Raw genomic sequence first — 144179 nt, 5'->3', positions numbered from 1 at the left:
AACAGGGCTTGGTCCTGGGCCCAGTGCTCTTCATTTTTATTAATGATTTGGATGAGGAGGTGCAGGAAATGCTTATCAAATTTGCAGATGATACAAAACTGGGAGGGAAAGCTAATACCCTAGAGGACAGAACAAAATTCAAAGTGATCTTGATAGGCTGGAACACTGGGCTGAAAACAGCAGAATGAAATTTAACAGGGATAAGTGCAAAGTTCTACACCTACAAGAAAGAAACCAAGTGTACAGTTATGAGGAATACTTGGCTCAGCAATACTACATGTGAGAAGGATCTTGGAATTGTTGTTGATCACAATAATAATAAATTTTATTTTTCAGCCGCCTATCTGTCCGGGTTAGGGACACTCTAGGCGACGAACAACAAGAATAAAAACAATACATATAGATCAACATAATCAAATTTTAAGCTAAAAAAACATTCATTAATTCAGAACATAAATTAATCTGTCCCAATCTTGTAGGCCTGCCTGAACAGCCAGGTCTTCAAGGCTCGGCGATAGCTGGACAGGGAGGGAGCATGTCTGAGATCGAAAGGGAGAGAGTTCCAGAGGGTGGGGGCCACAACAGAGAATGCCCTCTCTCTGGTCCGTACCGGCCTAGCTGTTCTCACCGGTGGGACCTAGAGAAGGTCTTGCGAGGCTGATCTCGTCAGGCGGCACAATCGGTGATTCTGGAGGCGTTCCTTCAGATATACTGGGCCGAAAACATATAGGGTTTTAAAGGTCAACACCAACACTTTGAATTGGGCCCGGTAGACAGCTGGTAGCCAGTGAAGATCTAATAACACTGGGGTGATATGATCCCAGCGACGGCTATGCGTAATCAAGCGTGCCGCCATGTTCTGTACCAGCTGTAATTTCCGGATCGTTTTCAAGAGTAACCCCACGTAGAGCGCATTGCAGTAGTCTAAGCGAGAGGAGACCAGGGCATGTATCACCTGAGGGAGCAGGTGAACAGGAAGATAGGGACGCAGTCTCCGTATCAGATGTAATTGATACCAGGCTGCCCGGCTCACTGCTGTAATCTGAGCCTCCATGGACAGCTGGGAGTCAAGTATGACCCCAAGACTGCGGACCTGGTCCTTCAGGGGTAAACTTACCCCATCAAGCATCAGGTCAGTAATTCCTAACTTCCTTTTATCTCCCACAAGTAATACGTCAGTCTTGTCGGGGTTCAGCTTCAGCCTATTCTCTCCCATCCATCCACTTATGGATTCTAGGCACTTGGACATGGTATTCACAGTCAACTCCGGTGAGGACTTAAAGGAGAGATAGAGCTGAGTGTCATCTGCGTACTGATGGCACTGCAACCCAAAACTCCTGATGATTGCTGCCAGCGATTTCACATAGAGGTTGAATAGCATGGGAGAGAGGATAGAACCCTGTGGCACTCCACAATGAAGAGGCCAAGGGTCTGAAACCTCATCTCCCAATGCCACCCGTTGCTGCCTATCCGACAGATAGGAACAGAACCACTGCAAGACAGTGCCTCCTATTCCTAATCCCTCTAGGCGGTTTAAAAGGATACCGTGGTCAACGGTATCGAAAGCCGCTGAGAGGTCCAGGAGGACAAGGAAGGTGTATTCACCCCCAAACTGAGCCAACAGTGTGATGTGGCTGCAAAAAAGGCAAATGCTATTTTAGACTGCATTAACAGTTTCCAAATCACATGAAGTATTAGTTCACCTCTATTCGGCACTGGTTAGGCCTCATCTTAAGTACTGGATACCACATTTTAAGAAGGATGCAGAAAAACTGGAACAGGTTTAGAGGAGGGCAACAAGGATGATCTCAGGAGCAGCTGTGGAGAGAGTTGGACACCTGGAGTGTGATTAGGCATGGGGACCACAGTGACTACGAGGCTCGGTTTCGGGCTTTTGCTCCTGGCACTTCTTGTACCCACTCAGATGAGTGGCAATAATGTAACATCTACACCAGCCTTGAACAATAATGTACCACTTGACACACTGAATAGCACCACCAAGAGACATGGAAGCGCTCTTCAATCAACTACTGGCCTCTTCATTCTCTCAGTCTCTCTTCTACATGTTTGTTAATGAACTTCCATCATTCCCTACCCAGTCCCTGAACCATCTGAGATGGCTAGACCTTCCTATCCCTGCATGAAAATGAACCACAGAATAATAATAATAATAATTTATTGCAGTCACTGACCAAACATCGAAGTACAACATACAAGAATTATTAAAATCAAATCAATGTAGGTTAAAATTACTATCAGAGTCATGTTATCAGTGTTTTCCTACGTTGGATGGCTAAAGCACAGAATTTGGCTATTTTTTCGGTAATTCGGGTATATCGATCAGACAGTAAAAGTTCCACATGCCATATGTCACTTTTATCAGTAAATGAGTTCCAGATGGGAGTGATTAACTGCTCTCTAAGGGCACAGTAAAACGTGCAATGTAACAGTACATGCACGACAGTTTCTACTTCATTGCTGCCACATGAACATTTTCTATCATCATAAGGAACTTTTCTGAATCTGCCTTCTAACAATGCCGATGGTAGGATATTGAATCTAGCTAATATAAATGCTCTGCACCATTTAGGTAACATCAGGCAGAGCTTGGAAAAGTTACTTTTTTGAACTACAACTCCCATCAGCCCAATCCAGTGGCCATGCTGGCTGGGGCTGATGGGAGTTGTAGTTCAAAAAAGTAACTTTTCCAAGCTCTGACATCAGGTTAGATAAGTACGCCATAGGAGTCCAAGGTTTAGGGTTGTACCTATGCTTCCTAACTAACATCAGATGTTGTTGATAGTCGATGTCTTTAATTCGTTGTAAGATGTTTATCTTAGCCTTTTCATAGCCCATATCTAAAATTATTTGGGTAGAGAAGCCTAAGGTTAGTATTTTGTCTGACATCATCTTCTTCCATGAAGACTGAAAAATGTCACTCAACGTGTGAGGAACAATACCCACCGGATTAAATAATAATTTCAGCCAAAAGATGATTCTTTGGCACCAGATACGAGATTCTAGGGAGGGCAGTCCAGTCTCTAATCTTAAAATAAAGTTTGGAATACAAGAAGAAACAGAATCGACCTAAGGAAGGAATTTTGAACCACCTCAAGTGGTCCAAAGTTCAAGCAGGTGTTAATTTGCATACCATAGGTCAATTGAGGTATTACTTTAGCAACAAATATTTTAATGGCTGCAGGTATTATTTGTCCCCCTTTATTATAAAAGAAGGACAGTAAGGCTTTCGTTGTTCGTCTCACATTTAAAATAGCCATTTTCATATGTGGTTGCCAAGAATTGGATGAATGGAATGTTATCCCTAAGTACTTAAAAATAGGAACTTGCTCTATTAGGTGGCTGTTCAATCGCCAAGTATGAACCGGTCTTCTTTTATTTTTTGAAAAAATCATAACTTTTGTTTTTTGTTGGTTAATTATTAGATGTTCTTTAGAGCAAAAGCTTACAAGAGCGGATAGTAGAAGTTTTAGTCCAATAGGAGTTCTTGAAAATAGAACCAAATCGTCTGCATATAGTAGTATGTGTCTCGGGATGTCCGCTAATCTTGGAGGGTGTGAAGGGACTACAGCTAATTCATCAACTATAGCATTTCTATAAATGTTAAACAAAAGTGGCGCCATGTCAGGCCCAGGATGTGACTCAGGAACCAGACCAACGGCTGTAGTTAATTCGTGTTTTATTAGGGTAATGTCCAAACAAAGACTGCGTTTTCTCATGAAGCAATACAGGGATACAGGTCCTGCGGCATTGGGAGAAAGTTGACAGAGCAAGGGACTTCTTCCCGCCTGTTCTTTAAGAAGGGGCCAAACGGGCGCGCAATCTTTTGCTCCTCCTTAACTGCCCCTCAGGTACTGCCCGCCTTCCCCCCCTTCTCTCCTGTCTTTTCAGCTGTCTGCGTGTGCGCGGTGAGGTGGGAAGCATCACCCCCTCCTCTTCTGAAGTTTCCGATTCCAGGATGGGGGATAGGGGAGGGGCTGATGGTAAACTGCCTCCCCGCTTTTCGGCTGTGAGCAGCCCTCCCTCTTTCCCCTCTTGCTCTGAGCCTGAAAGAGGGGGAGGCGTGAGAATGTCCAGGGAGGGCTCAGGCTCCCCGTTGCTAAGCGACCTTATCACTGGCAGTTCCTCTGTTTCGTCTTCGCTCCAAAGGGGGGAAGTTCCTCCCCCTTCCCTCTGCCATCCATCCGAATACTCTTCTCCCAACTCTCCGGGATCCAGCTCCCCGGGATTGGGACCCCAGCTCTGCCTTCTGACACCATCCCCCCTCCCAGGCTGTGCCCCCCTCCCCTTGTCTGGCTTGGGACGGTGGGGAAAACGTTGATGGAAAAGTTTTACCAATTCTGGAGCATGCATCTTCAGCTGCATCTTCCCATGATCTGTCAGCCACCCCATAGCCTTTCCAGTGAATCAAGTACTGCAGCTTGTGGCGTCTGATCCTGGAATCTAAGATCTCCTCAACTTCAAACTCAAGCTGCTCATTTACCAGGAGTGGAGCTTCGGGAGGTTCCTCCGGCCGTAACTCACTGGGCGGGGCGGCTTTCGTTAAGAGGGATCGATGGAACACAGGATGTATTTTAAACGTGTCAGGCAGCTTCAGTCGGTACGCCACGGGATTGATTTGAGTTTCTATTTTGAAAGGACCCACCCTCTTGTCTTGTAATTTTCTACATTTGCCCGGCATCTGGAGGAAGCGGGTGGACAGCCATACCTGGTCTCCCGGTTGAAGGGGGGGGCCCTCCTTCCTGTGCAGGTCAGCAACTCGCTTGTACTCCGTTTTGGCTTCGTTTAACTGCTGTTTCAGTGTCTGTTGCGCCGCTTGCAATTCCTTAAGGAAGTTCTCAGCTGCCGGTATCAGCATTCCTTCTGAGCTGCTTGGAAAGACTTTAGGATGGAATCCATAATTAGCGAAGAACGGGGTTTGTTGAGTGCTGGAGTGCAGAGAATTGTTGTAGGCGAACTCTGCAAAATGCAAATATGATACCTAGTCAGTCTGTTGATAGGACACATAACTTCGTAAATATCTTTCCAAAACGGCGTTCAAGTGTTCCGTCTGCCCATCTGTCTGGGGGTGATGGGCGGAGGAGAGTTTTAATTCTGTCTGCAACTGTTTCCACATTGCTCTCCAAAATTTGGCTGTGAACTGAGTTCCTCGGTCTGAGACTACGCTGTTTGGCAATCCATGCAGCCGGTAGACTTCTTTTATGAATAACTTGGCCGTTTCTTTAGCCTCTAAGGCCCCTGCACAAGGAAGAAAGTGTGCCATTTTGGTAAGTAGATCCACCACTACTAAGATGGCTGTCATTCCTTGGGACTTGGGTAGATCAGTTATAAAATCCATGGAGAGGTCCTTCCAGGGTTCGTGTGGGACAGGCAACGGTTGTAACAGTCCTGCTGGTGTTTTTGTCCGCAGACAGACAGAGCAGGACTTTACATAACTCTCAATATCCCGACGCATTTTAGGCCACCAGAAGTCCTTGGCCACGTTCTGAATGGTCTTGTAAATCCCAAAGTGTCCCGCTGTGATGGAATCATGACACTGGCGTAGGATTCTGAGCCTTAATTCCCCTTCTGGCACATATCTGGCGGTTTTGAACCATAACAGTCCATTTCTCCAGTGAAAGGTTACTTCTGAGTCTTGACCTTGTCCCGTCTCCTGCTGATATGTTAGCATGTCTGCATCTTCTTGTTGTGCCTTTTTGAGTTCCTCTTCCCATGAAGGCTGGCATACTCCCAACGTTAATTTCTCTGGCGGGATTACGTACTGAGGCTGGTCCTCGGATTCACTTTCTTTGTATTGTGGCTGTCTGGATAAGGCATCCGCTCTCTGGGTTTTGGCTTGGGCATGGTAAGTAATCTGGAAGTTAAACCTAGTGAAGAACTGGGACCATCTTATCTGTCTCTGGTTCAGCTTTCTGGCTGTTTGGAGGCTTTCAAGATTCTTGTGGTCGGAGCGCACTTCAATTCGATGAGAGGTCCCCTCTAGGTATTGTCTCCAGTTTTCAAAAGAGTCCTTGATGGCCAGCAGCTCCTTCTCCCAAACTGTGTAGTTCTTCTCTGCAGGCTTTAACTTCCGAGAGAAGTACGCACAGGGGTGCAGCTCCTTCCCTTCTTGGTCTAATTGTAGCAGGATCCCCCCGATGGCAAAATCTGAAGCATCTGCTTCCACTACGAAAGGGCGGTTCGGATCAGCAAAGCGCAGAATGGGCTCAGTAGCAAACCTTCTCTTCAGCTCCTCAAAGGCCTCGGTGGCGTTCTCTGTCCATTGAAACTTCTTCTTCCCCCTTAAACAGTCAGTCAGAGGAGCTGTTAATTTGGAAAACCCTGGAATGAACTTTCTGTAATAATTGGCAAACCCCAAAAACCGTTGTACATCCTTTTTGGTGACAGGTTGGCCCCAGTCCAATATGCAGCTTACTTTCCCTGGGTCCATCTCCACGCCTTCCGCTGAGATTCGATATCCAAGGAAGTCTAGAGACTTGAGGTCAAATCCACATTTCTCTAATTTAGCATACAGGTGATTTTCTCTCAGTCTCTTCAACACCGTCTTCACATGCTGGTCGTGGTCTTCCTGGTTCTTTGAGAACACCAGGATATCATCTAAGTAACAGATTACATACGTGTCCAACAAGTCTCTAAACACGTTGTTCATGAATTTTTGAAAAATTCCTGGACTTCCACAAAGCCCGAACGGCATGACCAGGTATTCATACTGTCCGTAAGCGGTCAAGAATCCTGTTTTCCATTCATCTCCCTCCTTCATTCTGATCAGATTGTACGCTCCTCTCAAATCCAACTTTGTGAAGATTTTTGCAGAGCGCAGTCGGTCCAGCAACTCTGAGATCAGGGGCAGCGGGTAGCTGTTGGGGATGGTGATCTGGTTCAATGTGCAATAGTCGTTACAGGGTCTGAGTTCCCCCTCCTTCTTTTTCACAAACAATAGTGGCGCTCCAGCAGGGGATTGTGAGGGGCGTATGAATCCTCGCCTCAGGTTTTTATCCAGGAATTCCTTCAGGGCCTCCCTCTCATTCTCTGTGAGAGAGTAGATTCTCCCTGATGGGATGCTGGCTCCTGGCACTAGGTCAATCGCACAGTCGTAAGGGCGGTGGGGGGGTAAAGTCTCTGCCTCTTTTTCATCAAACACGTCTTTGAATTCTTCATACTTTGGCGGCAGGGTCACTTGCTCGATCTCTTGCACTGCCCCCGCTAAGGTGTTCTTGATTCCTTCAGGTTGACAGTTCTCCTGGCAATACTGTGAGGTGAACCACACCACCACCTCCTTCCAACTTATTTTGGGTTCATGCTTTGCTAGCCAGGGCATTCCCAGAATCACCTCAAAGTTCGAGAGATCTGACACGTATAGCGAAATGAACTCTTCGTGCCCAGGGATTTGAAGTTTCACTTCCTCCGTGGCTTGTGTCACCCCTCCTGACTTCAGGGGTCTCCCATTGATAGTCTCCACAGCTAGGGGAGCGTCCAGTTTCCACCGGGAAATTCCATGACGCTTGACTAACTTTGCATCAATAAAATTTGTGGAGGCTCCACTGTCAATTAAGGCAGTGGAATTAAACACCACTCCTCTGGAAGTTGTAATCCGAATAGGCAAGACCAACACACCCTTTGAGGGAGGTTGGATCGCTGGGGAGCCTTTATACAACGCTGCCCCCAGTCCACCGGCCTGCACGTGGACTGGGTGTTCTAGTTTCCCGACGGCTCGGCTTTCCCCCCTTTCAGTCCACAGTCTCTGGCCACATGGCCCGGCTTTGAACAATAAAAGCATAAACGTTCCCGGCGTCGTCTTTCCTTTTCTTCTTCCGACAGTCTTGGCCTAGCCCCTCCCTGTCCCTCAGTTGCATTACCTGCCATCCCTGCAGTGGGAAGGGTCTTGTTGCGGGATGCCGAGGCTGAGTATCTCGGGACCTCCTGCTTCCTTTCCAGGCGCCTTCCTTCCATCCGGTGATCTATCTGTAGGCATAGCCGGATGAGCCCTGGTAGGTCAGCGGGGGGGGAGGTCCTGGCCAACTCATCCAGGATTTCAGCATTTAATCCACTCCGGTACATAAACATCAGGGCGGCGTCATTGTAACCAGTTTCCTGGGACAGAATTTTAAAAGCGTTAGTGTACTCGGAAACAGTCCCTGTAGCTTGCTTCAGAGCGCCTAGTTGCCGCGCTACTGTTTCAGCCCTTTGCGGGTCTTGAAGCATCTCGGTCATCTCCTGTATAAATCCTCTGTACCTTCCTAAGACAGTATCCTTTCTCACGAGATACGGAGTCACCCATTTTGCAGCTTCTCCCTCCAGGAGGCTAATCACGAAAGCTACTTTAGCCCCATCGTCTGGAAATTCCGTGTGCCTGACATACAGATATAACTCACATTGAGCCACGAAGGTTGCCAACTGATCACTTTGTCCCGCGTATTTTGGGGGCAATCCAATGGGAACCTTTACTACGGCAGCTGGAGGGGCTGTTCGCATCTGGTCTATCGTGGCCTTCAAGGTTTGATTATCCGTCTTTAGCGCCTTGACTGCTGCTAGCAGGGCTTGAACATCCGTCTGCAAATCAGCTACCTTAGTCCTCAAGAGTTCCACTTCTTCCGTCTCAGAAGTGGGGTTCGTTCCCCCCCGCTGCTCCCTTTGACATCTTGTCCCAGTCAAGTGAAGAGAGCGTTGAGGGTGATTTAGGTGGCTCTGTCAAGCTGTCAGGCCCAGGATGTGACTCAGGAACCAGACCAACGGCTGTAGTTAATTCGTGTTTTATTAGGGTAATGTCCAAACAAAGACTGCGTTTTCTCATGAACCAATACAGAGATACAGGTCCTGCGGCATTGGGAGAAAGTTGACAGAGCAAGGGACTTCTTCCCGCCTGTTCTTTAAGAAGGGGCCAAACGGACGCGCAATCTTTCGCTCCTCCTTAACTGCCCCTCAGGTACTGCCCGCCTTCCCCCGCCTCTCTCCTGTCTTTTCAGCTGTCTGCGTGTGCGCGGTGAGGGGGGAAGCATCACCCCCTCCTCTTCTGAAGTTTCCGATTCCAGGATGCGGTATAGGGGAGGGGCTGATGGTAAACTGCCTCCCCGCTTTTCGGCTGTGAGCAGCCCTCCCTCTTTCCCCTCTTGCTCTGAGCCTGAAAGAGGGGGAGGCGTGAGAATGTCCAGGGAGGGCTCAGGCTCCCAGTCGCTAAGCGACCTTATCACTGGCAGTTCCTCTGTTTCGTCTTCGCTCCAAAGGGGGGAAGTTCCTCCCCCTTCCCTCTGCCATCCATCCGAATACTCTTCTCCCAACTCTCCGGGATCCAGCTCCTCGGGATTGGGACCCCAGCTCTGCCTTCCAACACGCCATGACACAACCTTGTTTTACACCTTTGTGGGTAGGTATGGGATTTGTTAGATGGCCTTTATTGTTACATCTAACCCTAAGATAGGTGTTCTCATGAAGGCCTCTTATTAATTGCAGTAAACGAATGTCAATATTGGTGTTAGCTAATTTCTCCCATAATTTAACTCTAGAAATTGAGTCGAAAGCTGTCTGAAAATCTATAAAAGCGGTGTAAAGTGAGGTCTTAGGTTTTACAGTATATTTTTCGACCAAATGTTGTAAAACGAGGGTGTGGTCCATAGTTGAACGACACACCCGGAAACCTGCTTGTTCTTGTGCCAAGATATGTTCAGTTTCGACCCAAGTTATTAATTTAGTATACAAATGGGCAGTATATAGTTTACTGATTGTATTTAAGAGGCTTATCGGTCTAAAATTTGCTGGGTCAGATAATACACCTTTTTTATAAATTGGCACTACTATGGCCATACCCCAATCTTCTGGTATTCGCATAGTGTGATTTATATGAGAAAAAAGCATAGCAAGTATTGGGGCCCACCACAACAGATTAGCTTTAAAAATTTCTGCAGGGATGTTGTCATGGCCGGGAGCCTTCTTTGATTTCAATGTGGAAATCAGTTATAAAATTTCAGTTACTGTAACTGGTTCCCAATCCGGTACATTTATATGGTTGGCTTTATAGGAGGATTGATTGTCTGGGTTCTTCCTATATAGATTTGCAAAATGATGTTCCCATGTTTGAGAAGGGATGTAGCACTCTAAATTAATAGAAGTTTTTAACCTATTGTTCGCAATTATTTTCCAAAATAGGGATGGGTTTTTTAATTTAGAGGCATGAGCAAGATGTTGCCAAGTTTCTTTCAATCCTAATTTCTTTTTTTTATTAATCAATTGTTTGTATTGGGTCCTGGATTCACAATATATTTGTAATAATTCTGGAGACCTATTTAATTTATAGGCTTTAAATGTAGCAATTAAATGTTTTTTTTTCTCTACACAGTCATGGTCAAACCATGATTTAGAAAACTGCGACCGGTTTTTCTTGTTGTTCTTTATATTTGGTGTCAAAATCGCCTGAAGATTCTTAATTATCTGTTGAAATTGATAGTAAGGGTCTGTTAACTGATTTTTTGAAAGCATAAGTTCCTTTAGTGCCAGGCTATCTGAGGCATTTAATCTATCCGATACCTCTTTATCTAGTTTTGGTATCCATTTAATTCTGGTCGGGTAGATTTTGCAATCAGCAATTGAAAATGTTTGTAAATCCGTATATATTTGGCCATCGCCACACTTTATGACTATATTGGCAGGTGAATGGTCACTTTCCGGCCTATCTATAATTGTATAGCTCTCTATAGAATGGTATAGTTCTTGGGCTACAATGCCTAGATTTATTGTGGATGCACCTCTGGAAGATAAATATGTAAATTCACCTTCAAGATCTCCTGAAGTGCGTCCATTGAGGAGAGTTAAATTTAATTTAATTATCAATTGCATTAAGCAAAGGCCAACAAAGTTAGATCCACTGTCTTTTGATTGTCTCGTGGGCATAAAGGTTGGACTGTCTAAGGAGGGGACTGTCATTTGATGTTTATGGAACAGGGCTTTGTCCGATGAGTTTAGTCTGGCATTGAAGTCACCTGCCATAATCAATAAGGCATCTGGGTAGTTTAATGTTAATTTGGTTATGTAATTCTCAAGCTTGATGACTTTATCTATGCCCGATTTTTTATCTTTGCTTGGCGGAAGGTATACATTAAGTAATAATACAGGTTGCCAAGGAAATTTTATCATTACTGCATTGGCTAGCCCTGATAAGGGTTCACAGGTGGTAATAGGCGCATTAATTATTGTTAAGATAAATATACATAAACCCCCTTTTGGACGCCCCCCCCAATGACTAGGAGTGGCTTCTATTTGATATGGTGAGTATCCATCAAGTCTCCTTATATTTGTTGTCCAGGTTTCCTGTAGAAGTAACATATCAAATTGTTCCAGGAAATCCGTAAATGATAGATCTGTAACTTTACTAGACCACCCAGTGATGTTCCACGATAAGATTTTCAAAGTGGGGGGTCCTAGATTACTGATGCGTCAATTGGTGGTTGGGTTGTCCAGATGTCCTCCCACTTCGTTAGCTCTTATTGAGGTTTGTAGGGGAACTTTTTCGCTTATATTATCTTGAGTAATTCTAAGTGAATCAGATGTCTCTTGAGTTATTCTCTTTTTTACTGTGTAGGTATTAGAATTCAGGCTTTCTTCAGCAGAATCAATTGCCTTTAATGTTGTTTGTAGTTTTTCCAGTTTAGTACAAATTTCTATCTTTACCTCAGAAGGCAGAGAAACAAAAGTATCCAACAATATTAATTCTTCAGGTAAAAATTGGTGAGCCTTATCATTTGGTTTCTCTTTAGTATCCGGCATAGATAGAGACTGATTAAGGGAGATTGTTGTTAATCTCTGTGGAGGGGCTAAATTTTCAAATACTCTAACAGTAAATATGTTTAATACTGTCAAGAGTCCTCTCTTTTGGTAAAATAGACTTGTTTTGTCTTTCGATGTAAAAGTTACTATGGCTCTTGCCTTTACATAGTAATAAAAAAGGTAGTTGATGTTTGCAATGTCTTTTATCTGAATGAGCCCAGGAGACACTTCATTAACAGTCTTTATTAGATGTTTCTTTCTATCTTTTAGCGATAAATAACCCTTCAGTTTTGGGAAGTTTATCAATGCCAACTGATTTTCTTTTAGGGTCAGCTTCCATCTTTTATCGTTTTGATTAAGAAAGGACAATCTGAAATTGTCCGAGTTAATTATTGGCTGCTCGTGAGCATCAATTAGTTGTAGATTAGATTTAAGGTTTTCTTGCTCATTCATGTTTGATGGACATTGTATATCCTCATTAGAACTTGGTTGTAATATTTCTTCATCAGAGGGCATTGTAATAGTTGTTCTAGTTGTCTTGACCCTTTCCTTTCTCTTTCTCTTCCTTTTCCGCTTCTTCTTTTTTCCTATAGGCTCTTTAGTTGTTTCCAATAGCTTGAAAAGTCTTTGGAAATTCATGTGGCATTTACGGTGGCTCCTAGCAGGTTTGAACCACAGAATGCCTGCAGCAAGCCAGTACAGCTTATGCTACAGTTCAGTTATTGGTACCAAATAGAGTGAGAGTCTTGTAAGAGCATCTGATGATCCAAAGCCATCTTCCCTGAAAAACCGCTTGGCAACCATTAAGTGTCTGAAGGCAGTGGGTGGGATCCAGTATTCAACAGCTGAAACTGGAAATACAAGGCAAGAAGTTCAACAAGGATGATCAGGGGATTGGAAACAAAGCCCTACATGGAGAGTCTGAAAGAACTGTGCATGTTTAGCCTTGAGAAGAGAAGACTGAGGGGAGATATAATAGCATTCTTCAAGTACTTGAAAGGTTGTCATGCAGGAGGGCCAGGGTCTCTTCTTGATCGTCCCAGAGTGCAGGACACAGAATAATAGGCTCAAGTTACAGGAAGCCAGATTTTGACTGAACATCAGGAAAAACTTGCTAACGGTTAGAGCAGTATGACAATGGACCAATTACCTAGGGAGGTGGTGGGCTCTCCAACACTGGAGGCATTCAAGAGGCAACTGGGTAACCACCTGTCAGGTATGCTTTAATTTGGATTCCTGCATTGAGCAAGTGGTTGAACTTGGTGGCCTTATAGGCCCCTTCCAACCTATTATTCTATGATTCTGTGTAAGCTACCAGGCATCTATTAGTCACTCCTTAAGAGAGACAGAAAGGATTTTTTCTTCCATGCAGTCCAGATTTGCCAAGAATGGATTTGTTTTTCATCTTCCCTGGAGTGGCCTTCAGAGCAGTCAATGTGGTTATCAATTAATTTTTCATTGCATGCTTTATTATTATATTCATCACAACCAGACATGTTGGACAGGAAAGGGGAGAGGGAAGAAATGCCCACTAAATTAGAGATTATTTATTTATTATTTATTTTATTATTTCAATTTATATACCGCCCTTAGCAAAATAGCTCTCAGGGCGGTGAACAAACAAGATAAAATACAATATATCATAATAAAAATACAAAAACATATACAAACAAACAACAAAAAGCACAGCAAAAACAGAATAAATACTACAAAAATTAAAAATACAGATTAAAAGATTTAAAAAGATTAAGAAGATTAAAATGCCTGGGAGCATAAAAAGGTCTTTACCTGGCGCCGAAAAGATGGAAGTGTAGGCGCCAGGCGTACCTCTTCGGGGAGGCTGTTCCACAACTCAGGGGCCACCACAGAAAAGGCCCTAGATCTCGTAACCACCCTCCGGGCTTCCCGATGGGTTGGTACCCAGAGGAGGGCCTTAGATTCTGAACGAAGAGATGCCCTCCTGTCTCAGTAGTTAAGGGACAGGCATACCTGCTGCTTCTTGTGTGTAGAGCAACAGAGCAAGCACCAGCTAGGTGATCATTGCAGCTGCTGATGTTGGTACCTACTGGCAGCCTAACCATCACAGGAGGATTGAGGCTTTTCAAAGGTGGTTAGGCTCATGTGTGAGCATGATGGCACCCAAGAGACTTATGTAACATGAATAGCCAGACTAGTTCCTGAGATGCAGAGAGTATGGACTGGGGCACACACGCACGTGCACGCGCGCACACACACACACACACACTATTTTAGTTAGTACAAGTTATTTTTTAAAAAATGTCATATACAATAAAGGTTGTGTAACAATAGATTAATCCAATATAGGTGTTTCCCACTTTGGGCACTTCCACACTGTTGCTGTTTGCAGGTGTGATTGAATCACATACTGGCAAATTTAGATTGTGCAGTTATAGTCAATGGGGAAGTCTCACTCCACAAACCCACTTCCCCAAAAGATTGGACTTTTTGTGATAGGTGTCAGGGAAATGCACTGGAAAGTGTACGATAACACTTGCTTTGACATAATGTCATCTAACCTCAGCCAATCAGAATGAATGCTCAATAAAAAAGGCATTTGGAAGCCCCCTTTATTATCACTGCAAAAGGTGTTGGGTGCCTGCTATCTTTTTCTTGAGTTAGAATGCCATCTGTGTCCTCCCTCGTCTCTACTGTGGAAGTACATAATACTTTTTATTATGTATTGTTATTGTACTGCATTTGTTTTTATGTGAACTGATTTGACTACAGATGTATTTGTGGGAAATGTGGGATATAAAAAAATTGACAAACAACTGTTTTACCTTAGACATGATGCTGCAAGCACTTGCTTTCCAAATGCTGCTCATAGATGCACTGACGGTCAAATAAATGGCAGCCAAAATAGTTTTATTAAAGTACCAGGCTGACTATAGTCATCCTTGGGCGTTGAATATGGACCAAATTACTGCTTTAGCTTTTAATTAATCTCTGGCATTGACTCATTGTGCTGGTGCTTTTGTGTAATGGAAGCTTAAATTAGAATGCACATTTCAATTATTTCAGGCCTGTAATATTTCAAAAGTGAGTGCCATAGTAGAGGCAGTGTTGAAAGGTGATTCCCCCAAAATCAGTTTTCTTTTGAATTCTCACTGAAAACCTAGTCCTATCCCAGCCACATTTAGATCTACATCGCTAGCTGTTTTGAATTTTCAACATGGTGGTGTTGCTAATAAGTAAGTGTGTGCTTTGGAGGCGCCTCCATATCACCATTGAACATTCACTTTGCTTTGTTTGCACAAATCTTGCACAGAGGTTATACCACTTCCAACATCTGAGCATTCATTCTGATTTGTTTGTGTGGCAGTTATATGACATCCATTTTTTTGAACATTCACACTGACTTTGTAGTTTGGAGGTTATATGACTTTTTATCATTTGAAAATTGTGCCACACTTTCTAATGTGATTCCCCACTGCTTTCCTTCCTGTAAAAATACCAACTTGTGTTTTAAGTGGATTTTGTTGCACAAGAGCACTTTAATTATGCAAATATAAATTTGCTGGGGCCCCCCATAGTATACACACCTTAACGTGGTGAGGGGGTTTGAGAGTGTTGAAGAAGCTGAGAGCAATGCCGTCAGGAGTCTGAGATACCAGACTAAGATGCATCTAAACTCAGAGGAAGGCAATGATAAACCACCTCTGAATACCTCTTACCATGAAAACCCTATGAACAGAGAATCCAAAATACAACACGAGATAGTGCTGGAAGATGAGACCCCAGGCCAGAAGGCACTCACCGAGCTACTGGGTAAGAATAAAGGACAAGTACGAGTAGCACTGTGACTAATTACGCAGCTGGGTCAAAGCCGAAAGGAAGTCCAGAGGCTGATGTGCACAGTTGTGAAAAGAGAGTCTGGAGTTGTACGACGCACACAATAGGAACATGGAATGTGAGAAGTATGAACCAGGGAAAGTTAGAAATTGTCAAGCAAGAAATGTAACATATCAACATTACAATACTTGGCGTGAGTGAATTAAAATGGGCGGCAATTACAAAATATTTGATGCAGGAAATGAGAAATTAAGAAGAAATGGGGTTGCTTTAATAGTGAGAAGTGATGTAACCAAAGCAATTCAGAGCTACAACACAAGGTCTGAGCGAGTGATATCAATGAGATTAAACAGGAAACCTATTAACATAACCATCATCCAAGTCTATGCTCCAACATCAAACGCAGAAGAAGAGGAATTGGAGAGATTTTATGCAGAAGTACAGGAAGAAATTGATCACACACCAAAACAAGATGTGCTGATAATTATGGGGAACTGGAATGCAAAAGTAGGGAACAGAGAAGAACTAGGAATTGTGGGGAAATGGGGCTTAGGAGACAGAAATGAAACAGGAGAAAGACTTATTGAATTCTGTGAAGCCAATAATTTGTTTCTTGCGAACACATTTTTTGAGCAACCGAAAAGACGACTGTACACATGGACATCACCAAATGGTCAATATAGGAATCAAATTGATTATATAATTGGTAGCAGAAGATGGAGAAGTTCCATACTTTCTGCAAAAACAAGACCAGGAGCAGACTCTGGTACAGATCATGAACTGGTCGTATCGAAAATCAGAGTAAAGCTAAAGAAGACCAACAAAGCAATCATAATGCCAAAATACAATTTAAATAACATCCCAGAAGCATATAAAGATCAAATAAGGAACAGGTTTGAGGCTTTAAACTTAGTTGACAGAGAACCAGAAGAACTATGAAGTGAAGTCAGAGACGTTATCAGGGAAGAATGCAAAAAGACAATACCTCTAGTTAAAAAGAGAGAAAGACCTCAATGGATGACTGAAGAAACTCTTAAAATGGTAAAAGAGAGAAGGAAAGCAAAAGCAAAAGGAAATAGAAACACGGTCAGAATCCTAAATGCAACAATACAGCGACTAGTCCTTAGGGACAAAGAGAACTATTACAGTAGTTACTGTATAGAAATAGAAGAGGACAAGAAAAAGGGAAGAACAAGAGCCCTATTCCAAAAGATTAGAGAAATGAAAGGGAAATTTAAACCAAGAGTAGGGATATTGAATAATCAACAGAGAAACACACTGACTGACCGAGATGAAATAAAAGGAAGTTGGAAGGAATACACTGAAGAACTCGATAAAAGAGATGCAAGGATGACAGATTCATTTATGGAGGAACTGTATGATGAAGTACCAGAAATGTTAGAATGTGAGGTGAAAGCTGCTCTTAAAATACTTGGAAGAAACAAATCACCAGGAACAGATGGCATACCAATAGAGCTGCTACAAGCTACTGAGACTGAATCTGTCCAAATTCTGACAAAAATTTGTCAACAAATACGGAAAACTAAAAATGGCCCACAGACTGGATAGCGTTCCATACACATCCCAATTCCAAAGACAGGGGTTCCTAGGGAATGCAGTAATTATCAAACTATTGCCTTAATATCCCATGCAAGTAAAGATTCTACAACAATGGCTCTTACCATATATGGAGCAAGAGATGCCAGATGTCCAAGCTGGATTTAGAAAGGGAAGAGGCACCAGAGATCATATCGCAAACATACGCTGGATAATGGAATGGACCAAGGAATTTCAGAAGAAAATCACCCTGTGATTTATAGATTACAGAAAAGCCTTTGACTGTGTAGATCATGAAAAACTATGGAATGCTTTAAAAGAAATGGGGGGTGCCACAGCATCTGTTTGTCCTGATGTGCAACCTATACTCTGGACAAGAGGCTTCTATAAGGACAGAATATGGAGAAACCGATTGGTCCCCATTCAAAAGAGTGTGAGACAGGGATGCATTTTATCATCCTATCTGTTTAATCTATACGCAGAACATATCATACAGAAAGCGGAATTGGACCAAGATGAAGGAGATGTGAAAATTGGAGGGAGAAATATTAATAATGTAAGAGATGTAGATGATACCATACTACTAGCAGAAACCAGTAATGATTTGAAATAAATGCTGATGAAAGTTAAAGAGGAAAGCATAAAAGCAGGACTACAGCTGAACATCAAAAAGACTAAAGTAATGACAACAGAAGATTTATGTAACTTTAAAGTTGACAATGAGGACATTGAACTTGTCAAGGAATACCTTGGCACAGTCATTAACTAAAATGGAGACAATAGTCAAGAAATCAGAAGAAGGCTAGGACTGGGAAGGGCAGCTATGAGAGAACTAGAAAAGGTCCTCAAATGCAAAGATGTGTCACTGAACACTAAAGTCAGGATCATTCAGACCATGGTATTCCCGATCTCTATGTATGGATGTGAAAGTTGGACAGTGAAAAAAGCAGATAAGAAAAAAATCAACTCATTTGAAATGTGGTGTTGGAGGAGAGCTTTGTGCATACCATGGACTGCGAAAATGACAAATCATTGGATGTTAGAACAAATTAAACCAGAATTGTCACTAGCAGCTAAAATGATGAAACTGAGGTTGTCATACTTTGGACACATAATGAGAAGACATGATTCGCTAGAAAAGACAATAATGTTGGGAAAAACAGAAGGGAATAGAAAAAGAGGAAGGCCAAACAAGAGATGGATTGATTCCAATAAGGAAGCCACAGACCTGAACTTACAAGATCTGAACAAGGTGGTTCATGACAGATGCTCTTGGAGGTCACTGATTCATAGGGTTGCCATAAGTCATTATTGACTTGAAGGCACATAACAACAACAACATTTGCTGATGTGCAGTTGAATCCCTCCCACAAAACAATGTCAATCTGGAGGGGACATTGAACTGATTAATCAGAGTGTTTGTGTGCAGAGGAACTCGCATGTCAGATAAGCAAAGAAAAACAATAGATCTCTGCTGATTCATTTGACAACAATCTTTCCACATTTTCATTGGCTGGACAATCAAGCCAGTTCTGACTACTGTTTCACTTATGCAGCTTGTGGTTAGGACTTTGTAATTAGAAAGGAGCAGTCACCTTGACTAACAAGGTGAGGGCTGAACTGCAAACAAAACAAAGCAGGGGTTTGTCCAGAATCTGAGATGCACAGCAACAATACATGGTACATATCTGAACATATGACGCTGCCATTTGCTGAGTTAAGCTGTTAGCCTAGCCCAGTATTACCTACTCTGACTGGCAGCAGTTAACCAAGGCAAGAAGTAGAGATCTTTCTTAGCCCTGAGACTTTTAAAAGAGACTAAACCTGGCAAGCTATGCGCTTTGTCATTGGGCTTTAGATCCTAGAATCCAGTCACAGTCACTTTGACAGGATGACATACAGATCTAATACGAAGTGCTGGTTTTAACCTTTAAGGGCCCAAATGGCTTGGAGCCAAGTTGCCTGAAGGATCACCTTCCCTCCTACTTACCTTCCCAGATGCTGAGATCTTCATAGGAGGCCCTTGTCTAGGTTCCCCCACCTAATGAAGTGAGGCAAGTGGTTACTAGGGAAAGTGCCTTTCCAAAGGAGGTACTTCATATATGGAAAGTTGTCCACAGAGAAGATCACCTGGTTCCTACATTATGGAACTTTTAGCACTGGGTGAAGATCTTTTCATTCACCCAGGCCTGTTAACCTTTGAAATGCAGCAGGCAAATATTTTTGGTGCTTTAAAAAAAATATTGAACCAGTTTTTTCCTTTTGCTGGTTTTGTTAATTTTATGCTGCTTGGGTTTATGTGTTAAGATGACGGTGGTTGTTTTTGTGCTGATTTGTAGGGTCTGTAGGTGGCTTTTAATTTTTTTAAAAAAATGTAATATATTTTTATTAGTTTATAATCTGCTCAGATGACTTAGTTGATGAACAATGCAGCAAATAAATTAATAAAATATAGGTTATCAAAGCTTTTTTATAATCTTTTGACAGTTACATTGCAAAGGGAAGAAAAATAGCATTTGTTAGGATTAAAAGAAAAAAAATAGAGCAATATTATTTGCTGAGGATTTTTTCCCCAAACTTGTTGTCCTCTTTTCATTTTTTTTTATTTGAAGAAAATATATTTTAGACATTTTTGCATGCCTCCCTGGATAAACTATGGTTCCATTTAATTGTTCGTAAGGTCAGTCTGTGGGCAAAACCAATGAGCTGGCTAAAGAATTGGTGTCTCTGAAAAATAAATACACAGCATTCCCTCTTTCCTATCTCCCAGAAAATACACTTTCACATTTAGATACTACAAATCTGACTGTGTTATTATTGCACAATAACATGTCATTCCATATTTCAAAAGTAAAAAGGGCTGAGTCGAAAGGAGAGAGACAGCTGAAAAACATTTCCCAAAGTGCACACCCTTTCTGTGACTTTTTTGGGCATGGCACTGAAAAGGGACAGAAGTGTTCACCACCGAGAGTGAGGAATACGACTTCATTTCCATTCAATTATGTCAGCATATAGTCAGCGCCAGTTGGCAAAACAAATCTCATCCCATTCAGTACATTGTTTCAAACTGGCTGGAATCTCAAATAAAGACTCATACCTGGAATAGTGGTGCTTTCCAGATGTTGTTGGATTCTAATTCCCATCAGCCCCACCCAACATGGCTAGTCCACAACATCTGGAGGGCACCATATTGGATATATCTAATTTGGAAGAAGATGACCCAATTAAAATAAATGTTCCAGATTGGATAATAGTAAACTGTCATGAAAAAAGGTAAAAAATTAAAGGGGGATTTGCTGAATTTTTTCAGCCCCTGCCCTGTGAAAGCGCCATATTCATCCTGAAGAATGAAATGGGAAAATATTTGGTACAGGTCTAGAAGGAGCCTTTCATTGGTAAGAGGGAGGAGCATCCCATGCAGTCCCAACCTCACCACTGTTCAGTCCTAGGAAGTGGCAACAACACCACTGTCAAGAGGGAGGCAGTGTGGCAACCCCGTCCCCCATGCAATCTGCTCTTGGTAAAAGGATTGTCTTGACTGAACAGATCCTGCAAACACAGAGCAGGAAACAACTTCTATCATACTAGGAGACACTCTGAAATGCACTGTCACAATATGTGCTGATGGATGGCCACCAACCTAGATGGCTTTAAAAGGGAATTAAATAAATTCATGGAGTATAAGGCTATCGTAAAAGTCATGTGGATATATGCTATCTTCAGGATCAGAGATACCATGCCTCTGAATAGCAGTCTGTGGGGAATAGCAATGGAAAGAGCTGTCCATTTCAGTTCTTTCAGTCTCTCATTTTTTTCAATCTTAAATTCCATTTCTCCACATTTCTGCAGCAATTTGTGATTTTTTTAAAATTCTCATGAAAATTCTCCAGTGTTTTTAGTATGTTTCCTAATAAACACCTTTTTAGGCAGTTTTGATTTATGTACAGAGTTTTGCAAGCCATTTCTTTTGCATGTTATTTTCACTTATATATTCATAAGAACATAAGAAGAGCCTGCTGGATCAGGCCAGTGGCCCATCTAGTCCAGCATCCTGTTCTCACAGTGGCCAACCAGGTGCAAATTTTTATGCAAATTTTCCCCTTATATACATTTTTGTAAACTTTCTTTGATGAACTGCATTGCAAAATTCAAGTAAGTGCAAATTTGGAAGGCTGGCTGTGTTTAGGTTCTCATGTTTCAGAAAATGCAAATTTGATAGATTAGTCTTGGAAGTGTGAACTGGATTGAATTTCTTGCCTATCCCTATTGGGAAATAACATCAGGGGTGTGCTGATGGCCTACGTGTGCTCTTCCAAAGTCTGACTACTGTATGTAACATGATGCTAGACTAGACAGGTATTTGGTGTGATCCAGCAAGTCTCTTATAGTATCCATAGTGGTTCACCCAAACCTTGGTCAAACTTAATGAATTCTGTAGTTTTAAGGCAAGGCCACAAGTTGGAGCTGTTGGAGCAAGGAAACCTCTTCTTTTACACATCTGACCTAGAGTAATTTACTTGGGGTAATATTTATTTCAGTGTAATGTACTTCTAAGTATGAAATGGCAGACTTTCTTCCTTATTAAATACCAAGTGATTACAGTACTTTGTACTGTAACACGATTCTCTTGAAAAGGCTTCTGTGAATGACAATAAAAGGAATGTGGTTTACAAGAGTGACATGCATAATAATCCCTCAAATAGTACTCCATTGTGCGTTTGGAATCTAATCAAACTGAAGTGGCCCCAGAACTAGTCCAGTGTGTAAAATTTAAAGTATCTAATCTACATTCTTTTGAAGCAGCAACCATATTACATATATATAAACATTTGTCTGTTAATAGCCTAACTATGATATGTAAGAGATTGTACTAGGATAAGAACAGAAGTGATCCCATTCAAAATTCTCACTCAAGTTATAAACAAAAACTTCCCTATGGGAGAAAATTATATTATTAAAAGCAAACTGGATTTTAAATTGTAGACCAAAGCTGAGATTGAGTGCTTTGATGTTCAACAATTTGTTGGTTTCAATATATTTAAACACTTAAGTTTCTAATTCACTCTTTTTTAAACATTTTAAATTATTTTTCTTAATCATGATGGCAACTGTTAGAATTATGTGTTTTAGCAATAGCCTTAAATAAAGAATTTTGATGTATATTTTTTCTTGGATTGTGTCATTTGTAAATAGAACTACTAATTATGTAAGCCAAGGTATTTCATTCATCCTGAATTGGGTCATTTTTAAATGTGCTGCTAAATTGACAGTGAGAAGTGTGGTCGGTGGGTGGAAGGATAGTTGATTTTGTAAGAGCATGGATACTGAAATATACAAAGACTGTGTCACAGGCCAGACAATGGCATGGTTCAAATGTGCTACCCCAAAACCAATAGACTTTGGCAATCAACCAGGAACGCCTCAGGAGGAATTTTCAGAAGGGTGATTTAAAGAGCTGAGAATGAGTTTTGTTTTATTTGTTTATTTTTATCATTTGTGTGTTGCTTTTCAGACTAAATATTTTCATGAAAGCATTCACGTTAACACAAAATTCCACAATGCAACAATAAAATAATGTTAAAAATACAAAAAGTGGAGTAGCAAATAAAAGGCAGCAAATAAAATACCTCAAATGGACAAAAAGAGAACAGTGTTTGGTAATGCAGAACTCTTTATTGTAGCTCAACACATTTCTGAAAGTGTTTTTTTTTTACTTCAGGAGCCGTAAACAAAAACAGACAACATTATTAAAGTGGGTCTTAAAAATATAAGCTAAATTACCAAAAAGAAATTTAAATATATTATAAAAGGTTTATGTATAGGAGTCCCAAAATTCTTTAACTTACATCCTGCAAAATCAAGTTATCATAAACGCCTATTTGCCCAACTGTACCATAGAATATTCAGAGGAAGAGAGAGAGCTCACCAGAACTCGTACTTTAGCCATGAAATCTTTAAAACCTCAATTGTTCTAATTAAAACCTCAATTGTTCTAAATTATTATTATTATTATTATTATTATTATTTATTAAACTTTTATACCGCCCGACTAGCAGAAACTCTCTGGGCGGTGAACAACAAAAATACTAAAATACACAATATAATACAATAAAAACATATAACAATAAAACAGTCTAAAATCAATTCCAACAAATGAAAAATCAATAGCTTAAATTAAAATGCATTGGGAAAGAGGAAGGTTTTGACCTGGCACCGAAAGGATAGCAGTGTCGGCGCCAAGTGTACCTCCTCGGGGAGACTAATACACAGCTGTTTATCTTAAAAGTGAATGTTGAACCTCTAACAGCATATACTATACTACAGTATCCAGGGAAATGTTACCACTCTCTGACTGGTACCCTGAATAGGAGCACTCCTGTTAGGGGGCAAGGATATACTGCAACTTCTTGTTGCAGGTCCCACTTGTTGAACGCCCATTGTCAACCTCTTGTTAGTTTTCTAATTCATGTCATTCATTTAGCTGAACTTGATATACTTTTTTAAAAGCTATACTAAATGTACAGAACTACTTAAAATCCTGTTTAAGATGATGTGAACCAAAGTAACTGCACATCTGCATGTAGGTCATGAAGTTAGTGGAGCAACATTGATTTATATTAGCTGCCGATCTGGCAAGAAGCCCAGAGTGTATATTCAAAATGGTTACAAAGCAATTGCTTTATCTGTGAAACAGGGTCTTATTAACTACAGAGAGAGAGATTCTTGCCCTGCTGAGACTCTGTCAAGAAGGTCAGGTTCAGAGCTGCTGAATGCTATTGACTTCTGGAAATGTTGCTAAGAGAGAGACGGCTTCTTAAACATTTCACTGCAAAATAAAACTGGTTACTCCGTGCGTGGTTACTCTTTATTTTCTGTGAATTTGACATTAATCAAATCTTTGTAGGCAAAGTTGAGAGGAACTAATTGGATTCATTGGATTTTCTTTAAAAGGCACAAATGGCTTCCTGGAATCGTCTGCTGATTATGTGTTGAGGGTTTTTTTGCTTTGAAATTACTATCTTGACAGGTAGAGCAAACATATCTTTGGCATTTTTAAAAATGGTTGTTCAAGAAGGAAGTGTAAACCCTGCACAGAAAGAGAGAGAAGAAAAGTATGAGAAAGGATGTATTTGTTTTGACAGAAGTCCTGGAGGCCAAATGTAGCTGTGATATCACTGAGTAGAAATCCATTTTTACACCAGGCTTGCCAGTGTTAATTTCCTTCAGGATATCACTGAGAATATAGTTGTTGAATGTATGAAATGAAATAAATCAGTTGTTTAATAAAGCAAAATAAAATCTTCAAAAGCCACAGTCCAAAAAAGTATTTGGAATGACAGAGATTATGTTGCTAAAATGCTTCTGTTGCACCAGTTTTGCCCCCATTCAACAAAACTCAGATTGACTTTCTCAAAGTGAATTCTGGCCCCATTGTGATGCCACCCACAAGATTTTTGAATGTACTGTGCAAAAGAAATTGCACCCATTCTATATTCCTACATATATTTATTTAATTTTTTAAAAAAATATGTACCATTTAATTAACAAAAACCTCAATGTTTACATAAAATAATACAAAATATACATATGAAAATACTGTTAAAATCAAACTAGAAACAAGTAGGCATAAACTTTTATCAACATATAAAATAGCAGTCTTTTCACAAAAAACTACAGCAAAGGCATCTGCCTAATATATATGGGCAGGAAGTTTCAAAGTGTAGGTGCTGCCACACTGACGAATTAATTCCTTGCAGGTTCAGAACAAACATTATGTCTCATTTGTAAAAATGCCAATTTGGCAGATTGTACACAGTTTCTTATGGCTCAAAGTGGAACAAAGTGATAATTTAAGGCAAGGGTGGAGAACTTTTTTGGCTGCACAAGCCAGGTCCTTATTAGGATCTGACTTGCGTGTCAAATTTGACAAGTGGGCAGGGCCCCTTACCAGTCTGTCACATGACATCATTATGATAGCACATGATTGACAAATGGACAGGGTTGCCCACCTGTCAAAATTCCTTGCACGGCTTTACAAGTCTCTCCATGCTCCTCCTTTAAACCCCTGATGTCAGAGGTTTATATGGGGAGCACAGGAGACTTGCAAAAGCTTTAAGATAGCCCCTGCACTCCTGTAGTGGGGGATATCTCAAAGCCCTTTGCAAAAGCACTCTTTGAAGCTGCCCCCTCCAGTCTCCTTTAAAAAACAGAGCAAATGGGCAGGCTGAGGGTGGTACCACCTGCCTGCTCCCTCCAGTGTTTAAAGAAGGAAGAACAGAACACATGAAGGGGACTGTGTTTGTGTGCTTGGTTTGAATGAATGTTGGTGTGCATGTGATTGTGTTAGATGTGAGTGAGTTTGTGTGTCTGTACATACGTTTTTAATATGTGCTTGGGAAAGAGGTTTTTTCATCAACCGGGGGGACTTGAGGGGCCCCCAATTACCGTAGTGACGGGTAGAGGGAGGTATGGCGATGTGAGAAGGACGGGCCAGGTAAGGGGAACGCGGCCCAGACATGTAGTGGCTGTGCCTTGTTCCGGTCCTTCTCACACCCGCAGGGTTGGTGGTTGTCCTCTCAGCCAACTCTCAGATCTCCAGTTGCTGCTCTTAAATGCCAGATTGGTACACAATAAAACCTCGTCCACAATTTGATTGTGGACGAGGCAGCCAATCTGGCATGTATAACTGAGACCTGGGTGGGTGAACAGGGAGGAGTTAGTCTCTCCCAGCTCTGCCCACCGGGGTACTCGGTTCAGCAACATGGTAGATCTGAGGGTCGGGGAGGTGGGGTTGCTGTGGTCTATAAGAGTTCCATCTCACTCACCAAGCACCATGTCCATGCAACTACCGGTCTGGAGTGTTTGCACCTTGTGTTGGGCCAGAGGGACAGGCTGGGAATCCTTTTGGTGTACCGCCCACCTTGCTGCCCAATGGCTTCCCTAACTGAGCTGACGGAGGTGGTCTCAGAGGCATTGCTGAGATCCCCCAGACTATTAGTACTGGGGGATGTCAACATCCATGCTGAGGCGACTTTGTCCGGAGCAGCTCAGGACTTCATGGCTTCCATGACAACCATGGGGCTGTCTCAATATGTTAGTGGTCCAACGCATGTGTCAGGGCATACTCTAGACCTTATTTTTGCTACTGGACATGGGGATAGTGATCTGGATGTGGGGAGTTTTACATCTCTCCCTTTGTCATGGACAGATCACTGCTTGCTGAAGTTTAGACTTTCAGTAGCCTCTTCCCTCTGCAAGGGTGGGGAACCTATTAAATTGGTCCGCCCCCTGAGACTAATGAATCCTGAAGGTTTTCAAAGGGCTCTAGGGGTTTTTCCGGCTGATAGGACTGGCGCTTCTGTTGAAGCCCTGGTTGATCTGTGGAATGCGGAGATGACCCTGGCTGTTGACACGATCGCTCCTGTGCGCCCTCTCCTGTGTAGAGCTCATACAGCTCCTTGGTACACTCCAGAGCTCAGAGCGATGAAACAAGATAGGAGGCGGCTTGAGCGGAAATGGAGGCGAACTCCCGACGGATGCAATTATGCGCTGGTTAGTGCTTCTACCAAGCTGTATGTAGGAGCGGTGAGGGCGGCAAAAAAACAACATTTTGCTGCTGTCATCTATTTGCCGCCCAGCGGAGCTTTTCAGAGTGGTCCGAGGGCTACTCCATCTAGACCTTCAGGACACGGTAGAATCATCGGTGGCCCGCTGTAATGAGTTTGCTGAGCACTTCCAGCATAAGGTCTTATGCATCCGCCGGGACTTAGACTCCCAATTTATAGCAGCTGATCCTTATGAGGTGTCCGGAGCACAGTCTTGTCATGTTTTATTGGATGAGTTTCAGTTGGTTCAGCTCGAGGACGTGGACAAGGTGCTTGGACAGGTACGTGCAACCACTTCAGTACTAGATCCGTGCCCCTCTTGGCTAATAAAAACTAGCAGGGATGGAACAGTTGACTGGGCCAAGGAAGTGATAAACGCCTCTTTATGAGAGGGAGTGGTCCCTGGCCGTCTGAAAGAGGTGGTGGTGAGACCACTTCTGAAAAAACCTTCCTTGGACCCAGAAAATTTCAACAGCTACAGACCAGTAGCAAATGTTCCATTCCTAGGCAAGGTCTTGGAACGAGTGGTTGCTAGCCAGCTCCAGGCGCTATTGGATGAAACTGATTATCTAGATCCATTTCAATCGGGTTTTAGGCCTGGTTTTGGCACTGAGACGGCCTTGGTCGCCCTGTATGATGACCTATGTTGGGAGAGGGACAGAGAGAGTGTAACTCTGTTGATTCTCCTTGATCTCTCAGCGGCTTTTGATACCATCGACCATGGTATCCTTCTGGGGAGGCTCGCAGAGTTGGGAGTCAGGGGTACTGCTTGGCAGTGGTTCTGCTCCTACTTGGCTGGCCATCTCCAGAAGGTAGTGCTTGGGGAACATTGCTCGACACCGTGGGCTCTCCAATGTGGAGTTCCGCAGGGGTCGGTCTTGTCTCCCATGCTTTTTAACATCTACATGAAGCCGTTGGGTGCGGTCATCAGGAGTTTTGGAGTGCGTTGTCATCAGTATGCTGATGACACGTAGCTCTACTTCTCCTTTTCATCTTCTTCAGGTGAGGCTATCGATGTGCTGAACCGTTGCCTGGCCACGACAATGGACTGGATGAGAGCTAACAAACTGAGGCTCAATCCTGACAAGACTGAGATGCTGTTGGTGGATGGTTTCTCAGATCGCATGGTGGATTCATACCCTATCCTGGATGGGGTTACACTCCCCCTAAAGGAGCGGGTTCGTAGCTTGGGAGTCGTTCTGGACTCTTCCCTTTCACTTGAGGCTCAAGTAGCCTCGGTGGCACGGAATGCGTTCTCCCAACTTCGGTTGGTAGCCCAGTTACGTCCCTATCTGAGTAAGGAGGACCTTACATCAGTAGTACATGCTCTGGTAACCTCGCGTTTGGATTACTGCAATGCGCTCTACGTAGGGCTGCCTTTGAAGACAGTTCGGAAGCTACAGCTAGTGCAAAATGTGGCTGCCAGATTGCTAACAAGGACCAAGCGGTCTGAGCACATAACACCTGTTCTGGCTCGCTTGCACTGGCTACCAGTATGCTTCCGGGCCAGATTCAAAGTGTTGGTATTAACCTATAAAGCCTTATATGGCATCGGACCATGATACCTGTTGGAACGCCTCTCCCGATATGAACCGGCCCGTATACTACGTTCTGCTACGAAGGTCCTCCTCCGGGTTCCGACTCATAAAGAGGCCCGGAGGGTGGTGACAAGATCTAGGGCCTTCTCAGTGGTGGCCCCCAAACTGTGGAACAGTGTCTGTGAGGAGGTGCGCCTGGCGCCGACACTGATATCCTTTCGGCGCCAGGTTAAAACCTTCCTCTTTTCCAAAGCATTTTAATTTAAATTAACCTGATTTTTATATTTGTTGTATTGATTTTAGATTGTTCTTATTGTATTATATTGTGTATATTATTGTATTCTTTGTGTTCACCACCCAGAGAGCTATTGCTAGTCGGGCGGTATATAAGTCTAATAAATAATAATAATAATAATAATAATAATAATAATAATAATAATAATAATAATGGAGATGGGAGCATCTGCTTCAAAGTACAAGTAACATAAACATGCTAACTCAGATCACTATCTAAGGCATTGGAAATGTTTTCCAGTGCAAATGAAATTAATAATTAAGTAAAATAAAACAACTATCTTCTGGTTGACCCCTTTTAACTTCTAAACTGATAGGCACTTAACTACCCAAGTTTGCTCTTAGAGGGAATGATGGAGGATGTAGTTTTAGTGTCAGTAGACCACAGCAATGCTGTTACAGAACAAATTGAAAAAGATTTGCAGATAAGAAGAATGGAAAATCATTGCTAATCTCACCTTTCTGTATATTTCTAGAAAAAATCTGTTAAGGTCATTGGTACCAGTGAATGGATGCGAATTGCAGGCTTGGCAGTTTTTAGCTTTGTTACTAAATACAAGTAAAATAAGCATGCTAAATTAGATCACTGTCTAGGACATCAGAAAATTTGCCAATGCAGATTGAAAATGTTTCATTGAAAATTACCCTATGCAATTTAACTTGCATATCAAAACCAACTTTTTCAATTCAAAGATTTCTGAAAAATTCACACCACTGGCTCTGCATTTGAAATGGGGAAGGGGTACCAATTTGACCTTCAACTTGGGCAGCAAAATATCTTGAGCCTGCCCTGTTTGAAGGAGTGCTCTGAATTAAATCCACAGCTTTCTTGTGAGACTTCTCCAGACAACCTGTTCATTCACTAGAAGATTTTCAGGACAATCTGAGACGGATAATTGAGGGATTCCAGCAGACAACTGTAAGAAATAACAAGATTCATACACATTCACACAGAAGCAAGAACAACCCACAACCAAATGTCCCTTGTCACCACTCCACAGGATAACACAGTGCACATATTCAAGTGATTGTTCTCAGTTAGTATCAACTTGCAGTCTTTTCTAGGCAGCTGCTGTTCGGTGCCTTGGCTTCTCTGATACAGGTCTCCCAATTTACCTGCTCCCTATTGCCATTCTGTCCAATGCAGGCCACTCTCCTGCAGTTCCCTCAATCGTCCTATTTCAATTCTCTCCTTAGGCAACCAACTTATACCCCAAGAGTCCAAGTTCCCAGCATTCCATTAACTTGGCACTGGCTACATTCAGCGTTCATCCTGATTTGCTTGCACAAAGCAATGCATGGAAATTGTAACTTCATAAGACCATATGCGTTCAGACACCAAGCCAGTAATACTCTTGGGAAGGCTAATTATGAATACCTCTGAAGTTGTCATCATAATCATAAATGCATTCTTCTCATATGGAATGGTTTGTCATATGTTTAAATTACAGATCAACCTGAGCGAATCTTTTTCAAAGAAGAGCAGAGAGACTGAAGCTGATTTTTCAATTCGTGGGTACCACTGGGATTATTAAAATGCTTGATTCAGGTAGACAGCTTTGGAACTCTTGAGTCACCTCGTCTCCTCTGTCATTCCGTGTCCACTACCACATTCTCTCCGAACACTTTGCTTTTTATATTCTCATGCACTTCATTTTTCTCACACGTTATCAGTCTAGATTTTGTAGCTTTCCCAATCTTGGAGCAGCATGATGTCCTTGATGTCTGTTACTTGCCTTGCTCCCCACCCCTTCCACGCCCTAGAAATAATGAAGTACATTCTTTGTTACTGTCAAATTGAGGCTTTAATTCTATACTTAGTATATATTTAAATACTAAGTAAGCCTCACTGAAGCCGGTGGGACTTACTTCTGAGTAGATATTAGGGTTGCCAGGTCGGAACCATTCGAAAACCTGAGAAAATGGAGGCGGGCCCTAGTGACATCACGGGGCGGGCCCTAGTGACATCATGGGGCGGGCCCTAGTGAGGTCATTAAATGTGATACATTGTATCAACCACAGTTGCTTGGAGCATACCATTCAAAAAAAATTCTCTGGAGATTAAAATAGAAATCTTACCTAAAATAGGGTGTTCCTAGGTCCATCTGAAGTGACAAGGTCATTCTTTCTCACAAGCTTAGGGTGATGCAAAATGGAAATGGACTGCCTTCAAGTTGATCCCAGATAGGGTCTTCATGGTAAGCAGTATTCAGACAGAGGTGGTTTACTATTGCCTTCCTCTGAGTCTGAGAGGCAGTGACTGGCCCAAGGTCACCCAGTGAGCTTCATGGCTGTGTGGGGATTCAAACCCTGGTCTGCCAGGTCACAGTTCAACACATTTAGGGAACATTTAAAAAGCTTACTTGCTTCTGGCAAGAAGGGTTTACATGCCCTCAGGCCAGGCCATTATTGGAAGAAAGGAGCTCAGTGTTGCAGAGATGTTAGATGGGAGCACAGATGGATGACCCTGAAGGCAGCAACTCTAAACATGCTTATTAAGGAACTAAGCCCCATAGAACTCAATAGGAGTTACTTCTGAGTAGATATGGTTGCAGCCGTGTTAAGGACAAGGGAGGGCATTCTAGGCAAAACAGACAAATAATTGGGTGTCAGAACAAATTAAACCAGAACTATCACTAGAAGCTAAAATAATGAAACTGAGGTTATCATACTTTGGACACATCATGAGAAGACGTGATTCACTAGAAAAGACAATAATGCTGGGAAAAACAGAAGGGAGTAGAAAAAGAGGAAGGCCAAACAAGAGATGGATTAATTCCATAAAGGAAGCCACACACCTGAACTTGAAAGATCTGAACAGGGTGGCTCATGACGCTCTTGGAGGTCGCTGATTCATAGGGTCGCCATAAGTTGAAATCGACTTGAACATAACAACAACTGAGTGACTCACAGAATAAAGAATAAAATGCAAAAGTTAAAAATATGGCAACACAATAGTTAAAAGTACAACAAACAATAAAATGCACCATACATTTCCCTTCCTAATAGAGGAAAACAAAAACTACTTGCAGCTCAGATGACAGAATATTATACAAACACATAACAAACAATGAGAGTTATTTAAAAAGCCTGGGTGGGCCTCTCTGGGGAGGCTATTCCAAAACAGGGGTGCCACCATTAAGAAGGCCACTCCCTGCCTCACGTCACTTGGCAGGGGCTCAAGGAGCAGGGACTCTGATGGAGAGGCAAACCTGTGGGAGCCCTCCAGATGTCACTGAACTACAACTGGAGCTGATGGGAGTTAATTTTGGGTAAGTATATGGTGTGGTGTACAGAGCCAGTGTGGTGTAGTGGTTAAGGTGTTGGGCTACAACCTGGGAGACCAGGGTTCAAATTCTCACACAGCCACAAAGCTCTCTGGGTGACCTTGGGCCAGTCACTGCCTCTCAGCCTCAGAGGGAGCCTCATAGGGGTGGTAAACCCCTATGAATGCCACTTACCACGAACACCCAATTCATAGGGTAGCCATTAAGTCAGGAGCAACTTGAAGGTAGTCCATGTCCATTTCCATATGGTGTGGCAGCTGGCCCATGAGGCCAAAGGGGGCCCTCCTCCCTCAGCCTCCCTGCCTGCCCCCTTACTTACAACCAATCAGGAGACACCTCTGCCTGCCGGGGCTCTGGGTCCATCTACTGTTGATCTTCCTGCCTTCTCCCCTGACAAATCCAATGGGGGACAGCACTTTATTTCGATTGATATTATATCCCACCCTTCCTCCAAAAGGAGCCACCTTTAAACTGGGACACACGCACATCTTCCTTCTGTGCTGGCATGTGCCTCTGGTGCAGGGTGAGCTATCCAGGAAGATTTTGCAATGAAATGGAAGTGAATGAAGAAAACAGGAGAACTATTATGTGTTAGCTTTACAGTTGGGGGTGCAAAGCAGCTCTTGGTCACCCATCAGAAAGGGGCACAGGGCGGCACCTCAGCATGACAAGAGTCACTCACTCTCTCTCACACACACAGAGAGTCAAACAAAAATCAATTTAATTCATACACACAGTGTTGTGCAAAAGGCTGAATGGGGTATACGGCGTGGGATTCGGGCTCCCTCCCTCCTCCCATAGCAGAAAGGCTTCATTTAGCTGCAAACAAATATGTCTAAATTGTTAGAGTAACCAAGTCACAGGCACTCTTACTCAGAGCTCCCCATACTCTCTCTCTCTCTTTATCTGCCCAAATTCTGGCTCTGGGTTTAAGGAGCTGTCCTGGTGCCCACTTTGTGGGCTTTGGAAGGGTGTGTGGTTTTTAGAAAGAAGAGAGTGGGTGGGTGGCAGTGAAGGATCACCTGCCCTTGCAACTTTCAAATGTGTCTTTTGGATCACAGGGAAATATCCTTTGTAAAACCAGTCTTTCAAAAAACCCTAGCCAGGACACCATCCAACCTCAGGCTCATGCATTCAGCTGGGCTTGCTATCAACCCCCCTTTTACCTAAAGTGCGACCCACTCTTTCTGGGCATTTCTTTCTTCCCATACTGGGAGGCTCCAGGAGGGGGGAGGGCGCTTGGCTGTCTCCAGGCTCTCTCTTACTCTCTCTTTCTCCAGCATCTCTCTCTTTCTCCAGCATCTCTCTCTTTCTCTCTCTCTCTCCTGCATCTCTCTCTTTCTCCAGCATCTCTCTTTCTCCAGCATCTCTCTCTCTCTCTTTCTCCAGCATCTCTCTCTTTCTCTCTCTCTCTTCAGCATCTCTCTCTTTCTCCAGCATCTCTCTCTCTCTCTCTCTCTCTAGCCTCTCTCTCTTTCTCTCTCTCTCTCCAGCCTGCCACCCACAGCAGCAGTGGATGCCGGACAGGGCCAGCTCCTTCTTAGCCCCGAGGACGCCCGGCCGCTTCACCCCTCCTGCTGTGGGCGCCGCTGGGCGGCAGCAGCCGCAATGGCCCCCCCCAGCCAGAGATGCTGCGGCCGCTGCCGCCGCCACCACTGCCGAGCTCCATCACGGCCACTCCCGCCCAGCGGCGCCCACAGCAGGAGGGAGAATGACAGCGCCGCGCTCGCTCGACCGGCCTTTTAAGCAGCACCCGCCTCACGTGCCCGGGGCCAGCCCCTCGTTGCCGCTCCCACCCGCCCCTGTCCAAGACAGGCTGCACCTCTGGCCTTGGGCACAGGGCATCTCTGGGCGCGTGCAGAGTGTCCTGGCCTCACCACCCGAGAAGACAGAGCCCGGCCCCGGCGGCACCAGCTCTCCCTGCCTCAATGACAAAGGGTGGGAAGGCGGCCAGCCACACCTGTCACGCATGCGTGTCAATCACGCATGCGTGGCTGAGGGGGCCAATGAAAAGCCGGAGATCATCCAGTTTAAACAAAGTATTGCCGGAGGCCGGAGACGGCCCCCTTTTGCCGGAGACTCCGGCAGAAAACCGGAGACCTGGCAACCCTAGTAGATATGTATAAGAGTTTACTGTAAGATGCACATTTGTTCAGCATGTTTAATCTGCGCTAGTCATCTTTTACACTTACAAAATTTTTTATGTGATTTGAACAACTTTTGCGACAGAAAATTTAAGCTCCGTAAAATTATATCTGAAATGATGGACAGGAATAAAATGTATGCTTAAAAGGAGAAAACAAGGTATATCAGCATTATAATAGTCAGAGCTGGCCCCACAGAATAGCTAGCTTGGGCATTTGCTATGCCCCAAGAACAGCAGAAGGCCCACTCTCTTAACAGTGTTACCACTTCCACTTGCACAGGGTATTCAAGAAAATCAGATGGAGCAAAAGTTTCCCAATGAAAAAAAATGTCCCAATGAAATTCCCGATTTCAAACAGCAAATCGCATTTTTGCCGGTATTGGAAGGAGCGGATTTAACCCGCAAAAATGCGTGACACCAAGCAACGTCATTTGGACGACTGAAAAATAATAAGCACACATAGCGCGCGTGTCACACGTTTTGCAGTCGTCTGGATGAGCCCTCAGACCTCCTCTAACAAAAGAGTAAGAGTCTCACCAAATCTCCTCTGCAAATTTGACTAGACTTGGGACTCTCGGGGGATCCAAACATGCTGCTGCATCCTACAGGGGCTGTAAAACAGGATAGTATGTATTATTAAGGCAGGCCAGAAATGTTATCCCTTTTTAGAGATGGAAGTTGAGGTTGAAAGCCAATGACTTGCCTAAAGCCTTCTAGCCAGTTCATGGCCGAAGTGATATTTGAACCAGGGAATTGTCTCTCAGTTCTTCCAAACGCACATCCTTTTCTAGCCATTACTGTATGCTAGCTAGAAGGCAACAACCAGATTTTAAAAATCCTACATATGAAATTATATTTAGACATAGATATCTAGAGCAGCTGCTTATTTATTTATTTTATATCCCACCCTTCCTCTCAGAAGGAGCCCAGGGCAGCAAACAAACGCAATGAAAAGACTCTAAAGCATCTTAAAAACAGACTTTAAAATATATTAAAACATTTTTAAAAACATATTAAAACAAAAGTTCTTTAAAAACATCTTTTTTAAAAAGCTTTAAAAAGTACTAAAAAGCAATTCCAATTCTGTAGGTCTGTTCTCTGCCCATTGACTTTGCTGCGATCAGAAGATGAAATCAAGAATGGAAAAGCGTGGGTTCAGCGTTTTTATGTTTAAATTCTGCCTGACTGGTGATAATTTGGCCTTAATTTTTTGTCATTTTTTACTCAACCTTGTGAAGGGAAATTCTAGGTGCAAAATGGAGAGTACTCTGAGAACTCTTTACCATAATCTATAATAGCCTAAAAAGTGAGGTATTGCTGTTTTTACAAGATGATAATAAAACTAAACATCATCTTTTCCATTTGGCAGGTTAATAAGCGCGGACATATTCCACATTTATATTTCTAGCTGAGTAGTAAAAAAAATGTCAAAATTAATAGGTGGAAGATTTTATCCTCAATGTTGAAAATGGAAATGGACTGCCTTCAAATCAACCCCGACTTATGGCTACCCTATGAATAGGGTTTTCATGGTAAGCGGTATTCAGAGGGGGGTTACCATTGCCTCCCTCTGAGGCTAGTCCTCCCCAGCTGGCTAGGGTCTGCTCAGCTTGCCACAGCTGCTCAAGCCAGCCCCTTCCTTGTCCGCAACTGCCAGCTGGGGGGCAACTGGGTTCCTTGGGACTATGCAGCTTGCTCTTGGCTGCACAGGTGACAGGGCATGTAACCCCTGAGCCACTCACTGTGGGGCTGATCTTTAACTGGCCCTTGACACCCAGGAGACACGAGCAGGGATTTGAACTCACAGACTCTGGACTCCCAGCCAGGATCTCCCCAGTGTGCTATATCAGCTGTCTATCCTCAATGTTAAACATGTTGAATTCATGCACAGAATGATCTGTGAAAAGTTTGCACAAGCATGCATGTATGCGAGCACATGCACACACATACTCAAAGTCCCAAATATCAGCCTGCCCTGCCACCTTGCAATAGGGACACTGTTTTATACATCTAATTTTAGTGGTCATATGAAAAGAGGACAAGCCCTCTTATGGATTTGTAACTGCTTAAGGTTCAGGGACCAGAGAATAGGAACAAATGGACAATTCTCAAGAGTGGAGGGAAGAGCACAGTGGGATCCCCCAAGGATCTGTACTTGTGAACCGGTGCTTTTTTACTTGCTCATAAATGATCTGACATTAGGGGTGATACTGAAGCAGCCATATTTGCTTAACACACCAAACCAGTGGCAGCTGGTGGTTCCATGTCAGTGGGGCAGTGGGATCCACTTTAGTCTGGGGCACACACACCCCAACTTCACATTTTTAAAAAATCCTGACTTCTTATACCTAGATGTGTCTGAACTTGAGGTGGCTGATCACAAAAGAGATCTTGGGTGATGTGTTGGAAAGCTCATTGAAAATGGTGACTTTGTGTGCTGTTGGTTTTTTTAAAAAAATAATCCACACTAGGGATCATTAGCAAAGGAATCAAAAATTAAACTGCCAATACTGTTGTTTTTACACAAAATGTATGGTGTGAGCACACTTGGGATATTGTGGACACAAAAGTGGTTGCCCCATCTCAAAAAGGATATTGTAGAGCTGTAATGACAAGTAAATGACAAGTAAAAACATCAGGGGGCTGGAATAACTTCTCTTTAGTAAAAGGTTATAATGGTTGGGGCTCTTGAGTTAAGGGGGGAGGTGAATAAGGGGTGGGGCATGATCAAGGTTTATAAAAGTGTGCCTGGTGTGGAGGAAGTGGTCAGAGAAGCTTTTTTCACCTTCTCTCGCAATACTAGAACATGGAACAGTGGTGGCTGGAGCCCACTAGGACTGGTGGGGCAGCAGGCAGGGAGGCCAACACTAGGTGAAGCCAGAGCCAATGACAGGTGGAACCAACAAAATTTCTCATCTTCCTCCCTGCTGAGTTTTCCAAGGGCAAAAATGAGATTGTGGAGGAAGCAGAGAAATAGGGCCACTCTTTAGACTGGTTGTTAAGTAAGAAGGGAGGTGGGCTTGGAGGAATCAAGGCTGGAGTTGGTAGGGCGGTACCCCATGTGCCCGAACGGACCAGACTCCACTGACATGGAGTCATCCAATAGAGCTAATTAGTGGGAAATTCAGAAACAATAAAAATAATTTCTTCCTCCAAAGTACACTTAAACTATGTCATTTGCTGCTGCATGATGTGGTGATAGCCATCAATCTAGATGGCTTTAAAAATGAGCCTGAGACAAATTAAGGGAGAATAAGGCTACTAATGGCTGTCAAGATAACTATACTGTCTTCAGGACCAGAGGCAGCATGCATCTGAATACCAATCTTTAGGTAACACAAGAGGGAGAGGGCTATTGCCCTTATGTCCTGCTTGTGGTCTTCCAAAGGCAACTCATAGTCACTGTGCGCAACAAGATGCTGGACTAAAAAGGCATTTGGTCTAAACCAATGGCTTTTCTTATGATGATATGGTCATATTCCTATTACACCAGCCCCACTTCACATTGCACAATGCTAAAAGCTTAAAGTGGGGGTCGCCAACCTGTTGCCCACAGGCACAATGGCATCCAAGAAAGCCTTCAGTTGCATCCCTAACAGGTAGCACAGACCCTGAGCTTTCACTTTTTTAAAAAAATAAGTCTCCAAAAAGAAAGTTATGGAGCAAAATGTGCAGGTACCCTTGTAAGTGATTTATGTGAAATGAGCAAGCCTGACTGCTGCTGCCTGATGGGGAATTTTATATATACATACATGTATAGCTAATGGGGAATTCAATATACATAAACAATGAGCAAAATATATTATTTTATAAAGCTATAAAGGTTCATAACATTTTAATAGTTCAGTAGGAAGCCAATCTTTTTCTCTGTGGAGATATCTCCCTGACTATGCTGGTTGTTTGGAACTACTTGTACCTAAAACAATTGATAACACTGTGCTGAATATCTCGGTACCTCAGTACCTCTAAGACGTAGAAAGAATTGCAGAATAGCTAAGATGCTTAGCTCATTGTGAAAATGTACTTTCATGTAAAGTATCGAACATTGCCAAATTCATTAGAACACCAAATTCACTAGAATGTTACACCAAAAATGGTTCTTTACATCTGGAGGAAGCTCCAAAAATACACCAGATGGGAGACCAAGGTATAAGACAACACCTTTATTAATTATCAATATCTTTTGCAAAAGAGAGACTAGACTTTTCGGCTCGTGCCTGAAAACCAGTCTAAAGCGTGATTACATAGTCACAAGTGATATATGCTTTCAAGTCCTCCTAAGACAGCCCCTCCCTCTTGTTAGTAACTTTCCAAACTTCTCTATTGTCTTGCATTGAGCTAACGTCCTGGCCTTGAGCACTCATCCGTGCTGCCTCTGCCTCCCCCTGGCGCGATGCATTCCAGTGAGCCATTATCTACTTAGATAGTGTCCCGTTACATGGGATGGGTAAACTAGCATTCAGGTATCAAACACCAACTGAACATTTAGCATCCACATGCACCTTAGGAATTTTGTTTTTCTAGTTCTATGTTATCTCAAGTTAACACATTCTGTACCGTGTCAAATTAACACTACATACTATAATTCCCAAACTATATATGCCTAATTTCATTACAAGAACATGATGCAGAAAGTGCAAAGTACCTGTGCAAATGCCTGTGAAATACTGTCATGTCTATGTCATTCTGATGTGTTAAATCCTGATTGGTAGATGCTAAAGTCTTTGTCCTGAAATGTATAAAAAACCCAGGCAAACAGTGCCAAGTTGCAGTTCTCCACTCACTAAGAGGGAGACTGACCAAGTGTACACTTGTCATCCAATAAAGCCCTACCTTTTTGCTGCAAGCCTGTGTCTTTTTATTCAAGGACCCCCAACAAAAGATCCCAATGGAGAAATACAAAATTCTCCAACACTGCCTGCCATTGTCATTAGCCAGTGAGTGAACGTGATTGATAAGTGAGTTTTTTGGGCACCAGGCAATAGGAATCACTGGTGACCTAGATAGCTGCTGTTTTAACTTCTCCTTTAGTGCACTAATCCTGCTTCTGTCTTTTCTTCTAGTCCTTGGAATCTCCATAGTTTGCCCTTCCTTTTCCCCTAGAAACCAGGATGCATCTTTCCTGTGCTGGGTTTACCTGAGATCAGATAGTGCCTAGATTTTCTGAAAATACTACTACATAATAAGTATGGGTGAATGTTAAAGAATCCCCCTCCCCACAAAAAGCAAATATAAAAACTTGGCAAAGAGGCTTAGACTTTGGGTTAGGGTTGGCACTGGAGAACAAGAGGGTTCTTATTCCTGTAAAAGCTGTATGACAGGCAGAAGTTGAACAGATCAAGCCTTTTCTAGTATGGAAATACAATTATGGGGAAACCTTCAGCATGACTACTCTCTAATTTTGTGTTGTGCCATGCCTCCATTGTATCCCATTTGTATTATGCCTTGCCCCCATGGTAGCCATTTTGTGACTGGTGCCCCCAGCACTCTCTCAAATTTGAAATGTGCCTTCTGGTCCAAAAAGATTGACGACTCCTGGCTTAGAGCCTAGCTCTGTATCTATGTTTTCTAGTTAAGGACAATGGCAGAAGTCTGAAATATCAACTAAGGAGTTGCTCATTCCAAAAAGCCATGCTTTCTTTACTTCCAAATTCATTTCTGACATGTTCAGATTTGCTTATCCCTTTTAAAAAAATGAAATGCCATGTCAATTCATCTTTAAAGAAACATATTTAATAATAGATAGCAGTAGCTTTCATATTCACTACCTCAAATAATAAAACCCTAAGCAATAAAACTGATTCAGGATCCTTTAAAATGTATCAAGTTTCACTTAGTTTATAGGGCAAAGTCTCCGTATATATAACAAATTAACTGGCTGATACATATGCTGCCCTTTCTTCTTTAAAAGCAGAGGGCTTTACCTTAGTGCTAAGAGTGTAGATAAAAGATCAGATATGTATATCAGCCAGTTAACTTATGATGGTGAAATATTAATTTCCTAAAGAATGGACGATATAGGTGTTGCACAGATAGTTTATATGTCATTTTGGATTTTCATTTCTTAATGCGTTTAGAAACTAGAACATAATAGTTTTGGTAAAGCCCAGATGTTGGACTGCTCAATTGTTTAAACTTTAAAGGTAATCTTTGATATCCATTTCCCTTACTTTGCACCTCAAATTAAAGTCAATTGCCTTCATCTAGAAAAGGAGCTCAATAAGCACAGTGAATGCAGATGGATGTTGAAATGTTCACCTAATCCTCAATAAAGGTAATGATTGTATCTGATGCAAAAAGGAAAAATTTCTAGGGCCGCTAGTAACACACAATCTGTATGACTAGAACTGCACTAAGGCCAACGTGGGTGTTTTCTCTAGAATGAGAAAGGATTGCATGGGTCATCTAGTCCAAGATCTTCTCCTGAGGAAGCAAATTCTATATTGAAATCATGCTTGCTTTTGTTTAGCTAATCTCTTTTCTCTTATTAAATCTGCAGTGGTCCCTAGACAACTTTTTCCATTGCCAGACTTTTATTACAGTTAGCAAACTCAAGTTGACCTGATGTTAATCCTCAATTTATTCTACCACAAATTATTCTCATTTGCCACAATTGAATGAGTTCTTATTGGAACAGGACCTTTGGCTTGCACATGCCTTTCAGCAGAGCCAGCAAATGAGTACATGTATTTTGTTTGTGTGTGTGGTGAGATGAATGGGCAGGCCCGCTGTATGCACAAGTGTAGATCACAATGCACAGAAGCTCTGGATCAAGACTACAAATGAGTGCCTTACACCAGGCCTGGGAAACTGGATCTGACTGACAGGCTGGATTCTGACCTCTCCAACCCCAATAGGCAATTTTCACAAGTGGGAGGGGCCTCCCACCTGTCAATCTCTGTCAAGGGAAGCATTTTCCTCTACTCCTGCTGGAAAGAAGGGCGGGATAAAAATCAAATAATAATAATACTCATGCCCTTTGAAATCAAACTGCACAGGCAAAGGAACAGGCTTCTGCAGGTGCCAACAATCAGCTGATCAGCACCACTTGCAAAGGCACGGGTTTGCAGATACTGATGATCACCTGATCAAATCAAAGTCATATCCTTTATTTGCATTCACCATAAGCCATTGCAATTGGAATATATACAGTCTATATATACAGTTACAATAAAAGGCAGATATACAGCTTAATCAAATTATCCTACTAAAATTCTAGCATTTATGTAGGATACCGACCAATTTTTATTTATTTATTTATTTATTGCATTTGTATACCGCCCCGTAGCCGAAGCTCTCTAGGCAGTTTACAACAATTAAAAACATTAAAAACAAATATATAAATTTAAAAACACATTTTTTTAAAAAAAAACAATTTAAAAACACATGCTAAAATGCCTGGGAGAAGAGGAAAGTCTTGACCAGGCACCAAAAAGATAACAGTGTTGGCGCCAGACGCACCTCGTCAGAAAGATCATTCCATAATCCACCATCATAAGAGAAATGGACAAGTAAAACTATCAACTAAAAAAAACCTATATCAAATTAAAACTCAAGGTCCCATTGTAGATCTTGTTCTAATGGCACCTGCTAAAAATGTTGCAGACATTTCTGTCACACATAGAAGTTAGTTGAACGCCCTGGGAAGGATGACAGCAGTGGGGTAATCAGCTCACTTCTCAAATCTCTATAAAAAGAGCAAAATAGCGATACATGGGCTACTGTTTCAATGCTACCATCTCCGCATGGGCATACAGGATTTTGCAGTGGGATTCTTTTAAAACGCCCTTCTAATACGGCTGATGGTAGTATGTTCAATCTTGCTCTAGTAAAAGCTCCTCTATATTTAAGGATGTTAGATTTTGTAATTAGGGGGCTGGTGAATTGAGATAACTAAGCAGGAAACTGTTATACTATGGGGAGAATTTTCTTATAGCAGCCAAATTGCTTTGCTGTCCAGTGTTGTACAGGCGCTGTTTGATTAGAACTCTTGCTTTAGATCACCTGATCAATGATGCTTGCAAAGGCACAGGGCTTTGTAAGCACCAATTAATCAGTAGCACCTGCAAACCCTGCTTCCTTTGCCTGCACAATTTGAAATCAAACCACCCAGGCACCACTGATTGGCAGTACCTGCACATCTCATTTTCAGCAGGGAGCTGCATCTTTATCTACTCCACACCTGACATCATATATGACATCAGGTGTAGGGCATGTGGACATGGCTTGGGGAAAATGGCTTCACAAGCAAAATTTGAACTCCTGCTTTGGGCCATGGACTGGACTCTGGTGGTTCTCCACTGCTGCCTTACACAATAATCCCACATGTTCAATGATTTGGCCAGTTTTCCCTTAGTCCAGGGATGGGGAGCCTGTGGCTATCCAGATGATGTTGGACTCCAGCTCCCATCAGTCCCAGTTAACGTAACTAATGGGCAGGGATGATAGGTGTTGTAGTCCAACATCTGGAAGGCGACAGGTTCCCCATTCTTGCCCCAATTAGTATAATTTAGAGACAATCAGACATCATTATCATGGTAATCATTAGTCATTCCAGTAGCCTTTAATACATGTCAACAAGCTATGGCTTAACCTTTCAGAATTAGTCCCTTCACATCACCTCTGGCTGGTTTTGTATGTCAGTATATTACTGTAATGTTTCTAGAAATGATTCAGCAGCATCTGCTGTAGTTTTTCATATCAATGTATGCAAAATTGTGGTTAGACCTTTTGGGGTTTTATATTTTTATGATACATCACTGACATAGCCACCCATGATTTGTATTAATCTTTACTATTTAAGATTCTTTCCCATCAGTAGTGTAGTGGCAAATTAAGAAGTGCAGGGTCCCTTCATGATAGTCACAGACATACCTTTATTGCTGCTGGGTTGAAAATGAGATCCTTGTTAATGCTTTCTCCCACAACACACGTCCCTAGGAGCCACAAAGCATGAAAGGGGAGAGTGTTATCTACTGAGAAGAGTCGTCTCAGTAGCTGACTCACCTCCTTTCACTCTGATTGACTCCAATCAGCAGGAAAGGACAAGGAAGCATGTTAGAAGACGCTTCTCAATGGCTAACACACTCCCTTTTCAGACTAATTGGCTCGTAGGATACTGGAGACATGGAGACCCTGCTGGAACCCTGCTCCCCAAAAAGTTAGGTGTCTAAGACCCCCCTAGACCCTGGACAACTACATCTCTGTTTCCCATTCCTTACTGGTCCACACTTCTCATATTATTGCTCTGGTATTCTTACTCTTTCACATGCCAAGCTAGTTTTTGTGACTTGCTTAAAGAAAGTTCAGTAGGAAACCCTGCTCCGCACCCGGGACTTACCGGGTTGCAAGGCATAGTTTGCGGCCCGGCGTGAATCCCGAGCCTCCATTTTTCAAGAAGAGGGCAAGCGTGCCGGATTGGCCTCCCTACGCACAATTGGAGTGTGGTCGGGGCAAGGGGTTGACAGATTGGCACCCCCTTGCCCGGCAGAGGTTTGGGTCGCCCAATAGCTGCAAGCAGGCTTTGCCTGACTCATCAGTTGAATCCCGCACTTATGTTACCCTTTGCAGGTTCATTATCATAATATGAATTTGGTTTAATAAAGTGGCCCGTTATTTAACCCATCATATTGTGTCTGCATCTTATTTCACCCCTGGGTCGCAAATGTATAGCCCAAGAAGAACAGTAGAGAATTAATGACTTCAGGCCAACTTTGAAACTATGGCCAGGTTCACACGGGAGCTAAAATCCATATTGAATTTGAAGCTTTTCCCTTCGCAATAGTGTTCCATGGTTCACACACGTCCGTCCTCCCTACCTTCCAATTTTCTGTTTTCCTGGTTTGCATTCACACAAGTTTGCGTCTATTAGTATTGCTGTTTCCTTGTGGCCCCGCTCCCAAATTTAAATGTTAACTCCCTCCAGAACATCCCCACCACTAATTGAGAAGGGGAGGGGTTTTCTGTCAATTTCACACTAAGCGGGAGACAGTAGGGGGAGCACCAAATTACTTTTTTTCTGCTGTCAGTTTCATTTCCTCTAGACAAAGCCCTTTTTGTGAAGAAGGAATGAAATGTTCATAGTGTGCAGTGTGTATATATTTGTGTTTGTGTGTGTGTGCACACAACCTCTTTGTGAACGAGATGGCTGCATCCCAGCCGGAAAGTGTTAGATGGGGGGTCGGGTCAATCCCCCTCTCCTTCCCCCTCCAGAAAACCAAGCAGGGCCACCCTGGCACATCCCGCGGCAAGTCCTGGTCTCTGGGCTGCGTCTCTTCCCTCCTCCTTGGTCGCAGGCAGCTGGCTGGCAGGACTGCTCCCCATCGCCACCACTGCTGCCACCGCCTCAAAGGGAAGGGAACGGGAGGGGAACAGGGGCTGTTCACCCGCCTGCACCCTGAGCACCAGTCCTAAATACACGCCTGGTCTCTTCCCTGCAAATTGGCACAGAACGAAGCAGCTCCTCCTCCTCCCCCTGACAGAGAAAGGCGCAGGGGAGAGTGGCAGCACCGCACCCCTTCTCTTCCCTCGCTGCCCCAGCCCCACTCGTAAAGTAAAATAGCAAGTGAGTAAATGGAGCACACCACTGGTTTAAAGGACTGAAGGAGGGAACTTGTTCGGGGGGGGGGAAAGAAGGCTAGTACGGCTGGAGGTTTGTTCGTCAGTGGCAGGAAACAAAATCATGTCCATGGACAGTGTAGGGGGGCAGAGAAAGGGAGGGTCTAAAATGGCAAACAACCCATGCAGCAACCACACATCAGGTTGGCACCGAAGCAGGTGCAGATTTTCAAACCAGTTTTGGATTTTTACCACATTATTTAATCCGGATTTAAAGGCAATAGCAGCTGAATGCAATCGCATTGGCAAAAACATCAGGCAAACGGTCCAAATTAAAAGGATCTGCAAAAAGCACCAGATCCACTTTACACCAGAATGTGATCAAGCTCAATGTCAGAGCTATCAATCCCAAACTGAAACAATCTCCCAAGATTGCACTTTGTCTCATGGATTACAGGAACTCTTTACTTTTTTTAGGATCTTATGGATGTGCATGAAACTGAAGAGATTTGTTCCTATAGTTGTCATACGTGCACGCGCACACACACACCTGTCCTCAGTGTTGTCATCTAACATGCCTTTCAATCAGAGTGGAGGAGAAATTCAATTTTGTTTGCATTTAAAAGCAAACCTACTGAATTCACACTTCGTGAAACAATATGAGCCAGAAACACATCCATCCTTCAAAATTCCTCAGATTTTGCAATGCATTTTCCAGCCAAGTAATGTTACAAAAATGCATAAATTAAGTGAAGTGAATTTGGAGAAGTGAATTTAAGAAGAGACATCCTGAAATTGGCAGATTTGCCCATCCCTCCCTTTCAGCTGGTACTCCCAGATCGTGGATGGTTTTTTAAAAATAAAACAAAAACAAACATTGACAGTTGCTTGCTGTGACTAAAATATGAATGCACATGCCACCCATGAGGGTCCATGGAGGGCAGGGACAAATGGGAACCATAACCTCCAGATTCCATTTAAAAGAATAGTACGTTTCTAAGATCTGCAAGAGTGAGATATGAAGCAAAATGTACAGGCATCACTCTTTTCTTTTGTGTGTGAGAAGCTAGCCTGCTCCCCCACCCCTTTTTCAGTGTTTTGCTTTCCCCGCCCCCAGGAAAATTCTTGTGGATTCCCATGACACCACTCATATCAAAGAATCAGTGGTGCATTATCATTGCTGCATTAACTCCTGTTAAATACAGAATGATTATTACCTGTTGTACAAGAACAGAATAGCTATTCTTCAAATGTTCACATGGCCATCAGCAAAATATATCTCACTAGGGCTCGTAGCTTGCCATCAAAGGGACTTATTCTTATAACAGATTTCCATAAACTATATTCTCCTATATCTTTGAGACAAGTATTATCTAAAAGAAGGCATTTATGGTTATTTTCTCTACAGTGTGAATACTTGACGTATGCCATGTGCTCATTTCATTGCTCTGGAGAGATTCTATCTGTCTATATTTTGCCTTTGCACCAGTCAGTCTCCATAGCAACCGATTTGCTCCCATGGAGAAAGAAGATGCTTTTTTCCCACACACAAAAAATAGCCTTAAAATTTGAAAATATGTCTCCTTCTGGGGATTTGTGTGGGGTGGGGACTAGTTTTTGACTTTTCCTTGCCATTCGTATATGATGCTTTTATTTGGTTACACAGATCTCTTATTTCTTTCTGTGATTGCAAGGTTCATTTATCTTGTGTACATATTGTTTGTGGAAGTACAGTGACATGTTGCATGCAAACTCTGATGCATCATACATTTAGAGGTGCTTTCTTGAGGGCAACCAATGCAAGTCCCCCCCCTCATGCTACTGTCCATGGAGCTAAACCTCCCCTCCCCATTCACTGTGGTGGTCGCAAAGCAGCCCTGTAGCTGACCTTCCTTATTAGGTGGGACAACCACATTTCTAGGTGGTGTGTTTGGGGAGGAGGAGCATAGTGCCAGCCAAATCCCCACACACACACACTGGAGAGAATGTGAGGACCAGATTTAGGGAAGAGAAAAAATAAATACTTTAGGGAGCATTTGTTAACTTCTCCCTGAGGGTCCCTCCTTTGGGTCTTGTTCCTTCCTGTTGGAAAATCAAGGGAAAACTTTTAACTGGTTGCTATATAAAGGACTAACTAAGTGGTTGGAAACTAACTGTGGAAAGCAATTGGATTTTTATTTAGTTAGTTATTTACTGATTGCTGGGTTGATTTTTATTCCTAGAAACCTGGGGAAGGCCTCATGCTGAGCTACACGCATTGGGAAATCAGAAGTTAGGCCTGAGTTACAGCCTAGATGACCAGCCAGCCAGCTAATTGTAGTGTGCACAGCAGTGTTTCTTTTCCTGTTTTCATCCTTTGCCATCAAGAAAAAATAGCCTTTATGATTGTGAGTATACTGAATGCTTTAAAAGAGTAAAGGGTAAATTATGGTAGTTTTTTTCCCCCAGATCACTTTCAGTTATCTTTTTATTTCACCCTTTAGCAATAAGCACCCAGTCCTGCTCTACTCATCATAATAACTTCAAAATAAGCAAACTTACCTCTTAACTGCTGGCAAACATGCTTCTTTTTTGCTGGCTATGTACAGAACACAATTGAAATTGAAACTGAAAAACAGAGCAAAGGAAAATCCAAGGTCTAGAAAGTCTAACTCTAGTCCATAATTCAAAGTTCTAATATTTAACTCTTTGAGGGTCATGTTACTATGCTGGCTGTTTTTTTTGTTCAGGATCTCCAATTTTCCCCACCCTGGCTACAGGGCTGTGAAAATCCCCTGCAACACACTTAGTATTAAAACTTTAAAAATACTGATGAAGCTGCATACTATGCATCTAAGTAATTCCCTTTTGTTGCATCCGTATCATCCAGGCAAGTGGCATGGGAGTCAGGAACTTAGAGCTATGGTGTATACGGTGTATTACATATTTGCCAGTTGGATCACCTCTCGGAACCAACATATTCCCTGTAATTTGCATAAGGATAGTGACCAGGTGAGAAGGATTCATCCTCTCATCCCTGTGCATTGTGGTCCCAATGAAAATCATCACCACCCTATGCATGCTTAGTATTACATTTTAAAAAATATTGATGAAGCTGCACACTGCACATTTAAACAATGGCCTTTCACTGCATCAGTGTCCTCCAAGCATGGGGGGGGGGACAGGTAGGGACACAGAGCTATGGTGCTCTTTTAGAAAGTTCATATATAAATAAGCCACTTCACTTATTCACTGAAAATTCCAGGAACCTCATGGGATTGTCAAAGTTGCCGGATCACGGTAATTCTTCCTGGGTTGCGCAGTCTACCTTTTAACAGTCTTGTTTGTAAACTTGAAAGCACTCCTTTCTTGGAGTTTTTCTAAAGCCTTATTAAAAGCCGCTCCAACAATGGACACCTCAGCACTTTATTTCCTCTACTCATGTATTATTGCTTCGGAGCCCAAGTGCTCTTCTAATCGTTTGAGATAGGCTCACCATCTGCTTCATCTGGAGGTAATGAAGCTTTTGTTTTCTGTGCCAACTGTTCAAGTCCAACATCTGACATGTTTTTTTAAAAAGTTTTTACAGATGGTCTATCGCATCCTACACTTTTTCTGTGCTGAGTTGCCTCTTCTTTTCCCACCCACCCCCACTTATCCAATTCACATCCTCTAAGATCCTTAAACATGCTTGTGATCAGGGGGAATGCTGTCTACAAACTGTTTCTCAATGAAGATCCTATCCACATTTCTGCTGGCTTGCACATTCTTTGACAAGAGAAACAGAGGAAGAAAGGACCTGAATTATATAACAGTGAGTTACATCAGCGTGTTTTCTAGGGCAGAACAAAAAAAGGGATAAGATGAGTATCGGGGACTGAACTGACAGCTCTAGACAAAAGACTTTAAGGAGAAGCTGTTTTGCTTCTGAAGTTTAGGCAAAGAACGATAATTTATAGGCTACGTACTAGATCACAAGCCAGCAAGGAATGCTTTTAAAATCCACTTGATACTAGGATACTGAACATGATGTCAGGGACTGTAAGGGAAAAAAAATATTTCCAGATGTAGGTGGCACTAGTATGAGACAGCTCATAACAAAGTTCACAGTGAGAAAGGAGAAGTGAAGGTAAAGAAGAGTGAAACAGAAGGGCAAACTTAGCAAAATCAAAACTTGAAAATTTATTCCCCCCAAAAGGTTTGATCTTTCAGTCATTCATTTCTATTTGACAATACTGAAATATACAACTAGGACTGTATCTTGGATAGGAATATGGTCCGTTCTTCCACAAAGTGTTTAGTGCAAGTGCCTTTTTTCAGTCTTAAGCAATCACAAACCATATTGTTGCACGCCTCCCCAGCCTCGAAGCTGTGAGATTTCAGGGGTCCCTGCACTTGTCCTGCGCTTGGTTTCCTTTGGGAAGAAGGTAAGTAGAGACTGTGGTGTCTTTATGAAATATGGTTTGTTTATTTACACACATTCCAACCTGAGTTTAGGATGGAGGGGTTCAAGGCATCAGCAGTCCAATATCCAGCTTTTCCATCAGGGTTGCAGGAGGCATCCTAAAGCCATGGTGCAGAGAGACAGCCTCTCTGCCTTCCTTCAGTTCCCAGCCTTTCTCAGACAACTCTACACACACTCAAAGCATAAACCTCTGCTTTAGGGGAGGAGGAGGCTCTCCTGCAGAGTTTCAATGACAAAAGGATCTTCCTGGCCTATCCACCAGTTGCTGGGCACTTGAAAGACCCATTAGCAAACTGGCCACTCTATTAGCTTAACTAAAGAAACTCCAACAGAGCCAGCCCCTCACCCTAAGGCACAAGATTCCAAATCAGAGGCTGGAAGGGGACCCACAGGAATCATCTATTCCAACCCCCAAACTCACAACAATATGAAACTGATGTTATGGCAGCTTGATAGGTAGGCATGCACACACACCATTTAGTAATTTCCATTTTCCTTCTGATGTGCATATAGTGGTCCCTCATCCACAAGAATGATGAAGAATGATGTGGAAGAAGTGGACGCATGTTTCTGCAACACATACCTTTGTCTTGTGGATCAGCTCTTAAAACCAGCCTATTCCCTGTAATGTAATGTGTCAGCAAGGAAAGAGAACATAAGGGCATCATTGATTGCAGGTGTTCTGCAGGACACTACCACTGTCATGGGCAGTTCTTGTTTTAAAGTAATATTGCCCCTGAAGAAACTGAGTGTCTGACAGGATATATTAAATGATTGAAAAAAAATGTTTGCAGGGTGATAAAAGTGCTTCCTTGTTAGTTAAATAAAAATGTTGGCAAGATTTCTGAAAATTCATTCCTGAATGCTTTGGCATGTAAATAATTGCAAATGGCCAGAATCAAGGGAAATTAATTCCATATGGCGTTTATGGGACTAGATCCTGCATGGCCTTTCTCAGGAGAAAATGTTCCCAGGAGGTAAAGGAGGAAAAGCAGACGGCCTCAGAAAAGAAATTATAGCATTTTGCTCTCCCAACCCCCAAACTAGTGTGGTCCCAGCCCATCAGCAAGGGTATCACATTCATCTTCTGTTGACTTCTTCAGTTCAGCTGCCTGAATGCAGAAAACTGGCTTATCCGAGATCAAACTATTTGTCCAGTTGTCCAATTCAGTTGAGTATTGTCTGTTCTGGCAGTGGTTCTCCAGATTCCTCTAACGTGTGAGAGGCCTTTTCCAACAGTTGCTACCGGATCTTTTAAAGTGGAGATGTGAGGGATTGAAGCTGGGACCTCCTGCATGCAAAGCTTGTACTCTAGCCAAAACCCCAGCCCTCGTATCAAAAGGTGTAGTTCATTTTTGAGTGCAATCTGGAAATCAAGTGTGACTTTCCATAGGGTGTTTTAATGCACAAGACGGGCTGTGAGAAAGTTGGCATGGTTTGAATCCTCCTATGCCAGGGAAACAGCTATGAGGTATTTTAGACAAAATTGTCTTGCTTGCCCATGAAAGCTATATATACAGATTTATTATGGCATAAGCTGTCATGGACTAATGTCCACTTCATGCACCTGACTAGACTACAAAGCCATATGCTAATGGGAGCCAATATGATGTCCATGGACTTCAAAGCCTATTATCCTTGACCATTGGCCATGCCAGCTGGGAATAATGGGAGATGAAGTCCAACAACATCTGCAGAACTAGCCCTGGATAATGTTAGTTCTTAAGGTGCCACAAGACTCTCACAGCGATCACTTTGGTAAGAAGCTGTAGAAATCCATGTCAATATGGTCGAGTTGGCTTCTGTCTGACCAGGGCGGCATCCAGACGTAGAGTTTATTGTGGGTTTTTTCTTGATTATAATGCTAGACCTTCTGTCCCAATTTCTAATGTTCCTTTCACACTGCTGTGCCTGTTTTGTTATGGATCTGTGTTTTTCCCATCAATATATTGCCATATCATGCTAAATTTCATTCATACCAGTGGGCATGATGTGACACTGCAACAGTGGGCACCATGGCACATGTCACCTCCCCACCCATTATGCACATGTGCACTTCTGTATTCCAAATTTTGTTACATGCATGATGGTGATATGATCCCAAGAAAACTATGGGAAGAATAAAACGAGAAACTCCCACAATTTTCCAGGTTAACAGGGTTGCAAATGGATTTTTTCTCAAAGCAATTAACACAGAAATGACTGCTAAAGTTCCACTTAATTCCACTAGGTTATCAGAACTGATTTTTACATTGTGTGAAAGACAACATAAAACATAGAAATTAACAGGTAAGGAAACATTGGGAAACCAGAATAAAATGCTGTCTGAATGCAGCCTAAGAAACAACCCCAAGTTACCCAAAAATAGATAAGATGATAGGAAAATGCATTTTTTGGATCAACAGCTTCCCAAGCTTTCAGAGTACTGAATTCTAGCCTAAATCAGCTTCAGCTAAACTGATGCATCTTGTATTTGCAGGTATTTTGAGAGTGCCTTTAATTATTCCTTGTTCATGATTGCAGTTGCACTTACTCCAGAATGAAAAAAGCATACTAGCCATTAGGGCTGTGCACCAGCTCTGGCCAAATCCTGGATCAAATCAGGATAATTTGGGTCAACCCAGGATTCAGATAGAGTGGGCTGAGATGGCCCCGGATTACCCAAACTCAGTTCAGGCCCACCTGGAGTAATCTGGGACTGTGAAAAGGAGTAATCTGGGACTGTGGTGGTCTGGCAGCACAGAGAGTTGGGAGAAGGAAATGAAGGCAGGCAGATTGTCTCAGGTCAGATTGGGGCCACTCCAAAGTACCAGATCAGGTTCCAAATTGGATTTGGGGCATGGGGCAGAGCCCTACTAGCCAGACTGCACAGGTCCATACTCTTCCATTGCTCCAATTCAGCTGGGAAAACTAAGTTTGTCCCAAAGAAAGCCCTGTTCTCCAATTGTCCTGATTTTCGGAAAGCAACTAAACTGATGTTCTCCCTGCTCTCATCAAGAGCAGCTAAGAGCTCTGTTCAGGTGTTCCTATGTGCCATACATTACAAGGCTTAAATGAAGGCATGGCAGTGGGAAAGCAGGCATCAGGGTGCTAACTCTGCTCCCCAGTCATTGCTCCAATTGTCCTAGAGTTCCAGGTGGAAGCTGACTGAGCTTCTTGTACTCATGGATACACTCAGAGCATTTCAGAACCCTGGAAGATCAAGGTTCTAAAACAGCTGCCTAGCATCCATGACTGCAGAAGGCTTTCCTGAAGTACACAGTTATTCTCCAAGTCAGAGGGAAACTGAAAGAGTGACTTAAGATCACTGGAGCTAGCACATTTCTGCCCACTGTCCCCCAAACATGTTCACTTAAGCCATATCTGAATCTTTGAAAAGCATTATCAGAGTGCCTGAAACACCCCCTCGCACGTTCACTGAAACCATTTATGGACACCTGGGAGAGGACTAAAGCTGCCTACTAAGATCGCACTTCTCTTATGTTGTTGATTATAATTTCATGATCCTGTGATATCCTCTATATTTTTATACTCTCTGATCATAGTGGTGCCAAGCTATATAATTGTTGATCGCATAATGCTAAGTTATATGTTCAGAGAGAAATGAAGAAATTGGCATGAAGTGAAGAATTCTTTTAAACGCTTTAGCTGATCCATCCCCAAAGCCTCAGTGTTACAGAATAGCATGAGAGGAGCCCTGCTGGATCAGATCAAAGGCTCTTCTTAGTCCAGTAGCCTCACAGTGGCCAACCCCAGTGGGAAGCCCACAAGCAGGGCCGGAGCACAGCAGCACTTCCCTACTTGTGATTCTGGCATGCAGGGGCACACTGCCTTCAGCAGAAGAGGGAGAGCACAGCCATCGTGGCTAATGGCCTTTGATGGCCTTATCTTCCATGAAATTGTCTAAACCCTTTTTAAAGCCATCCACATTTATGACCATTGCTACATCTTGTGGTAGGAAATTCCATTGTTTAATTATCTGCTGTGTGAAGAAGCATTTCATACTTTCTGTCAAATTCATCTTAGATGCTTTTACTATTGGCGGGCTCTCTCTGCCTCTCCCGGCCCACTGAGATTGGGGAAAAGCCAATTTTTGACAAAGGAAGTGCTTTCATCAGCCTTCCCTTCACTCTCTTAATTGCTGGAAAGTTTTTTTTTTTAAAAAAATAAACATTTGTTTTATGAATTGGGCTGCTGGAATGAGGGGAGGGAGGGAAGCAACAAGGAGTGGGGTGGTGGTTCATAGAAGGGTTGTAGGCTCAGCTGTTATATTGAAAATCCTGCATCAGTGTGTGCTCAGAGGCAGCCTGCTCCTGAATTATTAAGAGTTGGGAGAGGCAGGACATTTTGCAGTTATGCAGCGGTGAGGAAAAAGCACTCTGCGCATGCTCAGATGCGCTTTCATCTCCACATTCCAGGACTCGGGACTGATATGAAATACAGATGCCTGGGCTTTGTGAAATTAAATTGGGGATTATGGGTTGGGGAAGGACAGACAGAGATTCAAAAAGAGTGCGTAGAACACGAAATGGGGCTAAAGGAATTGTGACAGGGGGAATATGTTGAGAGTTGCTGGAAGATGGATGGAAAACAGGAGGTGTATTGTTGTGTGAAGGCGAGAGAATGTATATGCACTCCAGTTACAATTTTCTGCAAATGGAGGGGGGTATTATTAATTTCATTTAAAATAAAAAGATGTACTGGCTTTTATCTGTGTAGGAATTATCCCATCAACCTGCAAGTCCTTGCTTTTTAACCCTAAGCCTGTGGGCAAGGGAGAAGCTGCATTTGCTCATTGGTGAAGGAAAGGAAAGGTTTGTATACACTTTGAGATGCTCTAGTTTTACATTATTATTTCTGCTTACAAACTGCATGCTATGCATATATCTTGGGCAGGTCACTTCTTGCTATGCCTCTGTGTCCCTTAGCTCTAAAACATAGCCCATGTTCTCAGACAGTGCGATCCAGATCCCTGACCTGCTGTGCCAAGATGAGCAGCGCAAAGCACCTGTGTAAATGACGGGCAGAAGCTACTCCTGGCAGTATTCCCACTGGAAGTAATCAGCGGAACCTTCCAAAATGGAGCATTCCAGGGGTGGGGCTGTGCCAGTGGAAGATCTGCTGGATCCTGAGTTGTCCCTGCATCAGCAATGGGCTGGATCTGAACTTCTTCACTGCGCTGGGTAGTAAAAAGGCGTTTTTCCTGTCCCCATTATCTGCCTTGGCTGGTGCAAGCAGCAGGTCTGTGGATGCAGAGGTGGCTACACTACTCCATTAAGCCCTGCTGCTGCCTGCCATGAGTTTGGATTGCACCCTAAGTGATATAAATGGAATGGCACCTTTTGCGTGTGTCTCATTTGAGCCTGGGTTATGTTGGCTCCGCCATTGGGTTGCCTAGTCCCACTCACTTGTGCACAAGCTTGTCCCTGTTTTCTTCTGGCACTTTGGAGGTTATGAACTACTAGAAAACTAAATTCAAATATTTGACACAAGGTGCATTTTTGTTTTTACTTCCTGCACAAAATGCAGCCAGACTTAAGAATAACCAGGCAAGCTTCTGAAAGATTTAAAAATGACTTAAAAGCAAAGCACTTAATCAGAGCACAGTAGTCCACGAGGGCCAGTGGTATAGTAATGTTGTTAGTCTTTAAGATGCCATGGGCCTTTTAGTTGTTTTTGCTGCATCAGACTCACATGTCTACCCCTCTAAAAATTAAAAACAAAGATGAAATCAATACAGCTCTCTTCCAAATTGTGACTAACACAGTCAGGTCGCCTCCAGACTGTCAGTATTTTATGGGAAGGATTCAAGCGCATGGCAGAATTTTAAATTTGTGCCATTAAAGTGAATTAAAGCTCTCGATCACCCTAGCACAACAGATCCACTCTAAAAAAAACCAACAGACTTTTTGCAGTTATGACAGTGATAGGCAAATTCACTGAAAAGTGCAGGATGGACAAATGATTAATGGAAAGACACATATAACACCCCACAAGGGAAATGAGACAAATGCTCATTGTCATATAACGTCTCTGCCAACAAATCAGGAAAGGTTGGATGTAATCTAACCTAAATATAAACTTTGTGCAGAATGATCAATAAACAGGTGGTCTAGTGGAGCCCTTACTATTTTTGAGTGGCAAAAAAAAGTATACTGGAAACTCATCAATACAGGACACCAGAGCTCTGGGGGCAGATAAGGAAGAGCCATGGATTGGGCTCACAATAATGGGCACTCCATCAGGCTGCAGCAGAGGGGGGAAATGGAAACTGAGCTGCCTTTGGCTCCCCCCCCCTTTCATCCATCACCTAGCAGTACCTGTTCCATGAGACCCAACACTTTCCTTTCTAGCTGGTGATTATAATAATTTGGTCACTTTTATTCCTCCCCCCCCCCCGCTTCTTCCTTTTGTGATGTGTCTTTTGGGTTGTAAGCCTGAGGGCAGGGTCTTTTTTTATTATTGATCTGTAAGCTGCTCAGCAACCCTTTTCAGCTGAAATCCTTTAAATAAAGTCCAAAGGTAGCCAACAGAATAGCAGTGTGGATGCCACTGCTACATCTGCAGAAGAAGAAAGGCTTTCCACGGGGTCCTTTGCCACCACAAAGTAGCTCCGTCCATCAATGTTGGTGCAGGGCCCCCACAATAAAAAAGCCATGAGCTCAGCACAGATCCCAAAGCCCAGCTTCATTTTTAACTGTTCTGTCTCTTTTTAGGTAACTTTTGGCAGTGCTCTAGAATAGCTCTTGAAATAGAACAGAAAAGGTGAAAGGGAATTTGTGCTTGAATAATGGGGATAGATCTAAGAAGGGGACAGGAATATTACTGCTGGGGGAAGAGCAAGGACTTACATATGGAGAAAGCAGGATCTCTGAGTAAAAGCAGCCTTTTTCCTTCCTTTATTTCTTTTTGCAACAATGACAATTAGAGATGTATTTGTTTTTTGAATGAAAACTTGCCCTTCCTCCATTGCATGCCCTAGACATCCCCAAGACCAGGACATCACATGGCCCAGACGCCATGCAACAATTGGCTACTCAAAGGATTGCTAACATGTTTAGCATGTTGCCTCCAGATGTATTTGGACTACAGTTCCTATCATCCCTGGCCGTTAGGGGAGTTTTAGTCCAAGAGCATCTGGAGGGTACTATGTTGTCTACCCTTTAAAGGATTCTGAGTAGTGGAAGCAACTGCATGTCCATAACAAGTCTATTAATTGTTGTAACTGTTCCAGCCTATCAGAGCTACATCAGTGGTTGCTGCATGATAGTTGGGCCATGTGGTTTCCAAATGCCATGCCTAGGGTTTGTCAGGGCTCAGCTTTCTGCACTGGTATATGGAGAGGAAGAGGACAGGGTTGCTTTAGGATAGCAGAAAATGTTTATGGATTGCACTCTAATTCTTAGCTATCTTACTGTCTTGAGTAACTTTCTTTGATAACACACACAAAACAGTATTGTGACTGAGTACATGCTGCAAAGGTGATCATATGCGGCTGGGAATCAAACAGTCATTTTTACAAGTATATTGCAGACTTCTGAACGCTGATCCAATCTGAAAACATAAACCACACATAAAAGTACACGTAGAAGTCAAATGATAGCCCTTGGCTGCCCCCTAAAGGTTTTATGTGTCACTATAAAAGGACACCTCAAGTTAAAAAACTGCATTTTGTTCAAAATGATGTCACCTCCTGTCATTACAAAAATCATCTCGACACCTATCACAAGTGAGAGATGGCCATGATATATACATGTGTGATCTTTCCCATCTGCAAATGTTCTGGCCTTACAGCGACAGATTTAAAATTAGGATAGATGAAAACATAAATAGCAACACACTCTGAGTTAATACAGGTTGTAATAGTGCCCTTTATAGATACAGTCCTTGCATTCTCATGCCGTACAGACTACTTTACACACACAAATTTCCTTGCATATCTATTACTTCACTGTAAAAAATTGCACTTGCCCTAGAGACACTGATGAGTGCACAATATGTCTGTTTCTTCATGCATTACCAGTTGCCTGGTGGTTCCAGAAAAACTGACTACCTTGCGGCAGTCTTCCAAGATGTGCTGTCACACTACCCATGAGATGGTGTGCACATTATGACAGCATCTCGGAGGCGCCATGCACTGGAACATAGGAAGAGCTCTGCTGGATCAGGCCAAATGCATATCTAGTCCAGTATCCTTTTCCCCACAGTGACCAACCAGTTGCCAATCAGAATCCTAAACCCGGACATGGGCACGATAGCACTTTCCCACTTGTGTTACCCAGCAACAGGTATTCAGATGCTTACTGCCTCTCATGCTGGAAGCAATATAGCCATTTTGACTAGTAGCCATTGATAACTTTGTCCTCCATGAATTTGTCTAATCCCCTGTTAAAGTTAGTGGACAACTTTACATCTTGTGGTAGTGGATTCCATAGTTAAATTATGTGCTGTGTGAAGAACTTATTTTTTTCTGTCCTGAATTCCCCACCATTCAGCTTCATGGGATGTTCCTAGGTAGTAGTAGTTGTTATTCATTGTTTACAGAAATAAAGTTATTTCAAATATCATATTTCTATAATTCATATCCCAGTAGTTTATAAAACCAAACCACCTCTCAGCCAATTTTGCACTGTAAGAACTTCAGTTTCTCTTATTATAGTTTATCCGTTTCTGCCAAATCTAGACACTTCAATAACCATTCACGTATAGATGGAACTTCAGAATTTTTCCATTTCCAAGTCCATACCATTCTGGCTGCTATCAACAGTATTTTTTCTAGGGACTTGTAGTCAGCAGAAATATCCTTCTCAATCCAATAAAACAAGATCAACATTGGGGAGAGTCTGAAAATAACTCCAATCAATGTGATCTGGTGCACTATTTACCTCCAATGTTCATAGGCATACTGACAATTCCACCACACATGTAACCAGTATGAATTTACATCCCCACACTTCCAGCGTTCGAAGCACATATCCCTACATATTCTATTCAACTTAGCAGGGGTTAAAAACCAGCATAACAAGAGTTTACACTGAACTTCCCTTATCAATAAGCTAGGTGAAAACTCCTTCATAACTTGAGCTATCAGCTCTGTAATGACAAATCTCAAATCTCTTTCCCACCTTGACCTAATGGCTAAATCACTTAGGTCCATAAGTAATTTGTTATTTTTTGCCAATAAACCTTTTGATTTGTCATATGTCATTGTGATTTCCCATGTTGTTATCTCCCTTACCATAAATGGAGGCCCCCAAATGGCCATCCAAATATTCCTTAACTGAAAGTATTGGAACCGTGATGGTGTCCAGCCTCTTGTTCCTTGTTAACATCTGCCTCATTCCACATTAACGTATTCCCATTATCAATTCAATCCCTAAATTCATGTATCCCCTTATTTTCCCAATTTACAAACTCCAGTGGCTGTTTTACTTTAGGTTCCTGTATTATAAAACGAGGAGGAAGGATACTCTTCCAATCCAATTTCTTATATTATGCCTAATGTTATACACCTCTATCAAGTGCTCTTTTTTTTTTATAAAAGATGTGGTACCAGTACTTATTTGCTTGATAAAAGTGCTGTGAGTGCCAGCCAAGGGTGTAGTGGTCACCCAGGGTCTCAGGGTATGTGTGTCTCAGACCCCTTACTTTTTTGGGAGCTGGGTCTGAGCAGAGTCCCTATGTCTCCAGCATCCTATGAGCCAATCAGCATGAAAGGGGAGTGTGTTGGCCACGGAGAAGATTCTTCTAACATGCTTCCTTGCTCAAGCCCCTTGATCATTTTGGTTGATCTTTTCTGTACCTCTTCTAGATCTGCATTATCCTGTTGGATGGGTGGTGATCAGAATGATGAACACTATTCCAAGTGTAATAACATTTGCATTTTTGTTTCTCAGTGGTGGAGCACATGCTTTGTATACAAAAGATCCCATGTTCAATTCCTTGCATCTCCAGGTATGGCTAGGAAAAGAATCATGTCTGAAACATGAGGAGTTACTGCCAGTCTAAATAGAGAACACTGACCTAGATGGACCCATGGTCAAACTCATTACATGGCAGCTTCTTAAGTGTGGTTGCATCACAAATTTCTTTGTCTAGTAGGACTTCGTTGAATAGTGGCAGTTTTAGCTTTGATTCCTTTCCTAATGATCCTCAACATGGAATTCACCTTTTTCACAACAGCTACACAATGGGTTGATACATCAAGCTATGATTCATGACCCCAAGACCTCTTTCCTGGATGATGATGATGATAATGACTGCCCCAATGTGCATCACTTTACCTTTGTTTATATTTAATTGCCTTTTAATTTGTATTCTCCCAGTTTGGAGAGGTCTTTTTAAAGCTCTTCACTATCTCTTTTTATTTTTACCACCCTAAAGCATGCACAGATACACACTCATACATCACAAATGACTGTGTACACAATCCACCCACATGTTATTTCCCCATACTGAAGCCATATCTGTGTAAAATATTTGTCACATGAGAACTAGTGGCCTTAAAATATTTGCTTTTTTCAATTTTCCTCTTGTGTAGCCTGAGAGATAGTGCATTTCAAAGGCCTGTTGATGCACAGGAATCAGCAAAGGAGTCCTTATCTCTCTCTACTAGCCATCAGAACATTTTGTACTTTCCCTTCATCAAAAGTGTTTCCAAATCATTTGTATGAAGAAGCAGTGGACGTGAATTAGCTTAGCCAGACATGGGATGAAGGACGTTTTGATTTCTTCCACCCCCATAAATACCACAGCATCTTCCTGTTAACCCAATATGGGAAAATGTCATATTTGACTCAGGAATGGAACTCCCTATGGACATACTTGGGAAAAGCAAGAGTGACCCCACCAAAGAGGATGAGTGATATTAAGATCCATATAAAACCTAACTATTTCCATAAGAATGGTAGCAATCTAAGCTATCAACTACATTTTGATCCATTTGCCAATGAAGATCTTACCTTGTGGGAAAATCCTCATATTAAAATTGCCCAGAAACTTTGGGGGGGGGGAAACTAGGCTCCTTGGAACAGCCTACCACAGGATATTTATTTATTTATTATTTGACTTATATCCCACCCTTTCTCCCAGCGGGATCCCAGGGCGGCAAGCTTCCTGTATGATCTGTACATAATGAGAGCATCTCACATGCACCAAGTGTGCAAGTGATAATAGGATAGAAATGAGGACGAGGAAGTAGTAATATGTAAAAGTCAGAGCTGTGTGATGCCACCAGATCCCACCTTAAAATCTACCTTTCTGGTGATACCTTTGGCACAACACTCTAATAAAACACTCCAATGCCCTGCTGCAATTCCATAAATAAGCCTAAATACCTGTAATGGAAAGAACCACCTATTGCTTCCATGTGTACCCCTTCCTCTGTTTTTTTCTTCTATGTGGATTGTGTTTGATTGAGCTGTGCTGTGTTAGATTGCAAGCTCCTCAGGGCAGGGACCTGTCCTTTTCTACTCTGCACTGTACTATGCACAGTGATGAAGCTATATAAATGATATTAATAAATGCCTTGTTAAAGAAAGGAGTGTCACTCTCTTCTCTCTAGCTCTCACTCTCCATCATCCTTCCTCTCAGTTTGTTTGGACTTTCTATTGTCTTCTGCTCCCATATACTTTCTGCCCCCCCCACTCTCCCCCTTTTAAAAGTATGTTATCTCTGGCCCCTAATGTTTTCAGCATCTCATTCTAAAGTTTAGTAGCAATTTAACAATCTAACGCTAATAACCTTAAGCTCGCTGCTCTGCTGGAGGTCTCTTTGGAGCTACACTGCCTGGTACAACCATGTACCACCTTTGATCTATACTAAATGGGGCTGAGCATGTGGTTTACTTAGGAAGGGACAGTACCAGATGACTCTCTTCTTTTTGCCTGGCTCAGAATGGTACTGGTAACTGCAGCAGCTCAAGCAGCTATTTGCATCTCAGTATGAAAGAAGATGGAATAGACTAGTAAAAGGAACCGAATAAAGGAATGGAGGGCAAATCTGGAACCAAGGACAAATCTGAAAATCATGGGAGAAATGAGCTCTGGGTGCAACAGAAATTTTAGGTTGAAGCTGTACAGGTGTTACAATATGCATCTGTCAAAAGTATAAAAAGATCCATAAAATACACTCTGCATGTAAATCTAATGGGATTATATGAAAGGTTTGCTTGTTACGTAATCCAGGTGTAGCATCACATTAAGCAAGGGGACTTAAGACATTGCTGTGGCCTGTTCCTTGTCATACCCGCCATGTCGTGGTCAATAATCTGCATGCAACAGCTGCACAAACAAAACTCTTGACTGTGCAGCTTACACAGGCCTGTTCTTAATTTTGATCTGAAAAGGTGCTAGAACAATAGGGGGAAATGCAGCGCTTTTACTGTATATGGAGATATTCTGCATAATTCAAAGATCCACTTGCTTCCTTGGCTCAATTATGTGAAACATGCATGAGAAGAATATTGCACTACATAGAACCAATGGGAACAAATGGGAATTATTTTGGATAGTAATGTTGCTAAATACAATCATTACTGTATTTTCATTACATTCTTAGACCATCATAATATTCCTATGTAATGGTAAAAAAACACACCAACAACTGGAATGGGTTTGGCCAGGAAGGTATTTGCTTTGAGTGTACATTAGATCTGGATGGATCCCAAATCCTAAGGAGAAGCATGATCTCTCAGATGGATTTCAGACTTTTTGGAGGTGAAGCAGGATCTTTACAATGCAGCACGAGTCAAAGCAGAGACCCTGAAGCACTTTATGGCACTGCAGCCATCCAGATATTGAAACAAGCATCTGCTGAAAGCAAAAGTAATGTCTTTCAGTTTACCATAATGCTAAGGTGGAATGATGAAAGAAGGAAGACCAAGCATCAGAGTAGGAAAGAGTGGAGGGTTGAGTTCTGTTGTGACAAGCTTATAATCAGGGAGACTTGTTTTGTTATTTATTTATTTATTAGATTTATATCCTGCCCTTTCTCCCAGTAGGAGCCCAGACTGGCAAAGTAGAAAGTAAAATTGTTTTAGTTCCTCCCACCCAAAAATCAACCTTAAAAAAACTGTCTGTCTTCAGTTTGGCAACTTTCTTATCCAGTTGCCCACAAAACATCAGGGGAAATTCAGTGATTCCTTTCCCCCCATCTAAATCTGTAATAGCTGCCCTTGTAGGAAAACTACTCCAGCTATCCTTCTGAAATTTGGCAGGAATCATACCCTCAGGAGAGATTACCTTGCCTGAAAATTTAATCTAATTCTGTACAAAAATATTAAAAAGTTATAGCTTCCATTTTAAAAAAATCAAACTTTAAAGGCACCCTATACAAAAGTCCCTAAACCTATATGCATGTAATTTGGCATATTTTATCCACTAGCATGGACTAGCATGCCTTCAAGTTTTATCTACTTATGTCAAAATAAATTACAGCCAAAGGTGAAAAGAGTAGAGGGAGTATAAAACAATCTCAAACAGATACCAAGCCAAATCAGGAAGCCCAGAAAGACCCTGGCATTGAGGAGGGCTGTTTTATGAAGCACTACATCAGGCCCTACTTAAATCTTGTGGTTGGTGTACACCCCTAATATTTTCCTATATTCCCCAAAGTCCAGTTTACAAAGCAGTCATTGTGACTAGTGTCTGGGTAAAATTCAGGAAATTTTGAGGGTCTGGTTAAAAACAATTCAATTTTATATATTTCCAAGGGGGTAAAGGTTTATGGAGAAAGATATGCATACCAATCATTAGAAAAGAAGGATAATTTGAGACAAGGGTGGGGAGAAAGGTAGGCTGGGATCTGCAGGTAGATCTCCAGATGTTCTGTAGTAGACTGTCAAGGGTTTCTGACTCCTAAAAGTTTAAATGTAGCAACCTAAGGTGCAAGTAAAATAAAATGTCTGCAATGGCTGGCTTTGTGCTAATCACTTATCTTTCAACCTAAGTGTACCTTCCTTAAAATATGAGTAAACTGGTTGCTTTTGACCAGTTCCTGGCACAGAACTTCTGGCCATTATTAGAATTTAAGACTGAGATCCTAACCCACTTACCTGGGAGTAAATCTCACTGATGTCAGTGGGCAGTGCTGGCTCCAAAGGGTGGCCAGGTGGGGCCCTGGCCAAGGGCCCCGTGGCCCACAGGGGCCCCTGAAGGGCCCCTCGTTATGGTGCGGGAGCAGCGCTTCGCTTCCGTGGCAGGCTTCCTGCCGCAGATCGCAGGGAGGGAGCTGCCCACTCACTCGCTCTCCTCCACACCCACCCTCCGCTCGTTCTCTCACCCTCTGCCCCTGCCGGCTCCCTCAATCGCACTCTCCCCCTGCTCGCCCGCCGTCCTGCCCACCTGCCATCCTGAGGGCCCCTCGTTGTGATGGAGGAGTAGCGCTCCCCTTCCACAGGCAAGCTGCTGCCCACCTGCTTGCCAGCCCACTCACGCCCGCTCACTCTCCCCTGCCCACTCGCTGTCCCCCCACCAGCCTGCCCACGTGCCCACTCTGTCCCCACCAGCTCGCTTGCCCAACCTCCCGCTCCTCCGCCCACCTGGTAGGTAGATAGGTAGGTGGGGCATGCATGTGTGTGCCAGGGCCCAGGGCAGACTGGTGCCCAAGGGCCCTGGCATACCTGGGGTTGGCCCTTCCAGTGGTACTTACTTTTGAGGTGTCATGCAGCATCCAGCTGCTATTTTACACCTAGTGGACCTTGAGGTTCTAGCAAATAAAATAAATCAAAGTAGATTCAATAAGTCTGAAGTCTGCCCACCCCTGTTCTAATATGTCCAGGGTTTGGCTCTAACACTACTAGACACTTCCAAAAATGTTTGCCCAAAAATCCTCATGGCCACAACAGATTTATTATTGTTGTTGTTGTGGTTGTTGTGGTTGTTGTTATTTAATTGTATTTATACCCCGCCCTTTGGCCAAAGGCCCTCAAGGCGGCTTACAAAGAAAAATAACCACAGGTACAAAAATACAATATAAAAATATAATAAAAATACAATATAAAAATATAATAAAAATACATTTAAAAACAATACAATTTACAAAGATTAAATTAAATAACAAATAACATTATAATAACAAATAAAATTAAATAACAAATAACATTATTATTATCGGCACTGCCAAGAAAGAGGAGGTGGTGTTAGCGGGGGCGGCAGCTCCCGAGAGGCAGAAGGGCGACAGGCATTTGTTACAGCGAAGCTGTTGTCTTCCTCTCCATGTCCTCAGGGTCGCTCAGCTGCTGCTCCCTGGGCTTCTGCTGCTGCTGCCGTTCATGGTTTATGTCGGGGATGGCTGCGGGAGCTTGGGACCTGGGACCTGGGCCTTGCCTGGAGCAGGAGGAGGAGAAGGACACGGCGGCAGCAGCGCTGTTGTCGAGCAAGAGGCCCCACGCCGGGAGGCCCTGCGCAACAGGCCTCACACCAGACTGTTGTTGGGCAGGAGGCCCCCACACCAGGAAGCCCCACACCGGGCTGTTGTTGAGCAGGAGCCCCCACGCCGAGAAGCGGCAGCGAGGACCTGGACCTTGCATGGAGCAGGAGGAGGAGGAGGATGCGGCGACGGTGGCTGTTGTTGAGCAGGAGATTATTTTAGCATAATGAAGATACTACAACTTGTTTAAAGTTCTTGACTGAGGCATGTTTTTAGAAAGGGAATGAAAAAAGATTATTGGCTACCCTGATACCTGGGAACACTAGGTTTTCCCCAATAGATTTAAAGACAGCAGAATTTACACTTGGATTCAGTTGTCATTATGCCATTGTGGGAATCACTTCAGTATGGTTCAGTCCCATGTAGCTCTGATAACATTAACATTTGTTATTTTATTTGCTTCACAAGATTTATATATTGCTTAATCAACAAAACTTCTAAGTGGTTTAAATAAAACAATATAATAATAATAATTAAAAATATCAATAAAATCAAAAATTAAAACAAGTAGACATAAATTTTTATCAAAATTAAAGTAAGATAGGTAAAAAGATGGAGGAACCACATGGGCAAAGTCAGTTTCACGGTTCTGTTCCATGCAGGCATCCTCCAACTCCCAAAGAGGGTGATACTAGAATAGAAAAGGCCCATAGCATTTGTCTTGCCTATAAGCTTCCTCCATATGGATCCTGCAATGTGGAACCAGATGGCAAATAGTGATCTCCTCACTGCTGCTGTAATTGGGTCTAAACTGTGCTTTGTGAAATAAAAGTTATCTTTGAGCCACTTTGCACGTTTCAAAGAGCAGTAAAAGATGCATAAGTATACTCATGCTGCCGCTTTGTGTCACTTCTCATAATCTGTGAAAAGAGAACTCTTTGACCTGCTAGGAGAGATGTGCAGGCTCCAGATGCATGCATAGCTCAGTCATCTCCCTATTGGAAAGATGCAGAAGGTCCCATTGGGCACATTACGAGAAGAGGAAGGAAATGGAAATGTACAGGTACACCTGCCATTTGCTACTTCTTTCCACACAAAGATCTGCTTTGACCATTAGAAGAAAGGGGTTCAGAAGACCATTTACACATTAAAAGAACTCATGAGACAGCCAAGTGTCCTAGCCCCACCCCAGCTGCCAACACATGCAGTAGCCACGCCCCCTGCATTCATTTTTTGTATTTTTATTTTAACATTTTTAATTCACTGGGTCTTTGACTAATAGAAATATGATCATGTTAATATTGTTTATATTGTTCTCAGATATGGAAAGAAATTTAATTGAATGAACTGATATTTTAACTGATTTTTTAAAAATCTTTGTGGTGTTTTGGTTTTCTATTTTACATATACACCCACCTTGTGACCTTTTGGCAAAGGGCAGGATATAAATATTGAAACCAAATAACTAACAAACAACACCTTGAGTCACAATGAGTCCAGGTTAAAAGTTCAAATAAAAATATGAGACATTCTCAAATACGCATAGAAGAATAAAAGAGGTAAAAAGGATTTAAAAAAAATCCATTAGACCATCTTCTTGCTTCAAGGTAATACCCATCATCCAGAGCTCACAGATTGGCCGATATCATCCAGATAACAGTATGCCAAAATCAGTGAGGAAGCACAACCACTGAAACCTATTTGCAGAGCAAAATAACTATATGCAGCTAAGAATTTAGCTCTTAAACTATTCAATTAACAATTACATGGAGGAGAAAGGAGGCACGCCCCACCTCACTGTCCACATGCTTGGGGCGGGGAAGACAACACATCTGTAGAAGAGAACCATATCTATCTCTGTAGACTCCACCTCTGATATGTAATCCTACATGATCCAGGTTCCATATCAAGTGGGAAGTCTATGTATATCCGGCAGGCTCCCTTCTACAGATGTGCCTCTCCAATTCTGAGGCAATTCTGATGGTAGGGGCTAGTATAGCACAGTGGGAAAGAGAGCCTGGCTGGGAGTCCAGAGTCTGTGAGTTCAAATCCCCGCTTGTGTCTCCTGGGTGTCAAGGGCCAGCTAAAGATCACCCCCACAGTGAGTGGCTCAGAGGTTACGTGTCCTGCCACCTGTGCAGCTGCGGGCAAGCTGCATAGTCCCCAGGAGCCCAGTTGCCCCCAGCTGACAGTTGCTGGACAAGCAAGGGGCTGGCTTGTGCAGCCATGGCAAGCTGAGCAGGCCCTAGCCAGCTGGGGAGAACTAGCCTCAGAGGGAGGCAATGGTAACCCCCCTCTGAATACTGCTTACCATGAAATCCCTATTCATAGGGTCACCATAAGTCGGGATCGACTTGAAGGGAGTCCATTTCCATTTTAAGATGGTAAGGCCAGTGAGTGAAAGCCTGCACTCCCCATCATGTGAATGTTAACTGCACAAGATGGGAATGCCCACATAAGCCTTATGTATCAAAGGTATTACAGGAGTAATGAGGAGCAGGTCTGACACCAATAAGAGTCCAAACACTAATTAACTGCTGTCTCAGTCAAGCTCAAGTCCTGTTCAGGTTGATAGGCTTCACGTTAGCTGCAAATAACTTCTCCCAGTGATTTCAATGGGATTTAAGCATGACTAACTTTCTTTGGATTGGGGCCAGAGTGTATTTTTAAAGATCGGACAGATGGCAGCTATCCCACTTGAAATTAAAGAAAGAGATTCTCTAGGTCTGCCAAATATGTATGTGCTGGGTAAAGGAGCATATTTCTGTCTTGAAACACAAGTTATATGATTTTTCTTTCATGGAGATTTCTGTCCCACCTTTCTGAAGGGCCCTCGGCAGTTTACAATAAAAAGAAATAAACAGCCTCAACAATAGCAGAGATTGAACATGGTCATAAAAGCCCTCACTGCTGAAAGAAATAATTGAAATTATCTATGATTGTTGTAGGAGTCAGTAGCTCCTTTTGGAGCTAGTTTTCTCAAGAAATCATAGGCACATCAATGTTTCTGTCTTGCTCAGAGAGAAATGCATCAGGATTCAGATGTAATACAGTAAGTCAGTAGTCCATTATATCTGTATTAACCATTTAAAAAATTAACAATGGGGACTGAATGTGGGCCTCTCTCTCTGGCCCTCAGGACTCTTTCCCCAGGCCACGCCCCACATCAGGCCTGCTCGGCACTCTCAGGTGCTTTTGCTTGGCTGAAATGTGTCTTGAACTGGAATAATGACTCTTGCTTGCCAGGATGAAGAGATGTTGTGTGTATGTTTGCATTGCTGAAATACACCCTACTGCACAAAGGTAAGAGCATCATCTGCTGCTCTGCTTACGTTTTGCCTTTGGTCCCACTCAGCACTGTCCTGTGGGGTGGCCCCTGGAAGGTTACCCATGAGCAGCCCTGCCCCAATTTATATCATCAAAATAACTTATGTCTCCCTTCTCAATTCTGACTTGCCTTTTCAGTTTTTTTGTTTGCAGGTTACTTTAATTGCATTGTTCAAAAGTTGAAATAGAAAAACTTCAGTTAAAAAAATAAAATGCGTAAATAAACTAATATCATGTTGGTGCTGGGTTTTGTTTGTTTCTTCTTAATGATTCTGCCCTTTCAAAGAGCTGTGCAATTCAGTATATCAAAATTGAAGGGGGGAGGGAAACAAATAATCTGTATTAGCCTTGGCCACCCTGGTGCCTTCCAGATGTTTTGGACTATGTCACCTATTAACCCCAGCCAGGTGATCGGAGATGTAGTCCAAAACATCATCATCATCATCATCATTATCAGATTTATATCCTGCCCTTCCTCCCCGTAGGAGTCCAAAACATCTGGAGGGCACCAGGATGGCCAAGGTTGGTCTATAGCATAATCCTTGTATTTTGGGGTTAGGGTAAAATAGGGACAGTTTGGGTTATGTGCGCTGAATATGTTACCACTTACCATATTCATGACAACAGGCTTTCTATCATGATGAAAGCACACCAGATAGTAGTAGTTGTTATATGCCTTCAAGTCGATTATGACTTATGGCAACCCTATGAATCAGTGACCTCCAACAGCATCTGTCATGAACCACCCTGTTCAGATCTTATAAGTTCAGGTCTGTGGCTTCCTTAATGGAATCGATCCATCTTGTTTGGTCTTCCTCTTGTTCTATTCCCTTCTGTTTCCCCCAGTATTATTGTCTTTTCTAGTGCTGTCCTCTAATAAAATGTGATGCACTTCATAAGTTTTGATGTTAGTAAATTAATAATCAAATAGCATACCTGAAAAGAAAGGGAGGGGGTTTCCTAACCTTGCCTTGGCCTGAAATGAAGGTACTTTCCATTCACTCAGATGAAACCAGTAACCTTTGAGCCCTTCTGTTTACTCTTTGGTCACTGGGAGAACAACGGAAAGAGTGAAACCCAGAAGAGCTGCTGGCTGGCATATCTGTGGGTGTAGCTCTTTCTTTTTTATTCTTAATCTGAGACAGTCCAAATCAAACACTGAAATATTAAAGAATGATAATACTGGAGATGAAGGCGAAAGCATTACTCACCAAATAGGATGCATCACCACTGGTGACAAGGCACCCTTGGGTAAAAGAAAAAAAATCATTAGACAACCTGAATAGTACTCTGGGAAATGAAAGGGAGAGTGAAGGGAAAAGATTTATTACTCACTTAGAGTGGGTGGGAAAGAGTTCATGGCCATTTACCAACTTTCATGAAAAGACTCACTCTCTGGCTTAATGTGTAAGAGGGTACAGAGGATCTGGCAACAATGTGTATATGATCTATAACTTTCAGTTTTTGTTCTTATATTGACCTGTGGTTATTACATAAGACGGAGGTGGGGAACCTCAGGCTCTGGGCTCGGACGTGGCCCTCCATGCCTCTCTATATGGCCCTCGGGACTCTTCCTAGGTCAACAGCATCTTGCCCCCAGTCGCACCCTCCTTGAGTATTTTTGCCTTGTGTCTTTGAACTCTGATCATGCCTCTTGCTTGCCTGAATGGAGGACAGAGAAGGGTATGTGAGAGTGTGCAGTAGGCTAAAGGTAAAATTTATATGCCTTCCAGGGCTCCTGCTGGGAAGAAGGACAGGATATACATTAAATAATAAATATACTCATTGATCCACCCACTTTTGCCTCTGGCCCCGCCCACCCAATGTGTAAACCCTAGAAGGTTGCCCAGAAGGGAGTGCCCCTCTTGGAAATGAATTATATCTAATCTTCATTTGTTTATCTGCAAATTATAATTAAGAGGACAATTATGAGGATACTTGAAACAAGCATTATTATTATGATTATTATTAATTACATTTGTATACTGCCCCATAGCCGAAGCTCTCTGGGCAGTTTACAACATTTAAAAACAAATATACAAATTTAAAAACTTTAAAAAAAACCATTAAAAATAGTACTGTAATTATGGTGGCTTCCAGACAGCTTGTTTACTCAGCATTCATCCCGATTTGTTTGTGCAAAGTTTCCAGGGAGGTTATGTGTCATCCACTGTGTACTGAGCATTCATTCTGGTTTATTCGCAGGGAGGTTATTTGACCTCATGTCAAGCAAAAGTCACCCCACACTTTCCACTGCATTTCCCCATCACTTTCCTCACTGCCAAAACTCCCATGAGGGGGGGAAGTGGGTTTCTTGCACAACAGTGCCACACAACCTGCATTTGCAGGTATGCAATTGCATCTAACCTGTGAAACAGCAACAATCCATAAGTGGCCCATGTTGTATACAACAATTATGTCTTAAAACACATCCTATAGAGGCCCCATTAAACTCAATGGGATTTACTTCAACAGCCTGTATTTAGCATGAGCTAACCTTGCCAGGCAAGGTTAAGGAAGCAATCCCATACACACTTAGCTGGAAATGAGCCTCAGAAAACTTAGTGGGAGTTTTTTCTGAGTACACTTGCTTAAATTTACCAAATAGCTCAAGCAGTAGCGCATATGTTTTGCATGCTGCAACACCCAGGTCAATCCCTAGAATCTCCAGTTAAATAGAATCTCAAGTAGCAGGCTTGGGAAAGCCCTGGAGATTCTTAGGAAACAACCCTGGGTTTAATCAGCCCTCAGTCTGATTCAGTAGCAGGCAGCTTGAAAAGTCCTATGGGAGGAACTGACAGCAAGGAGTTGTGGGTGCTTCACTCCCTGCACATTCCCTTTTTTCCACTGCATTCTCCCAGCAAGAGAGCAAAGACTCAAACAATTGCAACAGTTTAGCATGAACAATTGCTCTGCTAGATGAATAGTCTACATTGTTTTCAAACAAATCCAGTGCTGTGTTTATAAAAAAAAACGCTCCTAAGACTTTGAGTGATGTAAGAGTGAGGCCAGCCTTCCCACAAAGCAGCATGAAACAATCGCTCCAAATAGATTCCTAGCAGCGTGCCTTTTTCATGCTTCCCACTTCCCATCTCTGCCTGCCCTAAAATAATGTATGCAGCATGAGTGTCAGTTCATTTTGGGCTTCCTCGCTAGCCTGGCACTGAGAGTATTTCGCTTTCCTGTCAGTCATGTCAGGATTGTGGCAGCCTCAATTTCAGAGGAGGTACTCCAAAGAAGCATACAACAAGGATCGAAAACTGGAAACCAAGGGAGGAGAAATCCAAGCAAATGAACAGAAGCTCAGCAGAAGACCCACCCAGGGCTTTGCTTCAGAACCGGCTGTCTGTGTCAGGACAAGATTCTGCCTCAGAATTGCAAATGATTAATAACAAGGGTCGCCTTTTTAATAAAGTGCAGAATGCAGCCATTCAGGATCTTCCAACCATTCCCTCCTGCTTCCACATTTATGGGTGTATAGAAAGGCTTTTCAGATAGGGTTAAGAAGATCCTGCAATTTAGGCTGCAATCCAATACAAATTTACCTGGGAGTAAGTCCTACTGAACCCAATGGAGCTTACTTTTGAGTAGACTTGTATTGGATTGCAGCCCCACATGTCAGATTAACTACTGGTCCCCTGAAATTGTCAGTTTAGGCTGCAATCCAATACATGTCTACTCAGAAGTAAGCTCCACTGAGTTCAGTGAGATTTACTCCCAGGTAACTGTGTATTGGATTGCAGCCTTAGCCTTTGTTCGGTGCTGCTTCAGCGGCAGCACGGCAGGCCGGGATTCAACAGGTGCAGTTTCATCAACAGTGCGTGCATGTTGAGACACACGTTCTCAGGTTTCAGAGGGGCAGCCGTGTTAGTCTTTTTGCAGCAAAAACAGCAAAGAGTCTTGTGTCACCTCAAAGACGAACACATTTTATTATGGCATCCTCCGCTGAATTTCTGGTTGGTGGTCATTCCCTTTATTTTTTCCAAGTTTTGGAGAGACTTAAGTGAAAGAAAGAAAGAAAGAAAGAAAGAAAGAAAGAAAGAAAGAAAGAAAGAAAACTGTCCCCTTAAATTTCCCCGCTGGTTTCTGACTCTTATGGATCAGTGTACTAGCCCTTTGAGTAGCTTTGGGGTCCGACTGACCTCATAGAACAGAAAGCGTGGGTTGACTGTCAAGCCATGGCGCGGGAGAGGAGAGGAGGGGGAGGAGCACGGTTTGCCGCTCGCCGCTCTGCAGGCGCCCCCCGCCCCCGGAGGCACATTCCCGTCGGAAACAATAGAGCCAGCAGCGCGAGCCGGCGATTCCGACCAAGGCAGAACAAAGAAAGGTCTGCGCGACGGCTCTCCACGCTCCGCCCCCGCCTCCCACCTACACAACACGCGTCTCCCCTCCCTCCTTCTCTTTGTAACCTGCCCCGCAGCATCGCGCGCTGAGATTGACGCCTGGAGGCAGGACGAAGGGGGGGGGGCGAGGCAGGGTGCGGGAAGCCCCGGCGGTACGCTCCAACGCCAAGCGCGCCCTCAGCCGCTTAGGTGCCCACGCACCCGCGCAAGTGGAGCCAAAGCCGCCTCGAATCACAGGCGGCGAGGGGGAGCCCTCCGAGGAGAGAAACAGCCTTTCGACGTTCCTTTGCCTTCTCTTCTTTTTTTGTACTTCTCTGCTGGGAACTGTTGCCTCTCCCCCGTTGCCAAGGAGCGGGCGAGACAAAAGCCCTTTTGTGAGCAGCCGCTGTGCAGCGGCGGCGGCGGCGGCGGCTCTGTGGGCAAGCCGAGTGGGGGGCCGAGGCGGATGGAGAGTCTCGCTGGAAAAGAAGTTCGTCGCTCCTCCTGTCCTCGCCGCGTTGCTCTAGGCTCGGCGGAGGGGTGGCCGCGCTCGCCCTGACATGCGGTGGCGCTGCTGCTGCTGTCGCCGCTTCTCCTGGGCTTCTTACCTGCGCGGCGGTGGCTGTTGTTCCCGCCGCCCGTCGTGCCTCCTTCGTCGTTGGCTTTGTGGGGGTAAAAAAGACCCAGCCGCAGCCGCGAGCCTCTCTGCCGAGAGCCTTGTTGACCCCCGATTGCGGGGAGAAGCGCTGCCTACTTTGCATTATGTGGATTCCACTCTTGGCTTTCCTGACGGTTGGGCTCGTCTCTTTGCAAAAGGGCCAGCGAGGTGCTGGCCCAGTCCTGTGGCTAGTCCGTCTGCTCGCTGCGGTTGTGCCGGGCTTGTGCCAGAGCCGTAAGTTTGGTCTTGGTCTTCCTTGCGGAATAATCACACACACACTTTTCAAGATACACCTGACTCTGGCTGCAATCCTGTCCGCACTTACCTGGGAGTGAGCCCCTTTAGAAACCCAGTGGGGCTTCCTCCTGAGTAAGCATACCTTAGATAGGCTTATGGGAAAGAGAGCCTGCCTACGGAGTTAAGTGGGCTTAATTGCTAGTGAGTGTGGCCAGGATGCAGCCCTAAGTTCCATTTCAGTCGGTAGAATCCGCTTGCAGTCGGGACAAACGAGAAACTATTTTTATATGTAAGTAGAAATTTGAGAAGAGGGGGACCTCGGGAATGACCTTTAGTGCACCTCTTGGGGAGACTCGTTTTGGTTGGTCTTAATACTGGTATTGCTGAACTGTGGATTTTGGAGTTTCTCATGGGGAGAAAAATTGTAAGTAGTGAGGGAGCTAATTCCTAATACATCTTATGACCACTGTTAAGCCATTGTTAATATTAATATTGAGTTAAAATATTCCGCTTGTGGGTCAAATGGCTGCAGCATCTTTCACGCGGAGCTGATTCCACTACCATAGGACCTTAGGAAGCTGGCTTATACTGAATAAGACCTTTAGGCCATCACTGTCAGTATTGTCTAAACTGGCTGGCGGTAGCTGTCCAGGTTTCAGATAGGATTGTTTCCCAGTCTTTTACATGCAAAGCATGTGCTCTACTGCTGAACTATGGCCCTTCCCTTAACTGTATGCAGCTTAATGCTCTCCATGTGTGACTATCCTACTACAGATGCCAATTAGCATGCAAAAACTAAGACAATTGTGTTTTATTGCTAATGTTTGCCCTTGTGGAAGGATCATCATGGCTATTTTGCAACTCATTTTAATTGAGTTGTCCCAGACTGTAATTTTTACATTGGATCCCACCCGTTTCCAATTTAGTCGCTCTCCACCTATGTATATGTAAGCCTCCTAACTGAAGATAATCTTTCACACATCCAATGAAGTAGATTCAAAGTCCATGAAAGCTTATGCCAGGATAAAATGGTTAGTTTTTAAAGTGTCACATTATTCTTTGTTGTTTTAACAGATGCTTGTGACACTGCAGAGAGAATAATTGGGCAAAATGATCAATGCAGACATCTCTTTGCTCTTCTTGTAAGTGTAGCATGCTGAGAAGTAATCTTTCAATGGAAAGTGTACAGCTATTCTCTCACTGGACAGAATGAAGCCTAGCAGAACAGCTGTAAACAGGACAAGCGTGTTAGATTTTTCCATTAGATGTATTTACCCCATTGCTGAGCCAAAATCTCAAAATCAAATGAGTGGGTGTTTCATTGTTTTTTTTCTTCCCCTCCCTGAAAAATAAAATAAAATAATAATAATAAAGGAAGAATCATAATAAAAAGTTGGGTGGAGTTCTGAAGAAACAGTGGTTCCTATTTAAGCTCCAGAGATGGAAAATATATATGTATTGGATCAATTCTTGTTAATAAGAATACACAACCTTCAGATTACACAGCATTTTGTTGCCAGGCAGGACAGAAAAGCAATTTAAATCTCAGTAGTTCACAGACCAGCACTGGTGACACACACACATATTTTAGAACATGTGGCCTAGCTACAGATCAGTTCCTTAAGCACATCTTTAAAAACGATTTCTCTGACCTCCAGCTGACACATAAGCACCAGTAACCCCATGTAAACAGGCTCTTGTAGCTATCAAGACAAGGGCTAGGAAATGGTATAAGTTGTGTTGGGCACCTGCATGACTTAAGTTACATTTGTTAGTAGCTCTGTTTGCCAAGGCCATGATAATCCTAAATTGCTATCTGAGAAGTTGCATATTATGTTTTATATGTCAATATGATGCAATACAGGGTCTCTGGACATAAGGGGACGTATGTTTATAATCTTGGTCAGCTGTGACATTCACTAGGTTGCTTTGGGCAAATCATTGTCTTTCAGACAGATCTGTTTCTTCAGGAGAGAAATGAAAGAACAATTGAAATGCATTCTGTGCATTAGAAACCATGAAGAAATACAGATAACCCAAACACCCAGTCTAGAGATCTCAGATGTCCACACACATCTGGCATATGTATAGGCTTCCCTAATTATGTCAGTGGAGAATCCTGACTTGCGCAAGGAGTGCATGTGTTGATTTCGCAGGGGGATGTTCCTGAAACACAGAAGCTATTGCAAGCGGGGGAGCTCTTGAGTGCATCTGCATTGAATAGTGATCTATTCACGTTGCCTTACAGCTTAGTAAAATGCACCTTAGGTTCTGGTTTGCATGAGTAATCAAAAAGGGTTCAGTTATGTCTGAGTCTCAGATTTAGGAACTAATTTAAGATTCGGTTACTTTTAATTCTTGACCTGTGTAGTCAACTTGGCACCTCCTAAGTCTGGGGTGGGGATGGGGAGAGAGAGAGATTGTTGAGTCAGCTTAAGTTTGTGATAGTATATTGTGTGTAAGAGACCTTAGATGCAAAGACCTTTGTACTAATCAAGGGAATCATCAAATATTTAGGTCCTCTTTAGTACCGTGTTATCTGATCCTACTGACCCTAGAAGCAGGACGCTCCAAACAAGATTAACTTCTGATAGCTGAATGCCCCCTGGCAGGGCACTATTTAACCCCAGTGCTATTTAATATCTATATGAAGCCTTTGGAAGCGCTCATTAGGCATTTTGGGGCAAGGTGCCATCAGTATGATGATGACACTCTGCTCTATTTCTGTGGCGGGATGTAGTGGTGGACTGGCTGAGGGAAAATAAACTGAGCTTGAATCCTGGCAAGACAGAGGTGCTGTGGGTGAGTGTTTCCCGTGTCTGAGAAACTGACCAACTGCATGGCCTGGATGGGGTTGCACTCCGTCTGAAGCAGTAGGTTTGTAGTTTGGGGGTGCTTCTGAATCTAGCTTTGTCACTGGATGCCCAGGTGGCCTCAGCGGCTAGGAGTGCATTTTGTCAGCTTCAGCTGGTGTGACAGTTGTCGTTCCTAGTTTGGGATAGCCTGACAGTCTGCACAGTAGTGCAGACATTGGTAACTTCATGGTTGGATTACTGTAATGCACTAAATGGGACTCCTCTTTTGCTTGCTTCAGAAACTACAGTTAGCAGTTGTGCTGCAGCATTCTAAGTTGGCAGGAGTAGGACCCTGTCAGCATATTACACTCTTTCTCAGGAACCTGTACTGGCTGCCTTACTTGTTAGCAGCTCAAATTCAAATTGTTACTATTAGCATACAAAGCCCTGAACAGCTTGGGACCAGTTTACTTGAATAATTGTCCTATCCTATTTGTGCCTACTTGACCGCTTCTATCTGTGGAATTGGTACTTTTATAAGTGTCATATAAAGTTTGTTCCACGCTTGCAATCCTTTTGTGTTAGTGTGGCAGCATCTACAGTCTGAAACTCCTTGCCCATCCCAGCCCCAGCAGTTGACTGTCAAGCACTGACCCAAGGGCCCCAGTGGCTCAGAAGGGCCCCTCATCAGCCTAACTCAGCTGTGCCTCCTGGTGAGGAGGGCAGTAAGGTGTGGTTGGTTCTGTAGTGGTAGCAGGGGAACAGTGGCTGCATGGGAGGGGCAAGTTGGGAAGGAGAAGGTCTATGACTTAGGTGGATACAATCCTGAAAATAAAACCTGTAGTTTGATCAACTGAATGAGCTATATTTTAAAGTTAAAGAAAGTTTTGTGTTTCAAGAAGACAGGTGGACAGTCAGCCGTCATTTCTCCTCTACTGTGGTATATGTAGCTACACCCTCAGTTCTAGAGATAACTAACCTATATATTGTTCACCAGTATATTGATAATGAAAATACGGTGATGTACTTCTAGAACCTATTTCTTGTTAGCAGTATGCTATCTGATAGTAAGCCATTTATCAGAGAAAATGGACATAGATTGTCCTTAAAGCTTCAGTTGCTATTTCTGCACTCATACATAAACTAACATTGCAGCTTGTTCTTTAACCAAGACCTGGTATCCGTAATGTTCATGAAAAGTTGTGAGAGAAAATAAGCACTATGTATATAATTTCAGCTAATTATTTCAGGGCCTTTTGTCCACTTATTTTAAGTGAAGGCAGAATGTGAGCTTTAATGTGGGATAACAACAGTGAGCACAACATTAAAGCAGTATTCTAAAATTCCAAGTCTCACAGTGTCTTCTGAATGCTGATTTTAAAAAAAGACCAGTTTTACTGCCTAGTGACAAAGGATGTCTTGTTCTGTGACATTAACCAAAGGATAATTGTAGTTTAGCTCAGTCAACTGGAACAAGTACCTGATGCTAGGATGAGAACAGTAAAATTGGACAGTAAAATTGCCAAAACTCACTTCAGTACAATAATTTGGCTTTTTTCTTTTTTAAAAATGAGGAAGTTATCAAATGAAATATTTAATAGCAAACTTAAATATGTAACAGCTGCTTCAATCAGTGAAATGATTCCAGTGACAATTAGAGATGGGAGTTAACATATAACAATAAGCAGACTAAAGTTCAGCAATTAGCTATTTCTGGTACATGACTTAATAATTATCTAATGTTGAACTACGCTGAAAACTGTTTGATAGCCTCCACTATTCTAATCCAAGTAACCTTTTTGGTAGAAAGCCTTTAGAGCAGGGATAGTCAATGTAGTAGCCTCCAGATGTTGGATTATAGCTCTCATCATCCCTGATCATTGGTTATGCTGGCTGGGCTGATGGGAATCTGGAGGGCACCAAGGTGAGGAGGGCTGGTCTCTAGAAGTATGAATTATAATAACTTCCTATGAATTTGAAAGAAAGGGCTGTAGCAGCAATATTTTCATAAGATATAGATGGTTCTATCTGCCTCCATGCAGTAGCGGCCAGTGATGCAGCGTGGGTGGGGCACCATTGCTCTCCCAGCTTCTGAACACAGTGGGTCACTGGCGCTGACCAAGAGGGGTAGGGGGCATGGAGCATGGCAGTAAAGCCAATCTGATGCTCCTATTGCTATGCACCATGCTGCACCGCCTCACTGGCCACTACTACCTCCATGTCCTGGCTACACCTGACATCTTGATTCTAGAGCTGCATGAAACAGGTTGGCCCAGAGAGTACATGCATTCATGTTACCAATGTAGCAATCTCTAGCACTATAATGCTCAGAATTAATACCTTTCCAATAAATCCTGAGCCGTGTTTCTGGCTTTGAGCAGGGGGTTGGTCTTAATGGCATTATAGGCCCCTTCCTACTGTTCTATAAAAAGCAATCTCCTCTTATGACTTGCTGATAAGAATAAGCTTATTTCCCCACCTTATTGATCACCTTTAAACTAAGCCACTGCATGCAGATTGTAAGCAGCCATAGAACAATTGTTCAGATTTGGGGGGAAAGGGAGATTTTGTGAATTTAATTAGGGTCTAACTGAGCCATCAGGAAGCACCCTGCATCTCAGAATGTAGATCATGCTAAAACCCATTTTAATATAATGTAAATATTCCCAGGATTCCATCATGGAATCCCGTTTGTGTCATGATAATGATGTACTGTGGTATGACAGGGTTTTAATGGAAAAGAAGGTGGAACTTATATTGGAATGGTGCACCTCCCATCTTCCTCTTATTATTTGTTTTAAGAATCACTTCCCTTAAAAGATACCAAAATGATTTAACAACAGAAACAATTGAAAACAATTTCAAGTTCAATACAGATACAAACCTTCCAAATGAGGGTAAGTGGAATGGCCCCTTATTTCCCAGCTTTGCCACAGCCAAATCTACCATTTCTGACTTTTTAAGGGTAAACAGCAGTATGGTTCCCCCATCAATCTAATTTTCTTTCTAGTTGCTCTTATGTTTTATAAGTTGTTGTTTTTAACACTTACAAAGTACCTAAAATTTTCTAAGTACTTGCAGTCTCACAAAGTAATAGACACAATACAAAATGAAAAAGGAATGGGGAGGGAAGAGGAAAGCAAGCACTAGAGCAGCTTCTCCTCTGGACAGTGGCTTGTGCCAGGCTCTCTCCCTTTGTCATGGTGTTTTTCCTGGAAGACAGGGGATTCAGGTTCTCCACAGCCCCAGTTAACAATCTAGTTGTTGCATTCTGCACCAGCTGTAGTCTCTGGGTTAAGCCCAAGGGAAGCCCCACATAGTGTACATTGCAGTAGTCCAATCTTGAGGTCACTAGTGCCAGGACCACAGTGGCCAAGGTCCAGGAATAGGATAACCTATTTCACAGATATGAGAACCACTTGTCCACAAAGGCTTATTTTGCCAGCGTGTAAACTGAGTTTGACCCTTGGAAGAAAAGTACTGCAATCTCCACGTGGCCCTAGGTCAGCTGACCAATGACAGAGGCCCAGATATGCCTCCCTTCAGTTTTTCAGCCTTGGGTAAAGTTGATCGAATATCACACTATTGTACTGAATGGGGACTTTTGTGACTGTCGCACAAAGGCAAAAATGTTATTGGAGGTGCATTCTGTGATAAGAAGTCCTAATTTTCTTAGTGATGTTATCTGATTTGAAATGATTTTGCTAAAGAGTTTCCAAAAACAGAATTAAGAATTGCAGTGTTAGGAATGCCTATCCAGGTAGATCCAAACAGTGGAGCAGAATAAAATAATAAGTGTGTGAGTACAGTAAAATATATCAGCACAGACAGCAAACTAACACTAAAATGTATAAGGAGACAAAGGCAAAAAACGTTCTTGCTATCGTTTTGTGCCTTCAAGTCGATTACGACTTATGGCAACCCTGTGAATCAGCAACTTCCAGTAGCGTCTGTTGTGAATCACCCTGTTCAGATTTTGTAAGTTCAGGTCTGTGGCTTCCTTTATGGAATCAATCCATCTCTTGTTTGGTTCCTCGTTTTCTACTCCCTTCTGTTTTTCCCAGCATTATTGTCTTTTCTAGTGAATCATGTCTTCTCATTATGTGTCCAAAGTATGATAACCTCAGTTTCATCATTTTAGCTGCTAGTGAAGGTCCTGGTTTAATTTGTTCTAACACCCAATTATTTGTCTTTTTTGCAGTCCATGTATGCACAAAGCTCTCCTCCTCCACATTTTAAATGAGTTGATTTTCTTTTTTTACTGTCAACTTTTACATTCATACAAAGAGATTGGTAATACCATGGTCTTAATGATCCTGACTTTAGTGTTCAGTGATACATCTTAGCATTTGACGACCTTTTCTAGTTCTCTCACAGCTGCTCTCCCCATTCCTAGCCTTGTTCTGATTTCTTGACTGTTGTCTACATTTTGGTAATGAGTGTGCCAAGGTATTGATAATCCTTGACAAGTTCCATGTCCTCGTTGTCAACTTTAAAGTTACATAAATCTTCTGTTGTTCTTACTTTGTCTTTTTGACATTCAGCTGTAGTCCTGCTTTTGTTCTTTCCTCTAATTTTCATCAACATCCATTAGTGGTTTCTGCTAGTAGTATGGTATTGTATACATATCTTAAATTATTGATATTTCTCCCTCCAATTTTCACACCTCCTTCATCTTGGTCCAATCCCTCTTTCCGTACGATATGTTCTGCGTATAGATTTAACAAGTAGGGTGGTAAAATACACCCCTGTCTCGCACCCTTTCCGATGGGGAACCAATTGGTTTCTCCATATTCTGTCCTTACAGTGGCCTCTTGTCCAGAGTATAGGTTGTGCATCAGGACAATCAGATGCTGTGGCACCCCCATTTCTTTTAAAGCATTCTATAGTTTTTCATGATCTATGCAATCAAAGGCTTTGCTGTAGTCTATAAAGCACAGGGTGATTTTCTTCTGAAATTCCTTGGTCCGTTCCACTATCCAATGTATGTTTGTGATGTGATCTCTGGTGCCTCTTCCCTTTCTAAAACCAGCTTGGATGTCTGGCATTTCTCGCTCCATATACGGTAAGAGCCTTTGTTGTAGAATCTTGAGCATTACTTTACTTGCATGGGATATTAAGGCAATAGTTTGATAATTACTGCATTCCCTGGGATCCCCTTTCTTTGGAATTGGGATGTATATGGAACACTTCCAGTCTGTGGGCCATTGTTTAGTTTTTCGTATTTGTTGACAAATGTTTGTCAAAATTTGGACAGATTCAGTTTCAGAAGCTTGTAGCAACTCTATTCGTATGCCATCTGTTCCTGGTGATTTGTTTCTTCCAAGTATTTTAAGAGCAGCTTCCACATTCTAAAATTTCTGGTTCTTCTTCATACAGTTCCTCCGTGAATGAATCTGTCATCCTGTCATCTCTTTTATAGAGTTCTTCAGTGTATTGCTTCCATCTTTCTTTTATTTCATCTCAGTGAGTCAGTGTGTTCCCCTGTTGATTATTCAACATATCTACTCTTGGTTTAAATTTCCCTTTCATTTCTCTAATCTTTTGGAATAGGGCTCTTGTTCTTCCCTTTTTCTTGTCGTCTTCTATTTCTATACAATAACTATTGTGATAGTTCTCTTTGTCCCTACACACTAGTCGCTGTATTGTTGCATTTAAGCTTCTAACCGTGTTTCTGTTTCCTTTTGCTGCTGATTTCCTTCTCTCTTTAACCATTTGAAGAGTTTCTTCAGTCATCCATTGGGGTCTTTCTCTCTTTTTAACAAGAGGTATTGTCTTTTTGCATTCTTCTCTGATAACGTCTCTGACTTCATTCCATAGTTCTTCTGGTTCTCTGTCAACTAAGTTTAAAGCCTCAAACCTGTTCCTTATTTGATCTTTATATGCTTCTGGGATGTTATTTAAATTGTATTTTGGCATTATGATTGCTTTGTTGGTCTTCTTTAGCTTTACTCTGATTTTCAATATGACCAGTTCATGATCTGTACCGCAGTCTGCTCCTGGTCTTGTTTTCACAGAAAATATGGAGCTCCTCCATCTTCTGCTACCAATTATATAATCAATTTGTTTCCTTTATTGACCATTTGGTGATGTCCATGTGTACAGTTGTGTTTTTGGTTGCTCAAAAATGTGTTTGCAAGAAACAAATTATTGGCTTCACAGAATTCAATAAGTCTTTCTCCTGCTTCATTTCTGTCACCTAAGCCCCATTTCCCCACAATTCCTAGTTTTTCTCTGTTCCCTACTTTTGCACTCCATCCCCCATGATTATCAGCACATCTTGTTTTGGTGTGTGATCAATTTCTTCCTGTACTTCTACATAAAATCTCTCCAATTCCACCTCTTCTGCGTTTGCCGTGGAGCGTAGACTTGGATGATGGTTATGTTAATAGGTTTCCCATCAAATCTCCTTGGTATAACTCGCTCTGACCTTGCGTTAAGCTCTTAATTGTTTTTGCTACATCATTTCTCACTATTAAAGCAACCCCATTTCTTCTTAATTTCTCATTTCCTGCATAAAATATTTTGTAGTTACCTGAATGAAAATGTCTCATTCCTGTCCATTTTAATTCACTCACACCAAGTATTATAATGCTGATATGTTCCATTTCTTGCTTGACAATTTCTGGTTCATGTTTCCCACATTCCATGTTCCTATTGTGTGTGTCGTTCAACTCCAAACTCTCCTTTCACATCTGTGTGCATCAGCTTCTGGGCTTCCTTTTGGCTTTGACCCAGCTGCATAATTAGTCACAGTGCTACTTGTACTTGTCCTTTGTTCTTCCCCAGAAGCTTGTTGAGTGCCTTCTGACCTGGGGGTCTCATCTTCCAGCACTATCTCATGTTGCATTTTGGAGATTCTGTTCATATGGTTTTCGTGGTAAGAGGTATTCAGAGGTGGTTTACCATTGCCTTCCTCTGAGTTTGGATGCATCTTAGTCTGGTGTCTCAGCTTTGACAATTCCTCCTTGGGTGCCCCTTGTAGGAGTCTAGCCTCTTGGTCTAGACTCCTGACAGCATTGCTATCAGCTTCTTCAACACTCTCAAACCCCTTTACCACGTTAAGGTATGCAAAAAACCTAGGCTTACTTATAATAGTAGTGCGCTGTCTTAGATGAATTCAGGCATGCGTCAATTTTAAATTTAGGAAATGAGACAAGCATATTCTACAAGAGGCTCATCTCCCGCAACGCACATACTGATATCACACTACTGAAATGCAGATCTACAGAGATTGAAACAGGCCCCTTCTAACTCTACTATTCTGTTCTATGAACACTGGGAAGGAATCCAAGAGAGAGATGCAGGCCAAGATAACATTACTTCCCTCCTTGTGCTTCAGCTGAACTTTCACAGGTTGATTGCCACAGGGCTATCTTCCACCAGCTGCCATGTGGGAAGGATTCCAGGAGTGGGGTGAGGGAAGCAGGTGAAGGCCGTGCCATGTATCTGCTTCTGCTCCAGCTGGGCTGGTTTTGTTTTATTCGCAAGTGTGTGGTTTTTAATGCATTGATGCATTTTATAAAATGCGGTTGTGATTCACTTTGAGGGCTTCACTTGAATATCAGTCTACTAAACTTGCCAAATTTTAAATGAGATACGGGAAAGCATATGACCACAATTCTGTTCATAAGGTTATAAGAAGTTTCCTTGTTAGGACAGGCTAGTTGGAGAGATTTAATTCTGTTAGATTTCTCTTTGGGAGCTGGATGAAACATACCTTCTGTCTGATAAGTAAATGCAAATACTTAGTCACTAACTTACATCGCTTTCAAAGAGGATTAGAAAACATCAAGGAGGATAGGGCTATCAGTGACTACTAGCTATGACAGCTGTATTTTATCTCCACTGTTGCAGGCAGTGTGTTATTGGAAATCAGAAGTGAGGAGCATGTTATTGCTCTCAGGTTCTCCTTGCGGCCTTCCCATAGGCATCTGGTTGGGCACTGTGAAAACAAGATGGGTGTTTAGCAGGGTTCTTCTTATGTTCTTAAATGTATAGTATAATAATTTACTTTGAGCATCAGGGATTCCAAAGTGGGCTGCTTTGAGCCGTATGGTGATTTTATATACTGCCCCTTTTGCACCAAAGGAGATAATATCCACAAAACTGTAGATACTCTTCACTTTGCTGTGTTATATGGGGAAAATGTACTGTACCAGCTGTTGTTGGACTCCAGCTCCTATCACCCTTGATCATTTGCCATGCTGGTTGGAGATGATGGGAGTTGGAGTTCGGCAGCAGCTGGGGACTCACGGGTTCCTCATTCCTTCATATGCTTCCTAAACCAGGGATGGAGAACCTGTGAAAATGAAATATCTCTGTTTGGTAGTTGGCGTAAATATTCAAATTGGCTCTCAATTTACATGGAAAAGCCATATTTAAGTCATTGTATCTGGTAGAAGATTCCGATACAGTTTAGATATTAACTGTAAGGCAAGCATGCTTTTATCCAGACTATCCAATATTAACCTACCTGTTATTTAAGAGATACTTGGCATTTATACTGATGTTTTACTGAATGTTTTATTAGTGGATTCTTTGGTTTTATTCACAGATTACTTTGTATATTTGGTTCTCCTTTTTTCTCTGTTTAATTATTGTGCTTTACGTAAACCTCTTAGGGGTTTCTTGGCCCCAAAATGTCTGAAAGACAGACCACTGGATTCTCCTGGACTGTACTTATATGTTACACTGAGTTACTGTAAGGGGGGAAAAGTGGTGGTGGTGGGAGAATAACATAATTTTCCACCTTAATCCTGGCAACTGGTTGTATGGGGTGTTGGGAAAATTTGTTGATTGTAGTTTTGTGTGTACATTTTAAAATTTTAAATTAAAAAAGTATGAAAGACCACCTTCTCCTCTACAGACCATCTTGGGTGTTAGGGTCAGCAGAAGGGGCTCTTTTGGTAGTTCCACTACCCTCAGAAGTTCAGTGGAGGTGTCCAGAAGGGGACATGCTCTGTGGTAGCCCCTAAATTGTACAATTCTGTTCCCACAGGGGTGTGTCTGTCATCTTCATTGTATGGAAAATGGACTGCCTTCAAGTCGAAACCCTTTGAATAGGGTTTTCATGGTAAACGATATTCAGAGGTGGTTTTACCATTGCCTTCCTCTGAGGCTGAGAGGCAGTGACTGGCCTAAGATCACCCAGTGAGCTTCATGACTGTGTGGGAATTTGAACCCTCTCCCAGGTCCTAGTGCAACACTGACCTCTTTACCCTGCTTTTTGACACCTGAGAGATATATGTTTAGGAGCCACCCTATTGTTTTGATAAATGTTACATTTTTGCATTGCTGCAACCTGCCCTGGGACCTTATGGTGAAGGGCAGGAAAGAAATATAATAAGTAACAACAACAACAATAAAATAATATATAAATGTTATTAATAAAGAAAATGATGGATCAGATACAGTGAATAAAGGCTTGCAAGTTAACTCCAAAAGTTATTAGCCCGCAAAAATATTTTTGTTAGCCTGCTTTTTATCTATAAGAGTGGTTGGTGGAGGAAGAATGGAGTCTTATGATTAAAGAGCAGGCTAGTTAAAAAAATATTAATAAATAAAAGCGCAAGCCAGAAATGCAGCAGGCTGTTGTACTCCCTGCCTTCTCAGTTAGCCTGTTTGGTTTCTATGTGCCTGTGATGTCCCTGTATATATAATACTGTAAATATGGTAAATGCGGGTTTATTAGAGTAAATGAGGTAAGTGGACTGAGTGAGAGGGAGGAGTACATGGGTTGGAAAGTTGATGAGTGTTGTATGATGATTGGCTGAGCGTTTGAGTGTCTGAAGGTATAAATGAGAGGATGACAGTTGAGAGGGGGTTCTGTTGGCTCGTTCTGTTGGTTCTGTGGGTTGGTTTTAGAGAGGGTTGTAGAGTGGATTGGATTAGGCAGGTAGTGAGGCAGGTTACTGATGACTAAGAAACAAAGAGTAACACATCTTATGAAACCACACGCTTGTTGACTAAACCTTTACGTAATCTTGTTAATCCCTGTGTATATAAATAAATATTTCTTGGTTTACCAAAACGCTGGGCTGTCACAGACCAGAAGGGTGGGCAGGGCATACACCAAGGTTGGGAAACAGTATCAGTGGCGGCAGCAGTGAAGAGATAGTGTAACATCATCAGGTATCCAGAGCAACCCAGGGCTGTAATCTTTATAGGCACAAAGATACAGGGAGGTTGAGGCCTGTAACTGCACCCAGACACAACATAGCAATAAGCCAGGAGGAGACGAAGGCACAGTCTCAAGGCAATATTGTTTACAGGGAGTGTCTGGTGGTGCTGCCTAGCAGGGGGATCTTGAGAGATCTTTTCTAGAGACGGTGAGAGAACCATTAAGAGACCAGGACCTTATGGTGGGACCGTGACAAGGCGGTGACCACAGGAAGGGGCCTGACAGTGCCCAGCACAGAAGTGCAGAATGGACTGGCGGCAGAAGAACATATCACTTTGTCATGCTGTTGCCAGCCCACTGCATTTTGATGCTGAACGCACAGGAGACTCTTTTGCTGCACAGTTAGCACAGAAACATAGCAACCTGCCAAAGGACAGAAGAAGCTCCTCATTGGTCCTCGAGCTATCCACTTGTTTGCCTGGGTGACATTCCTTTTTGTCTATGGTGACCTGGTGAGTGGTTCAAATCAAAATCAAATTTGATTCGATGGTGACCAGGTGAGTGGTTAAAGACAAGGCTGCAGTGAACATAAATTATCTGAAGAGGTTTAACAGTTTTGACATTTTCTTCTCTATATTGACTTTTGTACCTTGAGTACTGAATTCAGACACCATACAGGTGTTGGTAACTGAACTAGCTGATTAACAGGCCACCCTGGCAGATCTTTACCACACTTTTGCAGCAGAATTTTTTCAAGGCCAAGGGAATGGGGTCTGGAGATTTTGTTATACTTGGAGGGGACAGTGCACAGTTACAACAAACCCTCCTCGTTGTTTGTGTTTTAATTGGTAATGCTGGTTTAGTGATATTTCTAGAGACTATCATGTACATTAACTTCATGTTGTATGATAGAATATTAACCTACATCATTATGGCTGTGAAAGCTAATGATGTATATAGAAGGATGCTTCTGTGTGCTTATGTGCATACATAAATGTAAGTAACAATTGGGGTGTTTAACAAATCAAAATGTGGATTTTTTTAAAAAAAACAACAACGCTAGCGTTAATTTATCTAGCTGAAACAAACAAAAATTTAACTTCTACTTCTGAGAAATAATCTTAGTTTGTTTTAGAACCTGAATTAAGCAAATAACAATGAAGTTAATGTTAAATGTTTAAAAAGTAAAACAGCAGCATACAGGTTCAGCTGAAGCTCTTTTAAAGTTTACTTTAGAATAAGCCAACCATATCAGCGCAAAACTACAACCCAATGGCTAGTGATGAGTGAATGTAAAAATGGAAGGATTTGGACACTGTGTTCTTGGCTCCTGTTCCCTACATCCATTTTTGGGTGGTTAGACCCAGGCCTGCCTTAGCTCCAGGCCCAATCTGAAATGGATCCATTTCGGGCCCACAGTGGTTCCTAGAGTAGTTCCTCCCTGCTCCCCTTACTTAAACTTTACGGAGGAGACTGTAAGGAGGACTTTTGGGAACTAGCTTGATAGGGCCTTAGACCCTCACACATGCTTACAAGGATATTCAGAAACACCAGGATAATGTAATCTGGGTAATGTAGTTCTTTCCTGTTACTGTTTGCATATGTCCCCAGCGGTGTCTCTGAGCTTGTGGAGATCTTGCCAGTGACATCTTGGGAATCTTGCTTGCCTTTCCTGCATCTCGGTAAGCCTTTATTTGGCTTGTGTTATGTTTGAAATGAGAAAGTGCCAGTAGTCAAATTAATGTAAGCTTGGTGCCATCCTCCTTCTCCTCTGAGCCCCACAGATTTAGAAATCAAGCATCTGCTTGTCGACGGAACTCTTTATTTATTGAGCATTGGTGACTGATGGGTTTTGAAAGTGCTATCTATTAGTGTTGGGGCAGTATGATGAGGCCTTAAAATGAAATACTTGAGCATTCTGTGGCCACAAACATAATGTTCCAAGTGCATTATGTTTGGTCTTGCCCCAGGAATATTCTCTTTGGTATTCTAAAATGTATTAATTCTTGCAATAACTGGGTCAGTAAGCCTTATTTAAAGTAATGAATACATAATTTGATATACAGTTTGGTATGATATAACAAGCTACACATATGTTTTATTATATATTATGTATGTCAGTATACAGTTATTTTTTTGAGTCAAAATATGGCCTGCCTTCTTTTAAAATACCTTTTTGGCATGTTTCAGTTATTTAACTAAAGCCAGTAAAAGCCTGCCTTTTTATTTTTGGCATTGTAGCAGTTCAGGTTTGTCTGGGTTGTGTTGGTAAAATGCTAAGATAAGTCTGTGTTCCTTTCTAAGCCAACTCATAAAAAATGTCTAGCTTTAATGTAAGGGTTTTTTTAAAAGAAGATGTAACTAATTTAGTAATGCCTTGGTTCTCATTTTTTTTAAAAATAGACTGGCAGCTACATAAGAAATATTTCATGAATGAATACATGTCTGTAAATCTTATTTCTATAAGAAATCATTGGAACAAATTGTGAACCCAACAGATTCTGAACCTTATTTTTAAAGAAATTATACTGTATAAGCCCAACTCATTTCGTTTCTTTTTTTCCTTTTAACATTTATTGATACATAAAGTTTAAAACAAATAGGGTTCCTAACCAGAGTGACTTACTGATCATCCATCTTGGTGTTATCCCGCCCTGCCTCTGCCCATGTTATTGCTGATATTCTTGTGTGTGGTCATTTGCTAGGACCTGGTCTGTTGTTGGGATACTTGAGTTGAGCGAAAGCCTCTGAAGGAAAGCTCAGGCACAGAATTCTGATATTCTTTGTTCTGAGTAGTCTGCATAAGACTTAGTGTTACTGCACATGCAAAGCGGGCCAAAGGCTTTATGGAGGAGAGGCCAGGCTTTGGATGCAGAAGGTAGCTGGTTCAATCCATGATATCTTCAGGTAGGGGTGGAATAGATCCCTTTTCTGAAACCCTGAAGGGCTGCTAAAGGTCATTGTAGACCAGATGTGGGGAACATTTAGACCTTCAATGTCTTTGAACTACAGCTCCTATCATCCCTAGCCGTTGGCCATGCTTGCTGGGACTGATGAGAGTGGTAGTTCAGCAACATCTGGAAGCCCAAAGGTTCCTCATAGCTAGGGTTGCCATATTCCAGTTCCACAAATCCAGGCAGGTTAATTTGCATATTATGTAAAGTATTTGCATATTATGCAAATTATTTGCATACTATTTGCATATTGTGCAAATTATTTGCATATTATTTGCATATTGTGCAAATATTTGCATATTAATACTTGGATTGTCCAGTTGTTTTGTTTTTGGTGCCTAGGAATTACCACCAAAAACTGGGGAAAGATGTGAGAAATCTTTTTTTAAAAAGCAACATTTTTAGCCTTAAATGCCTAGACTATAGTTTCCAACACTATGGAGTATTTATTGATTGATTAAGAGAATTTATATCCTGCCCTTTTGCTGTTAAAAACAGACCTCAGCACAGCTTACAAATATAATAAAAACAATAAAAATACACAATCAATATAAAAAAATAATAAAAACACAAAATAGCAACAAACATAAAGTAAGTCAGGGCAACAGTACGGTTAACCATATACGATATATTTCAAAGATGTAGTGGGTGGAGAAAAACAAGAAGCCAAAATGTTAGGAAAAGGAGTCTTTCACACTACATGCTCAGTTGTAAATACTGTTTCAGCAAGCTTTACAAGTTCCTCCAGTATTCCACTGGTGCAGGCACTCAGACATTCAAAGTATCTGTATGTTTCTTAGGTTTTATAAAAGCAGTTTTGCTTAACTCAAAATTTCTTCTCCCTTTGATCAACCACATCTACACAGGTTCCACCTCCATACTCAAAATGAAACTGGGCCTGGAAGTGTGCAACAACCCCACACATACCTTGCTAATTAGATTACCAATGCCAGGATGTCTGTCTTATTGACTACTCTCCTGCTCCCCCCCCCCCCGGGCATCATGAAAGACCCAGTCCTGGGCTCAGAAAGAAAATAAATATCTGGTCCTCTTCAAAGTATTGATAAGCCTCTTGTTTTAATTGAAATAATAATTATAAATTCTTATTCTTATCACTAATGGGAGTTAATTATCTTGCATATGCTGCTGTTGCTTCTATGGCTGTAATGGAGTGAGGTTAAAGATAAGTGAAATGCAAATAGGAAAAAAACAACACAAAAGGCAGTAACACTTTCCTAAATGTAATACCATACCAACCACAACAAGATTCCTGTGAGTAAGGCAGAAAACTAAGCATCTCACAACCAAAAATATGATAAATGAAGAAATATTTATATAAAAGCATGACTATCAAATATATTTATTATTTACACAAACTGTAAAGATATTTACAGTGCAATCCTAGGTTTATTTATTCAGAAGCAAGTCCCAGCATATTCAGTGGGGCTTACTCAAACAGGGACAGAAATGCAACTTCAAGTGATAAGCAACTTCATTCACACAACCTAAAATTCCGAATCATGCCACTTTACACTGTTTTGCAACTGTTTATACTTGTTTTTATGGTTATTGGATTTTAAATGGCTTTATTTCTTGTTGTGAGCTGCCTTGGTTTCCAACCCTACCTCACAGGGGTGTTGTAAAGACTCCATACACGCACACGCACACACTGCAGATGTATAAATACATACAGCCCATATAATAGTTTATTGTCAAACCAGTTGGTCATGGCAGAAAGATCAGTATTAGTTTTAAAAATATCAGTATTACTTTCCTACAGAATAAAAACTGTAATACCTAAGTAAGCCCTGCCTACTTGCTTTAAAATAGGACTGGAGGGCACAAACACAATTCTTTTTTACATTCACTCCAAAGTCCCATTGATTTTCAGCACATTCATAACCATGTCTGCTCAAAAGTAAGTCCTATTGAATTCAATGGGATTTACTCTGGGCATATGGGATTAGCATTGCTTTTACAAAAAGCAAGCATTGGGAAGGTTTTCAAAACACTGCCCAAGATTTGACTCCTGCACACAAGAGGAAAAAAACCTGAAATGTATATACTTACCCAATTTATGAGATTTTCAGATAAGCAGGGGGTGAAACCACCATTTTGTTTTCTAGACACTGCCTAAGGTCAATGAAACTGAAACACAATCCCTGATTGGCTGCAATCCTGAACGGGCGGGGTTAAAGCTACGAAGTGCTATACAGTACTGTTTAAAGAAAGATTTAACAGTCGGGGGGGCGGCTGATGTTTTTATGTATATCTTGAGAACCGGACCACCTAGAAACTTAATTTTTTTAAAAATTAAAGCTGAGCATCTGGGCCACCTAAAGGGCTAGCCGGGTGCCGGGTGGCATGCATAGAATCCGGGTAAAACCCGGCTAACTGGGCAATATGGCAACCCTACTCATAGCTGTTGTAGGCAATGCTGAGATAGATGGACCAAAGGTAAGATTGTGTATGAGGCAGCTTCCTTATGTTCCTATTCTTGTTTTGTTAATGTATCTCTGGATGCTGCATCAGCAGAAAACATGACTTTTGAAAAGCCACTGTTGTATCTCCATAACTGTTCTCCATGACATACTAGATTTCTATGTGTATGGAGGTGGGTTATTTTGTGTTTTTGGGTTGTGTGTGTTTACATGGTAGAGTATTCAAATGCAAATTCCATTATATTCTCTGAAGTGAAAGTTCATCATGAACTGCACCATGTATGTGACTTTGCTGTTCATACAGTTTAGCTTCCAGTGCATGTTTTTTATCCAACACTGTGCTGTTTCTGTTAGGTAGGTGTTACCAAAACTGTGTTTTGGAAGAATGTTCTTACTCTGGCTTGAAAAAGCAGGGGGTGGCTAGCATCCAAAAGAGAAACCAAAAAAGGGGTCAAAGACCAAGATGCTGGAAAATAGGAATTTTTATTATAGATGTTTTATCTATAATAAAAGTTCCTATTTTCCAGCATCTTGGTCTTTGACCCCTTTTTTGGTTTCTGTTACTCTGGCTTGGCCTGCATATACCCTTCCTAATCAGTTAAATGTATTACAATTGACTGTTTTACTAAAGTGAAAGAGCCTTTGGGCCTACGTTTGCATCTAACATTATCCCACAGTAAAAAAAAAGCACACAGTCCATTTAAAAACAAACCCTGAAAAGTTAAAGCAGTTGTAGTTATTGAGGATCCTATTTTAGTGTAGGATCTGGCATGGCCCTTCATCATTTAGCTTTCAGTTCTCTCTCTGGGTTTATGGTTGTGGAAACAGAAATGCTTCATTTTTGCCATACTGGACATTCTTGAGAACTGACTAAACAATAACATCTTAATTAGGAAAGACTGTGAATGCTCTGGGTTGGTGTCTGAATGCTGTAGTGGCCTAGAAAAGAGCCAATAAACTGTGGTTAAATCCTGGGAAGATGGAGACCCTTTGAGTAGGCGATTCCCATGTCCAGGAGACAGGCAGATTACCTGTTCTGGATGGGGTCAATCTCCCTCTGAAGTAGCAGGTATGTAGCTTAAGGGTACTCCTGGATTCATTTTTGTCAGTAGAACCCCAGTTATCCTCTGTAGCTAGGAGTGCCTTTTACCATCTCTGTCTGGCTATGGCCATTCCTGGACAGGGGTAGCCTGACCACTGTAGTCCATGCATTGGTATCCTCAAGGCTGGATTACTGCAGTGCCCTTGAGCCTGGTTTGGAAGCTTCATCTGATACAAAATGCAGTGACTAGATTGCTGATGGGGGCACATGGCTGACAACATGTGACACCACTCTTAAAACATCTCCACTGGCTGCCCATCTACTACTGAGCTGGTTTCAGGGTCCTTACAAAGCCCTGAACAACTTGGGTCCAGGATTCCTTAGGGATTGCCTGAACCCTTATATCCCAACTCAATCACTGAGATTGTCTGCAGGAGCTGTGTTGGTCATTCCCTGAGTTGGTGGGACACATATAACATCAACACCAAATCGAGCCTTCAGTGTTATCTGCCCAGTTCTCTGGAATTCTCTGCTAACAGAAAAAGAGCAAGCGCCTTCTGGTCCACCAGGCTTATGCAGGCAATTAAGATGTCTATTTGTATGGTTAACCTTTGTTTTTACTGAATTTTAATGGTTTTTATTGTATACTTTTTATTTGCTTTGATGGTTTTTAAAAATGAAATAGCAATATACAAATATTTTAAAGTAGGGCCCCACCCACATGGCAGGTTACGTTCCAGACGCCCGCTGAAAAGCGAAAATCACTGAAAAGTAGAACTCCGTCAATAAAATGGTGCCCGATGCTCAGCTGCTGAGCACGTCATGCCGAAAAACACTGTAAAAGTAGAACAAGCGGCGGATGAGTGGGGCCTTACTCTAATTGAAAACTACCATATTAGTGGAACGCCGAAAAGCGGGGCCCTACTGTATAAATAAATAATAAAACAAGGAGCAACAGATTGCATTTTGAGGGCACCCTTCCAAAGTTCTCTTTCAACAGGTTGGAAATAGTGAATTGCATGCTACCCTTTTAAAAACACAAGTATGCAACAAGTTATCAAGTATATAAAGAATATAGTTATTTGTATAAATGATATTCCATGCTAGCTGGTAGCCAATTACTGCAGGTTGTTAACCTGAGAAAGATTGTTCATATGTCATAGGAAATCCACTTAGGGCAGATGCCACAAATAAAGAATTTAATTTCTGCTCCTGCCATAGACTTGTTGAATTAACTACCTAAAAATAATGAAAGTGAGGTAATTGAATGCTTGGCCGCATGTGCTAGAATTAATAGGAATTACATCAGTAGGTGCAGTAGTCATGGGTAGCCACTAGGACCAGCAACAAGGATTTCTGGGGCTTATACAAAATGTGTATTTCTCTCACACTCCGACTCCCCAGCTTGACAGCCTACTGTGACGTATTAAGAAGAGCAAAATCCTGAGCTCCCAAGGGCTGATGTAGCAACTCTTTTGAATTATCCATAAAGTACCAAAGTCTTGTGTTTCATACTTTGTCATGCATGTTGTGCTCTGCTCCTAGTCCCACACATGTTTGCAAATTGCTGAATGGTTTCATATTTTTACAGCAATCAACAGATGTATCATCTCAAATGCAGCAACATGTACCAACTGTCTTGCTGTGGGCCCAGAATGTGGATGGTGTACTCAAGAGGTAAACTGTTTCTCTGTATTATTCATTCTGGTACTTGTTTATCTGTTTAGCTGCTTCAGTGCAAATGGAGAAAGCCTCCAGCTTCTGTGAACATGAAAGAAATGTTTAGTCAAAGGGAAAATGTAACAATTGTTGGGGAAGTACAGTGACATATAAAAACACATCCTTTCTTTTTCATGAGTAAAGGTAGCCTTGTTGGGGGTGGAGAAAAAAAAAATCTGCTAGTGAATTGTGGCCACTTATCAGATGCAGACATGGATGATTTGACTAACACCCAACAGCCTTTTTTGTCTCAAATCTCCCCTCTCCCCTTTGGGATTTTTAAAAATAATTTACCTATTGGAAGAATTCTGGGGAACTCAAAAACTTTCACACTGTTTTATGATATTTTGGTTGGCCCAATATGAACTTTGTAATTTGTTTTTATATGATTTTGAGACTGTGCTTTACAGATGACAATAATAATCAATGACATTTTTGCTTACATTTATGTTAATGCTGCATGTCACTGTGTGGGTATTTGTTGAATAATTCCAAGCTGTGATGCTGTAACGTTTTCAAATCCCTGGAGTTTGACGCTTATAATACAGCAGGTCATGATGGTAAGAACTGTTAGCTTTTCTGTTTAATGGCCTGCAACAGTTTTCCTCATCCTGGTGTCCTCCAACTCCCATCCAGCATAGCCATTGGTCAGGGATGATGGGAGTTGCGGTTCAAAACATGCGCAGGGCAACAGGTTGGCAAAGTCTAGCCAGAATGTGTTTAGTTTTGTAATGTGCCATACACAGATTGGAGTCTCTAGTATGACAAAATTGTTCTGAAGCCAGTCCAGTTTTAAAAGACGGGGTTACAATGTGGCATTCTGCATTGTTTTCTAGGTCTTCAGCATGTGCTTTGTAAGAGCTCTGGCATTCCTCCTGATAGGGACAGTGTGGATCAGAGTGGCCAATGTGGCCCCTTCCAGACCTTGTGAACTACTACTTCTATCATTCCCCACTATTGGCCAGGTTGGCTGGGACTGGTGGGAGTTGTCATTCATACCATTTGGGGGGCACCACATTGACAGCTTTTGGAGTCGATGGCTATTCAGCAAGTCACCTGATAATTCCTCTTTAAAGCCTACTCAATATTAATTGGAGATTTTCAAATGGTTTAAAGTATAGGTCTTCAACCCATGGGTTATGACCCCAAGGTGGCAATTGCAAGGCAATGCTAGGTGGGTCACACAAAGCCTTACTTTCACCTCCTCTCCAGGGGGAGGAGTTGTCCCATCCACCAAACCATAGGAACTTTGCTTTAAAGAGTGACAACTTGTATCTGAGCAGAAGATATTCTAGAGAGAGACGGCAGGTCTTGGGCATGAGCTTCTTAGGTGTTCATGTATTGGTAGAGAGTGGGCAGCATCAATTTTGTGGTTATAGGGCATCTGCTACTGCTTTTCCCATCCGCATATGGTTGCTTTCCAAGTGATTCGGCCTCCGTACAGGTTCAGTGGATAATGCCTTTGGCTCCATTTCCATTGCAGCTAATTGTTTCAATTTCCAACTTATAATACCTTAACTTTAGAAGCTATTTTTGCAAATTGAAGGTAACTTGTTAAAAAAAAAAAAGCCAATATACTTTACCATCTCAATTTTTACAGTCTGAAAGAAAAATGTAAAGGTAACAAAGGATAGCCAAAGTCAATTTAGTTTTAAAACTTACTATTTCCTATTTCAAACCTTTTTAATTCACTGTTTCATATACACATGGAGATAAAGAACAAAAAATTGCTAATTGCGACTTTTAAATTAGATCTAATCATGCCATATTCTTCACATAATTCCTGATTTGGTTGATGCATAACTGATGTGAGAATTGATGGCGGACTTTGTTTTATTCCAAATACAGAGCACACACTTCATTATTTTAGTAGTGTGGCTCACCACTACATACAGGAAGTAATGTGCCAACTGCATACGTACAGATGTTAAGATCGCAGAAACTTTAGTGAATCACACACACATTCACACATATTTAAGTTCATTCATTGCTTCCTATTTCTAGTGAGACTATAATCTTGAGAGCCACTCCTATGCCTCCTTCTGTGTAGATGCTGTCTGACTATATAGATGTAATTAAGAATTCAAGGAGGGGGAGGATAATCATGTGCATTTTCCCTGCTCCCAGCTTGCATGTGTTCTGTTGAATGTCTCCATAGAGTCTGTATGTGTATGCTTGGATTTGCATGGGATTCCCTCAGTCGCGCAACTTGGAACCCTGCTTTTCTGTGGTTTTCAGTTGTGTAGAAATCTTGTGTACGTGTCTAGGTTCTGTGGAGAAATTCAGCTGAACTCGTGGAGGTCAGGAGTAGAGATAGTTCATGCAATCCCACTCTTTTCCCCACCCCCATTATGTCCATTGCAACATCTGCAAAGGTTTGTGTCTGTTCCTATATATTATAAATATCTACTTTTCTATAAATCTGTCAATCTACATTCCTAAGAAACATGCTGCATATCTATATGTATAAGAAATACAAAGTAATACAACCTTAAATAAGAGAGCAAGGTTAGAGGGTTTGAGGATATCACATTCTGTCATATATTAGCAAAAGGCATATTATTGTTCCTCTTTTTTATATTTACCTAGAAAAAACTTTATTAAATTTTTTAAAAAGGAAAAAAGTTTGTCAGGCGTTCCACATACTAGTATGTTTTGTCAGGACTGTTTGAATATTATTATCATTATTTCAAAACAAGGTAAGCTCTGCTAAGTACTCACAAATATGTCCTTTGTTATGTGCCCTTGACTAAGTTTTAATTTTGGGTTTAACTTTTCTGCCATGGCAATAAATTTTATTTGATTAAACAAACCCTCTTTAGTGACTCAAACAACATGTTTCCAATGTTTAGCAATAACTATTCAGAGCGTTCCTAAGAGAAACCAAACCAGCTCTTTATCTGTTCAATTTTCATGCCATCCCAGTCTTCATTTGGTCTGTGCAGGGTTAACATCAGTGTATTAGAACTGTGCCTTCTGTGGAACATATTCTAAGACATTCACTTGCCTTGCCTTTAAATCCCGTTCCTCTCTTATGAATTTTCCTCTTCTCTTTATGTCCTGCCCTAAACCAAAACTGTAATAAATAAATAAATCTGAAATGGTTTTTGGCAATAAAAACAATTCAGTTATGTAGTTTTATAGTAAAATGCATTTTCAGATGTCAAATTTGTTTTCTGTTTAATAAAAAAACTTCTTTTGAGCATACAATTCTTATTAGATTGTTTGGGGCCACAGTCTAAAAGAAAAACAGTATTTGATTGATGTCAGAAGACCAGTACACTCAAGCATTTTTGAGGTGGAAAGGTCACATGAAAAAAGAGAAGTCATTATCGATTCACTTCTCATTTTCATGTGAAAACTGTGAAAGCCCCCTATGTGATGAGGTCATTATTAATAGTTACTCTTTGTCCATCTGGGTTGGTGATGGCATGTGTAGTTCATAATATGGGAATTGACCCAGAGAAAAGCTAGCATCTTTTTCTTCAGAATTTATGCTGCAGTGAGCATGGAAAGCAATCAATCATTTGAGATTATGGGGACCAGAATTAGCTAAAGGTTTGTGCAATCTGGATAAACCTTTACAGAGGCATAGTTATGATTGATGTGAAGAGAGTGGATAGAAATATGTGTTCTCATGTATGTATGGAAACCCTTTGAGACTGAAGAGTGGAATATGAAGTGCATGCAGCATTAGGGGACTGAAGAAGACCTGCCTTGGAAGTGAGTATCTGAGCATCTGGGTGCTTGCTGCTTGCTCCTTTGGGTTGCTGGCCCTCGAGACAGCTGAAATCCATAGTAAGTGCTGCAAAGACTGGGACCCCCTGCCTGGGACCCTCCACAGAGAGGCTGCAGTTAATCTTGCAGCCTCTTGCATCAGCTGGGGCAGGAGGCATAAAAGCCCAGCTGCCCTTGGGCGGCAGGTGTGCCACCAGCGGGGTCGCCATCGAACGGGCAACATCAAAGGGGGTTGCCCCTTAGGGAGTCGCGAGGGCTGTACCCCCCTTCTATTACCTTTTCTTGTTTCTTATTCTTTTTAATTTATTTTCTTATAAACCATTCTAGAGGAGATTGGTGTTGGGGAGGGCGTGTGGTGCATGTGTAGTTCCTGCACAGGGTGGGAGCCTGTGCAGTGAACTGAATGATAGGAGAAAGTCACCAGATGCCTTCAGAGTGAGAGTCTGTAACTGGCAGAAGGCTGGCCCTCCCTGGGTGTGAGACAGGAGGGGGAGTAGATGGGCCCTGTGTGTTGAGCCTCAGCTCTCCCAGAAGGGACAGGAAGGGGGGAGGCATGAGTTTCAGGTGCCTCCGCTGCCAGAAAACACAGAAGACTTGGGAGTTGTTGAGTCTGAGCGGAACCTTGGGGGGGGGGAAGCGAGCCTGAACTCCAGCCAGTTCCCATGGATGGCGCAATCTCCGAGGAGGAGAGCACGCCGCCCCCAGTTGCTGCTGAGGACTTGTTGGGGGAAGCTCCAGCGAAAGTGCCAACTCCTCCCTTGCCAAGCAGCATGCCACCAGCATGATGCAGCCCCCTGACCTCGAGCCCGTTACTCAGGAGCAGGTGTCTTCTGATGAGCCGTTAGAGACACGCCCCCGTCACCTTGCTCCCGCCGCTGCGAGAAACGGACAGGGCAGAGACAGGACTTGCGAAAGAGTCAGAGATTACGATCGAAAACATTCCCTACTTAAGCTTGCCGCTCACAGTGGGGAGCTGCTGAGTCAACTTTATTCATACGCCGCAGAGCATGTCTAGAGTGTAGTTAGGGATTTTAGTGAATTAGTGCAGGTTTTTCTATGAAGCGTAATGCCTTTGATGTATCCATTACTTTAATAAAACGAGATTTAATTGCACCCACATCTCAGCCTCATAGTTCCGGCTCTGGATGGGACACTGTGTGAAAAAGTTTGAATGGGTATGACTGTTGCCAGTTCTCACAGAGGACTTCTGGGATAATTGGCTCCAGCAGGTTTTGTTGGTGGGCTCGCATTGGGTCCATATCAGCTGTTTAAGAGTCTTAGTAAGAAGGAGCATGGGTGATGCCACCCCAATTTCAGTGATTATGGGCAGAGGGAAATACACCCATGGGGATGTGGTGAATTACCATAGAAGAGGAGGGCAAGGCTATCTGTGCCTTGTTCCTTGCTGCCACTCCTCTCATGGATGGGTTCCTCGTTGCTCATCTGTCATGCCCACAGCTGTGTGTGCTCTTGTTTAACGCCAGATGGGTACACAATAAGACCACTCTCATCCATGATTTGATTGTGGATGAAGGTGCCGATTTGGTGTGCATCACCGACACCTGGGTGGGTGAGCTGGGAGGAGTTGATGTGACCCAACTTTGCCCACGTAGATACTCGGTGCAACACCAGCACAGGCTGCAGGGACAGGGGGGAGAAGTTACTGTGGTCTACAGAACTTCCATCTCTGTCACCATGGAACCACTCTGTCTTGGAGCTGGCTGTGAAGGCCTGCACCTGGTGTTGGGCCAAGGAGACAGTAAACTAGAGTTGCTGCTGGTGTATTGTCCACTCTGCTGCCTGGCAGCTTCTCTGACCAAGCTGGTAGAGGCTGTCTCAGCTGTGGTGTTGGAGGAGCCCAGAACAATAGTGCTGGGTGATTTCAATGTCCATGCTGGGGCTGCCTCTAGTGTTCCGGCTCGGGACTTCATGGCCTCCATGATGAACATGGGGCTGTCTCAAGTTGTTACTGGCCCAACACATAGGGCAGGGCACACCCTCGACTTAGTTTTTGCTCCAGATGGAGGAAGGGGTGGTCTGGAGATAGGGGGGTGGATGTCACCCCATTGTCATGGTCAGATCACTTCCTGGTGAAGTTTAGACTTAAGGCTTTGATCCTTCCCTGCAGGGGTGGTGGACAGATTAAGATGGTCTGTCCCCAGAGACTAATGGAATCCACTGGATTCCTGAATGCTCTGGGGGAGTTCCCAGTAGATAGAGCTGGTGCCCTTGTCATGCTGTGGAACAGCTAGGTGAGTTGGGCTCTTGACACAGTTGCCCCCGAGCTCCCTCCCTGGCATTGTGGAGCCCGGCTTGCACCTCGGTACACCAGTGAGCTAAGGGCAATGAAACAGGCTGGACGACAGCTAGAGTGCAAGTGGTGAAAGATGTACTGTGAGGCTGATCAGGCACGAGTAAAACATCATAACCGTGCCTACTGTGTGGCAGGGAGGGTGGCGAAGAAGGCCCACTTCTCTGCCTCCATCACATCCTCAAGTAGCCATCCAGTGGAGCTTTTCCGTATTGTCAGAAATCGACATCAACTCCAGGGAATGGAGTTTTAGACCCTTTGGAGGCCCACTGTGAATTGTTTGCAAGGCACTTTGAGGGCATAGTTGCTCGCCTCCATAGCAGTCTTGATGCCCCATCCACATCTACTATAGTCCCCAATGAGGTGTCCAGTGCAATGTCTGCTGCAACTTCTGGGGAATGGTTTCAGTTGATGCAGCCTGATGACATAGAGAAGGTGCTTGCAGTGATGCAGCCAGCAACATGTCCTCTCAACCCTTGCTCTTCTTGGCTTATTAAAGCTTGCTGAGGGGGTCTGACCGAGTGCATCCAGGGTGTGGTCAACACATCATTGCGGGAGGGAGTGGTTCCAGCCGCCTTGAAAGAGACGGTGATCCGACCACTCCTGAAAAAGCCTACCCTGGACCCATTGGTTTGTGACAACTTCTGACCAGTTGCAAATACCCCCTTTTTAGGGCAGGTGATTAGAGGGTTGTGGCACAGCAATTGCAAGTACTCTTGGATGAAACAGATTATCTTGACCCATCCCAGTGTGGGTTCAGGCCTGGTTATAGGACTGAATCAGCCTTGGTTGCCCTGATGGATGACCTTTATTGGGAGAAGGACAGGGGGAGTGCGACCCTATTATTCTTACTTGATCTCTCAGCGGCTTTTGATACCATTCACCATGGTATCCTTCTGGGCCGACTTGGTAAGCTGGGTATTGGAGGGACTGTTTTACAGTGGTTCCGATCCTATCTCCAAGGTTGTTTTCAGAGAATAGCATTGGGTGATTATCTTTCAGCCCCCTGGCAGTTGTGCTGTGGAGTGCCACAGGGTACCATCATGTCCCCCGTGTTTAACATCTATATGAAGCCCTTGGGAGCAGTCATCAGGAGCTTTTGGGCGAGGTGTCAGCAGTATGCTGATGATACCCAGCTCTTTTTCTCCATAACATCTGAATCAGGAGAGGCCATGCAAGCCCTGGACCGGTGTCTGGACTCGGTGATGGGCTGGATGAGGGCCAATAAACTGATTCTGAATCCTAGCAAGACAGAGGCACTGTAGGTTGGTGGTTCCCAAGTTCAGATAATTGGTCAGTTGCCTGCTTTGGATGGGGTTGTACTCCCTCTGAAAGAGCAGGTCTGTAGTCTAGGGGTGCTCCTGGATCCATCTTTGTTGCTAGAAGTCCAGGTGACCTTTGTAACTAGGAGTGCCTTTTTCCAGCTTTGTTTCTGAAAGGGTTTCTGAAAAGAACTGAGCAAAGTCAATAACTCTATAAATGGCTGTTATAATAGCTAAACAATAAAATCTCCATGTTCAGATGCACTAAAAGTGCCAAAAGCTGTGTTGTTCATGCCCTGCTTTGTGTGAGGTAGGTATTAAGCAGATGTAACTGCTTAATAAGCCTTTTAAGTTGAGACCTATCCCAGTCTGTGTCTGTGATAGAATTGCTTGTCAATATGTGCTTTTTTAAATAATGTTTTTAACCGTTTTTTAAAAGATGTTTTTAAAGCTTTTAAAAAAATATTTGTAATGTTTTGTTTTAATGTATTTTAAGGTCTGTTTTTATGATGTTTTAAAGTGTTTTTAGTGTTTCTGTTTGCCACTCTGGGCTCCTGCTGGGAGGAAGGGTGGGATATAAATCAAATAATAAATAAATAAATAATGTAAGAAACAGGCTCCTGCACTAGATCTTTTGATCTAATCTGCTTTTAATGGTTTTTTATATTGTTGTACAGTGGCCTGATATTTTATGAGAGGGCACTATATAAATACTTTTATAAATAATATGATATAATATAATCCAGCAGGGCCATTGTTAACAACCTGATAGAAGAGATCTGAAGCGGAGGGCTCCCAGTCCTGAACATTAGATTCACCAGTGCAGACCGTTAATTATGGGCACTGGAAATGAGCACTTCTGAATATCTGACTGCAAACCGATAAGTGGACCGTAGTTGTCAGGCCACAAGAAATGTAAAATTGGTAATGATTTTGGTTTGGTTTGTTTGAGCAGCAGGATTAGGATCAAATGTAGTTGTAGTGAGAAATCAAAATATAAAAATACCTTTAACCCCTTATTTCTCAAAGTGGGTGGCAAGCCTATATGTTAGGTGTGGGGAATCTTTTTCAGCCTGATGGTTGTATTCCCATTGAGGCAGCCCTCTGGAGGCAACATGCCATTAGTGGGCATGGCCGGAGACAAAAGTGGGAGGACCAGTGGATGCTAGCATTGTACATTAGACTGTGTTCTAGCCACATGCATGAAACACTCACACACACACATCCTCCTTCTAGGCAAGCAAGAGGCATTATCACAGTTCAATAGCACATTCCAGTCAGGCAAAACAGGGCAGGAGGGCACAGACGAAGGCCAGAGCGGAGTGTGGGCTGGGAAGAGGCCAGATGAAGAGGTTTGAAGAGCTACATTTGGGCCTTGGGCCTAAGGTTCTCCACTCCTGGGGTATGTAGAGGTGCTGGCAGCAGCTACGAAAGGAGCAGGCTTCTCCATGATCTTACCCAAATCCTAACACAGTGTTTATGCAAAAGAGAGTGCAGTCTGTCTGGTCAGTTCAATGTGGTGGTGGTGGTGGTGGTGGTATGCCCAGGGATCTATACCGCACTGGATGATGCTATAATTACAATTAAAAATGAGGTGGAGTAATGCAAAAACTCTAATTGTAATATACCTTCATTTTGATTGCTGAAGGTACAGTGTGACCATATGTAAGAATCCTGATCTAACTAAACTTAAAAAAGCCTGCTGCTTAACTGGTTTCCAGCAACTGAGCCTTGTATCTCCTGTTCTGAACTGGATTGCTTTTACAATTCAAGCACTTTTCTACTGCAACAGTAAATTAATTCAATGCATGCAAATATGTTCTGCTAGAATTCTGCAAAACTGGATTTATTTTACTGTCAGGCTTGAAAATGTTGTACATTGGAAGATGTGCAGATAGCCTATACAGTTAGGTTAAACCATAAGAAGTACTATAGAACCTACAGAAAACATTCAGCAAGGCTAGGAGGAATTTCTTGATGGTTTCATTTTATACAACGCTATATGCAATAAAAAATTCATGTTCTTGTACATATGGACTCAAAGGATAATTGGTAAATTTGTCAAAAGAGCTCAACAACTTGGTGTGTTAGAAAGTCTTCTAAAAAATGAAAGCTTGCTCACTATTCCGTGACATTTTGGTCAGTTCTAATAAACCTATTGCCTTATTGTTGATTTTGGATTTTTCTGGAGAAATCTATCCTTTAGAATGCATCCTGTTTGAAGTCAGTGGCAAAATTTCATTTTTAATTTTAATATAGTTAAATTATTGTTGTGATTATAGCACAAATATGTAGATAATGAGAGGAATGCTACAAGTTGTGTTTTATTAAACTCTGTGCAAACTGTCAATTGTGTAATACACTCCTTTATTCGAATATATAAATTTCCTTCAAAACCCTTACAGCAATTAGACTTTTCTTTTAAGTATTTTGTTGCTATAAAGATATGTGTCTTTTGGCCCAGCAATGTATCCCCTAAAGTGCTGTTTTCTTTTGTTTGTTTTGTTTTAAAAAATGTTAATAGCCACTTCGGGGCCCTGCTAGGACTGTGGGGACCCTTTCCTCCCTGCCATAGCCCCAATGACAATCCCCCTCCCCTGAAAAAGTTATTATCCTTGGAGGAAAGCTCCCATAAATGCTTATAGGTGTTTTCCTTTTGGAACTAATAGCCTATGTAGAGATTGGGGAGTGATTTCACCAGGACCATATTGGGTGCCGGCCAGTCAAATGGGGGGCATCCGAAGTGACTATTGACAATTAAAAAAGAAAGGCACATAACAGCTAAGAGCATGTGGTGGGGAACGGAACGGCCTGCTAGCACGGGCATTGCTACAGCTTTTGGGGAGGGGCAAGGGTAGCTGGAAGGTCCAAGTGGTGCATGTGCACTGGCACAAGCGCCAGATTGGTTCTGCTGGTGCATTTGTACTGTGCCAACATCCTCATCCTTTGTCTTCCACCTAGTAAGCTGCAATAATGCCCATGCCAGGAAGCTGTGGAAGTGCTGCCAGCTACTTCTGCATACAGCACTCCAGCTCACTCACTTAGCATCATGTCTAGTTCAGACCTCCCCCTATAGTTTGTATGGTCATACTGGCATACAGCATTGTTTGTTTTTAATTGCTTTTTGGTTATGTGGCTATGCTTAAAGATATTTCAGATGTTGTTATTTAACTGAACATTCTTATTTTTTATTATGTGTCTTTTTTATGCCTCTTTCCAAACAGGATTTTATGACTGGAACAAAACAGAAGGAACGATGTGATGTAGTTCTACATTTAATGAAAAGAGGCTGCATGGCAGATTTTATAGAAAGTCCAAAAATTGGTGTAACAAAACCTGTCAATGGTGCTAATATACAAGTGATACCAGGAGAAGTTTCAGTCCTCCTACGTCCAGGTTTGTTCATCAGAAATAAAATATTGTTTAATATATAAAATAAATTTTGAATTTGGCACAATTTAGCAGACTAAAGGGGGGGGCATTCATACAGAGCTTCTAGTCTGTTTTTTAGACAAGGAGAGATACCTGGTTTTGGAGAATTGTTACAGATCCAGTTTTTAAAAGGACTGAAAACATTCAAGCTTATACCCATTAAAACAACTCTTGGATATGCTAATTTAGTGAGCATTCTATACTTTTCTAAAATTACTATGCAGCAGAGTTGGCTTCCACAGTTATGTCCTTGGCATCCGTTTAAATAGCTAATAAGACTGCCTGTCACCATTAGCCATTGTCTAATTTCCATTAAAATGTTGAAATTGGATAATTAGAAGTGAAGAGGTCTGTATTCTGTTACCCCTCACCTGAGCCAAATTCTGTAAACAATACCAAGTATGCTTAGATTGCCCATTTTTTTTAGGTAGATTTTATTATCTTAAATTGAAGACTAGCATACGTACCCCAGGTGTAGGTTCTGCTGTTGTGGGGTGAGTCCTGATTCTCCCCACCCTCACTTCTCTGTTGGCACACACACCCTGAATCTGATTGCATTGTGGACTCCACTGCCCCCTGCTTGTTTCCTCATGCCTTCTTAAAAGCCAGTTCATTTTGAAGGGTTTTAACAGGAATCCTTGCGCTGCATGATGGTGTAGAGGTGTGCATTGGCCCCAAGATTCAGTTTGTATTTGTATCTGGACTTAAAAAAATTACAATCTTGTTTCTGAGTCACCCTGTCTGCTTCGATCTGTGATCGGGTTCCGAGTTGCTCTTTGTGCCCTGTTCATTTCTACGGGGAATCTGAAACAGCTAAACATTTTTTCTCTTTGGGCAGAAGTGAACGAAATGTTCAGACACAGGAGCCCCTCCAGAGTGGATTAAGTGTACCAAATTACACACAGGCACTTCTGTGTTTTTACATTTTTAATTATTTATTTAAAAAGGAAGAGTAACTTTTTCATTTTCTGCCAGAATTGGACTAAAACTTCAAAATCTGTATTAGTTTTATATCTGGGTGGGAGGGAGAGAGAAAGCAGACTCTTGCTCTTTCTTACCCTAAAATAACTAGGTGAGCAAGGGGTGTATTCTTGCTTTTCCATTTTTTGTAAAATACTAGCTGCTTCATGTCAGTTGGCTTAGTTTTCCAGTGCTTGTTTATGTTTGGAGGGAGGAACTCTCTGCAGCAGGCATTACAAGGTGAGGCTATCCAGAATGTTGCCTGTGGAGTCCTGAAAAGTTCTGGAGGGTATCTTTGTTTCTCAAGGAGAGATGCAGACAATTTTATAAAAGCTAAATGAAGCTTTTAACTTTTTTAAAAAATCTGCTGCTATGCTTTAATGAAAAAATTATCCAGAGCTATTCAGTGCTCTGCAGGAAACATTCTAGACAGCCTCACTTTTTGCCCATGATTGTAGAGAAACTTAGAGAGAGAGAGAGATCATGAAGCTTGGGGGCAGAGGAGGCACTGATGCAACTCACGGCACTTTGTTGACAACATGGTTTGACTTGGGAAGGTATAAAATCATCCTGAATTACCCTGATTCACCTTGTTATTCAGTCATTGCACACCCCTAGTGTGAAGGAGGTAAGGGGAACAGCTTCGTTATTGCCACAAATCAGCCACCCAACCTGCAGCATAGTCAAATGAATGCAAAGGAGGAAACTTCATGATAGTTATAAGGGTCAGCCAATCAGTACTCTGCATAGCTTCTCCTGGAAACAGAAGGAACCAATTGTTTCTCAGCTCAGTTGAATTTAGAAGTTTGCATGTGTGTACAAAAAGGGATAAGTACAGGCTCATAATGGAGTCGCTGTGTATATCGCCCTTTGCTCTCACTTCCAAATCTCAAGAATGTGGAGTTTAGTTGTCAACTAAAAGTGGTGCCAACTACTGTTCTTGCCGTACACCTGTATATCCTCCCCCTCAAGGAATAATGGATAAATGTGAGTTGCATACTCGCTCTCCTGAACAAATCCATTGTCAGAAACTAGGGATACAAAAGGAAAGTTCTATGGCAGTGCTATTGAAAGCAGCTGTTTAAAAGCATGCAGGTTGTTGACCTTTCCAGGCAGTAATCTACCATCTTCTCTAAATAATATATCAGCCCAGTTGACAGTGCTAAAGAAACCTTAGATGAGCCAGGTTCATGGTGGTTATTCCGTTTTCTCACTTTGTGTCCTGTAGTCTCTGCATCAAGTTTAAGCCTAGTTCTATCAGATAATCTATTTTTGCATCTACGTTTGTGGTAGTCTGCCTGTGTGTTTGTAACCACACACCCCAATTCCATCACACCTTCCATGTGTAGATCCTGTTCTGGACTGCAAGCCATATGTAAAAGGGGAAATATGTGTGTGGTGTCTACTCTAAAGGATGTGTGACAGACTCCATTGATTCTTGACTGGTGGGTGTATCCCGCCTGATCCGTGTGAACTGCAGAGCATACACAGCCTACTCATTCACATAAAACTATTTGGAACAGGATGAACAGGAGTTTTTTGTAAACCACTTAGAGGTTTTCTACAATCAAGAGGTATATAAATTTTGTTAAATGAAATATAAATATATTTTGAGATGAGTTTTATAATTTAATACGCCACCAGTACAAGCTTATGTGACTGCATCAAGAATGTTAAAAGTCACTTTCTTACCCCTTCTTTAAAGAGAAAAGAGAGCTTGAGGATTCGTCCATGGCCAGTTTCTTTCAGTAATGTGATCCACATCCTCTACCCTGTCAGATGGTAGTATGTCCTCACCATTAGCAGACTTGTGAATCCCTAACTTGCAGGTCTTTCATTACACAGCAAGCCCTTTGGGAATCACTTTTCTAACGTGTCTAATATTTTTTTTACTATAAACAAAAAATGGGTTTAGAGATCTTGTATGGGTATCTACCTGCATCACAGTGCTTCATAAGAAGCTAACACATCTGCCAGTTATCTACAAAGATGTGACTGTCACCAGCTGCTAATTCTTAGAATCAGAGCAAGATGTATTTACTGAGCGTATCTTGGTCTTGTTCATGTTAGAGTTGCACAGGTACAAGCTTGGTCCACTGCAAACTGTTGCTATGGTAAGTTAATGCTGAATAGAGTAGAACCCATTGTTTACTCATAATGCTGGTGTTCCAGACTCCTAGGGATTTAAATGAAAGAAAACAAAAACCCTTTTCATGACAAAAGTATTTCACATAGTGGGAGTCGCCTGGAAGTTTGGAACCTCTGTGCGAAGTTCGTTTGTAAAAACATAATGCTTAATGGGATGTTAGCATGTTGAACTCCTGTTCATTCAAGAGGAGAGAATATGGCAACATGAGTTGGGTATGTGTGGGAGTTTCTGAGTGAACTATTTGCAGCTGATATATAGATAATATAGCTGTGTTATCTCACATGTTGCCATTGCCAAACCTATGAAGTTGCCCAAACCATTTGGGAGCTGAGGAAGATTTCAGGTGGTTGTTTTTCCTGCCTGCAAGCTCCTACGCATCTTTTGCTCTTCACTGTCTCACCTCAGTTCATCGCCTTGCACTGTATCTGGATGTTGTCACCATGGCATCAGCTCTCCTTAGCAAAATGATTGGCAAGCAAGAGTTAAGAGTAGATCTGCTGATGGAGGGGGAAAGGTTACTAGGGTGAATCATGGTATGACTTTATAAATCGTGTTATCTCTGATATTTCCTCTTTCATGCTCTTTTCAAGCTAGCAAAATATAATGGGCAGTGCTGTCTATTTCCTTGATTAAAAACAGGAATCTTCATGAGGCCATCTTTATAAGCACAACTGGGAGAACTTTGTAACTTTTCATTGATGCAGTTGTCCAGTGCAGTGAACATCAAGATACGTTGAGTTTAACCTGAGCTGGTTTTTTAGCATTGTGCGCTGGCTCTTGCTGAACTACAAAGCCCCTGTCCATACTTGTGGCCATGAAGCATCAGTCCCTTGTCATCATCCCCGCCCCCTTCACTAGAGGCAGCTCCATGTTGGTAGCAAGCAAGTCATCTGAATTTTAGCAAGACTCTGAGGCTTTGCTGACCACTTGAATGTTTGAAGTGTTGAGAAAAGCTACAGCTTCTGCTCGTGATGGATATTCTATCACAAGCACAGAGGAAAAAGTAGAGTGATTGCATCTTTGAAAGGAAAGTGTTGCATGATTAGTCAGTGTGCCTAATAGAAGTGATGGAAGTATTTGTATTAGCGGCTGTTTGTTCCAGGAAAAGCCTCTACTTCCTACTTGCATTCTCAGTGAAGGCCTACCCAGCAAAAGCGGTGGCACCACTAGTATTTGTCCCAGGTTTTTTTTGCAGTCCCACCCCCTCTTCATACATTACTCACTTGAAGAGAAGTCCAGGGGTACAAAGGGTGTGATATTGTGCTGCTTGCCTATGCTTGACAGTTGTGCATTGAGCATGGATGTCTGCAAAAGGGAGCCTATGTACAGTGTCTTCTACATGGTAGTGCAGAGCTCCTGATTTTGTGGAAGCCTACACACACTCAGGTCTATGCACACAGTATTCTCTTGTTTGTAGTTGCCTATGCTCAAGATGGGGACATGAGAGGCAGGGGGATCATGTGGCAGGGGCAGTGGTGCGGCCCTACAGCCCACTGTACTTGCACAGCTCTCTTCACATGAGTAATGTGTGAAGGAGGTTTCAGTTGATTCTGTAATCTCCTAGTTGGATAACCAAAACCACTCAAGCCAAGCTTGCAAAAAGTGGTTAGATTTCATCTACTGCCCTTCTGACAGACATCTGTTAACTCTGGAGGCCAGCTATTGAAAGGTCTTCAAACGTTATTTCACATTTGTATACTTCTAACGAATACCTCTCAGAAAAATGGTGTAGTCCGTCAAGGATCTGTATATTCTATAAATTAATGTCATGTTCTTGTTAGCATTGGCAGTTGTGAAGGAAAAACATGGCCATCCCTTCCATGGAATAACGTTATAATAAAACATGAGCACTAATTCTGTTTAATGGAAATGATTTCACACTGAATAATTTATTTATTTTATTTTATTTATTTATTCGATTTCTTAGTTGCTCATCTGGCTGGCTACCCAGCCACTCTGAGCGACGTACAAAGCAAAAAGCATATAAAACATCAAAATAAGACGAAAAGAGAAGAGCTAAGGGGGAAAGGGGTAGATTATCTGGAAATCTCATTTGCTTTTCATTATATCCATTCAACGGGGAGTATTCAGCAGTGACAACAAGCAAGGCTTCTGTCTTACTTTTTTTAATTACTAGAGAAACATAATACTGCTGTTTCTCTGCCAAGTCAAACACAGTTGCACTCTGAGACATTTGTTTGTTGTACAATGATTTATACGGGAGAGGCATGTGTGCATGGATATTTCTGGGCTGGTATGATTAGCCCCCTCCAGCTGTACCTCCTGCAAATAAAACAGTCACCACCCTGACATCCAGGAATCATGTTAGTGGCTGCCTTGTTTGGGAACTGGTTCCAACATCTTTGATGTTTTCAGAGTACCATACATGCTAACAAAGTTAATACAAATGCAACTCCTGGGATGTAGGAGAAGTGTTCCATTGTGGAAGATAATGTGAAAAACTTTCTGGGATTGGCAGTTCCCTTATCTTATTCTTTGGCTATCCAAGTAAAGGGCTGCCACCAGAACTGTGGCTCTTGTCCAGTAACACAGGTCCTGAAAGCAGTGAACTGGATTTTTAGGAAATACTGATGAACCTAAACTGGAAGGGGACCTAAATTGTAGCTCAGCTTCCTGATCAAGGATATCTTGTTCACAAAGAAAACAAATGGGTCCATTCAGAAAGTGCCAGCCCTGAACTAATGGCTACAATCTGTATGCAAATCCATCTATATTTTGAGTCATAGTTTTTATTACTTTGCATAATCTCAGACTCATTTCACACTCTGAGGTCTAAAAGAGAGAGATACAAAAGTGATTAAAGCCCTGAAATTTGTTAATGTTCACCTTGTGAAGATTGATTAAAGTGTTTACTTGAAAAGCTTAAACTGCAAGATGAAGTCTATTGTGGAATACCTGATGTCTCCGCAGATAACTTTTGAAAAAGCTTAGGATTTCTCTGTGTAATGAATACAGTAGAAACTAACAGCACTCTTATTCTATTATGTACTTGTTGTTATGTGCCTTCAAGTCGATTTCGATTTATGGCGACCCTATGAATCAGCGACCTCCAGTAGCATCTGTTTGTAAACCACCCTATTCAGATCTTGTAAGTTCAGGACTGTGGCTTCCTTGATGGAATCAATCCATCTCTTGTCTCCATAATGAAAAGACATGATTCACTAGAAAAGACACTAATGTACTGAAAGCCTCTTTGCATCGGAACTTTTTCATCTCTGACATTTTCATTGTTGTCTGTGTGCCCAACAATACTTGTTTTATTTAGTGAACCACTGGCAAGTCATTCTCTTCATACTTTATCCTTTTCATTTTCTCATTTCTGCTTAATTTATTTCTAGAGGAACATATACCAACATTATTACTTGTCCTATGGATCCAACCACATTTATCTTTTGACTTTATTAAAGATATATTACAGAGTAAACTTGGACTTCATACATTGCAAGAACAGAGCATTGAAATGAACTGCCCAGGGAAAGGGCTCATTTCTGAGCATTTTAGAAGGACCCCTATATCTATTGGGACTGATATGGAGCATCCTGTCAACTAACAGTTAAGCAAGGGGAGCAGAGCGTGAGGCTTTTGTCCCATTATGGGCTCCGGTGCAATCCTCATCTTTTAGGGTAGGAGCATTCTGTAGGAGAGTGGTGAATACTGCTTCATCACACTGCTCCCGCTTATTTTCATTACCAGAAAGAGGAGCAGTTGACTCCTGCTGAAGGGAAAAGTCAATTGCTAACATGTGAGACACCAAAAGGAAACTCTCCGTTACTAGCCTGCTTAGCTTATCATTCTCATTGTTATACATGGTGTCATACAGATATAGGCAAAAACAGGTGCTTGTTCCTCAGGAGCTTGCAGACCAAAAAAGACAATGGGGAACAGCAGGGCAGGGAAGGAAGAGATTGGGGAGGAACAAATGTAGACCAGTGGATTTATAAATGGTTAAGCAGAGTATGGGAGACTGCAGATATGATTTAGCTGATGAACTTGGTAAGAGTTAGAAGAAAACAACTGCATGATTGCTCTATAGAAAATGAAGTGTATTTATAGTGTATTGGAACAACAAAGCACAAGATAATGTGAATCCTTATGCATTATTAGGAGTTATGTTACCTAACTTTCAAAGTTTACTGTTTTTTTCTTAATGCATTAGAAATTTATTACTGTTGCTGATGGAAACTTCTTCATTTCTAATATTTAATATTATTAATGAATTGTTTGTTGTTTTAAAATACTGTTCATTGTTTAAAAAGTATTTTAAAATGTGTATATTGGGGTAAAGTATGTAAGTGAAAGTAATGTTCAAAAATGCATTATATTGGACATTGCTTGCAAAAATGTGTATATTAAGGAAAATTGCATACAAAAATTTATATATTAGGAGAAATTCACCCTCAAATGCTAACATTTTTTAAAAAAAAACCTTTAGAACTTAATTACAGCTGGAAGTTAAGTAAATAAGCCAAAAGAATGGATTTTAGAAAGAATATATGCTTGCAGAATTTTTTTAAAGTAATGTAAATACTTTGACATATTGATTATAGTTCTGCTTTTTACTTATCAGGATCTGAAGCAAGTTTTATGTTGAAAGTTCAGCAGCTGGAAAAGTACCCTGTTGACCTTTATTATTTGGTTGATGTGTCTGCATCTATGGACAAAAATATAGAAAAATTAAACTCTGTTGGATCTGATTTATCTCAAAAGATGGAAAATATTTCCATTGATTTACGACTTGGATTTGGATCCTATGTGGATAAGACCGTGTCACCTTATATTAGCATTCACCCAGGAAGAATTCATAATCAGTGCAGGTAGGCGATCTGAAATGGAAAACACGCACATGTATCCTAAGCCAAACCATTTTGCAGCAAAAGCCTAACCATGTCTTTTCAGAAGTGAGGCTTAGTCCTAGCGAAGTGGGGTAAAAATTGAAGCCTGTATCTAAATCTTTGGGAATGGAACGGTAAAAAACAAATGAGCAGAAGTCTGTTTGCTGTTTGGTTTTGGTTATCTGTCATTAACTGCTGCAGTGCCTGCCTAATACCTTGTTACATAACTGTGATGATGTAATCATTTTATGCTGCCTCCTCATGCTCATCATAAAAGCCTATAGGACAAGGCTGGGAAATACTATCTATTTTTTACTGAAGTTGTAGTGTTCTTAACTATGAACACTGAACTATGAGCCACGTTAGGTTTTCTAGAAGAAACAGTATGCACTAAATAATCAAAACTATACAAGCCCATCTTGCATATATGACATGGGTTTGCTTTCCTGTGTCGTTATAATTGGGGTCATGGGGTGACCCAGAGAAGAAGCGAGATGAAATACGTTGCATATGCCAGGGGAGGTTGCATATGTTTTCTGTCTCCCCCGCTTCACATGGCATTCTTCACATTTGGCTCAATTTTCTTTGGGTTGTATTAGTCATACTCAGAGAAAATCCATAGAAATTAATGGATGTGACTAACTTAGGTCTGTTAATTTTGGTGGGTCTACTCTGAGTATAATTTAGTTGGACACAACCCAATTATGCAAGGAAGTTGAGATAAGGTTAGGAGGAAAAGTTTTGACATGGGTCAGATCTACCACTTTTTTGTCTTGTTTATTTTCCTTGGTGGTGACAAAAGGAAAAGCTTCTGATTCCAGTTTCTCCCCACCACCACCTCATTTCTTTTCATACATGATATTAGGGGTCATATTACATAGTTCAAGGATGAGGAACCTGTGGCCCTCCAGTTATTGTTGAACTCCAGCTCCCATCAGCTGCAGTTAGCATGGCCAATGGTCAGGGATGGTGGGAGTTGGAGTCCAGTAACATCTGCAGGGCCACAGGTTCCCCACACCTAATAGTCATTGGCACTTACTCTCTTTTCGTAGTATTATAAAGTTATGTTTAGTGTACATCTGTATATTTATAGATGGAGATAATGTAAAAGCATTGTGGTGTTGTAGCTAACTGTTAACTTATAACTAATTTCTAAACAGAATTCTAATACAATTTTATGTCTCATCTTTTTGCCAACCAGCGATTATGAACTAGATTGTATGCCTCCTCATGGCTATATCCATGTCTTATCATTGACTGACAAAATAGCAGAATTCAGAAGCGCAATTAGTAAGCAGAAAATCTCTGGAAATATTGACACACCTGAAGGAGGCTTTGATGCTATGCTTCAAGCAGCTGTGTGCCAGGTAAGAGGTAACCAATAACCTAGCAAAGGGCCTGCCTTTTATTACAGTGCTTTTTGGTTTACTTAATCCCATGGGGTTCTAATGCTGTGTGCATATGATAGCCAAAGGCAGCTGTAGGGAGTTTTCCATTGTTCATGGTGCTCATTTTGATTTTTTTCCATTCCATGTCCATCATGGTCTCTCCTCAGAAGTGCTTTTGCAGATATTCTTAGGGCTTCAAGTAGTACTTTGGAAAGCCACAACTGGTTCCCTGCAGATAACATATATATGTGCTGGTATGATAGTCTTAGGCATTTCTTGATGTCCTTGAAGAGTTACAGCCAAGTCTGGAGCAGTTGAGCAACTTTGCTTAAACATGAATGATTTATTTCATTTTCTGTGTTAAAGCAAGATTTATGATAGTGAAGCAAGAGTATCCAAAGTGGTGCCCTCCAGATGTTGTTGAAGTACAACTCCCATCATCCCTAGCCAGCATGGTCATGGTAAAGGATTATAGGAATTGTTAGTCCTACAACATCTCAAGGGCAAAATGTTGACTACCCCTGCAGCAAATAAGAAATGAATAAAATTCTACAAATCTTACCTACCTATCCCTGAGTCACAGGTTCAGCATTATCACTCAAATTAGACATCCAGCAATGCATATCTGAAGTCCAACTGTAGAAATATTCCTATTGGGCTATATTTATTCCTGCTTATGTAGGACTACAAACCTAAGAAAGGAGCCAATTTCTCCAGATTTTTTTTCTTTTTCAAAAATCTCAAAATAGGTGCAGTAAGTGTGTTATTTTTCTGTTTGACTGACCACTCACAACATTTTGTTATCTACCCATTAGACCAGCCTTTCCCAACCGGTGTGCCTCCAGATGTTGTTGGATCACAACTCCCATCAGCCTCAGCCATCGGCAATGCTGGCTGAGGCTGATGGGAGTTGTGGTCCAACATCATCTGGAGGCACACCGGTTGGGAAAGGCTGCATTAGACTACTGTGGGTATCTGGGATATTTGAACTCTTAACAACACACATCTTTGTGTTGCTCACCACAGATTAATTCCAAGGTCTTAATGAAATTCCACTGCTTTCCAACCCCTTTTTGCAGAATCTGACATGGGTTAAACGGACTCTCAGGCCCCCTTGTTTGTTGAATCATGTTATCTTTTAGTACTCCATGAACATGGTGGCAGAACCACCATACATGCAGAAAGGCACCTTTTTCCCCACAGACATTCCAGCACAGCCTGTTGCCTTGTTTGACATTTCTATTTGAGGTACACAGGTAGGTATTGTGTGTCATTCATTCATGGTCTTATATGCGGCCTCCTTCAGTGAGGCATTCAATGAAACAGAAAATATTGTTTCACCTGTTCCACTATATTTTTCTAAAATACACAGTTTTTAGTAAGTGAAAGGAAAGATACACATCCAAGGAAGGACGGATGTAACAAAATGTTGCTACGTTCCCTTTGTGAGAGAGCAGATTAAAAAAACAGCTTTATCAGTTGAGAGATGGACTGTTAAGACATCTTTTTCATAGAAGAATGCAGAACATCCTAAGTATAGCGGAATCTTATGTTTTGCAACATTAGTTCAGAATTCCTAGGTTCTCAAAATAGTTACTAAGAAATCTGAGATACACTCTTTTTAAAGTTAACAGCTGTCCATATTGACGAAATAGTTGTATCCAAAGGTGCACTTCCTCCAACAGCAGACTCCTTTGTTTATGAGTCCTTCTGTTGGAGGAAGCGAATCTTTGGATGCAACCTGCTGTGTTCCAGCCACGTTCAATCCTATTCAAATAGAACATACAAATCAATGCAGGAGCTTTTCAAGCACTATAGCATCTTTGCTTTCTTCTTCCCATTACACAATTTAGAGTTAATTTTTCATTTCTTTTTTTAGAGCCATATTGGTTGGCGCAAAGAAGCAAAGCGTCTACTTCTCATGATGACAGATCAGACCTCTCATCTGGCTCTTGACAGTAAATTAGCAGGGATCGTAATTCCCAATGATGGAAACTGCCATTTGAAAGATAATGTATACATCAGAGCAACCAGTATGGTAAGGTATATGTCATATACAATACAGTAATACCTCAGTTAACCAATCCTCCAGGAATGAAGCTCCTTTAAGGAGCTTTAAGGCTCCTGCTGGAAGGAAGGGCGGGGTATAAATAAAATAATAAATAAATAAGAAGAAGAAAAGCTTTTTTTAAGGTGAAACTGACAAACTTTGCTTTGCTATGGATACACTTTCAAGCCTGTGCTTTGGTTTAAGCTGAAACTGACCAGCCTCTACCTTTGCTTTGCTAGGGTGAACCTGACAAGCATGTGTATTTGCTTTGCATTAAAGAGAGCTGTTGCTTTCTCCCAGGGCTGAGGAAGGAAGGATCTAGTACATTCAGAGGTGAAGGAGAGGAGGGGGAAGGAGGGGGAGTGGGTGGGTGCAGGGTAGACATTTTTTAAATCCCCTGTTGAAGCTGCCCCCACCATCTATGAGCAAGTGTAGGAACCTATCCCTATTCTTTCCATGTTATTCCTACCTCTGGTACCAAAGTTTCTGTTAAAGAAGTAATGTCCAGGAATGCATCTACTTTGTTAACTGAGGTATTACAGTATTGCCTTTGGTTTATGGTTCCCAAAGCATTAAAAGGGTCTCTGTAATGATATGCACCTGCATGAGCTCCTGCTAGATGAACTCCTGCTAGATCCCCCTCATTCAAATTGGTTCAGGGCTTTGATTGTTCAGATGAGTGTGCCAATATATTTCCTCCCAGTCCATGCAGGAAGAGTAGCTTTTTTATTCACTCCTGCCGTTTGTTGAGATCTTTTCTTCCCTACTTAGGTTATATGCTATTGCAGATAGCCAGAAACGGCAAAGGATGTCTCTTATTTAAATTATGCTGATAATTTTTGTTGCAAGAAGGAAATGCTGAGTTTCAGTGTGAAAACTTGTGATCACCTGGGAGACACTGGAATAAACTATTTAATTTCCACTGTAATCCGTCTGGAGAAAGTGGTAACCTTATATTAAATGGATAGGGCTCAATGACTTGCACAACACTGGCCAAAGGGTAGCACTTTTTATCCTGAATCTTCATGCTCTGTCTCATCTGTAGCTCTTGTCTGTTTCAGTATCTGACCAACCTGTGGGTATTGTTGAAGTTTGGTCAACATTAATGGGTGCCCAATATGATCTGAAATATGAAACCAGACTGAGACCAGGCTTGCATGTGCAGTGCATGTTTGTTCTGAGATGAATGAAAGAGTAGATCAGAAGAAAAGGCGAGAACTGAAGGGAAGTATGTGTGGTCTTCCACTCAACACATCAGCGTATGTACTTGTTGGAGAATTTTGTATTTCTCCATTGGGATCTTTTCCTGGGGGTCCTTGAATAAAAAGTTTGAAGACACAGGCTTGCAGCAAAAAGGTAGGCCTTTATTGGATGACAAGTGTACACTTGGTCAGTCTCCCTCTTAGAGAGTGGAGAACTGCAACTTGGCACTGTTTGCCTGGGGGTTTTATACATTTCAGGACAAAGACTTTAGCATCTACCAATCGGGATTTAACACATCAGAATGACATAGACATGACAGTATTACACAGGCATTTACACAGGTACTTTGTACTTTCTGCATCATGTTCTAGTGAATTTGGTGTTCTAATGAATTTGGCAATGTTCAGTACTTCACATGAAAGTACATTTTCACAGTGAGCTAAGCACTCCAGCTAATGAGCTAAGCATCTTAGCTATTCTGCAATTCTTTCTACGTCTTAGAGGTACCAAGATATTCAGCACAGTGTTATCAATTGTTTTGAGTACAAGTAGTTCCAAACAACCAGCATAGTCAGGGAAGTCAGTTCCAAAGAGAAAAGGGTTTTTTTCCAGCTTGCTACTAAACTATTAAAATATTATAAACCATTATAGCTTTATAAAAGAATATATTTTGCTTATTGTTTATATATAAAGAATTCCCCATTAGCTATACATTTATGCATATATAAAATTCCCCATTATACTTTCAATATCAACATTGGGAAATGTAACTCCTTTTCCTTGCTCCTCTCTAATTCTGAATCTTTAGTACAGCCACTGTGTTGGTGAAAAGCAATTCACACAACTGCTGTCATGAGATTCCTTATTCTGGAAGCAATCACACTGCAAAGATAATATGTCTGTTAATTGCCTTGAATATTTTTAATGAAAAGGCATGCCTGTTCAACTAAAAACTGAATGTGACAAAATCATATTGTCAACAGCATGTATCCCATAGGTATGCAGTGCAGGGAGCTGATACTCGCTGCCCATTGCTATGAATGTTGGCGTGTGTGCGTTGTTGCGTGAAATAGCATACATTACGTTGGAGTTAAGTTGAGCAAGAAACTTCTTCAGAGCATTTAAATCATGTTAAGAGTCTTTATTAAGACATTAAGGCTTTTCAGCAGTTTCCCCCCCCCCTCTAGCTCTACAGCACATCTCTCTCCAAAAGCAAAAGTAAAGACAGCCTCTCAGCTCAGAGGCATGATGCAGAAGAAGACACAACTTACAGACTCTGTTAGAACTTTCCCAGTCTATCAGATGCAACGGCCTTGGATGTCTGCTCACTCTCAGGCCAAGAGATAACAGTTACTTCTCCAAACTTGCAGGCTTTATGGAAAACAACTAGAGACAGTAATGCCCATGGGTCACAGCCCAACATACCCCCCTTTTTTATCCATTAAGACTGCAAATACTTTCCATTGCATCTATTACTTTTCCATTTCAGCAATAAATTTCTACAATACAAAAGTAATACATTTCAATACATTGCATCATACAGATCCATATTACATCTCAGTACATTGCAGTACATTTCAGAACATCTCTGTACATTTAGCTAGAACTTTATTCAATCAAACTTTGGCTCATTCCAAGCCTTGTCACCAGTTTGCTAAATTTCTCCTCACACAAAGGCTTAGTCATTATGTCAGCCACCATGTTGTTAGTGTCACAAAATGTTAGGTTAACAAACCCCTGCTGCACACAATCCCTTACGTGAAAGTATCTGACACTAATATGTTTTGTTCTTTTGGTATGAGCTTCTGATGTGGCTATCTTGATGCAGGTCTGATTGTCTTCATATACAGTAATCGGAAATTGCATATCAATGCCTATCTCCTGCATGAGCATTGCGAACCATTGTAGCTCATTACAGGCCTGTGATAGAGCCACATACTCTGCTTCTGCACTTGAGGTTGCCACCACATTTTGTTTCTTGCTACTCCAGTCAATGCATGACCCGTGCCACATCACAACTATGCCAGAGGTTGACTTACGACTGCTCAGTTCCCCTGCATGATCTGCATCCACAAAACATTCAAGACCTCCTGTCTTTGCTCCTGACAAAACCAGACTCTTTGTCTTCGTGCCTTTCAGATAACGCACTATCCTTTTAATCCCTTGCCAGTCAGCCTCTGAAGGATGCTCTACCTTCCGGCTTAAAATACTGACTGCATTACATATGTCTGGGCGAGACACCTTCACCAAATATTGCAATTTCCCTATTATGCGCCTGTACTTCTCAGGTTCTGTACAAGGCGTCTCCTGCACATTCTGTTGGAAAGCCACAACCATTGGAGTCTTCACAACATTGCATTCTGTCATGTTGCATTCTTCTATGATCTGATTTATTTTACTTTCCTGACTCAATGTTATGCTTCCGTCTTCTGCACGCACAATATCCGTGCCTAAATAGTGTGTGACAGGCCCCAAATTCTTTGTGTCCACCTGCCTGCCCAGTTGCTCATTAAATTCTTGTTCCTCTTGCTGCTCATGATAAAAATACATGATGTCATCAACGTAAACTGCACAGAACGTGGTTTTCATCCCCTGTCTCTTTATATACACACATGGATCTGCCTTGCATCTTTGGAATCCCATTCCATGCAACACTCTGTCCAATTTCTCATTCCAGCAGCGTGCACTTTGCCGCAGTCCATATATTGATTTATGCAGTTTACACACGAACCCTTCCTTTGACACAGAACCCGGAGGCAGTTTCATATATATCTCCTCTCTTAAATCACCATGTAGGAATGCCGTCCCTATATCGTAGTGATTTACACTCATGTTCTGCATCGCTGCCAGCTTCAGCAGCACACGAATGGACTCATGTTTCACAACCGGGGCAAAAACAGCATCATAATCTGTCCTATGCTGCTGGGTGAATCCCTTGGCAACCAAACGTGCCCTGTACCTCTGTACTTCCCCGGAACTTGCTTTCTTCTTCTTAAACACCCATCTGCAACCTATGGCCTTTTTCCCCATAGGTAAATTTACTAATGTCCACGTGCCATTCTGTTCCATGGCTTTCAATTCTTCCTGCATGGCCTGTTGCCACTTATTTTTCTCTGCCTCAGGCATCAGCCTAATTTCTTTAAATGAGGTTGGTTCCTCACATTCCATGTGCTTCATTTGAATGGTTAATGCCGACGGTGTCACAACAGCAGTCTGTTTACAGCCCTGACTGTCATTCTCTTTCTGCCCCATTAAACTCAAGGCATCAGCACACTTCACACCCACGGTCATTCTAAACATCCCTTGTGTCATAAAACCCTGACAGACAACTTTGCCTCTTCTCTGTATAAAACATTTCCCTCTATCAAATGTTAAACAATACCCAGAATCCACCAGTTTTTGAACTGATAAAATATTATGAGCCAATTCTGGAACAAACAAACAATCTGACATTATTCCAAGTTTATCAAACCTCACCAGTCCACGGGCTTCCACCCTCTTGCGTGATCCATCAGCCAGGTGCACAAAGTCCTGCACTTTTTCTGAAGTGTAAAACAAACGTCTGTCTTTGATTAATATATGGCTTGCCCCACTGTCAAGAATCCAATTAACAGGTCATAAATCTTGAGACTTCTGTTTACAAACAAAGTTCACACTTCCCTGCTTCAAGCCTCCGTCCCTGGAGTATCGCTTGATTGCACAGTCTTTACGGAGATGCCCACGAGCCCCACAGGCAAAACAAGACTTCAGCCGCTGCTGCTCCCGCTTGTTTTCCTGTCTGCTTTCGACAGCCTGCTCCGGTTCGGCACTTTTCTCCTCCTTGCTTCTGACAGCTTCCATTGACTCGGCTCTTTTCGCCTCCTGTCTCCGCTGCCATTCTTGGGTCAGCTTTTCCTCAATAAACGCAACGTTCAAACCTCCATCAGGTAAGGCTTCGAAAGCCATGACCATATTATTCCAAGTCCCATCGAGTGAAGCCAGGATCAGATAGGTCTTCTGAAGTTCAGAGTGTTCGACGCCTCGGTCTGTCAGCTCAGCAAACAGGCGTCTGAATTCCGTGAGATGCTCACACATGTCGCACTCACCCGTGAAGCGCATTTGATAAAGCTTCCGTGCCAAACACAATCTAGATCCCGCGGCCTGTTGCACATGAATGCCTTCCAACCGGTCCCACATCTGTTTGGCGTTTGTAACATCCCTCACGTGTAGCAGTTGAGAGTCTGATAGAGCCAGAAGTATAAAAGCTTGAGCTCGCTCATCGTTTCTAGTCCAAGCCGCTGTAAGGGGTGCAGGGGGTGTTCCTTCAATAGCTTCCCATAAATCTTCTTTTACTAGCAAAGCCCGCATTCTCGGCTTCCAGCTGCCATAATTCTTTTCATTAAGCTGTTCCATCGGCAAGCCTCCCCCAGACAGGTTTACAGCCATGTTGCTCACCTCCGTCTGGTTCAATCAATCAAGCTGCCCTCTCTGGAACTCCGTCTGCCGTTCAGACCAGCAACTTACTCCCGTGTAATGCGCTGTGGATCTGGGCCCATAACCCCTGTTGGCGTGTGTGCGTTGTTGCGTGAAACAGCATACATTACGTTGGAGTTAAGTTGAGCAAGAAACTTCTTCAGAGCATTTAAATCATGTTAAGAGTCTTTATTAAGACATTAAGGCTTTTCAGCAGTTTCCCCCCCCCCCAGCTCTACAGCACATCTCTCTCCAAAAGCAAAAGTAAAGACAGCCTCTCAGCTCAGAGGCATGATGCAGAAGAAGACACAACTTACAGACTCTGTTAGAACTTTCCCAGTCTATCAGATGCAACGGCCTTGGATGTCTGCTCACTCTCAGGCCAAGAGATAACAGTTACTTCTCCAAACTTGCAGGCTTTATGGAAAACAACTAGAGACAGTAATGCCCATGGGTCACAGCCCAACAATGAATTGGCCATAGGTTTCTTCATCCAAGTCTGTGCCCAACTCAGTTATTTGGTCGTCGCTCAGGGCCCTTTGGGGGAGGGTGTGGGCTTGCTGTGCAGGTACCATAGGAAGCAATAAATATGCGGTGATTTCACTTGTTGGTCTTCATATGATGAGTCAGGTCCCAAAACTGTCATCACCTGACCTAAAATGGATCGCAACAGCACTACTAGTGCCGCCCTGGGCTCCTACTGGGAGAAAGGGCGGGATATAAATCAAATAAATAACTACTAGCACCATTTTTGTTTAGGATATTCTTTATTTATAACAGAGAGGATGAGAAAGATGAGGAAAGGAAGAAAGTGTAGGAGAAAGATTATGAGAGAAGGGGATATACAGTAGGGCAAGAATTAAAATGGATGCATAGTTAAAAGGCACATTCCGGCTAAAAATGGGATTTGAAAACAAAAAGGCCGAAACTACCAATCTAATTTGCATGCACACCAACAGTTTCATGTAGTTTAGGATATCAAGTGATAGCTACAATTGCCATAGGAACCTAACCTGAACACTTCAAGCATGCAGGGATTTATGCTAAAAGTACAATTGTGTTTGCAAGGTTTCTCGTTTTAATTTTGTATTCACAGAATTCTGTAGATTACGGATTCCCAAATTGTGATCTGTGGACCACCAATGGTCCACAAATGCCATTCAGATAATCCATGACATGTCCATATTAAATATTCATATTTATTTTTAGTTGTATTTTATTGCTTCTTTTACTTCTGTTGTATTTTATTGTATTACACATTGAATTCTATGGAATGCAAATTTTAATACTATAAAATACACTTCTGTAGAGAAATAAATAAGAAATAAAAGAAGCAATAAAAATACAATTAAAATCATATACCACCTAGCACAGTGCATTAAAATTGCTACAACAGGCATAAAAATCATTAAGTGGTTTGCCAAGACCATCAGCAATTATTGTACTTCAAGCACACACACCCTGACACTTCCCCCACCTCTGGCGTTTTCAAACCACCACCCCCACCTTTGGCACTATCCCTCGCCCAGCAACTCACTCCCCTCACAAACCTTCCCTCGCAATATCCCCCCAATGCCTGCAGGCGTTGGTGTGCCTCAGCCACAGTGGGCCTGCTCACACTCCTTGCCCACTTGCCTTGCTTGTTCCTATGCTGCTGCAGTCTCCCGCCACTTCCCAATGCCGCCGCCACCGTCCAGGCTGACTTCCGCTGATGCCCTGCTTAGGTCACTTCTCAGCCTCCCTCCTGCCTCCTGGAGCAAAGGGAGGCCTTGCAGTAACTACACTGAGGCCTCCCATGAAGCAGGTCCCTGGGTTGCCCAGGCCCCCGCTGCAGTGTGCTCTCCTGCTGTCTGCTCTGTCTTGGCCGACTTCCTTCTCCCCCGCCCCACCTTGAGCACAGTCACACTGTGCAGCTTGCAGCGCCGCCTGTCTGATGCTGCAAACTGCACAGCATGACACTTACATAGCGTGGTGTGTCTGTACATACCAAAAAAATGTATTTCCTTTTGTTGTTTACAGGAACATCCATCACTTGGTCAGCTTTCTGAAAAGCTCATAGACAACAACATTAATGTAATTTTTGCAGTCCAAGGAAGCCAATTTCACTGGTATAAGGTATTTTTAAACACCAGAATTTTATGCTTTTTAAAGAAAATAATTACAGTGCCATTTTAACTGTTACACTGTTCTCCCATAGGACCTTTTGCCTCTGCTGCCAGGAACTACTGCAAGACAGATAGAATCACAAGCAGGAAATTTCAGTGATTTAGTAGTAGAAGCCTACAAGGTACACGCTTTCTATGTACAATTGCGTACCAGCCTTTATGAACGATTGTGATGTGGTGTGCATTTTTGGGAGAGCAACTAATAAAATGAATATTCTGTGAACTCAAAATACAATTGCAATAGATGGGAGTTAATATTGTCAGGAATCCATATACAGTATACCTATAAATGTATATGAACATATTCTTGGTAATATGTTATATAGAACAGTAAAATACTAATAACTGTGGCCCAAGATTAAACTTACCTAGGATATATTCCTGTAATATTGGGATGCACTTTGGGGCTTTGGAGAATAATAAATATATTATTGGAGAATATTGATTATATTAATAATATAAAGGCACAGAACAGTCCTCTATTGAAACATCTACAATGGCTGCTCATATGCTACTGGGCCAGATTTAAATCTCTTGTGTTGATATTTAAAGCCCTGAACAACTTGGGACCAGGATACCTTAAGGACCTTCTGAGCCTTACATCCCAGCCCAATAACAAAGATAATCCAGAGCAGCACTGTTAGTTATCCCCCATATTAGTGTCACCTGTCCCATGCTGTGGAGCACTCTTCCAGCAGAGATTCAGCAGACATCCTTGCATTTGACTTTCAGGCGTCTCTTGAAGACTTTTTATGCTGACAGGTCTATAAAGTTGTTATTGAGTAGCCAATCATTTTAGTGATAGTTCTGTACTGCTTTTAATTTTTTTAATGTTTTTTCAGCCCCAGTCAGCATGGCGAATTGTCAGGGATGTGGGAGATGTAGTCCAACAACATCTGGAGGGCACCATGTTGGCTATCCCTGAACTAGAAAGTTTTCCTTTATTTCAATTGGTTATTCATTACTTCATCCTAGATTGATGAATATCCAAGTCAAAACACTTTGTAACTTCACTTTTTGTTTGATGTTCTATTTTTAAGTGGGGTAACTGACAAGAAGATGCATTATCGGAAGGAAATGTCATCCCCAGAGGCATAACTTACACATAGATAATTAAAAGATGCAGCAAAAATAGCCCTAATAAGAACTGTGTCTAAACTTCCAGAATTTTTTAAAAACTGCTTAAAGTTTCAGCATAAAGGGTTCTAAGATTCTATTTCCCTGCCTACAAATAGGCAAATGATATATGAAATGAAGAATCTAAAGAAGTAAAATGCCTGCACTCAATTTGTGTGTGTGTGTATTCTTCCATCACGCTTGACTTAAACATTCCCGATCCTTTAAAAATAGCAGCTCGTATTTGATAAGTCCAAGATACCTGTACTATTCTTTTCAGTTTCCAGTTTTAATTGGGAGCTAACCAAACAGGTGTCATTGTGAATAATTATGAGCTCATGGCATTTCTACAGAGAGTATTTCTTTCCCAGTTTTCAGTTTAGTAGGTCTTACTCTAAAGATACAATCAACATAAATCTGTCCAGCCTTGCATCTATCCCCAATGGTGAGAACAGCTTCTTTTGCTTTAGTTTCAAAACACAAGTCATGGCTGCATTGTGATCCAATGCTTAAAGAAACCCAGAACTTCCTTTTTTTCCAACACATAATGGGTCCAACAACAGAATGGAACTTACATGTAGTGTTCCCGTTGAGGGTTCTTTCAGGATGATCCATTCCCTCTTTTCCTGATGGTTTTCCATTCTCCTCCCCATCCAAACTCAGCCAGCATTCCATGGCCACTGAGCATGCTCAGTCCTCATTGATATGTTTTTTGGGGAAAGGAAGACCCTTTAGTGGGAGGGGGCTTCCCTTTAAAAAAAATCCCACTTCTCCAAACCTTGGGGCTCCTCCAAGAATGGGGATACCCTCCTCATTTCTTGGTAGCTTCATTTTGACTACATGGCTGCTTAGCAGTTTGGTATTAATGTATATTATTTTTTGCTTTCTAAAAAAAGATGATAATTTAAAATTATACTGGCAGAGCACTGCTGTATTACTACTACAGACTTTGCTTTCAGTTGAGCACTCTTTTAATGTTTCCTGTCTACACTAATGGGTGGTGCTTGATGAGATGTATTTGTTCTCTGTGTTGTTGCCCCCTCCCCTCAATTAATAGTTCCCCGCCCTCCCTGAGATCCAGCAACCTAAGGTCTAGCGTGGGCATGTGTGCAGGTATATTTTTATCTGTGCATGCAGCCAATTTTTTACAATTTTCTTTTACAAACAATTTTTCCAATATGTCAGACTTGCATAAAACAGTGGCTTTAAAATGTGTGTGTCGTGTCTGGCCCCACCAATATCCAGTGCATAGCCAGAAAATTAGATGCTCTCGGGCATTCAGCTATTGTGTAGATAAATATACTGCTGTATTGTAGCCCTGTTCAGGTATTCTACTTCCAAGTAAATCAACATGTGAGGGAGAAATCTCTGGCCTCTCTGTCACTGTCTTTGTCACCCTGCATGAATTGGAGAGAAAAGTTGTGGAGTGTGGAGTTTGCTCTACTTGTGTAGGCTTGAAAACCTGGAAAATCAGGTTTCTAAATTATGCGGGGTGCCCATACAAGTAGAAAAGGCTCCCCACTACAGAAGCTATCCTTCCAACTCATGGAGGGTGACATGGGCAACAGCCGGGGAGGGGGAGCAGAGCTAGAGCACTTGTTCTTACTGTCCGCCCTCATATGTTGACTTAACTCGGAAGCATAACATCTGCATAGGCTTATGTCATTGAATACTGGATACCTGTAGTTCTTCTGTTGCTTCTTCATGCTTGAGGGTCTTTTAAATCATATATTGGCAGTCACTGGCCTACTTGCTTTCCTAATCTTCCGGGTAGCCTTTTCTACACACATAGGTTTGTATTCAACTAGCTTTTACTCAGAGTAGACCCACTGAAATTAATGGATCTATGTTAGTCATGGCCAGTTAATTTAATGGGTCTGCTCTAACCAGAAGTTTGTTGAATACAACCCCATGTGCTTCTGTTTCGTCATGGGAATTTCCAGATAATTTGTATCAATCACATTTACAATGGTATTTTATTCTGAATCTTAATACAGAGTGCTTTATAATATGTAGTTCTTTACATGGTTATCCTTCAGTGCTTTAAAATGCAGTACCTTGAAGCATTATATATTTTGTATTTGTGCACAATCAGAGAGCCAGTGTGGTGTAGTGGTTAAGATGCTGGATTATGACGTGGGAGACCAGGGTTCAAATCCCCACACAGCCATGAAGCTCACTGGGTGACCTTGAGCCAGTCACTGCCTCTCAGCCTCAGAAAAAGGCAATGGTAAACCCCATCTGAATACAGCTTACAATGAAAACCCTATGCATAGGGTCACCATAAGTCAGAATCGACTTGAAGGCAGTCCGTTTCCATTTTGTGCACAATAGCTGTGTGCCTGAGAGCATCTTGTTGTCTCTGGTTTTCTTCCTTTCCTGGCTTCTTTGTCATTTATTATTCTCCTTCCAATAAGAAATAGCTTCAAATCTTCCATTGATACATAAGGGCATGTGAAAGACATTTGCTTCTGATAAAATTGCACCGTGAGCAAGTTGAGAAAGAAATCCCATTTTCATTCAGTTTGACGGGTTTTTGTCTGTATTCTAACTTTTGATACGAACAATGTATTTAATGTTCTATTCAGAACAGTTGTTTGGTATGGCCCTGTACTATTGCAATGAAGGATTGCATATTTGATTTAGTGTGTGTGGATGGCTAGATACTCCCTGAACCTAGCAAAGCATCACACTATGTAGGGAAAGATGGTAGAACCATAGTCTTTAAACCAAATCACCCCATGACCCCAGCAAGAGAACAGCTGCTACTGTCTACAAGGGATGGGGGAGGAATTTGATTCAGTTTGTTGATTGATTGATTGATTGATTGCACTTGTATACCGCCCCATAGCCGAAGCTCTCTGGGTGGTTTACAGCAATCAAAAACATTAAAACAAATACACAATTTAAAACACATATTTTAAAAACAATTTAAAACACAATTTTAAAATTTAAAACAATATAAAAACAATTTAAAGGTGAATCTATCAAATCCACACTTATCAAAACACAGCCATTCTTCAAAAATCACACATATCCAATTTTTGCAATGCAATTCCTGAACAATTGTTTACAAAAATGCATATATTGGATAAAATTGTGCATGAAAATGGATATATTTCTGAAAATAATGTACAAAACTGCACTAGATTAGGAGAAAATGCTTGCAAAAACGTGGTTAGTCAAAACTGCATAGAAAAATGTGTTAGGGGAAATTCGCACTAAAATGATGCAGAATTTTCATGATTTTTTAAAAAAGAAAATTCACAAATTGCTGCAGAAATGGAGAATTGAATTTAAGAGTTGAAAAATTAGAAACGGAGAGAACCAAAATGGACAGATCCTTCCATACCTGTTGCCTGCTCACTGTCATGGTGGCCTTGTCATAGAAAACAAGGAGTTTGCTACCGCAACAGTGTTGTTTCTTCATTTTCTTTGGCATCAGATGCTGTTCAGAGGCAGAACAGCAGGAAAAAGGAGTTGCCATCAAAGAGAACAAAGAAAACCGCTGGCTCAGACTCTTCCTCTAGCAAGCATCAGTAAAGTTGTTACCACAGTGGGAAGTGGGCAGCACTCCATGCTGGATGAGATTGGGAAAGGGGGATCTGAAAAGAGGTGTTCCAGGTGCCAGTAGGAGCAGGTTGTTTTTAAAGATGGTGTCTGCTTCGTACACATGGACACTTCTACACATGTGGTGCTGAATAAAGAGATTATTATGTGAAGCTGTCCTATAATATTAGAATGGGAAGTTGGACTTGTCATTGACACTGTAAAATTAGTTGGAAACGCAGACATTGCTCTCCTCCTCTTTCTCAGACAGACTAGCTCTTTTGTTTCAGTTAAATTCGCTGAGTCAGGCATAATGTAGCACATACTGCCATGCAGTGTGATGGAGCGCTCTTGTTTCTTGTTCCAGAAGCTGCTCTCCGAAGTGAAAATTCAGGTGGATAACCCAATGCAAGATATAAATGTCAAAATTACAGCAATCTGCCCTGATGGAAGTAGGAAACCAGGCTTGGAGGGATGCAAAAATGTGAAATCCACAGCTGAAGTATGAGCATTCTTTTATTCCCAAAGGACATGTAATATTTTGTTAATGTTTTTATAATAGCTTTTTTAGTGGAAAAGAATCTTTGTATGGATTTTAAAGTAGATTTCTGTGAGACACAGTCTTTGGCCCTGCACATTATTTGTTGATTTTATTTCTTCAGAGCTCTATTTCTAAATTAAATAGAAGAATAAATATTTCTGCTCTGTGGTTATCAGAAAGCTCAAGCAGCTTGCAGCTGCTTTTTTAAATTGCCCTGGGCTCCCAGAGCCTGCTTATGTTTCTGTCCTAGGGATAATCAATTAAAGTATCTTTTTAATAAGTGGTGCAAATGCACACAGTTATTTTAAGAACTAAGCACAGGTTAGCGCTTAGTTTTCCAAACCAATTGTTCTAATCACAGCATTCCTAATGGATTGTCTTCAGTCATCTTCAGTATTCTGCAACGCATTTTTGTGCATACCTAATGCGCTAGGGGTGTTGCAAGTTGTACATGGAACTCTTGGTAACAGCCCCCCCCCCCATCGAAGTCAGTGTTTTAAAAATAATATATACTTAGAAGTAACTTGCATTTTAAAACAGTTTCCGTAAGAACCCAGTAGAATGTAGGGCTACTTTTTGACATAGTAAGTGAATACTTCACTTTTTTATATATTGCAGGTGCTCTTCAATATTTCCATTGCCATGGAAGGATGTCGTACAACTGAAGGGAGAAAATATGTCATGCTAAAACCCCTTGGTTTCAATGAATCTACCAGAGTTAATATACACAAAAGATGTGCATGTCAGTGTGAGGCCAGCATAAAGCGCAAAAGAATATGCATCGATGAAATGTCTCAGGAACCTGAAACTTCCTACTGCAAGGGTGGTATCTGTAGTTCCAGTGATGAATTCTCTTCCGAGGAGTGCAAGATGCAAAAAGATCATCTAATCTGCAGTGGTCGAGGAGACTGTGTAGATGGGAAATGCATTTGCCACAAAACCAAGCTTGGTACAATATATGGTAAATACTGTGAAAAGGATGACTTTTCCTGCCCTCATCATCTTGGAAACTTATGTGCTGGTAAGCTCCAGAATTTCACTATATTTTTACGAATTCAAATTTTCCTCTCTTTAGGCTGAAATCCTAAACCCATTTTCCAGAGAGTAAGTTCCATTGAATCTAGTGGGAGTTCTGTGTAAACACATATAGGATTTCACTGCTCATTAGATTTGTAGCTTGCCTTAACCCTAAGGTCCAAATTAAGTAACACTGTTGCTTTTTTTCTTTTATGCATATGTCCCTACAGCAGCATCAATATTCACAGTGCCTGACAGAGTAACATATACAAAAATAGACAAACTTACGATAAAGAAATTTGCAATATTAAATACACAATGTGGGGTGGGGGATATATAACAAACAAAGAAGAGGTGAGAAAAGAGGTAAATGGGGACAAGTGCAGCTACATTTAAAATTTAGTTGCTATTGGGATTAAGAATTAAGGCAGATAAACCAAATACTATACACATAGAAGGTGGGTTTGCAGGAGGGATTTAATCTGGAGAGAGTGCCACACATAAGAGACAGCAAAACAGAATGTGTGGAGTCATTTAAAGAAGCCAGGGCACATTTTGATTGGCTGAGGATGGTGGTAGTATAGAACAAATCCAGAGTGAGCTGGCTAACTAGGCCTTCTGAGGTGGTTCAAATAGTCTCAGGCTGGATGGCAGGCCACCTAGAGAAGGAAGTCCTTCAACAGTGCCCTTCACAAGATCTTACCTCTTTCTGCGGGGGAATCCCAAAGAAAGGGTGTGCACACCAGACATTTTTGTATTAACACACATTTGATCCACATTAGTGATACTTAAGATGACTCAGCTTCTTTTTGCTTCTATTTATAGAAAAGCTTGCTAGTCACCCAAATATGTAGCAGTGTGAAGCACCCCTCAGAGAAGAAAGCAAGGTTGCTCACCAGTAGCTATTGTTCTTCAAGAATGTATCCACACACAGTCACATACCTTCCTGTTGGGAACCCATACCCAAGTTAACGTCTGGCAGGTGAGTTGTGATCTGAGGAAGGAAATGGTAGCCTTGGGTGCCTCAAACTGCAACCAGGTGTCAGGAAGGTTCTTGCCAATTTGGAGATATGGCCTTGAATGGGTTTCTTGCCAAGTGGCCTTCCTATCCAGCCATTTGCATGTGGATCTGTGTGCAGATCGCTCTGCAAGGGCAATAGATGCAAGTAAGCAACCTTGTTTTCCTTATTAATTTCCACAACAGCTTCTGATGGAGATCAGTAAATGAAGCTGAAAGTTGATAACTTGGTCCGGGCTATCTAGCGAATCCTATGGTGACATTTTTCTTCATTCAAGTCTACTAGAGCACACTGTCAGGCATTCTTGGTATTAGCTATTTGATTCACATGTAGGGGGGCAGTGGGGCCCTGCTTGCTGGCCCACCCCCACCATTGTTTCCTCACTACACCACACATGCCCTGCCCTCCGTGCATTGTGGGGGAGGTCTGAAGTGGGGAATCTGCTCTACATATGGAGGTTCCCTACATAATTTAGAACCCTGCACAAATGTTAATTGCATAACCTAGGAACCCCTGAACTAATGTAGATTGTACTGCATACTGCAGGGATTGGGAACCTATGGCCCTTCAGATGTTGCTGAACTACAGCTCCAATTTTCCATGACCATTAGTCATGTTGGCTGGGATTGATAGAGCTGGAGTCTTAACATATGGAGGGCCACAGGTTCCCCACCACTGGCATATATAGCTTATGTGAACAGCTGTCCCTTCTTCACAGTTCATTGTATTCATGATGCTTCTTCACTAAAAGCCTACTAAAAGACCTGATTTTTTTAAAGAGCTCTCACTTATGAACCACATACATGTCTACCTTAAGTGTTGTTTAAAAACAGAATGCAATAACTGTATATCCCATCTCCCTGTCCTGACATCTCAGACAAATCAATTACATATTTTCTATCTCATACGAATCTTGAAAACTCTTACCACAGTTTCACTGAGAAACAAGGGAAACTTTTCTTTAAAATAAAATCATTTAAAGGTGTAGTGATGAATAAGATTTGGTCCAGAAGAACTTAAGGACCCTCTGTAACGAGTAATGTAGTCAGGCTTTGCCGTTCCTTCTCTGTTCTTGTAGGCAATGGTGAATGCGAAGCTGGCAAATGCAAATGCTTTGGTGGCTGGGAAGGTGATCATTGCCAGTGTTCATTGTCATTATGGAAGCATTGCATGAATTCAGATGGCCAAATCTGCAGTGGAAGAGGAACTTGTGTGTGCGGAAGATGCAAATGTACAGATCCCAGCAGTTTTGGCCACTTATGTGAATTTTGTCCGAATTGTAGAACAACTTGCAGTGACAAACGGTATGTTTCCTCTGGTTGAATTAATACTAGTCATTTTTTTAAATTTGCCGTATCCTAAAGCAGGTATGGGCAGCATATGCATTCCCATTGGCCGACTCAGTCCTGCTGTTGTCTTCTGGCATCTCACCAATGGGATGGTGGTTCCAAGAGAAAACAGAGCATTCATCTGTCATCTATAAAGGCATGATCTTGTCACTTTCAGGAGATTTGATAGATTGATTGCTTTGGGCTGACTCATGAGTTACTGAGACACGTTATATCCCATAGGACAGCTCTCAACCAAGGCTTTTCAAGAGCATAGGGTTTTCTCTTTGTTTACCCTAAGCTGCTTGCATCAGGAATTAAGGTTGGCCACACTTGCTTGCTTAATTAGTGTAGTCTTGTGGAAGCTGAGTACATTAATTGCTGTTCATCTTGTTCCCCACATCCCATCCTTACACTGAGGTTTCAGTTAATGTCATGGTTCCTAGCTGAGGGTCAATTTTGTGCTTCCTTTTTATTGCCCAAGAATCCTGAAACCTCTTGCTTTGGGCAGAAAGGTTTGTAAAATGTACTGGACCACAGCCACTGTGATGCTGGCTAGTTGGCGTTACATTCTGTGACTCACTGTTTATGCAGATTACTCTTGACTAGCAAAGCAAGTCACTTAGGAATTCAAGTGCTGACACAACCAAGCATGATCTTACTGTTTGTTCCCGTACCTCTCTTGGGAAATTTCAATTGTTCTCAAGCAACAGATCCCAAAATCCCCCAAAGGCAAAGAATGCTGTAAAAAAGGCGATTACTGGAATACAAGTTTTTTTCTCCTGGGAATGTAACATTTTGGTGGGCAGGATGTGGCCGTTATGCTTTAATTTACCAATCTCTGTTGTATTGTACTGGTCTTCTGAGTAGTAGGAAAACTTGTTCTCTGTGGTTCTTCATATTCTGAAGAGCTTATTGCTAGCTGAGTTCTTAATAAAGAATGATTTTAAATCCAAGTCATTCTGATTCATAGGGTCGCCATAAGTCCTAATCAACTTGAAGGCACATAACAACAAAATTGAAAGCATTTTCTTATATCTGGTTTTCATTTGTGTCAATCTGTTTTATTTTTGAGTTTAGTAATAACTTATTTTTATGCTTGTAGTTTTTATTGTTGTAAGCCACTTTAGAGAACTTTGCCCAGAAAAGCAGCATACAAATATTTTCAAAGTACTAGTAAGATAACAATTTTTGAATTTTTTTATATACCTGGCCATCTTCTGTCTTAAGCAATATTGGATGTAGTAAGAACATGAAACAAAATGCTGAGTTTATAGATCCCTAATTTTCCTTTGTAGCCATTAGTAGTCCAGAGAGAAAGCAATATATTCAGCTGTATTTTGCATTACAGGAATTGTGTGCTCTGTCATCACTCCAACTCATCTCAAATTACACTTGACCAGTGCAAAACCTCATGTGCTTATAGGCTGCATTATACTGAAAAATCTTCAGGTAGGTTTAAAAAAAAAAAGTAAGTGTCGGATTACTTGCAGTTGCCTTGGTTACATTTTAAGCAGACTGGTTTGTCAAGTGGATTATGGTGTAGCTCAAAAGAACATTCTGGTAAAATGAAATCATTCATATGAAGTGTCACTGCTTACAATGATTTTTTGAATTATTTTTACTATATATGACATTCTTTTCTAGCTAGTATTAATATTTTCATGCAACACTTAACACAATCTCTTCTCTGGAGAAGGCAAAACCTAAATAACAGAAAATATAACTGACTAGTGTTGGCTAAATATCAAGGATTGGGCATTTCTAGGACCTTGAAAAATTACTTCTGCTAATGACAAAACCAGCCACAGTACTACAGGACAATTTTTTTCTATGAGCCTATTATTGTGCACTATTTCTTCATATAAGTCTATTCTTATTCCACCTTATGAGTTGTGAGCAGTTGAAGCACAATGTACAGTTGAGTCTAACTCTGTAATATCATTTCTTATCCCCACATATGAATTTCTCCAAGAATTGAGATCATGTTACCGATCTACTCTTAAAAGTACAAACGCTACTGAAGGTGTGGTTTTGATCCCCTAGAAATGGAGCCATTTTGGTGGTGGTCCCATGTAGCAGTGCAGGCAGTGAAGAAGGTGCACTTCACAGATTGCATCCTCAAGCGACCAATGGAACTCTTTAGATTGTCCACAAGTTGCTGACTCCCACTGAGGGAGCAGGCCCTCTGGGGCCCTTGAAGGCCTGCTGTGACCAACTAGCTGCACATTTGGAGAATAAAATCATTAGACTACAGAGAGACCTTGATATCACAGTTGTTATAATCCTGAATGAAATATCTTGTGTCGGTCTGTGAAGTGTTATGGGATCACTTTCAGTTTATGCAACTTGATGATGTGGACAAGGTGCTTGCAGCTCTGTGCCCATTCCCTGTCTCTCTTGGTGTGTTACATCAAGCAGATGGGGGTTGGTAGACTGGGTTCAGAGCATTTTTAACACATCATTGCATGAGGCAGTAGTCTCTGCAATGGTACAGTCACTGCTAAAGAAGCAGACGCAGAACCTGTTGGTTTTAAACCAGTTGCAAATATAATAGTTTTAGGGAAGGTAGCAGAAAGGGATGTGGTAGGGCAGCTGCAGGCACTTTTGGATGGTAGGGATTATCTAGTCCTAAACCAATCTGGGTTAAGACTTGGTCATGGGACCAAATCAGGTTTGGACACCCTGATGGATGACTTTTTTCAAGAACAAGGGAAATGTGACCTTGCTCCTTTAATCTAGTTGTTCCTGCAGCTTTTGGTACCATGGCCGTGGTATTCTTCTGCACTGGTTCCGTGGGATCTGTATTAGTCTTGCCTACAGGGCTGAGTTCAGAGAACAGTGTTAGGAGAGTGCTTTTTGGACCTCTGACATTTACGCTATGGGGTGCTATAGGGTACTATTTTGTCTCCAATGTTGTTTAACATCTGTATCAGGTGTGGGGAACATTTGGCATTCCAGATGTTGTTGAACTACAGGTCCCATCAGCCCCAGCAAGCATGGCCAATGGCCAAGGATGATGGGTGTTTTAGTTCAGAAACATCTGGAGGGACAAAGGTTCCCCACACCTGATTTATGTGAAACTGTTGGAGTGGCCATTAGGAATTTTGGGACACGGTGTCATCAGTTTGCTGATAACACACATCATTTTTTCTCCATAATATCTGAAATGGGAGAGGCAGTGCAGGCCTTGCACCAGTGCCTGGATTCAGTGGTGGGCTGGTTGAGGAAGAATGTTGAGCTTGCATCCTGGCAAGACAGAGGTTTTGGGTGCATGGTTCTCACGTCTGAGAAGGTGGTCAACTGCCTGCTTTGGATGGGGTTGCACTTCCTTTGAAGGAGCAAGTATGCAGTCTGGGGACACTCCTGCTTTGTCACTGGAGGCCCAAGTGGCTTGGTAGCTACGAGTGCCTTTCACCAGTTTCAGCTGGTATAACAATTTGACCATCCATGAACTGATATAGCTTGATGACAGTAGTTTAGGCATTGTTAACTTCAATACTGGATTGCTGCAATTCATTCTGCTTGGAGTTTCCTTTGAGGCTGATTCGAAAACTACAGTTAGTGCAAAATGCTATGGTGTGACAAGAGTGAGATTCTGCCAGCGCATTGCACCCGTGCTCAGATACCTGCATTGACTACCAATTTGTTACCAGGTCAGGTTGAAGGTTTTATTATTGGTATATAAAGCCCTTAAGAGCTTGGAACCATCTTTTAGTGAAGCAGCGCCTGTACTTATGGAACTCCCTGCCTATTGTCGTGAGGCAGGTGCCCTTACTATATTGCTTTAAAGACCTGTTGAAAACTTTGTTTCAGCAAAGCCCACCCAGACATATAATTTAGTCACCTTTATCTGTTTTAAAGTTTTATTGATTTTTATTTTTTTGATGGCGGTTTTAATGAAAATATATCAAAATTTAGTGGACTGTTACTTTCAGCTGTGCTTAATCTTCAGTTTTATTTGTATACCTCTTGGAGATTTTTTTTTTTATCAAGCAGTCTATAAAATTTCTAAATTGCAGCTGGTGCTTTTTACTAGCTGTAGCAATACTGACCAGTGATATAACTGCTGATCTTCTCAATGCACATTTCTTCTTTTAGATAATATTTTTTAATAATAAAGTATCTTTATATATTGGAATAATAAGGATTTCATTAGATTATTTAACAAAAGTAAAGTTCTTAGTGCCTTTATCATATTTATTTAGGGAAGGGTTGGGGTTTTTTTAGGTTTATTGCGCGGACTTTTGGGGGACAATGTGAATTTTACGTGTGTGTTTTTCTTTTTGCAGAATGCACCTCTGATGCAAGCCACTTCAGAATCTTTTTCATAATTTTTATAGTTACCTTTCTGATTGGGTTGCTTAATGTGCTTATAATCCGACAAATAATTCTGCAATGGAGTAATAACAAAATTAAGTCTTCAGCTGATTATAGAGTGTCTGCAACAAAAAAGGTAACTGATGTCCATGAGCTATTTTTAAAAACCTTTTAACACCATTAAAAAAAACCATAGAAAGCTAGTTTTGTGGGGCTTTCTAACCAGTCATAATATCTTCTCCTTCAAGGAAAAAATGTTCTTGCCTACTGTTTGTACAAAAACCGTAACGTACAGACGCGATAAGCCTGAAGAAATCAACATCAGCAAGTTACAAGTAAATGAAACTTTCAAGTGCAACTCCTGAAGACAGACTGCTTTCTTCAAAGTTTTGTCTTCGAAGTCAAGTTTATTTGAAAGATACTTTGGGGATTTATGATTTGAATACTGTAATGAAAAACGGACCTGAAAGCCTAGTTACACAACATGGCTAGATTTCAAACAGAGCTGCTCCATTTTGGAAAAACAGATGTGCATTAACTACTGATGAACATAATAAAATTACTGATTAAAGCGCAGATAATTTGGATTGGAGCCAATTTAGTCCCATTTGGGATAAATAGGATCAAATTGGCTTAAATTTGACTGTTCTGGCATAAGTGGGCTTTGTATCTGTTCACAACACTATTCTGCATTGTAGCACTTTAACATAATGTAACTTATTTAGCATGTAGCATTGACATCTAATGTTAATCTAAACTGGCGTTGCAAAAGCACTGATCTCACTTTAGCTAATAAAGGCTTGTCTATGGCAGGGGTTCCCAAACTGTGTTTAGAAAAATGTAGCTGGCACAAATGAATGACAAGTCAGCTGTTGGTGCTTACTCCCGTTCTGAGCACTGGGAGCAAACAGATGAAAGGAAAAAATGCGGCCAAGCTGGGCCCACAGGAATAAAATACAAGGATTTCAGAAGGTCTTTTTAAAAAAACATTTGCAATAATTCCTTACTGCCAGCACCTCCAGACCTGATAATCACAACCCTTGATATCCTCCATTGCACTAATTTGGAGGAGAGAGGATCAGGCTTGCATCCAGCCAACTCAAAAGACACTAACGGAACAATTGAAACTCCCATTCTGGAGGGAGCTTGAATGGGGCATCGGTATTCCTCTCCTGGACTTCACTGGGCTCCACTGTCAGAGGAGCTCCACCTTTGGTGGGAAAGCCCTACCAGCAAGGATTGCCTAATACACCTTCCCAAATAGCAGATGGAAGCTGCTGCTGCTGGCAGCTAATGGAAATTCCCAAAATGGGAGGGGGCGGGCCCAGCACAGGGTCTTCTGGATCCTGTGGTGACCCTGCTGCTATCATATGTTGGTCACAGGCCTTTTCACTGTGCCAGCCTGGGAGGTGGCACAGTGAAGGAGTCTTTTTCCTCCACCTTCCACCCTGGCTGGCACAACCAGCAGTGGAAGAGATGCTGGTCTGCACCACGCCATCAAATCCCACTACTTCCAGCCAAGCACTTGGATTGACCCCTAAGGCTACAATCCTAAAATATACTTTATATGAGGCAAGCCCTAATGATATCTGCAGGTCGTACCTCTGATGTTAATGTGGGCTCCAAATGCTGAGAGTCGTGGTGGGGGACTTTGTTCCTTCTAGTAACTCAGAAGGGAGGCACACCTTGCCATGCTGAGAACCACTGCTCTGTGTGAATGAGCAAACCATGTGATCAAACTATATTACATTTCAGAGTGCACTTGACAAGACTACAAGCATGTATGTACACACAGCACATGTTTTTATGAATGTATATATATTTACCAATTCTGATCTTTTTTGCTTTGATTCTTTTTAAAGTTTGATAGAATTGTTTCATATAAAAGACTGGAATAATCAAAGAGGTTTTTTTTTTAAAAAAAACTACATTTTGTAATGGTTCATAGTTAGGAAGAAATTCGACCTCAAGAAAATACTCTTAGCATTTGACTAATTTGAGCAGTTTTTAAATACAATTTGAAAATACTGTATTAGTGCAGAAAAGTGTAAGGTGGTAAGCACATGAAAAAAGGAGTAGCGCAAAATGGATCACCACTCTAGCTTTGTCTGAGCAGTTCCTTGATGTCTCTGTTAGCCAAAACATAAAAGTAATACATTTTAATGTTTTAAAACTCTGCGTTGTCCATGTATGTGCGGAGCTTGTATCCTGATGTTGAAAGCTGTTGGCACGTTCCATTGCATATAAGAGGATTCCCATAGTGTTGCAGTGAATGAATAACTTGCACATCTGGTACTGGGCATTGTGACCCTGTGGATCTTTGGATTCTGATGAAAATTACTTATTTTTTGAGATAGTGAAAATGTGCTCAACTGAGGCTACAATGCGCAAACTGCACAATCATAGCACTTTTAGAATTAGAATGTATTGTTCTTTGGCAATGTTACAATCTCTCTAGCTGAAACAACCAAATCTTGTGTGTTTTTATTCAGTTTCTCTCCTCCACATCTTGCTTTACACACTCCTAAAAAAAGGTACACAATTAATGTCAAAATACGTAAGTTAAATGTCAACAGGAATATCATGATATCTATGATTTCTGCATCAAAATATATCAGGTTTCTCTTCTATTTGCCATGCCATAGTCTGTTATTGCTATATAAACAGAAAATAGATCTAATTTGCAATGTGTATTTTGCAGTGGCTTCTGATGTTTTTGCTTCTGTCATGTTTAGTGTGTACTGTCTTTTTTGTAAAAATAAATGTGGATGTGTCCTGCTTTTATAGATTCAGTGCTTAATTTGTAGGCTCTTTCTAGGAAAGAGGAGCTCATAGTAAATGCAATTTCTCATTGTTTGCTGTAAGACTAAACACTTTGAAATCACTGCCGTCTGTTGAAGCTTCCTACGTATTTTTATTTAAAATGTATTTTTGTAGTGTACATGACTAACTTTTTAATTCAGTTTATTTATTAATGCGTCACTTTAGTATATTGTGAGAGTTTATTTTTCTATGAGAGTTGCAATAACTGACTTAGCATTAAGTTAATGCAAAATTATTGTACTTGGTTTCTAACATTAAAGAATTGTCTCTAATCCATTGTTGGAATTGTATTATTTTGCAATAATATTTTAAAAACTATAAATGTCTTTCTCAATTTACCTGTCTATGAAGTTTCACTAAATAGTTCTTCAGTCCCATGGCTATAATCCTACATATTATGATTCATGTGCAAGTCTCATGGGTGTGAAGTCGGACAATAAGTGTTTTATTTTAATTTTGTTGTAAGGGAGTCTCTTAAGTCTCATGTTTAGCTTGCAGCTATTAAGTTCCAGATTTGAGGAACCAGAAGATCAAAGAGTCAAAATGGCTTACTTGGAAAAACATTCATGATTGCTTCTGATTTTTCAAAACAATTTTGCTTTAAATCCTTTTCCCAACCCCAAACTTGGTGTTAGGCAGTGGACTGTTTTCAATTGTATGTATGTATAATATGCAGAGATTCCATATCTCTTTAACTCTAATGCGAGTGAGCACTAAAGAGAAAGAGGTAAACAGAGGTCTAATCCAGTAGGTTTTGTGCAGACAAAGGGTTTCTCTATTTCTTAGTTGAGAGGGTCAGATCCACTTTGAAGGAGAAGCATCACAAATGGCGTTTCAGATGGAATTGTCAGCAACAGATACAAAGGTAGTTAATGGCAAAATGCACAGCTAAATAGCAGTGTTTCGATCAGTCTTCCAAAAGCAAAGGGAGAGGACATCAGCTAGATCAGAGCTTCCCACTTGGTCCCCAGATATTGGACACTTCCTGTCATCTGCAGTTTATTCAGTAGTCAGGATTATGAGAGTTGTAATCCAACAACATCTGGGTTGAAGAAGGCTGAACTTGTTCTCCTAAGGCAAGGAGTTTCACGGCCCAGTGGCTACTGCTAAGAAAGCCCTACTTCATATTCTCACCTAGCATACCTCATGGTGTTGGCATACTTAGCTCCAAATACATTCATATAGGAGAAAGTGCTTCTTTTAGGTATCTGTTCCTGGTGCCAAACAATTTAGAACTACAAAGACCAAAACCAGCACTTTAATTGGGGCCTGGGAATAAAACGAGAGTAAATGAACTCTATATAACACTTACATGTTTAAAATAATGAGCTCCTGTCCACACTGGCTGCTGCCTTTTGCAAAAGTTGAAATTGCTTGATGTGTTTCAAAAGGAGTCTAATATAGAGCATGTGACTAGGCTGTGGTGAGGAACCTTTTTGCCTCTGGGAGCTATATCCTCTGGCCTCATTCTGCAGGCCACATTTGAACAGGTGGATTGTCCAGCCCACCTGTCAAAATCCCTTGCATGCGGTTCCCAACTTGGGAACCACAATGCAAGAGGGGTTGCCAGCCCTATGCTTTGCAAACCTCCATGATGCTGCTTTCAGGGGTTGAAAGGAGCAGTGCAGAACAGCTTCAAAGAGCTGTGCTGAGTGGGAGAAGCAGTTTCTACTGAATGAGCAAGGTGCACTCCTACCATTCAGCAGCTGATGAGTGGTTTGGAGTGTGCCTTGCCCAAGTAGAGAAACAACTGAGAGCCTACTTCAAGCTCCCGATTGTTCCTTTGAAGCCCCACCCTTCCATGACCCATGCCTGCTGTCATGTATGACATCAGGTATAAGGTCAGGTGGGCATGGCTTCCCCAAAACATCCTATGGGCCAAATGGGGAGGCCTGGTGGGCCAAATTTCCCACCTCTGATGTAGTCTAATCTGGATTTATCTATGGCAAGATCAGTTTGCTCCAAAAACAGACATGCCTTAACTTCCATCTTAAGCATGGGCAAGAATAATCCTGTCTACAACCCACACCTAGCTGTTCAAGAACAATAATGGGTCTAAGAGCCCTCCCAAGCTTTAAACCTACTATGTAAGAAAAGTGTCAATTGTTCAGTTGCTGGAGCAGTCTGAACATCTCATCCATATCTCAATGTGTTATTCAGGATCTCCAGGATCTCCCTGGAGTCAGTAAGAGGGTTTGGGGGGAAGAGAGAGAGTTGGATATTCCCAGCATACAAATGGCATCCCATCCTAAATCTCCAGATGATCTCTCCTGACAGAGAGAGTAGGAAGCCTCCAGCGCATTGGCCAAATGTGGCTTGCCAGACATTTTCCCCAAGCCACACCTACCTGCCCCACACCTGATGTTATATGTGATGCCAGCTGTGGGGCAGAACAAGACATGGCTGGACTAGCTGTGGGGAATTTGGCCATGTGACTGATCCCTGGAGAGAACTTGCTTGAACAGTGCAGGGAGTTCAAGCCTGCTGAAAAGCAGTGCTTCAAAGCACTCCATCTGGACCCTTTGCAAGCCTTGTGTGGTGCTTTAGAAGTAAAAAAAAAAACAACTATCCCTGCAGACCACCTTTGCTAGGTGGGTGGTAGACAACTGGCATTGCAGGCCAAATAGGTTCCCCATCCCTGCTATGCAGCATGGGGGTCAAGCTGGAACCCTGTGGAAATGTACAAGCCCAAGGGCATAAAGGGTGAGCAGCAATTCTCTCACAACCACGTTCTGAAACTTTCCAGGAATGGATGGAATCATGTGTTTTCAAAGGATTGTGTTGTTTTAATAGATTTTGATCTATTTACTTTGTTGTAAACTGCACTGTGGCTTGTGCAAAGGGTGGTATATAAATCATCTAAATAAGGTACCTCCAAAATCCGTGCCTTTCACCCAGTTGGCCAATCTCTTCCTACCCCCCCCTCCATTCTCACCTTCAATTAGCTATGAAGGGCAAAAGTCAAACAAGTATGTGGTGGCCTTCATCTCCCTAGTCCCACTACCACACCTCCCCCTTCCTCCCACGCTTGGGGTTCTGGGGGCCAGGCTTCCCAGCCTTCAGGCTTCTCAAAACACATAACCATTGTCCTGTATTGACACTTCCCACTACAAAAGCAAGGAGAGAAGGAAAACCAGGCAAAAAATACCCACTCAATATTTGATAAATGACAGCTCTCATTTACACTCTCTCAATTCAAACAAAACACCCTCTCAACAACAGAACCGAAGAACAAAAAGGGAGAGGGCTATGAACTGCCAACTAGAAATCTCTAAAAGGCCAGGTCTACCCTCTCTACCAACAGCTCTCAAGTCCCAAGGTACAATAGGCTTCTAGGATTGGAATCAGTGTATTTTGAATTATCAGCTGCTGGAGTTGCTTGTGGGTTTTCCAGAAGTATCTGGTTGGCCCCTGTTGGAAAAAGGATGCTGAATTATACTTTCATCTAATACAGCAGGGCTCTTATGTTCTCAGTTGTCAAAGAGCAACCCAATGGGGTGGCTCTCTTTTGTGTTACCCCTTTGATGGTGAGTCTTGGTGGATATATCCCCCTGGCAAAAAAAGTGGTTGCCTAAGTAGCCAGGCATCATAGGTCTCCCTGGGTGGGACTTCTCCACTCAGCAAACAGGCACTGAAGAAATTCTAAATGATAACCATCTTCCCCCAGGCCTTTGGTTTCTGGGCTGCCACTCTTCATGCTCTGCTGCTTCTGTTGCATAACCCTTGTACTTGGCTCTTGAGACAGAATTTTACTTATGCAGTCCTTCCCGCCTAAACTCCAGAGCATTAAAACTAATATTGGTTTCCATTGTCCCCAAGAATGAAAACAAATCCTTAGGACTTATTTTGCCACTTTTGGGGTTTATTGTAAATGAACAGTGGGATTGCAGTGGGAACAGCTAAATCTCTATAAAGCTTACAATTTCACTGTTATTATTATTGTTCTTATTTTTCATTTAGTGGTTCCAGTTGTTTGCTGAACATCATCTTCGCATGGTCCCATGAACTTTCAGATATATTGAATTTGCAGCTTGACCTCTGGGACAATCAAGACAACAATACAAGGTCTGAAAGGGGAGGGAGGAGAGTCAAAGAGAGAATAATTTCATCTATTTCCGATGTTGAGGCTTTGAGAGACAGTGTTTATGCAGCCAAAATGGCACCACCCACACACAAGATAGAAGGACCAGCAGGCTTGGGGGAACCTCAAGGTTTGTAAAAGAACAAAAGACTGCAAGGGAGAAAAGGGGGGAGAATCCAAAAAACAGCCTAATGAGGATTACACGTACAGTAGGGCCCTGCTTTAAGGTGCTTCGCTTTATGGCGATTTGCTAATACAGCGGTCTCAATTAGATGCAATTAGACTAAAGCCCCACTCATACGGCGCTTGTTCTGCTTTTACAGTGGTTTTCGGGCATCGCACACCTTTCTATTCAATGAGTTCCGCTTTACAGCGGTTTTCACTTTACAACGGGGGTCCGGAACATAACCCGCCGTATGAGT

At 41.9% G+C, this 144179-nt stretch overlaps 1 protein-coding gene across 8 annotated transcripts; it reads left to right on the top strand.

Annotated features, from left to right (window-relative positions):
- Window positions 1–71865: 71865 nt before the first annotated feature.
- On the top strand, window positions 71866–139910 carry ITGB8 (integrin subunit beta 8). 8 transcript variants are annotated; one of them, XM_061586822.1, is made up of 14 exons: window positions 71866–72923; window positions 93873–93958; window positions 104536–104707; window positions 112441–112687; window positions 113907–114072; window positions 115973–116131; window positions 123818–123913; window positions 123996–124085; window positions 128999–129130; window positions 129788–130190; window positions 132284–132509; window positions 133885–133985; window positions 136826–136989; window positions 137102–139910. In XM_061586822.1, the coding sequence occupies exons 1-14, from the start codon at window positions 72794–72796 to the stop codon at window positions 137216–137218; spliced, it is 2289 nt and encodes a 762-aa protein (XP_061442806.1). In that variant the 5' UTR covers window positions 71866–72793; the 3' UTR covers window positions 137219–139910. The 8 variants fall into 8 exon arrangements, 7 of the variants coding, with proteins under 7 accessions (XP_061442806.1, XP_061442804.1, XP_061442811.1 ...); XM_061586820.1 differs by having other exon boundaries at window positions 71868–72923; window positions 128996–129130; XM_061586825.1 differs by lacking the exon at window positions 71866–72923 and adding an exon at window positions 73126–73215 and having other exon boundaries at window positions 128996–129130.
- The last annotated feature ends 4269 nt before the right edge of the window (window positions 139911–144179 follow it).

The sequence above is a fragment of the Rhineura floridana genome, chromosome 10 (assembly GCF_030035675.1).
Source record: "Rhineura floridana isolate rRhiFlo1 chromosome 10, rRhiFlo1.hap2, whole genome shotgun sequence".
NCBI classification, from domain to species: domain Eukaryota; kingdom Metazoa; phylum Chordata; class Lepidosauria; order Squamata; family Rhineuridae; genus Rhineura; species Rhineura floridana.
The sequence above is the reverse complement of the archived record's forward strand: the minus strand, read 5'-3'. Positions and strand labels throughout refer to the sequence as shown.

What these genes read in the sequence shown, in the direction of transcription:
- ITGB8 (XM_061586820.1), top strand. Translation starts at nt 72,794, where the DNA reads ATGTGGATTCCACTCTTGGCTTTCCTGACGGTTGGGCTCGTCTCTTTG. An exon ending in GTGGATGGTGTACTCAAGAG is followed by an intron (nt 93,959 to 104,535) that starts GTAAACTGTTTC and finishes CTTTCCAAACAG; the next exon opens with GATTTTATGACTGGAACAAA. An exon ending in TTCAAGCAGCTGTGTGCCAG is followed by an intron (nt 114,073 to 115,972) that starts GTAAGAGGTAAC and finishes TTCTTTTTTTAG; the next exon opens with AGCCATATTGGTTGGCGCAA.